Raw genomic sequence first — 144179 nt, 5'->3', positions numbered from 1 at the left:
TGCTCACATATAACTCCAGTTTCCCGCCTAAAACCAGACTCCTTCTGAAGACTACTGTGAGACCCTACCCATAGATATTAGCAAATAAAGGCATTTGTTCTCCCTCCAGTCGTGAGAGCTTTAATTCGTGCTATACCTGCTGAGTTTCCCCAGCATTGTGTTTTTACTTCAATCACAGTGTCTGCAGACTTTCGTGTTTACTCTTCAACTACCAATGGAAAAGTTTTGCTTCTTGACAGAATGTATACAGTACAATATGGTTCTATTTTTACTCTTCATCTCTCCTTAACTCTTTAATTGCATTTGCTTTCTAAGAGAATAGATTATTTATCTTTCAGCATGAATAATTAATTTAGGAGATTACATTTGTCTAAAATTCCACTCCTTCATACTGATTAGCCATTGATTCCTCTTGGGTTCATTCAATACATGAACCTATCCCTGAAAAATAAAACCTTACTGGACTCAGGCCTCCACAATTACATAAACATTGCTCTCTCTCTATTTCCACTTTACCACAATTGCCCCAAACCATTCTTAAATATTTTAAAAACATGGTTCAATTCCAGGTTGGGCCATGAATCTGTCTAAAGGTGCAAGTAAATCCAAGGTATTTTAAATCAATTAATATTGGTTGAAAAAAACTAAGATAAACTAATGGTCTGGTTTCAATGTATTACCATTTAACCATGCTTCATTTATCAAGGCAAGCAGTTAGAATTGTCTTGTTATAAGTCGGCGGAGTTTGACTGAGATTTGAGGTATGGAAATATTGGAAAGATGAAGCTTAAGAGTAACGTGGCATTGCATATTTGGATGGAATTATGGAAAGAATGCAAGATGAAATAATCATTCACTCTGGTTTTGTGGAAAGCTTCAGAGAAAAGGCTACTCTGGGTATAGAAACTGATTAGTTTTCATGAGGCTTTCATGATAGATTAATATGGTGCAAGTAATTTGTTACCTCACAATGTACTCTAGGAACATAAATTATAGTAACATTTCTTATTAGGTGCTGTATTTCAGTGTAAACTCCATAGTTTGAATTTTATTACAGCCTATTCACATGGCTTAAACAGTACAGGTATTCACTCAATGTTATTTTTGTCAGATGACAAAGGGCCTCATACTTATGCATATTGATTTGTAAATTATTCTAGTGTTTGCATCTCCACAATAATGGTCCAGGGCTCATACATATGGGTTTACTCCTCTGAAGGTAAAGTGGACTTGTGGGACAGTGCACCTCTTTGCAACTGGATCCTGCACTTGACTGAAAGACCATAGACGATCCAGGTTGGCAGCAAAACCTCAGGCCCCATCACGCTGAACACTGGTGCACCCCAGGCCATTGCTCTTCATGCTCTTAACTAATAACTGTACTGCCAGGTTCAGCTCCCACAGAATCATCAAGTTTGCAGATAACACAATGATAGTTGGCCTCATTGATAACAATGATGAGTCGGCTTAATGAGGACGTTGAAAGAATTGTACAGTGGCGCAGGAGCAACACCCTGAGTCTTAGTGTGGACACAACAAGGGCAATAATTCAAGAGGATGAAGGATCACTCCCCACTGTTAAATATCACTAGCTCCATTGTGGAGAGAATAGGGAGCACAAATTTCCTTGGCATCCAATTAAAGGACGACCTATCCTGGATTCACAATACCTCCTCTTTAGTCAAGAAAAGGAGTAGTGAAATGTGGTGATATAGAAATGTAGAGATATATAAAGACATTTATTTCAGCTATGTATACTTTGTTGCAAAAAGGGACTTTTGAACAGTGGGAGACAGACCTAAATACTAATAATAATGAATCAAATTGGTCAGATTTATGCCGGGATAGTATGACAAATACTATAAATGTTAGATATAGATTGGATCAATATAATTTTTAAAAAAACACCAATTATACCTTACACCATAAAAGGTAAATAAATTGAAGTTAGGAGGTGGGCACGTTTTTTACATTCGATTTGGTCTTGCCCCAAAGTGACACCTTTTTGGTCAAATTTGGGGAGACATTTAGAATGGGTTATAAGAATTAAATTTCTACAAAATCCATTGTTATTTTTATTAGGTAATATTGAAGGGATAGGACCCAAAATGAAAATATCTAAATATCAAAAAGAGTTTTCAGAGATTGCTTTAGCAGTAGCAAGGAAATGTGTAGCAGTAACATGGAAATCAGATAGGCACCTGGGTATGGAACAGTGGAATGCAACAGCTGGGTTCCTTTGGAGAAGATTACCTACAATTTGAGAAATAAATATGGTTTTTTTTTCTTGAACATTTGGCGCCTGTATTTACAAATTGAGAGAATTAATTTATAAATTTTTTCCTTAAGCTTTGACCCTCGTTAACCTCCTTTAGATTCATTAAAAGATATAAATGATTGATCCTGTGTGGTGAGGGGAGCCCTCCAGCACCCAGGTTTCTATTCTTCTCTCTTACTTCTTTCTCTTTTGTTCTTTTTCTTTGCTTTCTCATTATTTCTTCATTTTGCTGTTGGGGTTTATATCTTCATGTAATGGATTTGATATTGGTTGGTTATCATTATGTATTTTGTATCTGGCTATGATGACATGTGCCGTGGCCAAGCAAGCTGGGACGTGGCAGCGAGGTCCTTGGGTCGTAGGTTTTATATCAGAGTGGCCTTCTCCTATGCAGGTTTCTTACCCGGGCTGGAGGGAAAGTTTTTCAAGCTTTGTTGGGACCAAGGTAAACTGCCTCAGGATCTTCGTGATGCCACCATCATCACCCTGTACAAAAACAAAGGCGAGAAATCAGACTGCTCAAACTACAGGGGAATCACGTTGCTCTCCATTGCAGGCAAAATCTTCGCAGGATTCTACTAAATAGAATAATACCTAGTGTCGCTGAGAATATTCTCCCAGAATCACAGTGCGGCTTTCGCGCTAACAGAGGAACCACTGACATGGTCTTTGCCCTCAGACAGCTCCAAGAAAAGTGTAGAGAACAAAACAAAGGACTCTACATCACCTTTGTTGACCTCACCAAAGCCTTCGACACCGTGAGCAGGAAAGGGCTTTGGCAAATACTAGAGCGCATCGGATGTCCCCCAAAGTTCCTCAACATGATTATCCAACTGCACGAAAACCAACAAGGTCGGGTCAGATACAGCAATGAGCTCTCTGAACCCTTCTCCATTAACAATGGCGTGAAGCAAGGCTGTGTTCTCGCACCAACCCTCTTTTCAATCTTCTTCAGCATGATGCTGAACCAAGCCATGAAAGACCCCAACAATGAAGACGCTGTTTACATCCGGTACCGCACGGATGGCAGTCTCTTCAATCTGAGGCGCCTGCAAGCTCACACCAAGACACAAGAGAAACTTGTCCGTGAACTACTCTTTGCAGATGATGCCGCTTTAGTTGCCCATTCAGAGCCAGCTCTTCAGCGCTTGACGTCCTGCTTTGCGGAAACTGCCAAAATGTTTGGCCTGGAAGTCAGCCTGAAGAAAACTGAGGTCCTCCATCAGCCAGCTCCCCACCATGACTACCAGCCCCCCCACATCTCCATCGGGCACACAAAACTCAAAACGGTCAACCAGTTTACCTATCTCGGCTGCACCATTTCATCAGATGCAAGGATCGACAATGAGATAGACAACAGACTCGCCAAGGCAAATAGCGCCTTTGGAAGACTACACAAAAGAGTCTGGAAAAACAACCAACTGAAAAACCTCACAAAGATAAGCGTATACAGAGCCGTTGTCATACCCACACTCCTGTTCGGCTCCGAATCATGGGTCCTCTACCGGCACCACCTACGGCTCCTAGAACGCTTCCACCAGCGTTGTCTCCGCTCCATCCTCAACATCCATTGGAGCGCTCACACCCCTAACGTCGAGGTACTCGAGATGGCAGAGGTCGACAGCATCGAGTCCACGCTGCTGAAGATCCAGCTGCGCTGGATGGGTCACGTCTCCAGAATGGAGGACCATCGCCTTCCCAAGATCGTATTATATGGCGAGCTCTCCACTGGCCACCGTGACAGAGGTGCACCAAAGAAAAGGTACAAGGACTGCCTAAAGAAATCTCTTGGTGCCTGCCACATTGACCACCGCCAGTGGGCTGATAACGCCTCAAACCGTGCATCTTGGCGCCTCACAGTTTGGCGGGCAGCAGCCTCCTTTGAAGAAGACCGCAGAGCCCACCTCACTGACAAAAGGCAAAGGAGGAAAAACCCAACACCCAACCCCAACCAACCAATTTTCCCTTGCAACCGCTGCAATCGTGTCTGCCTGTCCCGCATCGGACTGGTCAGCCACAAACGAGCCTGCAGCTGACGTGGACTTTTTACCCCCTCCATAAATCTTCGTCCGCGAAGCCAAGCCAAAGAAAGAATGATGACATGAATGGAAAACTTTTAAATAATTTTTTTTAAAAAAAGTGCTGTAGTGCCTACACATCCTAAGGAGGTTGAGGAGGCCAAAGCTAGCAGCCACCGTCCTCACATTCTACAGGAGAACAATAGGGAGTGTCCTGGTGGGCAGCTTCATAGTGTGGTGTGTAGCTGCAAACCATCAATTGGAGGTCAGTGCAGAGGGTGATTAAAACTGTCGAGAAGATCACTGGGGTCTCCTTTCCCTCTATAGACAATACATACAGGGACTGGTGCTTAAAGAGGGTTCAGGGAATCATTGAGCCCTTACTATCCGGCCCACAGTATCTATGAGACACTAACTTCAAGGAAGAGGTGCAAGAGCATAAAAATCAGGACTGTCAGGCTGGGAAACAGTAGGCAGCAAGAGTGTTGAGCAATACTAGGAATGCATAAATTATTTTTATATATATTTATCTTGGATCACTATGTAAATGTACGGCTGAATGATGTACCAACAACAAACTTGCACTCAATGTCACCAAAACCAAGGAGCTGATGGTTGATTTCAGGAAGGGAAAACCAGAGATATATGATCCAGTGAGCAGTGGGGGATCAGAGGTGGAGAGGGTGAGTAAATTTAAGCTCCTGGGTTCCATTACCTCAGTGGATCTTTCCTGGACCCAACACACTAATGGTATTGCAAAGAAAGCACGACAGCATCTCTACTTCCTCAGGAGTTTGTGAAGGTTTGGTATGACATTGGAAATGCTGGCAAATTTCTACAGAGGCGTGATGGAAAGTGTGCTGACTGGCTGCATCACAGACTGGTATGGGGACACCAATACCCAGAGCATAAAGCCCTGAAAAAAAGGTAGTGGACACACCCCAGAAAATCACAGGTAAAGTCCTTGCCACCATCGAGAATATCTACATGGAATGCTGCAGTCGGAGAGCAGCAGCAATCATCAACGATCCACATCAGCCCGCACACACTCTGTTCTTGCTGCTACCATCAGAAAAGAGGTGTAGGTGCCACAAGACTCCTACCACCAGGTTCACAAACAGCTGCTACCCCTCCACCATCTGACTCCTCAACAACAAACTCAATTAGGGACTCATTTAAGGACTCTTACTTATGCACTTTATTGATTTTTTTCTCTCTGTATTGCAGTCAGCTTGTTTACATTTCTTTATTTGTTTATAGATATACACGTTGAGTACAGTTATTTTCCCAAGTGGTAATTCTGCCTTGCCTGCAGGACAAAAAATCTCAGGGTTGTATGTGATATCATGTACATACTCTGACAATCAAATGGAATCTATATGTTGCTTGTGTGTATGGTGTACTGTGTGTGTGCACTATGGGCTGGAGATAAGCTATTTTGACAGGTTGCCTAATATTTCCTAATAGAAAGACCATTGTCTGTCTGGGTCAGTAGCAGAATATCAAGCACCATCACGCAGAGCACTGGTGCACCTCAGGGTTCTGTGCTCAACCTGCTCCCACTCACGCTACTGACCCATGACTCCATCGCCAGCTCCCGCTCCAACAGTGTCATCATATGCACATATATATACATATATATATATATATATACACACACGCACACACACACACACACACACACACACACACACACACACACACACACACACACACACACACACACACACACACACACACACACACACACACACACACGCACACATATATATATATATATATATATATATATATCAGATGATAATGCCTGAACTTGAGTGGAAGCGAGTGAAAATAGTTAAGGGCCCATTTAATATCTTGGAGCCACTAAAATAAGAACTAGGAGAGACATCAGATGAGATGCTGATTTGTGAACAGCCACACTTAACTGGTTGTGAATAGTTACTTGAGCAAACAATAAGAAGCAGGTCAGGCAGCATCCACGGAACCATTTCTCTCCATAGACGCTGCCTGACCCACTGAGTACCTCCAGCTTCTCATTGTTTGCTCAAGGCTCTAGCATCTGTCATGTTTGTGTTTCTCTACTGATTGGTTCCAGTCCTGTTTAACTTGTGTCGTAAATAGTCACTTTTGGGTGCTTTGAGCAAGAAGTCCGGTTGGTCAGACATAATAGCATTATTTCCAAGGAACATGGGATTTTTCCAACAACGTAGGTAAAGAAAATAATTTATTTTATTACCAAGAAAAATAAGATTTTCACATTCCCTCCTCCAGTAACTTAGTGCATTGAAGTTAACATCATTGTCTAGGAATACAGATCAACTGTCCATTTTACTTATCGTCAGTTTATTTCTGACTGCCATTATGTAACACTGCTTTCATTCAGATGCTAATTTATACCTTGTGAGGGATATTACGTGTAGAACTAACATTAGCATTTATTCTTGGCCATTTCAACAGATAGGTTAAAAAAAATATTTTTGGGTAATGCAAGTTAATTTACCATATGGAAACAAATCCTGACAGAAATTTTATTCCATGTTTACACTGACTGTCATAATAAATCCATGGACCTTTTTAAAGCCTGCATAACTTATTAAATCAACAGCCTCCGTTCACATAAATCTAGTTTATTACGTGGGGACAGAGGAGGGGCACTAATCTATCTCGAGACATAACACTGTCATGGAAGATTAACATCTACTTTCCTGGGTGATGTCACAATTGAACAACTGCTTAGAAGGTTATGAAATTCAACCCAGGATTCTAACGCAATGCTTTCTGATAATTCTTTGGCTTGGCTTCGCGGACGAAGATTTATGGAGGGGGTAAAAAGTCCACGTCAGCTGCAGGCTCGTTTGTGGCTCACAAGTCCGATGCGGGACAGGCAGACACGATTGCAGCGGTTGCAAGGGAAAATTGGTTGGTTGGGGTTGGGTGTTGGGTTTTTCCTCCTTTGCCTTTTGTCAGTGAGGTGGGCTCTGCGGTCTTCTTCAAAGGAGGTTGCTGCTCGCCAAACTGTGAGGCGCCAAGATGCACGGTTTGAGGCATTATCAGCCCACTGGCGGTGGTCAATGTGGCAGGCACCAAGAGATTTCTTTAGGCAGTCCTTGTACCTTTTCTTTGGTGCACCTCTGTCACGGTGGCCAGTGGAGAGCTCGCCATATAACACGATCTTGGGAAGGCGATGGTCCTCCATTCTGGAGATGTGACCCATCCAGCGCAGCTGGATCTTCAGCAGCGTGGACTCGATGCTGTCGACCTCTGCCATCTCGAGTACTTCGACGTTAGGGGTGTAAGCGCTCCAATGGATGTTGAGGATGGAGCGGAGACAACGCTGGTGGAAGCGTTCTAGGAGCCGTAGGTGGTGCCGGTAGAGGACCCATGATTCGGAGCCGAACAGGAGTGTGGGTATGACAACGGCTCTGTATACGCTTATCTTTGTGAGGTTTTTCAGTTGGTTGTTTTTCCAGACTCTTTTGTGTAGTCTTCCAAAGGCGCTATTTGCCTTGGCGAGTCTGTTGTCTATCTCATTGTCGATCCTTGCATCTGATGAAATGGTGCAGCCGAGATAGGTAAACTGGTTGACCGTTTTGAGTTTTGTGTGCCCGATGGAGATGTGGGGGGGCTGGTAGTCATGGTGGGGAGCTGGCTGATGGAGGACCTCAGTTTTCTTCAGGCTGACTTCCAGGCCAAACATTTTGGCAGTTTCCGCAAAGCAGGACGTCAAGCGCTGAAGAGCTGGCTCTGAATGGGCAACTAAAGCGGCATCATCTGCAAAGAGTAGTTCACGGACAAGTTTCTCTTGTGTCTTGGTGTGAGCTTGCAGGCGCCTCAGATTGAAGAGACTGCCATCCGTGCGGTACCGGATGTAAACAGCGTCTTCATTGTTGGGGTCTTTCATGGCTTGGTTCAGCATCATGCTGAAGAAGATTGAAAAGAGGGTTGGTGCGAGAACACAGCCTTGCTTCACGCCATTGTTAATGGAGAAGGGTTCAGAGAGCTCATTGCTGTATCTGACCCGACCTTGTTGGTTTTCGTGCAGTTGGATAATCATGTTGAGGAACTTTGGGGGACATCCGATGCGCTCTAGTATTTGCCAAAGCCCTTTCCTGCTCACGGTGTCGAAGGCTTTGGTGAGGTCAACAAAGGTGATGTAGAGTCCTTTGTTTTGTTCTCTGCACTTTTCTTGGAGCTGTCTGAGGGCAAAGACCATGTCAGTGGTTCCTCTGTTTGCGCGAAAGCCGCACTGTGATTCTGGGAGAATATTCTCGGCGACACTAGGTATTATTCTATTTAGTAGAATCCTAGCGAAGATTTTGCCTGCAATGGAGAGCAACGTGATTCCCCTGTAGTTTGAGCAGTCTGATTTCTCGCCTTTGTTTTTGTACAGGGTGATGATGGTGGCATCACGAAGATCCTGAGGCAGTTTACCTTGGTCCCAACAAAGCTTGAAAAACTCATGCAGTTTGGCATGCAGAGTTTTGCCGCCAGCCTTCCAGACTTCTGGGGGGATTCCATCCATACCTGCTGCTTTGCCACTTTTCAGTTGTTCGATTGCCTTATATGTCTCAACCAGGGTGGTAACCTCATCCAGCTCTAGCCTTAGGGGCTGTTGAGGGAGCTGGAGCAGGGCGGAATCTTGGACTGAGCGGTTGGCACTGAAAAGAGATTGGAAGTGTTCTGACCATCGGTTGAGGATGGAGATCTTGTCGCTGAGGAGGACTTTGCCGTCTGAGCTGCGCAGCGGGCTTTGGACTTGGGGTGAGGGGCCGTACACAGCCTTTAGAGCCTCGTAGAAACCCCTGAAGTCGCCAATGTCCGCGCTGAGCTGTGTTCGTTTGGCGAGGCTAGTCCACCACTCATTTTGGATCTCCCGGAGTTTGCGCTGAAGATGGCTGCATGCGCGACGGAAGGCTTGTTTCTTCTCTGGACAGGACGGCTTTGTAAGGTGAGCCTGGTGGGCAGCTCGCTTCTTTGCCAGCAGCTCCTGGATTTCCTGGCTGTTTTCGTCAAACCAGTCCTTGTTTTTCCTGGAGGAGAAGCCCAGTACCTCTTCAGTGGATTGCAGTATGGTAGTCTTCAACTGATCCCAGAGGGTTTCAGGGGACGGGTCCGTGAGGCGGGTTGCAACGTTGAGCTTTGCTTTGAGGTTTGCCTGGAAGTTTCCTCTCGCTTCGTCTGACTGCAGGTTTCCAACATTGAACCTCTTTCTGGGGGCTTTATTGTTCCTGGGCTTTGGCTTGAAGTGAAGGTTGAGCTTGCAGCGAACCAGCCGGTGGTCAGTGTGGCATTCCGTGCTAGGCATGACCCTGGTGTGGAGCACATCTTGTTTGTCACTTTCTCGCACCAGGATGTAGTCCAGGAGGTGCCAGTGTTTGGATCAGGGATGCATCCAGGTGGTCTTAAGGCTGTCCCTCTGCTGAAAAAGGGTGTTTGTAATGACAAGTCGCTGTTCTGCGCAGAGCTCCAACAGGAGGCGCCCATTGTCGTTGCACTTGCCGATGCCATGCTTGCCCAGGATTCCTGGCCAGGTTTCTGAGTCTTTGCCGACACGAGCGTTGAAGTCGCCCAGGATGACAACCTTGTCGGCTGTAGGGGTACGTTGGATGAGGTTGCGCAGGTCGGTGTAGAACTTGTTCTTTTCTGCTGGTTCCGCCTGGAGGGTTGGAGCATAGACACTGATGAGGGTGATGTGACGCTTGTTTTGAAGTGGGAGTCGCATGGACATGATTCGGTCCGAGAGGCCTGTCGGAAGGTTTTCGAGTTTGGAGGCAATGAAGCTCTTGACCATGAAGCCTACACCAGATAGGCGTCGTTCATCCGAAGGCTTGCCAGACCAGTAGAGTGTGTAGCCCGCGCCGCGTTCTTGGAGGCTGCCTACATCTGCCAGGCGGACTTCACTGAGAGCGGCTATGTCGATGTCAAGTCTGAGGAGTTCATGTGCAATGAGGGCAGACCGATGTTCAGGTCGGTGGCTGTCAGCCTTGTCTAGCATGGTTCTGATGTTCCAGCATGCTAGCTTGAGTTTGTGAGCATCTTTTGAGGGGGAGGACGTGGAGGGGGAGGACGTGGAGGGGGAGGACGTGGAGGGGGAGGACGTGGAGGGGGAGGACGTGGAGGGGGAGGACGTGGAGGGGGAGGACGTGGAGGGGGAGGACGTGGAGGGGGAGGACGTGGACCTGTCCTCGGGCCTGCGCAAAGGAGCTTTTAGGTGGAGTGCAGTGCGCGCAGTACTGATAATATTACAAGAACATCAACATGCACCGGATAGCAAAACACATTTTTAAAGATACGAGGGTAAAAATTGCAAGAAGACTAAAACGAATAAACCCAGAGTTCCTGTTGCCTGTAAATTGTTGTTCTAGATTTCCAAGGTACCAACTTTGCTTTTGGCCTCAAATGTTGAATTTTTAATTTTTTTGAGCAGCCACATGCAAAAAAGAACCATATCACCCAATGCGCTGGAGATGGGACAGGATGATGCCTTACAGAAAAGAGGCTCAAGCAAACGACATCAACTTCTTCAAAATCCCAACAGATTAAAGAGCAGTTGAAAGAGAAGTTTTTCTCAATAAAATCAAGGTAATTTCTCCTCAAAAAATACTAGGCGTGGAGAATGGAACATCTAATTTATGAGAACAAGTCTTAGCCATTAGGAAGTGTGATAGCCAAGACTGATTTTTTTTAAGGAATTACTTAATTATTTCCATTCTCTTGGAAAAATTAACACAAGAAATAAGCCACATGGTTGTGGGACAGTGCAGTCTTGCATAATCTCCTCGCCAATTCTTTTGCAACAAGAGCAAACTTACCCTGCACTGAACAATGTTTTAAATTTGAACATATAGCATGGTAAGAAGCCTTTCTAGCCCACGAGTCCATGCTGCCTAATTAACCTACAGCCCTCTGTACGTTTTGAAGTGTGGGAGAAAACCAGAGCGCCCAGAGGAAATCCATGCAGAAACTCAAAGAACATACAATTCCTTACAGACAGCACAGGATTCAAACCTGGTTTGTTAGTCCTGTAATAGTGTTGTGCTAACCAGTATACTAAACAAGCTGCCTTAGTTGCACCTCCTATTAATTAGCAACATTTTGTAAACAACTTTTGCTTTAGAGAGAGGTTGTGAAATCCTTTCTGCTGCTTATCACTTCTGGTTTGGATCCAACTTTCCTGCCCTCTTTTTTTGTTCCACCTTGTATGACACTGATGTACCGCAGCTTACAAACAAACCAAGAATACCCTCACTCCTTTCTTTCAGCACACCGTGAAGTCGACTTTCTTTATTACTCACTAGACACAACATTGCATTCTTCAATTCCCCAAACACCACCCAGCCAAACTCCTCTGACCTTCTCATTGGCTCACTGCCACACGGGTGATCCTGACACTTGCACTCCTACTCCTGCCTCTGAGATCCACTACCATGTACTGACGCTTAACGCATCCACACATGCGTGCTACTACTCCTGCTTCGCATATGTCAAGAGCGGTGACTGGCACCAATCCCATAGAAGCTAAGTATGTGACCACACCAACTTCCTTACCTCCTGGCTTATTTTCTATCCCTCTCCCTGTGTTCCATTCATAATTTTTCCATTCCCTCCTCCACTCTCTCAATTTTTCTTTTCTCTGTCCAGTCCAGCTCCCACCTTGATATCCTATGTTGATTTGAACCAACAAAGAAAAGTATTTATCAAGTGGCCACAACAGAAGTTAAATGGTCCTGGAGAAGGTCAGAATACCTCACCGGTAATAGAGACTGCTATGCAGCAGCCTAATTGTTTTTCATCAAGCAAAAAATGTCCCAAAGGTTATTTTGGAAACATACTGAAACTCATAGTTGTGATGTCTGGAAGGCCAAACTGGAGACAAGCATTCCCAAAGAGCAATTTTTGTGGAACTGTTCTTGTGAGGAATAAAACTATTTGGGAAAAGTGATGCTCTTGAGCATCAATGGATAAATATTGCAATTGTCATATAAAGAAAAACAGCTGTGTTAATTAGCAATAATTCCACCTGGTCCCAGAAGCCCATCAGGGTATTGTCCAAGCCTCAAATGCCTTCCGTTAATAGGTCAGAAGTGGTAATGTTCACTGGCTCATTTCTCAGCCAATGAGGCATTAAAGATCAGCACGAACTAAAGTATGGGCAGGAGCAGAGAAGTGGCAGGTAACAATCGAAAGTATGAGGCAATCACCATTCACGAGGCTTTCTAACTTCCAATCCTTAACATACAGCAGCATCGCCATCTGACTCTCCCACTATCAACATTTCAGGGGGTTTTGTTCTCAGCTCTCAAGGGATAGACTTGTGAATCAGTTTTGTTGAAGGTGCCACAACATGGACAGCATCTCTTCAAAGTCTACAGCATAATTGAGAATTTTGCATAGCTTTTTGAACATAATAATTTGGTTATATATTTTCTATGGGTGTTTTGGAATAAGTCACACAAGTGCTAATTTACTAAGCTGCCAAGCTTTGCATTCTTTATCTTCATAACTCTTGCAATGTTCCATTCTTTTGAAGTAGACACCAGTGATCTGTACTCTTGATTGCTTGAGGAGATTAGTTTGAATCCTGGCATCAAATGGTTAGTTATCAACCATTTTTTTAAAAATGGAATGTTTAACAGATCAGACAACATTCATGGAGAGAACAAAACTTGAGTTAAATGTTTCAGTTAATGACATTTTATTAGATCTGTTGGTGAAACAAAGCATGACTGGAAGTTACCCTTAAGAGGAACATGTTTCCTGTTCCTCCCCCTTGTGAGCTGTTGTTGGTCTTGGACCTCATGATTCTCCTGTGCATAATAAATTTAGCTCCTGTTCCTGCATGTCCTATCCTTCCTCCTGTGAGCACTTCCTGTTCCTGCACTTCATGTTCTTCCATCAGTGAGCTGTTTCTGTTCCTGTGAGTGCTCATTCTCAGGTCACGTCTTCAACCTACTGAAGCTGTATTGTTTTCTTCCTTGATTTCAAGAATTCCTGGAACTAAATATCACTTTAAAAAAAAAACCCTTTACCTTTCCCGAACCATCAATTTCCTCTTTGTGCACGTATCAAATCAAATCTTGAACATTGATTTATTTGTCTATCAGTTTAATACGAGATGATTTAGGGACTCAACTATTTAATAAGTTCGTATTCCCATTCAGGGAGAACTATTTAATTATTTTAGCATGGTTTAGATTATGGGAATTCTGCAGATGTAAAAAATTGAATAAATAAATGTAAATTCATCTCAGTCAGCTATTTCCTTTTCACACTTAGATGTCAGAAAAGTTGTATTCTGTTACATTCTCCAACTAAGTCCACAACTTTTGACCTCTTTCAACATCTGCAGCCCTCTAAGAGAGTGTGGGATTGCAGCCATGGGAAAGGTGATCAAAGTCTCTCATTTGTGTCTGTGAAATTTAGCAAATATGGAATCCTGAAATGGGCATCAGCCTCAGGCACAGCTTGATTTAATGGAACATCTACTGTGCACTATCTCACATGTGCATCTTATGCAGATAAGGCTAAACATTCCACAGTTCTTTAAGTGTTATTTTAAGTAGAGAAACAGCAACATTTTATTACAGTAAAAGTCATCCTGCTGCATTTAACCTATTATGGCTTCAGTTCATTTATCACTTACCCACAGTTTGAAACACCTGTAGTTGAAAAACCACCAAGGCAATAGGCATAATCATCCATACAGGGTACCTCCACATTGAAGACCACTAAAGGTTTAGAAACCTGCACCATAAGATTGTACTACCAATCAACCACAATCAGACAGAGAGTCATGATTAATAGTATTTTTACCAATTTGACTAGTCCAATCTATATGCAAATTAAAGTCTCCCATGATGACAGCTGTTCCCTTATTGCACGCTTTTCTAATTTCTCTTTTAATGCCTTCCCTCACCTCTACACTACTATTTGGAGGCCTATATACCACCCCCACTAACGTTTTCCACCCCTTGCTATTCCTCAGTTCTACCCATATAGATTCCGTATCTTCTGAGTTAATATCCTTCCTGTCAATCGTGTCGGTCCCTTCTCTCACCATCAATACTACCCCACCCCCTTTTCTTTCTTGCCAATCCCTCCTAAATATCGTATACCCCGGGATGTTAAGTTCCCAGGCTTGCCCACCCTGCAGCCATGTTTCTGTAATCCTAATCAAATCATATTTGTTTATCTCAATTTCCACAGCTAATTCATCTACCTTGTTCCGAATGCTTCTTGCATTAAGATATAAAGCCTTCAGATTTGCTTTTTTCACCCTCCTTGCTCTTTCTGATTTTTTACTTTCGCTGCCTAACCTAACTTTTCCTGTTTTATCTTTTCTGTCCTTTGCCCTATCATAGGGTGGTATATAGGCCTCCAAATAGTAGTGTAGAGGTGAGGGAAGGCATTAAAAGAGAAATTAGAAAAGCGTGCAATAAGGGAACAGCTGTCATCATGGGAGACTTTAATTTGCATATAGATTGGACTAGTCAAATTGGTAAAAATACTGAGGAGGAGAAATTCCTTGAATGTTTACGGGACGGTTATCTAGACCAATATGTCGAGGAACCAACTCGGGAGCAGGCCATTTTACATTGGGTATTATGCAATGATAAGGGGCTAATCAGCAATCTTGTTGTGTGAGGCCCTTTGGGTAGGAGCGATCACAATATGATCGAATTCTCACTCGACATGGAGAGTGATGAAATTAAAACTGAGACTAAGGTCCTGAATTTAAATAAAGGGAATTATGATGGTATGAGACGGGAGTTGAGTAAGATTGATTGGGTGGTGTTTATGGGGGCGTTGACTGTGGATAGACAATGGAAAGCATTCACAGATCTAATGGAGAAATTGCAAAAATCGTTTATACCGGTTTGGCATAAAAATAAACCAAAAAAGGTGACTCAACCGTGGATAACAAGGGAAATTAGAGACAGCATTGGGTCCAAAGAGAGAGCATATCAATTGGCCAAAAAAAGTACCACAACCGAAAACTGGGAGCAGTTCAAGATACAGCAAAGGAGGACAAAGGGATTAATCAAGAGAGCAAAAATAAATTACGAAAGTAAGCTTGCGGCAAATATAAAAACCGACTGCAAAAGCTTTTATAAATATGTCAAGAGGAAAAGATTGGTGAAATCCAGAGTAGGTCCTTTGCAGTTGAAATCAGAGGAATATATAATGGGGAATAAGGAAATGGCAGACCAATTAAATTCTTACTTTAGTTCTGTTTTTACAAGAGAGGATACAAATAACCTCCCAAGGATGTTGGGGAACATAGAGACTAATGCAAGGGAGGAACTGAAAGAAATCAGTATCTCTAAGGACATGGTCTTGGGGAAATTGATGGGATTGAAGGCAGATAAATCCCAAGGGCCTGATAATCTACATCCTAGGGTACTCAAGGAAGTGGCCATTCAGATAGCAGATGCTTTAAGAATTATTTTCCAGAACTCGATAGACTCAGGATCAGTACCCATGGATTGGAGGGTAGCTTATGTTACCCCACTATTTAAAAAGGGGGGTAGAGAAAAAGCGGGGAATTATCAGCCGGTGAGCCTTACATCAGTAGTGGGCAAAATGATGGAATCCATTAAGAAGGATGTAATAGCGGAGCATATGACTAGCAGAGAAGGGATCGGAGGGAGTCAACATGGATTTACAAAAGGTAAATCGTGCTTGACAAATCTATTGGAATTCTTTGAGATGGTGACAGGTAAAATAGATGGGGGAGAGCCAATGGATATGGTGTACCTGGACTTCCAAAAGGCCTTCGATAAGATCCCGCATAAACGACTGGCTTCCAAAATCAAGGCTCATGGGATTGGGGGCAAAGTATTGATGTGGATTGAGAACTGGCTGGCAGGTAGAAGACAGAGAGTTGGGATAAATGGCTCATTTTCTGAGTGGCAGGCGGTGACCAGTGGGGTGCCACAGGGATCTGTACTGGGACCCAGCTGTTCACAATTTACATTAATGATCTGGATGAGGGGATTGGATGTAATATCTCCAAATTTGCAGATGACACTAAGCTAGGAGGGGTTGAGTGCACGGAAGAGGGGATCAGGAAGCTCTAGTGTGATTTGGATAAATTGAGGGACTGGGTAGATACATGGCAAATGCACTACAATGTGGATAAATGTGAGGTTATCCACTTTGGTAATACAAACCGGAGGGCAGATTACTATTTGAATGGCAATAGATTAAGAGATGGGGAAGTGCAGAGAGGCCTAGGGGTACTTGTACATGAGTCTCTGAAGGCAAGCATGCAGGTACAGCAGGCAGTTAAAAAGGCAAATGGTATGTTGGCCTTCATATCAAGAGGGTTTGAGTATAGGAACAAGGATACCTTACTGCAGCTGTACAGGGCCTTGGTGAGACCCCACCTGGAGTATTGTGTGCAGTTTTGGTCACCTTATCTAAGGAAGGATGTTCTTGCAATGGAGGGAGTGCAGAGGCGATTAACCAGGCTGATACCTGGAATGGCAGGAATGACTTATGAGAAAAGATTGCACAAATTGGGATTGTACTCGCTGGAGTTTAGAAGGTTGAGAGGGGATCTCATAGAGACATATAAAATTCTGGCAGGACTGGACAGAATGGATGCAGATGGGATGTTTCCAATGATGGGAAAATCCAGAACCCGGGGCCATGGTTTGAGGATAATAGGCAAACCATTTAGGACCGAGATGAGGAGGAATTTCTTTACCCAGAGGGTGGTGAATCTGTGGAATTCATTGCCACAGAGGGCAGTAGAGGCAGGTTCATTAAATATATTTAAGAGGGAATTAGATATATTTCTTCAGTATAAGGGTATTAAAGGTTACGGAGAGAAGGCAGGGACGGGGAACTGAACTTTAAGATCAGCCTTGATCTTGCTGAATGGCGGAGCAAGCTCGAAGGGTCGAATGACCTACTCCTGCTCCTATCTTCTATGTTTCTATTTTTTTTTAATAGGTTTTGATCACCTTAAAGTGTCAGCTCAGCTTATATGTTACTGGCCAGTTTCCAAGGCAGAAACTGAGGGAGAGGTTTGGGCGTAACAGCCTTTATGGAGATATCTGAGAGGGAGGAATCACAGGATCAGGGGCAGGCCAGCCCATAGAGCACATAGATACATCTATACACAGAGATGTCCAAAGGATACCTTCTTGAGAAAAAGTCCTAAAATGTAAAATAATGTGGGTTGAGATTGAAAGCCCAGCACATACAATGAAACTCAGCTGTTCAATTGGTTGCTTTTGATTAGGACAGGTTTGTTGCCTAAGTAGATGAACCTGCTGCAATTAAGATGTTTATACAACTATTCCAATCATAATAAAATTTAACTCTTTTAGTTACAACAACACTTGAGGGGATCAACATTCCACCTCTCTCAATTTGCATCAAGATAAGACAAGAGCTGTTCCATCAGTAAAGTATTGTTCAGGAGGGGATTAACAATTAGTATAGTGGGATTTTTCTTTTCAATGTAACATAGGTCTTTACTCTATTTTTAATATTATGTGATTTGTTGATAATTCATTATCATGTACCTATGTAACATTTATTTGAAATCAATAAAAATACTTGGGAGAAAAAAGGGCAGGAGAGCTGGAAGGAAGCATGAAAAGGTCATGACAAGTACAAATGGGGGAAAACCCTGAGGTGCTCTACTCATATGTGAAGTACAGAAGGATGGTTAGAGTGGAGGTCGGTCCATCCAGGGTTAAAGGGGGAAAACATTTGTCTGAAGGTGAAGGAGCTGGGGAAGTTCGGCAATGAAGACTTTGCTTCAGTATTCACCAGAATCTTTCCATCTCATTAATATGGCCCTTCTAGCAATAAGGGAGTCCAAGGCAATGACATGGGGCTGTGAAGCAGTCAATATCAAACCTGTTGGCCAACAGGTTGAGGTTCCAAATTTACTAGGTGTGATTGGCAGAATGAGGGACATCATTTCACCCTCCCTCACAACCCCTTCTACCTTGGAGAGCAGCAGACCAGACTCAATAAACTTTACAGTTAATTCCTGCTCTCATTTCTTGTACTCTTACAGCTGACCATGTACCCAAACTAGTTTACACACTTATGTAGTTCTGCAGTTTTCATGATAATTTAGAGCTCATTTTCCAGTGGCATCCCAGTTAATTGGCTGTCCACTGGGCCACCCCTTACTGGGACACTAATTCCTCTTCCACTGAACACAACTCATCCCCGGGGATCGGAGTGCTCTACCTTCCACCAGAAACGTAATTTGTGACATCACACACAATAGCAAGAAGTGACATCGTCATTCATCAGAACAATGGCCAACATCGATCAGGTCGCCCTGGACATCATGGAATTGTGTGGATCTGTGGCTAGACAGTCAGGTCTTATAAGTCTCCTTATATCCAAGTTGAAGCAATGGAGGAGGCTAATGGAGATCGTGTATCTGCTTCCAATAATATAATGCGGATAACCTGGGAGGGTTTTGAGGAGGAGAGTCAAGCTGTGTTGACCAGCTGCTGGTGCAAATGGCTGGTTGTAATGAAGTATTTTGAAAAGGTGCATAGGAGCAGAAAGATGTGGAAGAGGGAGAGACTTTGTGGGCCCATGTTCTGGAGTGAAGTTATGGATAAATACTATGATGAGCAGTGATGTAAGAATCATAGAATGTATTGTGGTACATTTGATTTCATTGAGGCATAAGATCACCAACTGCCGGAATCCTCTGGAGCTGTATATCAGACTTGCAATAGCTGTGAAGTGGTATGCCACCCCTTGTGAGTACTGTTCAATCAGTGATCTGTTCAGTGTGGGTATAGCCACTGTACTCAAGGTGGTGAGGCAAGAGACAATCCCAGTGAAGAAGCTCCTCATGAATCGTTTCATTGAGCTGCTGAGCGGAGAGCATCTTAAGGAGACAATTGCTGCTTTCGAAAGAAGGGGTGCATATCCAATGTGCACTGGCTCCATCGATGGCACACATATACCCATCATAGCCCCACAAGACGATCCATCTTCTACATTCACAAAGATTGGCACTCAATATTCTGCAAGCTGTTGTCGACCACAACTCTTGGTAAGGATGATAAATTCATATCGGTTATCTTCACTTAATGAATTAAGCCTTTTTGTCCCTTTCTGTTTCTAGCTTCACAGATGTGTATGTGGGTTGGCGAGGTCATATCCATGATGCTTGAGTTCTCCTATTTACAGAAAGGCTGAGGATGTAGGCGGTTACTTATTCCCCCATGATGTAAGTGAATATCACAACATCAGACCAAGCTTGGGACATGCGAATTTAATCAGCTAGAGTGCCAGGTAAAGGTCTCAGGTACTTCCTTATGTTCCCCCACACCTTGATGAAGGCCTCAAGTGCAAAACGTTGGTGATGTATCTTTACTTTTGCTACATAAAGGAACTATTTGACTTGCTGAGTTTCTCCAGCATTTGTGTTTTTTCACTTAACCACTGTGTCAACAGAATCCTGTGTTTTACCCCAGGTACTTTCTTAGGTGCCATGACCTATGAGTGTCCAATCTCTTCTCATTCCTCTGCTGACAGGTTTCCAAAGAAATCAATAGAGTGGAAGTTCCTGCACATCTGATCGGGGACCCGGCCTACCCACTAAGAAGATTGCTGATGAAGGGGTTCACTCAGCATCATGTCATAGATCAGTATAAGTGAAAATTAAACTTTGAACTGAGCTCCCTGTGGATGGCTGTGGAAAATGCATTTGGTCATCTCAAAGGGCGCTGGAGGTGCCTGTCTAAAAGAATGGACATTAATACCGCTTTCATGTCAGAGGTTGTTGTTGCCTGCTGTGTCTTGTACAACAGTTGTGAGATCAACAAAGAACACTTCTTGGAAGAGTAGAAGACAGTGGAAACAGATCTCCCTCCGCCAGAAAGTTTCCCTTCAGGGGTCCAACAGGCCGGGGTTACCAGGGTATACGGGAGGCTATTATGACTGACTTGTGCGGATGTGAGGAAGATAACTGAGGCATGGCTGCTAAATGTCAAAAGAGTTTATTGCTCATCTAAGAACTCAGTGCAACAACAACTTCTTTAATTGTAAGACTAAAGTTCTGAATGATCATAGTAAAGCCATGAATGACATTTGTAAACGTTCACTTAAAATATTCATTAAAGGCTGTGCCCGTCTGAAATTAAAGAACAACCTCAGACAGGTAAACATCCTGCAATTCCCTAAGGTCTGCAAGGGTCCTTAGTCACATTTGCAACTCAAAAATAAACTGATTGATGTTTTGCATTGTTTATTAATGATTACAACCAATAATGAATGTAAACTTTTTGAGTTTAGAAATAAACTTTTGATTTTCTTGCAATTGCTTTCTTTATATTCTCCTCTCTCATCCTCTTCCTCCAAAAACTGGATGTAAGAGGAGGGGAAAGGGGAACTGATGGAGTCATTCGCAGAACCTTTGTCACCACTTTGTGTCTGGTGTTCACTTACTGAGGGGGACATGGCAGTGAGCATGTAGGTGGGGTGCACAGGTGCAGAATGATGGCGGCAGGATGAGGAGAGGATTTGGAAGGGGACAGGCTGTGGAATTGTCTGGGGATGGCTGAGGTGTTGAGAGGATGGAGGGCTATGGAATGAGGCATGTGGCGCAAGGGAGGAAGCAACTTGTTGGAGGGAGGATGCAGGAGGTAGGCCGATGGGGGAAGGAGAGGACCAAGCCTCGATGCGGGCAATCAGATCGATTGATGATGCCAGGTTCCTCACCGTGCCTCTCTGGGTCTGTATCTCATTTGATCGGGCGTGATAGTTCTTCGTTGTTTGCCTGGCAGCTTCATGTTCCTGACTCTCTGCCTGCATCACCTCCACCTGCTTCTCCCTATGCTTCCATTCTCATTCCTGGTCCACCAGGTCCAGTTTGCGTAGGAGCCCTCGGAGCTCAGTTGTGGCCTCCTGCTTTTTTGTAAGTTTCCTGTGTTTCCTCCTTCCTTTGGTTCTTGAATAACAAGTGCAGCACATCTGAGGTTTACATGACACATCATGTCTATGGACCTGTAAACATATAGGCAATGATGAACAGATGAATAACGATTCTTACCAGCATCAGATTAGATGCCTCCTTTGTAGACGGTCACGGTCTGTTATGCAGCTGAGCTACTGACAGTGGATGAGGCAGAGAGAGAGGGTGCACTATGGGGGAGTGAAGATGCAACTGAGGCAGATAAGGTACTGAAGGCATCAGGTCCCTCCACCTCCACTCCTTCCTCTATCTCTGGTCGTGAACGGTTCTGGAGTTTGTGCAGCAAGCCACCTGTCTAGGCTGCATGTTGGCCACCAGGGAGAGGGGCTCAGTTTGCTTGCTGGCATGTCAGATATTACAAGTCTGGTTGAAATAGGCCTGTCCAATTGGTCCTTCCCACTCCTTTTCCATTATGGTTCATGACCTGATGGAACTTCCTCCTAAGTGTCTTGAGTTTATTGATTACCGGAGTCTTGTCCCTGTTTACCACACTTCCCTGAGCTTGGATGCTATCCTCTCATAAAACCTGCTATCTTTAATGGTGCCTGTCAAATCTTCCCTGCAGCCTCATCCAGCCTCAAAGCGAGTAGCTCTTGCACTTCTCTATCACCCCAGTTTGCAGACATAATTTACTTTTTCTCTGCGTTTGATCTTTTAAACAACCTCGCAGATTTCATTCAACTGACTTTGCACACTCGAGTCCTTAAATTCTGAATTGCACTTGAGGAGAGGAAGAGTCTGTTAGCCTTACTTCACGACTCCCCAAAAAAGCCTCAGTACATGATGAACCGTAATCATGTAAAAAAAAAGATGATTGAAGTTTTCCTTTTTCCATTGGATTCATCTGAGCACTGATGCCTGCAAACACCCAGGATATGAGTTAATCCCTGATGTGAAATGACGTTATTTGATGCTGGCATTCGGACATTGTTCTTGTCCACTGGACCCTGTCCCAGTAAGTTCCCAATTAATTCCTGGGACAGTGTGCCAGTGGAAAAGGGACTTTTTATTCAGCAAAACAAATGATTTCTGTTTACAGTTAATAATGATAGGTAATAGATGTGGAAACGATAGCAAAGGTGTATTGTTATAAGAATAGTAATTCAGACACCTGAATAAAGAATTCAATGATACAATAACAAATTCCACAACAGCAGTAAGAGTATTTAAAATCACTAAGCATAAAAATGTAGTGCTCACGCTGAACTCCTTGAATGCTTGTAAAGAATATTTTTTCAAAAATAAATCTTCTGTGCATATCCGACATGTGTGATCCTGGAGCCAGTCATATTGAATCTTGATTGCCATCTGATATTGCTGTGTGTACTCAGTTTTCTGAGCACCGCTTTAAATTTAAAAAAATAAGAATTCTAAGTGGAGGGAGCTGGTTATGACTGTCACGTCCAGACCTTGTTAAATAGGTTAAGACCACATGATATCAAGAAGTGTTAGTGTGCACTGGATACACAAAAGGCTGCAAGAGCAGCAACATCCCAGCAAGCAAAAAGCAGCTGGAACACCAGTGAGTCAAGCAGTATCCATGGGTAGACATGGTCTGTTAACATTTCATATCTGAACCCTCTAATCTGCCATTTTTGTATGTCTTTAGCACCCCAGCTGTATTGATAAAAGGTCATTGATCAAAACCATTCACTCCAATATTCTCTCCATAGCTGTATTGTGGTGTAATTCCACCTTGTTGCTGGAGATTTTTTACAAGGGTATTCGTAATGAACTCTCAAGGGGTTGTAAGTTCTGACATCTCTCCACCTATGTGAGAAATTCCTCAAGATTCAATCAACAAAAGGAAAAATGAATCCTATTTGCTTTGCAGCCACAATCATTGCCCAAGTAATGCAGATATCTTCAATAATGCTAGCAAGTGGCTGTTATCCATCTCTAGCCTGGTTACAATGCTTAGCTTAGTGTTCAAGAAGAAGGTCCCTTGGATCCAGATTTCACTTCAGATTTAAATGCTCCAAAAATGTCCAGAACATCCTTAACATTAAGCCAGCACTTTTCTTCAACAATCATGTCAAACACAAAAGTCTGCAGACGCTGTGATTGTAGTAAAACAAAAACTGAAATGCCTGACTGGTTGAGTTCTTCCAGCACGCAACAGGTCAGGTAGTGACTGTGGATAGAGAAACAAAGCCAATTATTGTAATTAGGACAAAGATCTAGGTTTGTGATTTGTAATGGTCTCTATTTTCTGTCCTCTCTAAGCAATGGTGCTTTTCTGAGAAGTTGTCCCGCAGACATTGGTTGTTTGCAGAATCTCATACAGTAACCATTTTAAAAATGTTTTGGAATGAAGGTTGATAATTGTTTGTCTATCCTACCAAAGCAGATATGTTATTTGAGCCTGTCATCAACTTATTCATATTTACATGATGATATGTCTCTTTGGCTTATTGCGCCAGTGATAATGTTTTTTTTTAAACTTTATTTAAGATTTTATAACATGAATAACATATAGGATTACATTAAAAATAATTAAGAATAAAATAATAAAATTACAATACAGTATCAGTAATCTAAATAAACTATATCCTCCCCAATAATTATTACACATTAATAACCAAACTCAAATTAGTCCAACCCCCCCCTTTCCCCCCAAAATAAAGAGTGAAGAATTAATAAAGTTAATAATATATGTGAGAAAAAAAACCCACTTACAAAAAAAAACAAAAACATAACCGATTAAAATACTAACAAAAAGAAAAGTAATTAATACTAAGATATCAGACTTAAAAAACATATTTAAATCAAACTTAAATGCATATATTTAACAAACGGAGTTAAGATGAAACATATATTTAACTCAAACCTAAGACTGCAGAGCCCACCTCACTGACAAAAGGCAAAGGAGGAAAAACCCAAAACCCAACCCCAACCAACCAATTTTCCCCTGCAACCACTGCAACCGTGTCTGCCTGTCCCGCATCGGACTTGTCAGCCACAAACGAGCCTGCAGCTGACATGGACATTTACCCCCTCCATAAATCTTCGTCTGCGAAGCCAAGCCAAAGAATATAAAAATTAGTAAAGTTAGTAACATTATCTATCAAAAATTCTTAAACAATAATCAATTCTTAAAAAAAATTGTAGCATGGAAAAAAAAAGATGAAAAAAAAACTTTCTCTATAGAGATAAACCTTCACCACATATCAACTAACTTCACATCTATCATCATATTAGTCACATAAACCACCATTTTTTTACATAAACCACCATACGCCAGCGATAATGTTTGATACCACTTTGATTATTTTGCAAGAACTGGAAGTCAAACTCTTATCTTCAGCTTCATGTGGCTTAATGTTATCCCATAGGAACCTATGAACATGAAGAAAAATAGAGGTGAGTGCAAACCTTTTCTGGCAGTACTTTGGGTTTGAGGACAATTTTCTTTCAGTTCTGAGTTGTGGAAGGTGCCTGTGCACGAATACATCAAACATAGCGTAATATCACCAACATTTTATTAATAAATCTTGGTCCATCAGTAAGAGGATTGCTTAGGCTCCACACACTTACACAGACAGGCCCACATGCTTACCCAGCGCACGCGCACACACACAAACAATGGACTCTGGTCCAGCACTCTTTCTCAGATCACCTTCCTCATCCCAATCCAGCCTATCCCGCCCCCTTCATTAACCTATACATATATAGATGTGTATAGATTAATGATGGGGAGAAACATATGGACATTTGGCTCAGTGTCCCATTTTATCTCGGTACCCCTTCCTGTTGCTTCACTTATATCCCCCTCAGAACTCTTCCCTTCACTCACTCTTTCTACTTCAAGACCTTTGTCCTTCCCCTCACCCCCTCCACCCCCCCCCCCCCCCCAAATTGCTGTTCCTACCCTGCAGCTGCTGGTTCTTTGCTCGTTCCTCATGTCAGGTTCCCTCCCATTTACTGACACCAATTCTCCTCTCCAGGTTTCTCCCCAATGCGCTCATTACCTGGCACCATGCTGCGTAGAGCCTATCCAGACAAACCACTCCAACTCACCTCTTCCAGATGACCCTGCGAAAGACTCCAGCCATAGATTCAAGGCTACCTAAAGACAGCTGGTTGCGTCAGCTCATGCTTGTGAATGGCTCCGCTGTTTTGGAGCTGAAAGAGACAAATTTATCCTTGGCTGCCTTGGGCAATTTTGTGGTTTTCTTGCTTAATCTCCTTGGTTAAGAATGGAAGGATCCCAATTGTTGATGGAAATTTCATTCATTGGAATTCTGATATATTTCCTTCTGTTTGCCATCTATTGTTTAACATATTAATCCTGAAACCTCAAATCAAAAAATGGTTTATTTAAATTCAAGAATCTTTTTTTAATTAAATTTCTTCCCTCTCAAACTGAATACAAATTTCCATAATATTCTGAGCACTATTTTATGGCATCATTTATTGTGAGATTTTAAATTAATACTATCTCAATGGATGATAAAATAACCCGTTTTCCAGTTGATTTTATTCAGAAAAAAATGGCTTACAATAAAAAAAATCCTCCTCCTACTCATATCAACATGATTTGCCCAGAAAAATAAATGATGATTAAAGTCGATCCTGACTGTGACATGTTTTGATTTTTTTTCCGTCCAACTTTAGGATAGATCAGACTCATCTTGCTTTTGATGTTTCTTGTTGTTGTCGACCATCTTCATCAATACTGATTCAACTCTTGTTCTTTTTCTTCTTGCCTAGTCCAAGATGATTCTTTGGTTCATTTGTCAATCTTTTTTTTAAATCAAGGCTACTCATTAACTCCCCCACCTCCAACCTTTTTGTTTCTCAGATTTGTTCCTTTTAGTCATCATGTACCTCAAAATCATTCTTGGTTGAGCTTGCATCCAGGTCTTTCTGAAAAAAGCTGCTTTTTCTCTTTGTGCCATTTTTTAATTAAAAAAATGCTGCACGCATTCATAGCACCTCAGATTTTGTTTTTTTAAAAAAATAAACATTTTTGCGTGTTTTAACTTTGCTCACAAATGCATTATTACCATTAAACTCATTCTGCCTCCCTGACAATTCCCAGATTGTAACATTGCTGTTGGATTTTGATCTTTCCCTTTAAATCGCTAATCTTTCACCTGTCCAATTCTGCTGATCCCTGTTTTTCTTTTGATGCCTTCTGGTACTTATTTCCATTTGAGAGCACCAGAGTAAACTTTGAACAAACAACACTGTTCAGTGATTACACACTACCTGTGACCAAACTATTTATGTTATATTTGCTCAATTTGATTCTGCATGGGTTCTGTTAGTAACATACATTTCTTGGTTTAAACATTTAAGATATTTTCTTTCTCTGTTCAGGAATGTTATAGTAAATCTGTACCCGCATATCAGAAGCACTGAGAAAGTGACCTTTTAGTTTGTTTAATATGTGTTCTCCTGAATAATGTTAATTACACAGTGGAGTTACATTTGGACTGCCAATGCCCAACAAAATCTGAATGGAATTGAACTAATTCTCTCTGAAAATGGGATTACCAGTTGTATACCATTTTGATTCAGATAAAAAAATCCCCTGGGCTCAAGCAACCCCTGTTAATAATTTCTGGTCTCATCAATCAATTGGCTTCAGTTATAACCAGTGCAGTCCAGTCACTGCAGTATTGACCTTTTTTTTCCCTTTTGCTGGAAGCCTGATTCTCTATTTGCGCTCAATATCCTATGAATACAAATAGGTTCATATTCCAGAGCAAACAATGAGAACGCAGAGGAACTTAGCAGGTCAGACGGTATTCATGAAGAGAAATAGTCAGTTAATATTTGGGGTCAGGACCTTTTATCGAGTCTAAAGTGGGAAGGGGAAGTTATTAGGCATAAAAGAGAGGGAGGGGGAGGAGCTTGGATTTCACTGATAAGATTAAATCAAAATTGGACTGTCATGGAGAGTGAAGAAGCTGATCTAAGATTACAACAGGATCTGGATCCACTGGGGAAGTGGGCCAAGAAATGGCAAATCTAATTTAACCCAGACAAGTGTGAAGTGATGCATTTTGGGAGACCAACCCAGGGCAGGATGGACATAGTAAATGGCAGGGTCCTGGACAATGTTGTGGAACCAAGAGACTGAGGGAAACAGGTACATAATTTCTTGAAAGTGGTGACACAAATTGGCAAGGTGGTGAAGAAGACATTTGTCATACTTGCCTTCATCGGTCAGGACATTAAGTACAAGGATTTGGACATCATATTACATCTGTACAAGATACTGGTGAGACTCTATGTGGAACATTGTTTGCATTTCTGGCACTCAGCCATAGGAAGGATTCCATTAAGCTGGAAAAGGGTGCCAAAAAGATTAACAAGAATGTTACCAGACTGAGAGACTTGAGTTATAAGGAGAGACTGGATTGGCTGAGATTCTTTTTCTTTGGAATGTAAGAAGCAAATTAAATCAAGAGGGCAATAGATAAGGCAAAAGGTTACACTCTTTTTCCCAGGGCAGAGAAGACTAAAACTAGAGACCATAGATTTAAGGTGAGAGGGGTGTAATGGAATAGATAATTTGGGAAAATTTGGTAAAATTAGAGGAGGTTACATACATACACAAATTTTAATACAGATCTTATTTGAAATACTGAAGAATTCATATTGAGGAATTTTACAGAAACAATGGAGAATGCTATGCACATTTCACAAGTAGGTGCTAATTGAAATGATGTCATGAAATGAATAGACCATTGTTTGGATTGGAGACAGGCTGGCTGGTTGAATAACTACAAGGCTTCTGACCTTTCTACAAAGTGCTCACAGAAAGGTTTGTTTATCTAAGACAACAGATGGGAGCATAAGGATAACTCCTGTTGTTTGTTGAAGAAGGTGGGGGTTTTTGCAAGTGAGAGAGTCACATGGGCTTTCTCACAGTCTCAATTGGAGAGAGAGAGAGAGACACGTGAGGCAAGCTCAACAAGCTCTGTCAGCCAGTGTGTGTGTGACACTGAAAGAGAATGAATGGTCATGGCTGAAACAAGCCAGGAGAAGCTTGTTGGAAAAAGAAAGCTCCAGAGTGGTGGATGGTTGGAAATGCTATCTGTCTGATGTTTCACTTGGAATAAGTGGAACAGAAAGGAACTCTGTAGTAGCCTGAAAGAAAGAGGTTATAATCTGGAGAACCCTGATGGGGCAAGTTTCAACAACGAGTCATTGAGGTAACTACTGGTGGTACCTCAGTTGTGGAAATTTTGGAACAACGAATCTCTCTCTGGAAACCCTACAAGAACCTTCCTGAGCGGTAAACATTTACCTTTCAAGCACCAAAGCCTGGTGAACTTTATACATGTTAAATTCTGTGCACAGTATAAGAATTGCCTACAACCAGAGAATTTGGAAGAAGGTGAAATGAGATTGAACTGTGAACCAAATAACTTTTCTTAAATTTACACACACATCATTCATGTGTGCTTAGAATTAGAAGGGGGTTAATTTGGGTTAGTTAAGGTAATATAAGTTAGTTTGATTCTGTTTTCATGTTTAAAGATAATTAAAAACAACTTTTGTTTAAGTAACTATTGCTACTGGGTTTTGGGGTCCTTTGGGCTCATAACAGGGGAAAGGTTTAAAGGGGACCTGAGGGCAACTTTTTCACTGATGGGTAATGGGTATATGGCATGAGATATCAGAGAAAGTGGCATGTCCCTGTGATCTCTTACCAATTTTTACAAATACACCATAGAAAGCATCCTGTCCAGATGCATTGCAGTTTGGTACAGGAACAACTCTGCCCAAGACTGCAAGGAGCTGCAGAGTTGTGAACACAGTTCAGCCCATCACACAAACTGACCTCCCCTTCATCGACTCATGTTGCCTTGGGAAAGCTGGCAGCATAGTAAAGGATGCATTCCACCCTGGTTACATTCTTTTTTTCCACTTTTCCAGTGGGCACCATATGAGCCTAAACATCCAGCTTCAAGAACAGTTTCTTTTTTTGTGTTATCAGACACTTAAATGGACCGCTCATTAATGAAAGATGATGCCCTTGAGCTTTTTTCTATACCTTTTACTTGGTCTTTATAGCACAAAACTCTCTGTTATGTACAACTCCATCATTTTTTGTATTGTCTGCGAACTTACCAACCAATCCACTTACATTATTAACCAAATCATTTATGTACGTGACCAACATCAATCATCCCAGCACCAATCCCTGCATTTACCACTGGTTATAGACTTTCAGTCAGAAAAACATTGCCAGACCACTAACCCTAACTTCTGCCTGATTATGTATTAGATCCCAGTCTATTGCATAGAACTTTGTCAGAAGTCTTGCTAAAGTCCATGTAAAGCATGCTGCCATCATCAGTTTTTTTTGTTACCTCCTGAGAGAACTCATTCAAATTTGTGAGACAGGATTTTTCTTTTTCAAAACTATGTTGAACCCTCCCTAGTGAATGCTGTCCTTTAGAACATTTCCCCATAATTTCCCTACCATTAATGCAAGGCGCAACAGCCTGTTGCTTACACCCCCTGCACTTTCTGAATAAGGAACAAGATTGCCTATCCTCCAGTCCCATACTCTATTCATGTCTGACAAAGATGCAAAATAAAACTTCATTAGAGCCACAGTTATCTCCTCCCTTGTTCTCATAGCAGCCCATTAAAACACTTCCTTGATCAACCATTTGGCTGCTTGGTATCTATGTGACGAGGTATCAAATTTATTTTCATGTTTTGTTCTTATGCAACAATTAGGCATGTTTTGCTGCCACATGAATAAATATTTTTATATTGGTTAAGTATGGTTAAATGGTTAAAACCACGCATTAATAGCAGTACATATGACTTTGAAATGGGAATTATGCATCTGTACATACTGTGGTATATCTCACAGGTACAATGTATTTTTACAGTTTGAGCATTGAAAACATTGTGATTATTTCATCAGAACAAATGTTGCAACAAAACGGTGATGTCATGATGACATACAGATTTATGCAGGTCTGTTGTCTGGGTGACTGGCCCATTTCTGCGCTGTAGAAATATAAGAAAATAAGTTTGTTTATTTTACAGAGAAGCTGAGGTAAAGGATAGATAGGATAAATTGAGCATCAATGATGGGTCAGGCCAGGGTTGCCCATGTGTAGATGTTGGTTAGTCAATGGAGGCACATTCTAACTGTAATGCCATACTACCATCCTGAAATCTTAACAATTTTTATTTCCACAGATGTCATCTAACACGCAGAGTGGTCCCAACATTTTGTCTTTTGATTTCAGGTTTCCAATATCTGGAGGCTTTTGTTTTTCGTTTCTAAGAAATTATGTATTTAAATTGAAGGAGTGCAATGAGAATTCACCAGGCTGATTCATTGGACAGTGTAATTGTGAGGATCGATTAACTTTTGTCAACTCAAAAAATAACTGAGGCATTACTGTGTCTCCACTAAACGGAGAGAAAAAACAGTTACAAGAAGATTCATCTCTGAGGTAGCAGGACAAGTATTTTGCCAACAAACAGAAACAGGACCAATGGCCTTTACAACATTCAAGCCATTTCTCAGACATTTTACTAGTTTTTCAGCAATTGCAAACAATACAGAAAGACCCCTGAAATCTTGCATCAATAAATGTAGATTCAATGATTGATAAAATTAATGCAAAGATGTGACAAGAATGTAAGAAAAAATACAGGGTTTAGAGGACAGAAAATGAATGTAGGAAAGTGAATGTAAATAAATGTAAGCGTTAACATAGTGGAAAATACAAAGAGATTTCATGTAAACAATTGGAATGTAAAGCAGAAAGGAAAAGTTTATATTTGGTAATGCAAGGATTAAGGGAGGTAAACATTGCAATGTGTGTGTGTGTAACAAGAAAATTTATATCATGAAAGCTGTGCCCAAATAAAACTGACTAAAACAAATCGATGAGCTGATTTATTGGTTATCTACTCCTCATAAAATTCTTTGCTCAAGTTCAGGAAATAAATATAACAGAAGACATTTAATAATTTAAATGAGAGGATAATCAAAGAAAATGTGCATTTCAGAAGTAGCAATTATTAAATCACTGGACAGTAGCTGCGGAAAAAGGCAACATATTCAAAAAGATGAAAACCCATCCATGCTCTAAATTGTTACAATGTATGATGATAATCTTGTCAAAAGTGCAGCGAGTTATGTTGCAATCTATTTTTTCTTCTCTCTTGTCAAGTGTAAGTAATCAAACGGGGGATAACACTATTCAACCTACGAGACCAATTGTTTCAGGAATTCAGGACATCTGCTTTCTCCTGCATGTTAATTTTTTTTGTTAATTTCTCTAGTATCTGTAATGAAATCAAAAGCATTAATTTGTTTAAGGGAAGGGAAGGATGAGGGCTATGATATTACATGTGGCATTTATATCTTTCTTTCAGAAATTAAATGGACATGTACTCAATTTCCTTTGATTTTTTTCTAACACTATGGACATTTGTTAATTTCCTCCATGTTATAAAATTTATTGTAAGAGCAGATAATTCATTTATGAGAGAAAATAATTCAAAGCTTACTTAATAAAAGTAAGTTTATCAACCATGGTCGAGACAGAATAACACTCATTCTTGCAACTTGGATCTAGTGCCTCACTTCTTGTTAAAACAAGTGACAGGGCAATGGTTTGCCACCTTGGCACAGGAGCGCAGCAGGGCTGCATGTGTTGGAATGACCACCAGTACAGGTAGGTTGTCGTGCTCCCACCCAGGGTCCAGCAGCACGCAGGTAGTGGGAAAGGCTTCCCCTAGGAGGTGGACACTTGACTTGGAAAATAAATAAAAGCAAATGACAGGTAAGGAAAGGCGGCCACAAGAGCCCTGTGAGTGTGGATTTGACGAGGAGTTGAGTGGATGCTGCCTTGACCCGCCCAAGAGCCGAAAGCCCAACAAGGAAGTTATTGAGAACCATAAAAGCCTGCTGATTCCAGAATCTTGGGCAGACAAAGAATTTGTGGAGGAAGTCCACTGGTCAGACAGCATCCATGGGGAGAAATGGTCAGTTGTTGAACTTGGGGCAGAACAACAAGTGGCGACAGGGAGGAGCCTTGATCTCGGACTGGTGCTTTTGCAAGCAGTAATACATCCTGGAGCTCCAGACACTAGAGCTGCAGATGGGTGGGGGCTCACAATAATTCATTTGAGTGGAGGTATGGGCCGTGAATGGCCCCATCCCCTCACCCCATGACGCTGACACTGCATATGCTAGGACTTTTAAACTGTAATTGATGATTGGGGTTCCACAACTTCCAAGTGCTCCCCAAAAGGGTTCCATGAGCTAAAAGATTTAGGAATCCCTGTTCTAGCTTAATATTTCAATTTGAGCTGGTCTGCGCTCAACATGAATTTATCAACATATAATCAAGCTTTAATTTTATTGCATCTTTTTTCGACATTATTTCCCAATGATTATCTATGTTTTTCATGCCAGCTCCATTTCCACCTATTAATATTCATACGACATTTTTGACCCTAATTCAGGCAATGATGATGTACGTTTCTCACACATCAATGATTTCTGATACAAAACTTGATAGACTTGAATGACAGAAGTCTGAAATGAAAACAGAAAATGCTCAAAATATTCTACACATTCACTTCTGCCTTTCCTTCTTTGTCAGAATTTTGTCTATTCTTGCCCATCCCTTCCCCATCTCTGAAACTGGCTAAAATTTGCAGCGTCTTGTATCCTGACCATCAATTTGACTTTGCTTCTCACTCCAAAGATGCTCCCTGTCTTGCTGAACATTTTTTCAAGAAATCCCTCCCTATTCCTCCAAACAAAACTTGTTGTCTTACCTCCCAATGCCAATTGGAAGCAGGCACTTTCGGAGCTGCACGATGTACTAGTAAACAAGATACGGCCCACCCTGACGCACTACACATCCTAGTCAGTGAATTCAACCAGGCATGCCTTAAGAAAACCCTGCCCAATTGTTACCAGCATGAAACCTGCTGTTTCAGAGGTCCCAGCACATTTCATTACTGCTACACAAAGATAAGGAAGCCCTACCATTCGTTCCCAAGACTGCATTTTGGCAAGTTGGGTCACCTGGTAGTGTTTCTTCTACCTGCATACTGTCAGAGCCTACAAAGAGAAGCTCCAACTATCAGGACAGCCAGAAGGTGGGCGTGGGAGATCAAAGAACAGTTACAGGACTGCCTCGCATCAGTGGATTGGGCAGCAATTAAGAATTCAGCTGAGGCTCTGAATGAATACACCAGAGTGGTTTTCAACTTTATCAAAACAACTCTAGACAAGTGGGTCCCCACCAAATCATTCAGGGCTTTCCCCAACCAGAAGCCCTGGATGATCAATGAAATCCAGAACCTGCTGAGAGCCAGATCCCAGGCATTTAAGTCTGGAGATCTAGATCAGTTCAGTAGGTGCAGGTACAACCGACATAAAGTCATCTCTTGGGAAAAGTGGGGATTCTGAATGAAGGATACGCAACAGCTGTGGCAGGGGCTAAGCTTCAGTAAAAACAAATGGGGTGCAGCAGGAGACAGGAAGGCTTCACTCCCAGAAGAACTCAATGCCTTCTACACACTATTTGACCACCAGAACAAAGAAGAACACTGCGTACCCTCATGTCCCTTGATGATTCTCTACTGTCACTATCCGAAGATGAAGTGCCTGCAGGAGAGTGAATCGAAGGGGAGCATTGGGTCTGGATGGAATTTCTGGCCGAGTATTGAAAACATGTGTAAACTGGCCAATGCATTCACAGATCTCTTCAACATCTCACTCAGATAGGGTGTGGTACCCACCTGTTTCAAACAGGTCTCAATCATACTGGTGCCCAAGAAGAGTGTGGTAAGCTGCCTAAGTGTCTACTGACCAGTGGCACTCACATGAACAGTGATGAAGTGTTTTGAGATGCTAGTGTTGAAACATATTAGCTCCTTTCTGAGTGATGACAGGGATCCATTCCAATTTGCCTTCCACAGCAACAGGTCTATGGCAGATGCCATCCCACTGGCTCTACACAAAACCTTGGAACACCTGGACAGCAAAGATATATACATCAGCATGCTCTTTATCGACTGCAGTTTGGCATTCAACACCATCATCCCACCAAAATTGATCGGCAAACTCCAAGACCTGAGCCTCAATTGTGCAATTAGATCCTGGATTTCCTCACCCCCCCAACCCAATGAGTGCAAATTGGCAAGAACCTCTCCTCCACAATCTCCAACAGCTCCAGAGCGTCTCAGGGCTGTGTACTTAGTTCCCTGCTCTACTCATTTTACATATATCTATGTGGTTTGGTACGATGATAACACCATCTACAAATCTGCTGATGATCCACATCTCTTCACTGCCTGGGAAAGGCAGCCAACACTTCCTCAGGAGTTTGCGGAGGAGCTAGTGGAGTTGTTCAAGTGAACCAGTACGGACTTGAAGGGCTGTAAACGGTTATATGGTTATGGTTATATCACAGTAGTGGGCTGTATAAAAAGGGGCGATGAGTCAGGAAGATTGAAAACGTGGCTGAATGGTGCACCAACAACAACCTCACACTCAATATCACTAAAACCAAGGAGCTGATTGTGGACATTATGAAGGGAAAAACAGGGATGTATGATCCAGTGATCATTGGGGGATCAGAATTGGAGACAGTAAGCAAATTGAAATTCTTGGGAGTCACCATTTTGGAGAACCTTTCCTGGATACAGCATTCTAATGTCAGCGTGAAGAAAACACGTCAGTGTCTCTACTTCCACAGGAGTTTACAGCGTTTTGGTATGGCATTGGAAACCTTGGAAAACTTCTACAGATGTGTAGAAAATCTACATGGAATGCTGCCGTCAGAGAGCAGCAGCAATAATCAAGGATCCGCATCATCCAGGACATGGTTTGTTCTCTCTGCTGCCATCAGGAAAGAAGTGTAGTATATGCACCATAAGACTTGCAACACAAAATTCAGGAATAGTTGCTACCTCTCCGTATCAGAGACTCTATCAGAGACTCATTTAAAGACTTACTTTGCATGTTATTTATTACTGAAAAATTAGTTTTTCTGTATTGCACAATTTGGTTACATTTCATTCTTTGATTACATTTTTCACTTTTGTTTATGTATCTGACCTGCTGGATGGCGGCTTGGTCTGGGGGCATCAATACCAATATGAGCAGAAAGCCCTGCCAAAGTAGTGGACACCGCCTAGTACATCACAGGCAAAATTGTCCCCACCCTTGGGAAAATCTACATGGAATGCTGCCGTCAGAGAGCAGCAGCAATAATCAAGGATCCGCATCATCCAGGACATGGTTTGTTCTCTCTGCTGCCATCAGGAAAGAAGTGTAGTATATGCACCATAAGACTTGCAACACAAAATTCAGGAATAGTTGCTACCTCTCCGTATCAGAGACTCTATCAGAGACTCATTTAAAGACTTACTTTGCATGTTATTTATTACTGAAAAATTAGTTTTTCTGTATTGCACAATTTGGTTACATTTCATTCTTTGATTACATTTTTCACTTTTGTTTATGTATCTTTTTCTTGAATATAGTTTATAGTTACTGATAAGCAGAAATTCTGGCTGGCCTGCTGTGAAAAGAATCTCAGGGTTGTATGTGATGTACTCTATCAATAAATCTGAGCTTTGAACTTTAAACTTTGAAACAATCTGTGGATGAAAAATTCTGATGCCACAATCACTTCAAACAGCGGAAACAAATGTCTGATTCCCCAGTGGTTTGTTGTGGAGAGCAGACTTGTTGCATTGTTGCTAGTTGCCAATCTGGACAGTTAGCAATGGTCTCCAGAAAATTGTCCGTCTTCTCAAACATTGCTGTTCATGCTGATTATCCAATCATTTACACGTGGCTGAGATCTGAGTCTGTGTACAAAGTTCAGACAAATTTCTGAAAGGAAATGAACTGTTTGTCTGAGCACTTGCACAGTGTACAGTTAAAAAAAACATTTCTTCCTATTTTGTCTGTAAACAAAATAGAAAGATACGAGACCAGACGATCTTTTTTCCCTCCTCGGCCACTTCTTTGAAGAAAGTGACTCATACTTACAGTGATGGTAACAACCAACACTATCTTTCATCTGTGTCCAGACAAGTGGTTGTCCCTAGTCAGTAAAGATCAAGAATTAAAAGAGGGATCCTGCTGGTGTTCTTGGCCCAGTGCCTATTCTGCAATGACTTCATCTACTATGTCTGGTACTGCAGGTAAAACTGCCATCTTCCAACACGTGACCCATGCTCAAACCTGACCTCCGATGCTATCTGTGTATATGTAAGAGTGGATTCCACCCCACCCCCTGAGTGCTCCAGTTTTCCCCAAAACATGCATTGTTTGTTTATTAAGAAGTAGTAAAATAATTAGGTTGTTTGGTCCCATTAATTTGGTTATATATTCCAGGTGAGTGGTAGAATCTGGGAAGAGTTGAAGGGAATGAGGGGAGGTTATAATGGGATTACTGTAGGATGAATTTAAGTGGGTTGACATGGATTGAGTGGGCCAAAGGGACAACTTCTGTTCTCTGTAATCCTATCACATTTTTCACTTCTGTTACAAATTGCCTTCCTGCTCCCCATCTTAGATGAGAGAGGAGCCTAACAATAGCATCAATGGGATATGCTAAAGGTGGTGATTTTTTTTCACATTAGCCTCTACCGAATGTTGTACTGCAGATACTGCAGCTCTCTCACATGTCCAGTGACCTTGATTCTATTTTAACCCTTATGCTGTCTGTGTGGAGTTCATAATTTCTTCTTTTCTTTTAAAAATATTTTTATTGATTTTAATCAAGAGCTTAAACAAAAAATACAATTCAATAATGTGATATGGATAGTTACATAAACTTAATAAAATATTTAATATATCAAAAACATACATAAATTGTAAATCATATCCATAATTTATATTCCAAATGGTATACTTTAAAAAAACAAAAAAAAGAAAGAATTTAAAAAAAGGAAATAAGAAAAAAAACTCAAAGCCCCTGCTTAGCTAGATGCTAAATATGATTAATATTAAAAGAAAAGTGAAGGTAAAAAATATATACATATATAATTTAAAAATATATATTTTTACATATATATTTTTTTTAAATATATATCTATATATATATATATATATATCTATATATATATATATAGATATATATATAGATATATATATATATATATATGAACATGGAAAAGATGTGTCAGACAATGTAATTACATTGAAGTGAAATTATAAAGAAAGTGAGTCATTAAAGAGCCTCATAACATCTGAAATCTTATATCTGAATAACAAATCTTTTCCATATTCAAACATGATATGGTGTCACACAACCACTGATCATGAGTTGGTGGGGCAGTATCCTTCCATTTAAGTAAAATCACTCTCCTCGTCAAAAGAGAGGCAAAAGATAGCAGAGATAGAGAACAATCATTCCCTCCCTTGTACCAAAGGGTTCAATATTAAAATTTTTGACAAAGTCTGGAAAACCTCTCTCCAGTAGAGGACGTCCACAATATGTGACGCTTTACAACAAGGATTCATATCAGAATAAAAATGATACAATTTAGCCCTAGACAAATGTTTTCTGCGTACCACTTTAAATTGTAATAAACCATGACGAGCTCAAAACAAAGGGCAGGTTAAATTTAGCAGGCAGCTGCTCAGATGATGCAAAATATCCATCAATTAACAGGTTCTTAAAACTTGGAATACCATATCTATACACTCTCTGAAAAGTAGCATTATGTAAAGAAGGTTGAAACAAGTGACTTGAAAGAGAGAAATTATGAAATGTGAAATGTTTTCTAAACAGCGCCCAAATTCTCATAGAATATTTAGCAATTGGATTATCTATTAACTTAGTTGAAAATGAAAGTGAAGAGCCAAAAAGCACTAATGAGAAAGGTTTTTAGGGGAATTCAGCTCCATTGATACCCAGAGTGGGCAGTCAGAAAGATTATGAAGACAGGACCAAAACATAAGACTTCATATATTTACTGCCCAATGGTAAAATCTAAAGTGAGGCAGAGCCATTCCACCATCTCTCTTAAGCCCTTTTTACACTTGCATCCCACTAAATCTGCCAACTAATGTCCTATTAAAGGAATAGTATTTTTGCTGTTCACACTTGACCACTCTTAACTGGGACACTGCATGCATTCACACTTGCAAGGAACCATCGCCAGGGTTAGCACTGTTCAACCTTCTACCGGTGACGTCGTGACGCATCAAGCGATGGTGAACCTGCCCTAAATCCTGATCAATGTATTATGATCTTATAATTGAACAAAATTAATCATGCCTAATTATAACATAATGAAGCTTTATGTACAGCAAAGTATGAGCCCCTCAGCCCCTGCTGTTGTTGTGCTGAACTACATAAACCTTTATAAGGGATCGTGGGAAAGTGCTAGCAATAAATAGCAATAGCAGACAATTTTTAAACAGCATGGGAAAGTTGGTAACACTATCGTACACAATTTAAATAGCGTGGAGAAGTTGGTAGGGCTATAGCACACAATTTATAAATACCATGGGAAAAATCGGTGGTGGACCTGCCCTCCCAGAGTTCTGTGCAGCAGAGAAAGGGGTGTATGACTGGCTGCATGCACAGATCATTCATGGAAGAGCTTCTTCTCTGCTGCACAGTAGTCTGGGAAGTCAGGTCCGCCATTGCTTTTTCCCACAGTCTTTATAAATTGTGTGCTATAGTGCTACCAACTTTCCCACGCTGTTTAAAAATTGTCCGCCATTGATATTTATTTCCTCTCTCTTTCCCTTGCTCTCCCACTGTGATGTTCCCACACCAAAGTTTATATTTTCATTTTAATCTTTTCTTCCTTCACGTTCCTGCACTCATGCAAAAACTTGGGTCATTTCTATCCCAGAATGCAATTGCCTGTTCTACACTTGCCTGATTAAATCACTGGCATCTGCAGACGCGGAGATTGTACTAGGGGTCAAAGCAGTCTATCCCCGGCATGAGATGACATCATCTGATTCCAGCGTTGAGAAGATTTTCCTTTCACACTAAATCCTTTTCAATCTGATTGGTCATTAATTCCTGAGTCCTCTTGCAAATGTGAAAGGGCATTTAGATCTCTGTAGATATTAAACATTATCCTGTGATGATTTCTTCTTTCTTCTTTAGTTTGGCTTCGCGGACGAAGATTTATGGAGGGGTATGTCCACGTCTGCTGCAGGCTCATTGGTGACTGACAAGTCCGATGCGGGACAGGCAGGCACGGTTGCAGCGGTTGCAAGGGAGAATTGGTTGGTTGGGTTAGGTGTTGGGTTTTTCTTCCTTTGTCTTTTGTCAGTGAGGTGGGCTCTGTGGTCTTCTTCAAAGGAGGTTGCTGTCCGCCGAACTGTGAGGCGCAAGGATGCACGGTTGAAGGCGATATCAGCCCATTGGCGGTGGTCAATGTGGCAGGCACCAAGAGATTTCTTTAAGCAGTCCTTGTACCTCTTCTTTGGTGCACCTCTGTCTTGGTGGGCAGTGGAGAGCTCGCCATATAACATGATCTTGGGAAGGCGATGGTCCTCCATTCCGGAGACGTGACCCACCCAGCGCATTTGGGTCTTCAGCAGCATGGATTCGATGCTTGCAGACTCTGCCTGCTCGAGTACTTCGATGTTGGTGATGAAGTCATTCCAATGAATGTTGAGGATGGAGTGGAGACAGCGCTGATGGAAGTGTCCTAGGAGCCATAGGTGATACCGGTAGAGGACCCATGATTTGGAGCCGAACAGGAGCGTGGGTGTGACAACGGCTCTGTACACACTGATCTTTGTGTGTTTCTTCAGTTGGTTGTTTTTCCAGACTCTTTTGTTTAGTCTTCCAAAGGTGCTATTTGTCTTGGCGAGTCTGTTGTCTATCTCTTTGTCGATCCTTGCATCCGATGAAATGGTGCAGCCAAGGTAGGTAAACTGGTTGACCGTTTTGAGTTCTGTGTGCCCGATGGAGATTTGGGGGTCTGGTAATCATGGTGGGGAGCTGGCTGATGGAGGACCTCAGTTTTCTTCAGGCTGACTTCCAGGCCAAACATATTGGCAGTTTCTGCAAAACAGGACGTCATGCACTGGAGAGCTGGCTCTAAATGGGCAACTAAAGCGACATCGTCTGCAAAGAGTAGTTCACGGACAAGTTGCTCTTGTGTCTTGGTGTGAGCTTGCAGGCGCCTCAGATTGAAGAGACTGCCATCCGTGCGGTACCGGATGTAAACACCGTCTTCATTGTTGAGGTCTTTCATGGCTTGTTTCAGCATCATGCTGAAGAAGATTGAAAAGAGGGTTGGTGCGAGAATGCAGCCTTGCTTCATGCCGTTGTCACTGGAGAAGGGTTCGGAGAGCTCATTGCTGTATCTGACCTGACCTTGTTGGTTTTCGTGCAGTTGGATAACCATGTTGAGGAACTTGGGGGTGGGGGGGAGCATCCGAGGCGCTCTAGTATTTGCCAAAGCCCTTTCCTGCTCATGGTGTTGAAGGCTTTGGTGAGGTCAACAAAAGTGATGTAGAGTCCTTTGTTTTGTTCTTTGCACTTTTCTTGGAGCTGTCTGAGGGCAACAACCATGTCAATAGTTCTTCTGTTTGCGCAAAAGCCACACTGTGATTCTGGGAGGACATTTTCGGCGACACTAGGTATTATTCTATTAAGGAGAATCCTAGCGAAGATTTTGCCTGCAATGGAGAGCAGCGTGATTCCCCTGTAGTTTGAGCAGTCTGATTTCTCGCCTTTGTTTTTGTACAGGGTGATGATGATGGCATCACGAAGGTCCTGAGGCAGCTTTCTTTGGTCCCAGCAGAACATGAAAAACTCATGCAGTTTGGTATGCAGAGCTTTGCCGCCAGCCTTCCAGAGCACTGGGGGGGGGTTTCCGTCCATACCTGCTGCTTTGCCATTTTTCAGTTGTTCAATTGCCTTCCTGGGTAAGGACCTCATCCAGCTCTAGACTCAAGGGTTGTTGAGGGAGCTGGAGCAGGGCGGATTCTTGGACTGAACAGTTGGCACTGAAAAGAGATTGGAAGTGTTCTGACAATCGATTGAAGATGGAGATCTTGTCGCTGAGGACTTCACCGTCTGAGCTGCGCAGCGGGCTTTGAACTTAGGGTGAGGGGCCGTACACAGCCTTTAGAGTCTCATAAAAACCCCTGAAGTCGCCAATGTTGGCGCTAAGCTGGGTTCGTTTGGTGAGGCTAGACAACCACTCATTTTGGATCTCCCGGAGTTTGCGCTGAAGATGGCTGCATGCGAGACGGAAGGCTCATTTTTTCTCTGGCCAGGAAGGCTTTGCAAGGTGAGCCTGGTGGGCAGATCGCTTCTTTGCCAGCAGCTCATGGATTTCCTGGTTGTTTTCGTAAAACCAGTCCTTGTTTTTCCTGGAGGAGAAGCCCAGTACCTCTTCAATGGATTGCAGTATGGCCATTTTCAGCTGATCCCAGAGGGTTTCAGGAGACGTGTCCGTGAGGCAGTTTGCATCCTCGAGCTTTGCTTGGAGGTTTGCCTGAAAGTTTCCTCTCACTATGTCTGACTGCAAGTTTCCAACATTGAACCTCTTTCTGGGGGCTCCACTGTTCTTGAACTTTGGCTTGAAGTGAAGGTTGAGCTTGCAGCGAACAAGCCGGTGGTCAGTGTGGCATTCCGCACTGGGCGGACCCTGGAGTGGAGCACATCTCGTTTGTCTCTTCCTCGCACCAGAACGTAGTCCAGAAGGTGCTAGTGTTTGGATCGGGGATGCATCCAGGTAGTGAGAACTGTTTAGTGTATTTCAGAGTTTAATACACACCTCAAAAACCAATAGTCTAAACACTAACAACTGTGAACTCCATTGCAGAGTTCTCTCCAGTGTGATGATTTAAAGCACAGGTACACAAAACTCAAAACGGTCAACCAGTTTACCCATCTCGGCTGCACCATTTAATCAGATGCAAGGATCGACAATGAGATAGACAACAGACTTGCCAAGGCAAATAGCGCCTTTGGAAGACTACACAAAAGAGTCTGGAAAAACAACCAACTGAGAAACCTCACAAAGATAAGCGTATACAGAGCCGTTGTCATACCCACACTCCTGTTCGGCTCCGAATCATGGGTCCTCTACCGGCATCACCTACGGCTCCTAGAACGCTTCCACCAGCGTTGTCTCCGCTCCATCCTCAACATTCACTGGAGCGCTTTCATCCCTAACTTCGTAGTACTCGAGATGGCAGAGGTCGACAGCATCGAGTCCACGCTGCTGAAGATCCAGCTGCGCTGGGTGGGTCACGTCTCCAGAATGGAGGACCATCGCCTTCCCAAGATCGTGTTATATGGCGAGCTCTCCACTGGCCACCGTGACAGAGGTGCACCAAAGAAAAGGTACAAGGACTGCCTAAAGAAATCTCTTGTTGCCTGCCACATTGACCACCGCCAGTGGGCTGATATCGCCTCAAACCATGCATCTTGGCGCCTCACAGTTCGGCGGGCAGCAACCTCCTTTGAAGAAGACCGCAGAGCCCACCTCACTGACAAAAGGCAAAGGAGGAAAAACCCAACACCCAACCCCAACCAACCAATTTTCCCCTGCAACCGCTGCAACCGTGTCTGCCTGTCCCGCATCGGATTGTCAGCCACAAACGAGCCTGCAGCTGACGTGGACATTTACCCCCTCCATAAATCTTCGTCCGCGAAGCCAAGCCGAAGAAGACACAGACAGCCCTGCTGGCCATGCTCTGACGGCCACACTGACTGCACAGTTATATTTCACAGTGTGGCTGGCTGGTCTCTGATATTACTGACACAAGCACACAGGCACTAACCGTACCCGGCAATTCAAGTAGATCATTCACACTGCCACAGAGTAACTAACAAGTTAACTCAGCCAAGTTCTGACACTTGCCCCCACCAAGAGTCAGAGCCTGATTGATTTTTACTTGCCCTGTCCAGTTGGAACCTTACACAATCTATATTACCCGCTCCGGACTTGCTAATATGGCCCTTTCAACCCTTATGTACTTGCTGGAGTGAAAGGAGTTAATGTTTCTCATGAAACCTACTTCTTAATTGACCAGACTAGACTGCTTTTCTGTAAGAGGAAGAAAATGGAAACTACAAGCGAGCACACAAGCAGATATATACTTCAAATTTACTACACAGAAACAGGCTATTTCTGGTGATCCATTGCCATTTCTGCAACCCAGTTTATTTCCCACATCACCCTCATCAAAGCCTTCAGGTCCTTTCTCTCATGAAGTTATTTGAGCCCACATTAAATTTTTCAGTATTTTTACGCCAACCCTTCCCCTTGGAGAGGAGTTTTACCGCTCTGAATTGTCTTCATGAGAAAAACAAAAGCAGCAGCTAAGCAACAATTCTGCATTTACTCCAGGTCACTGCACACCAGAAATATGAAAAGATTGAAATCATTCCAAACTTTGATTTATTTTTCCCTTGCCTGAAACATGTAAGCAGCTCATACTTCATTGTCCAGGCTTTTATGTTTTTCCACAAAGTACATATTTATCCTTTTATTGCATACTTTTTAAATTCATGTTTGCTTTACACATCTAAGATTTATTTTAAATTTGTGTTTTCATTTCAATGTGACCTATTAGTACTCCATTTATAAACGGCAATATTTTTTGGCACTGGATCCACAATATAAAAATGCAATGTTTCTGTTTCCTACATTCCAATGTTGGTTAGATTTTAAAAGTACTTAACTAGCTGCAACTCATTTAGGGATAACCCAGAATGGATGTGGAACATTGTATGATGATAAGTTCTTCTTTGCTTTATAAATCAAATGGCTTTAATCAGAATAATGTTACAGCTATGATGTTGGTGCATGGGAGCCTTCAAACTCACATCACCAGACAAAATGATGTTTCACCCTGCAACAATCTTTGCAAGCGATCTGATGGAATCCTGCACATCAACCCAGATGAATTATTGTCAGCTTTATACTGGGATTTTCATTTGTTTAAACCTTCATTTGTAAGAAGCTGAAATTAAATGTTGTGACACTAGAAAATAGGATGAATTGAAAACTATACTTGCACATTCTTCTCATTGGTTACTTTTTGGAGCATTATGGATTTGGTTGCAGAATTTAATGTAAGCAAAGAACAAATGACATCATCACTAACCAATCAGCAGTGGCTTTATGCAGCACTTCTCATTCCTGAACACAATTCGATCTACTGATGGATTACTAATTAGAAGGCATGACTTGCAAGAAAATTATTTGGCAAATGTATGCTTGTTTATATGTCCTCACATCATAAATTGTTTGGATTTGAAGAAGCTAGCTAGATACTGTGAATGAAATATACCTTTTCCTCAACATAGCAATCTCCTCAAGTTATTCAATGGAGGAATTTAAATAGTGTAATCTTCCTCTCAATGCAAACAATTGTGCTCAGTTCAAAGTCTTTGAAATTATGTTTCAAGGTGGAAAGTGGGCACTCTGCCTTATGTTAACCCAATGGCTTCAATCTCCTCTGTCAACTAAATTCCACAGGAATGATCAAAATCATTTCCCATCATCCATCTACATTAAATCTGCAGAGGAAGAAAATGTTCCATTTGACCTGTTTCATTTGTATTGCTTAAGCATACAAGACATTGAATTAATAGAACAATTGTATATCAATTGCTGGCCACAAAAAGACTACATATTTATTTATATACTTAGACATAAGGCCCTGTAACAGGCCAATTTGGCCCTATGAGTCTGCATCGCCCAATTTACACCCAACTAGCCTACACCCTGATACATTTTTGAAGGGTGGGAGGAAGCTGGAGCCCCCAGAGAAAACCCACGCAGACATACAAACTCCTTACAGACACCAAGGGATTCGAACCCATGTCCAGTCCCAATCGCTGGTGCTGTTAGGGCATTGTGCTAATCGCTACGCCAACCATTTCGCCCATGACCATTTAAGAATTGACAGGATATACAGTTCAAATTGGAATGAAATCATGGCAGTTTATTTCAGAGAGTTGCATGGCAGGAGCAAAACAAGTGAAAGGATGGCCCAGAGAGTCCAAGACAGTTGTTAATGATGCTGAAAACTTGATGGTTATTCAAGGAGCATTTTCCTGCTGTGAGGCCCAGTGCCACCATTTGCTATTATTTTATTGTCCACTCTTAAATGTTTTTGAAAGTATGCAACTTTGTCAATAATTTACTTATTTATCAAATATTACAATTTTAAAATCTGATGTCAAATATAATACAAGATATATTTGTTTCCTTAAATACATTCTGAGCTGACTATTGATAATCATGTAGTGAAACATGAAGGTCTACAGAAGCAGTGATTGTTGTAAAAACACACAGAAATGAGAGAGGAATTCAACCAGTCTTGCAGTGTTTATAGGAAGTAAAAATATATTACCGACGATAATTATGTTTCCAGGCGGGGTATTGTCATAGCCAAAACAATGTAATAAATGTCTGGAATTCCAGGATATGTCACGAACATTTAATGACCTTTTTCATTGAGCTACCCTGCTGGATAACAACATCAGTTCTACACTTAGAGCAATGTGTGTTATGGTTAATTAAATACAAATGGTTCCGATTTTGTGTAGCTAACCTCTGACCCTTCCCCCTTCTGGCTATTTTGTTCATACTTCTTTCAGCACCAAAAGAATTCCTGTCAGATAATTGCACCTTGAAAGAATGTGCAATGCTTTGTCTCACAGAAATTATCTTGATACAAAAGCCAAATACTTTGAATTCTTGACATCTGAAATAAATTCAGAAAATACTGGAATTTCTTAGCAGACGAGGTAACACCAGCAGAGAAGATAAATTTGTTGTTTGAGAACAACTTTTTTTTGTTATCAGAACAGGATAAGATTTAACATGCACAGGATTTCTAGCAATACCCATCAGGGGCTGGAAGAAAGGAAGGAAAGAGCAAAGTTGAGGGAGTGTGATAAGATGGACAATGGGAGAGAATAAATGAGGTTAAAAGGGTTGACGGCATGGACGGGAAAACACTTGCCTTTCCCTAACCTGCCACTGAAACATAAGATTCCTATGACTCTCTTCAGCTACCATCTCCAGCCATGGCATCTTATTCTCATTGCTCACAGGACAAACAGCAGCACTGCTTCAGGCGAAGCATCGCTAAAATGACAGCTGCCATGAAATATCACTGTTCTCCTTCAATTGCTCAAGTGCCAATGGGATGACTTGCCCTTGTCACAGAGGCATTGAAATATTCTCATCCAGGAATCAGAGTGAGATGGAAATGCAGCAATGGAAACAGGCACTTTAGCCCACTGAGACTGTGCTGTCATCAACCACCCATTTATATAAATTCTACATTAGGCCAGTTCTTTCTGATTTGTATCAACTCCTAGATTCTCCCGCTCACTTACACACCAAGAGCAATTGGTAGTGGACAATTATCCAAACAATGTCTTTGGGATGTAGAAGCAAGCCAGAAAACCTGTTTTTCTTTCAACATATGGGAGAACTTGGAAATAATACACTAATGCAAAGTGGACAAACTTCAGGAGCATGGGCCAATTATTTCACTATTTCAGTTGATAGCGTTTATCAATGTTCATGGACTTGCCACCTGACTAACTGGTGTAGAGACAGTGCAGATTCAGAAGTGCAAAGGGTTCTATTTTACAATGTTCAAATGTTGGTATAAAACGATATTGTCACTTGTTACCTGATATTTCTTTAAGTGACCTTTTAGCTGCCTTCGGTTGCTGCTTGCCTCTTTTGTTTGTTCAGTGAGCTAATTATCCCAGAGAATCATTTATATTTGCTTTCATATGACAGAATACCTTTACAAAATTATTTCTCCAAATTAAAATTCCTCCTATAAAAAAAAACATTGTTTCATTTTTTTTTTCAGAATTAAAATGTCTTTGCCCTTTTATTTGGCAGCTTCACTTATTGACTTCTGACCATCAGCAATTTATCATAGAGCAACATTTCTGCAGATTTTGGCATTTATTTTGTTGCAGAGAATGGGGTTGCTTTGAAATGACTTTGGGCAGAATTCTCAGAGGAAATGAGCAGGAGCTGATAGTTTTGTAACACCAGTGGTTGGAGGACACCGCAACTGCCAAACGGTTCACAGGATTGGCTTGACAAAAACAGTTATTCTCTCCTTACAGTTGAAGGAAATGGATGACAGCATCATACCACCCAGAACAGTCTTTTCTGCACAACCCATCCATGCTTTTCAACCTGGTTCTCTAGGTTAGTCCCATTTGCCAGAATTTGGTCCATATTCCTCTAAGCCCTTCCTATCCATGGAGCCATCCAAATGTTTTTGAATGTCAAAATTGTACCTACTTTTCTAGTTTCCTACTCCAGCTTATTACAGATATGGACTATCCCCTGGGTGAACAGGTTTCCCCTTTTTAAAATACAAAATAATAGTTTTTAAACTTTTTTTAAAACTTTCATCTCTGAATGCAAGCATCCAGTGCTGTTTCCTGTCCTTTCTTTCTCTTCCAGGAAAAACAGTTCACTACCACATGATCAGGTTTCTTACAATAGTTACAAAATGGACCAGAAGGTTGTTCCCATTTATTTTCTACCTTATTTTGGTACTTAATGTTACCCTTTTCCAAAAAGTACTTTGGGCACAAATTTCACATTATGATCCTCATCTACAAATACAGCAGAATTCTGTCCCTTTTGAAAAGTTTCTCATGCCTTCTTTTTTTTTGGAATATTTTATTTATAAATTTTAAACCACAATAATAATTACAGTACATTCAATTCCAGAGATTATTTCAAAAAGGTCTTTCTTAAATCTCTCCCCTCTCACATTAAACCAAAGCCCTCTATCCTGGGAAAAAGACTGTGAGCATTCACTTTACCATGTCCCTTGGGTTTCCACATTGCTCTGTAAGATCAGGATCCTATGCTTCAGGGTATAAAGACTTAGCCTCCCCAACTTCTTCCCATAACTCAAGCCCTCCAGGCCCAGCAACATTCTGGTGAATTTACTCTGCACCTTTTTCAATATATCACCATCCTTCCTTTAGCTGGGTGACCAGAACTACATATACGACTGGATTCCATGTGTGCTCTCATCAATGCCTGTACAGCTGAACCATGAGGTTTCAACTTTTGTAATCAATACGCACTCAAGGAAGGCAAGAATGCCAAATGTATTTTTTCACCACCTTGTCCAGCTGAGTTGCCAGTTTTAGGGAACTCTTCACCTATACTCCGAAGTCTCGCTCTTTCACAATTCATGGCTCAACCATTTACTGAGTAAATCCTGCCTTGGTTTCACTTACACAAAGTCAGCCCTGATACTTGCCAGATTGAAATTCCATTGGCCACTCTTTAGCCCTTCATCCCAATTGATATAGATTCTCTTGTAAAATTAGATATCCTTCCTCACTGTCCACTGTGCCCACAATTTTGGTGTCATCAATTTACTAAAAATGTTAAGAACATTACCATCCAAAAATTAAGAATTAAGAGTTAAGTGCCACTCACCCCTTGCAGCACATCCCTGTTCACAGACTTCTAGAAAAGCATCCCTCCATAACTACCCTCTAGCTCCTTTCTCCAAGCTAGTTTTAAATCCAGTTTGCTAGCTTAACTTGGATCCCATGTGGTCTAACCTTCCAGATTGGCCTGTGGGACTTCAGTAATGCTTCCTGGAAGAGTAGCCAACTGTATCTACCTTAATAGAACAAATGTACAGGAAGCCCAAATGAAACTAAGAGATGTGGTGGATAGTGTGTTGACCGGCTGCATTACCATCTGGTATGGGAACACCAATACCCATGAGCATAAAGCCCTGTAAAAGGTAGTGGACACAGCCCAGGACATCACAGGCAAAACCCTCCCCACGATTGAGCACATCTACAGGGAACGCTGCCATCGGTGTCATACTCCAGGTGCACCCTCCACAGTACCCTGTGCAGTTGTCATCAAAGACCCACACCACCCAGCACACGCTCTGTTCTTGCTGCTGCCATCAGGAAAGAGGTTTAGGTGCTATAAGATTCACACCACCAGGTTCAGGAACAGCTGCTACCCCTTCAGCATCAGACTCCTCAATGACAAACCCAATGAGAGACTCATTTAAGGACTCTTACTTGTGCACTTTGTTGATTTTCCTTTGTTCTCTCTGTTTTGCACAGTTTGTTTACATTCGTTATCTGGTTACAGTTCTTTTATTTGTTTACATGTTTACGCAGTGTACAGTTTATTTTTTGCATTACCAATTAGTGGTAATTCTGCTGTGCCCACAGGAAAAAAGAATCTCAGGTTTGTACGTGATATCATGTATGTACTCTGACAGTAAATCTGATATAACATTCACAATACAGTACTGCCATAAAATAGGCTCTTTCAGTTGCAGAAACTTTTAGCAATATTGACATGCAGGAATTAAGTGCTGATAAATTTTACTGATAGCTTCTTTCAACAGCAGACAGCAAGTGCTGGCAAACTTAAAACTTATTTCCCAGTTAAAATGTACTATTGTAAACATACAAGTCCCTAGAACTGCATTCAGAGCTGATATTTCAGTGGAACAATTTGAAATTATGATTTTGTCACATTAAAAATTGGTGTAAAGCAATGGAAAAGGGGATGGGAGGTGAAGTTCTGTCTGCACAGATGGAGAGGTGGTGTGAATATAAATACAAAGAGAAAAATTGAGTCCTATTGTTTTTGGCAGTATAGGGTTTATCTTAAGAGTGAAAACTTTTAGCCAAAAAGGCTGCAGTTGGGAAAAATTAGTTGATCTATCATCAGAAAGCATTACTCATCAGATCAGAGGCAGATTAACCACTGTGTTGTTTGTGTGGGTTTGTCTTGTAATAAAGAGCAGTGGGGGAAAAAGGGAAGGTTGTCCCAGTGACAGCTGTTATATTAACTTCACAGGAATCTCTCAAGTTCAAATAAAAACATTTCACTGCAGAATAAATAACCGACAGAATATTTTTTAAATGGAGAGTAAATTGAAAATAATCAGATGCAAAGGGACCTGGGAAGTCCTCGTGTAGGATAGCCTAAAGGCGAACTTGCAGGTTGAGTCAGTGGTGAAGAAGGCAAATGCAAAGCTGGAATTCATTTCAAGAGGAATAGAATATAAGAGCAGGGATGTGATGTTAAGGTTTAATAAGGCACGGGTAAGACCTCACTTGGAGTATTGTGAGCAGTTTTGGACTCCTCGTTTAAGAAAGGATGTGCTAACATTGGAGAGGATTCAGAGGACGATGATTGCAGGAATTAAAGCATTAATTAACGTTTGACAGCTCTTGGCCTGTACTCATTGGAATTTAGAAGAATCGGGGTGGGGGGGGGGGGGGGGTGGTGGGATCTTGAATGTTGTTTGAAAGGTTTTTTGCCATAGGCGAGAATCCAGGACAAGAGTCCACAACTTCAGGATTGAGGGGTTCCACTTAAAACAGAGAAGAGGAGGAATTTCTTCAGCCAGAGGATGGTAAATATGTGGAATGGGTTGCCACAGGTGGTTGAGGACGCCAGCTCATTAGGTGCATGTAAGGCAGAGGTTCTTGATGAGCCAGAGCATCAAAAGTTATGGGGAGAAGGCCGGGCAGTGGGGCTGAGTGGGAAAATGGATCAGCTCATGATTAAATGGCAGGGCAGACTTGATGGGCTCAATAACCTATTTCTGCTCCTATATTTTATGGTCTTTTTTGTCAATTACTGAAAAGCTCAGCCAAGTCCTCTGCTTAGCTGGCATTAATTCATTTATTGGCCCACTATAAATGCAGACAGGTTGAGGGAGATAACAGTCCTGCAAAGCAAAGTTATAGCCACCATTGTGGCTTTGGCATGCAACATGGCTGAAAAAAGGGGGTGGAGGGCAATAACCGAAAGAAACACTAAATGTGTTACACAAAAGTAACATTTCCAATGTGAAATAGTTCCAAGATTGATGAGGTCAAAAGTGAGCATTGCTGTAATTGAAGACAATCTTCCCCTCTCCTGGTTCACAAGGTGCTCTTTAATTGAATCAGTAACTTTCAAAACAGAGCCATGAATTCAGAATGGAGGGCAGCAAGGTCATTGCCTCCCATAAATCATTGTTCATGAAGATTCAAATGCTCATTATGTGCATCTCCTTAACAAGGTTCTGCAAAAACAGTTAATTCAAGTGATTACTTAGGCACGAGGTTCAAACTTCGGTCAATTCCAATGATCATTCGCTGTCCACTACTGAACCCACATTATCAACATTCCACCTCTTCATGTTCACATCATCAAAAAAATGGTGTGGGAATGCAGGCCAGAAACAAGCAGGCATACTCAAATACTGACAGATTTAATAATCACCTGAAATCCTGTTTCAAATAGGCCCTGATTATTAGGGCAGGTTCCCCTTCTCTAGCTGGATGGTGACTTTTTACTTTGCCATCTCTCCTATTTCAGAATCAGAATCAGGATTTATTGTCATGAACATTTGTGTTTTGCGGCAGTATTGTAATGCAATCATTCATATTATAACCATCTTTGAACAAAAATAAATATAATGGTGCAAGAAAAGTAAGGTTCATTGATTATTCAAGGATCTGATGGCAGCAGGGAAGAAGCTGTCCTTGTGCCTTTGAGTGCTTGTCTTTAGGCTCCTGTACCTTTTTTTCATGGTAGCAGAGTGAAGTGAACTGGGATTCACTGGTAGGGTGTTATGTTGATGGCTGGCCCCGCCCCCATCTGCTCACATGTAACCCTGGTTTCCCACCTAAACTCAGAACCCTTCCAAAGACCACTGTGAAACCCTACCCATAGTTACAAGCAAATAAAAGTGTTTGTTCTCCCTCCGATTGTGAGAGCTTTTATTCACACTACAATTTTATTAGCTTACTCCTTAATGATGGAAGCGCTGGTATACCACCCTCTATCCCCCGACACGGCTGAGGAGTTCACGTACTGGCTAGGCTGCTTCCAGGCCTACCTGAATGCGAGCAGAGACATCTTCCACACTGATGAACTCAGGAGGTCCGCACTCATTTCGAGGGTAGGAACAAAAAGGTATGCAGACCTAGCGAGGCACTGACTCACTCTATGTCGCCAACAGCCAGGAGAGACCATTGATGAGACCACCTGCTGGATCTGTGGACGCTTGCCAAGAAGTGAAGATACAAAGCGGCGACAGGCCAGAATAGATCCAGGACACTCTAGTCGCAGGGGTCCACTCAAGGTACATGAGGCAGCGACTACATGAGTTGGGTAAGAAGGTCCTGGCTAACCACGTTGAACTGGCAAAATTGTTGGAACAGGTCAAGCTCGAGAATGATGACATCAAAGCCAGTGAGCTCACCCACCCAGGCAACCCCTTCCAAGGGCCGACTGCTCCTGCTACCACAGCCCTAACAGCTGCCACTTACCTTGCTTTTTCTGCAGCAAGAGCCAGCATCCCCGATTTCTTTGCCCGCCTAAAGACTCATGCATGTACGACAAGAAAGGACATTGGGCGAGTGTTTGTCACATGAGGGGAAGCCCCGGGAAGTCCACAGCCTGTGCTACACACGGATCTGATTCCAGCCCCAAGCCGTCTGCACCGAATTCACCCAAACCCACTTACTGCAATACACACCGATGAAGGGTGGCAATGGCAGTGAAGAAATGGCGTGAAAAGGTTTGGCAGCCATCTTACCACAACCCAAATTCAAACTTGACACCATCATTATTGGAGGAGGAAGGAGGGCGGCCATCTTGCCGCACCACAAGGTCGACATAATCTTACCCATGCAGGGCAACCCAGGACCGTTGGGGCCACTTGAGTGAGGAGTATGGAGTCTCCAGGGACCTAGCCTCGATGGTCCTAGATCAGGACAGACCTCACCAGCTCAGGAACTCCATAGTGACTGTGAAGGTAAATGGACATTCCACTAAATGCCTAATAGGCACGGGCTCTGTTGAAAGCTTCATAGACTCACAGACTGCGCAAAAATACAACCTGAAGATGTATCCTTCCAATTATCACACATTCCTTGCGTCCCATTCACATCCTACACGTATTCAACAACTTTGTATAGTACATCTATAGCTTGAAGGGGGGACTTCTGTAAATTTTGCCTGTATATACTTGATGAATTGTGTACTCCGGTGTTGTTGGGTCTGGACTTCCTGTGTCACCTTTAAAATGTGACCTTGGAGTATTCTGGTCCCCTCTCCCCATAACGGTTTGGAACGGAGGGCCCCTAAAATCAGAACGCACATGCAGCCTCTCCACACTGAATATCGACCCCCACCTCTACCTGAATCTGTCCTTGGACTGCAAACCAATTGCTACCAAGAGCAGGAGGTACAGCACAGCAGACCGAGATTTCTTAAAGTCTGAGGCACAACAGCTGCTCGACGAAGGTATCATGGAACCTAGCACCAGTCCATGGAGAGTACAATTGGTAGTGGTTAAAGGCGAAAATAAGTCCAGGCTAGTAATTGACTATAGCCAAACTATTAATCAGTACACACTCCTGGATGCATACCCCTTCCTCGAATTTCAGACATGGTGAATAATATTGCACAGTATCAGGTCTATTCAACCATCGACCTGAAAGCTGCCTATCACCTGCTGCCAATCCATTCCAAGGACTGTCCATATACGGCATTTGAGGCTAACGGTCATCTCTATCAATCCTGGAGGGTCCTTTTCGGTATTACTAATGGGGTTTCTATCTTCCAGAGGCAGATGGACAGAATGGTGGATGAGTATGGGTTGAAGGCTACCTTTCCCTACCTCGATAATGTCACCATCTGTGGCCACACCTTGGAATAAAATGACGCCAACCTCCAGAGTTTTCTCCACGCAGCAAAAGCCCTGAACCTCACTTATAACTCTGACAAGTGCATGTTCAGGACTAAACGTCTGGCTATCCTTGGCTACGTGGTGGAGAATGGCATCATTGGCCCTGATCCCGATAGGATGCGCCCGTTAGAGCTCCCCATTCCCAGGACAAAAAAGGCTTTGAGGAGATGCCTGGAGTTTTTCTCATATTACGCCCAATGGATCCCTCAATACACTGATAAGGTTCGCCCTCTCTTAAAAGCCATTAACTTCACCCTCTCAGCTGAAGCCCAAACGGCTTTTAACTACCTCCAAAATTGCATTGTGAAAGCCGCCATGTATATGATGGACGAGAATGTACCTTTCCAAGTGGAAAGCGACGCTTTGGAAGTAGCTCTGGTCACTACCCTCAATCAGGCGGGCAGGCCGCTTGCATGCTTTTCCCTCGGACATTACAAGGCCACAAGCTCCAGAACCCATCTGTGGAAAAGGAGGCTCAAGCCATTGTGGAACCTATGAGGCACTGGAAACATGTGCTGGAACACTGGTAGGAAATTTACGCTCCTTACTGACCAGCATTCATTCACATTCTTGTTTAATAATGTCAAGAGGGGCAAAATCAAGAATAACATAATTGCTAAGTGGAAGATCAAGCTCTCCATCTACAATTATGACATTGCCTATCAACCAGGAGCTCTTAATGATCTCCAGATGCCTTATCCAGAGGAAGCTGTGCCTCTGCAAACACCGGCCAATTGTGGTCTATGCATAATGAGCTCTGCCATCCATGGGTTACCCGCATAGCTCATTTTGTCAAGGCGCACAATCTGCCCTACTCCATGGAGGATGTCAGGGAAATGACCAGGTATTGCCAGATCTGTGAGGAGTGCAAGTCACACTTCTACCGTCCCGCAAAGGCGCACCTGATCAAGTTATCCAGGCTCTTCAAACAGCTCAGTGTCAATTTTAAGGGACCTCTCCCCTCCACAAACAGGAACCCCTTCTTCCTCTTTTTCATTGATGAGTACTCCTGCTTCATGTTCACATTCCACGTCCAGACACGTCCACTTCATCAGTCATAAAGGCCCTAGATTCCATTTTCACCCTGTTCGGGTATCCCAGCTATATTCATAGTGAACAGGGCTCATTCTTTATGAGCTACATCAGCACATGTTGGCAAGAGGCATCGCATCCAGCAGGACTATTAGCTACAACCCCCTGGAGAACTGGCAGGTTGAAAAGGAGAACGTCAGAGTCTGGAAGGCTGTCAAACTGGCCCTGAAGTCAAGAGGACTTCCAGACATATGCTGGAAGGAAGTCTTCCCTATGAGGCTCCATTCCATCTGGTCACTATTATGTACCACGACCAATGCTACTCCTTATGAACTCTATTCAATTTCAAAAGAAGGTCAGCATCGGGAACTACACTCCCAATCTGGCTCACCACTCCTGGTCCAGTCCTTCTCATCGAGCATGTGAGGAGAAGCAAGACTAACCCCCTGGTGGAAAGGGTGAAACTGCTTCATGCCAATCCCATGTACGCTTCTTATGTGGAGAATCCAGATGGCAGGGAGGACACCATCTCCATCAGGGTCCTGGCACCCAGTGGAACAGAGGGTCCGTTGCCTCAAGTGCCCTGCGAACCATGGAGCTCATTCTCGACACCCCCAGTCAGAGCCTCAGGGGATCTGGTTCAAGAGGAAAGTGCATTCCCCTCCACCATTGAGCTGGAGACCCAGCCCACCTCTCCTTTCTCACAAGGGGACCAGGAAACCCAAGGAGTCCAATGCCCCCCAGTGCTAAGGCACTGCCCCGGGATCTCCAGACCCCCGACCCACTTAAATCTGTAAATTTGTAAATAACTGTATATTTTTCAACTTTGTTTCTGAACCCATGTTCTCTGTCTTCATTAACAGACCCAAAATTCTATAGGAATTTGGATTCACTGGTTGTTTCTTGTGCTGATAGTTGGCCCTGCCTCCTCGCTCCACCCCCATCTGTTCACATATAACCCTGGTTTCCCGCCTAAACCCAGAACCCTTCTGAAGACTGATGTGAGACCTTACCCATAGTTATAAGCAAATAAAAGCATTTGTTCTCCCTCCAGTTGTGAGAGCTTTTGTTGGCACTACACAGAGTGAAGAGTGCATGGTCTGGGGTAGGGTTCTTTGGGGATAGAGGCTGTTTTTTTAAGACACTGCCTCATGTAGATGTCCTCAGAGGAGTGAAGTCTGGTGCCTGCGATGTCGCAGACTGAGTTAACAACCCTCTGGAGTTTATTCTTGTCCTAAGAGTTGGCGCCTCCTTACCAGGCAGTGATGCAGTCAGCTCACCACGGTACACTTGTAAAAGTTTTCAAGAGTGTTTGGTGACATATGGAATCTCTTCAAAACCTCACAAAGTATAGCCACTGGTGAACCTTCTTTGTGGTTGCATCAGGACAGATCCTTGGAGATGTTGACACCCAGGAATTTGAAATTCTTGACCCTCTCCATTACTGAACCCTCAATGAGGACTAGTTTGTGTTCCCCCTGACTTTCTTTTGGTTTTGCTGACGTTGAGCACAAGGTTGTTATAGTTACACCATTCAATAAGTGGATCTATCTCCCTCCTGCACTCTTCCTCATTGCCATTTGTGAATCTGCCAACAACTGTGGTTTCATTTTATCAAGTTGTTGCTTTGGTGGTCTTGTTTCTTTTAGATTAGAGTAGAAATGCTCCTGTTCAAAGAAAAAAAATGCATCAAGCAGAATCGTAAGCAAAATTTAAATTGTGAAAAGATAGCTCAAGTTAGTAAGTTCATTTTGTAAATGGGATTTTTACCACACCTTTATGTCTCTAATTATAGTCTAGACCACACATGTCAAACTCAGGCCCGTGGGCCAAATTTGGCCCGTGATATAATTATATTTGGCCCGCAAGATCATTACAAATATGTATTAGAGCTGGCCCGCTGGCCGCCGCACCAGTATAGCGCATGCACAGCTAATACTACAAATCCCAGAATGCTTTGCAAATGAGTTGGCGCCAGCCTGTCAGCCCGCTAATCGCCCCCACCTCCTCTCTTTACTTTCATTAGCATCTGCGACCTGTCGCCTAACTCACATGTAATAAACCCCTTACGAAAAATGGCCAAACGAAAGACAAAAAACAGGACCTTTCAACACAGGTGGGAGGCAAACTCTGACCCCAGAGTTTGATGAACTTGCATCTAAGAAGAGATGCCAAGTATCTGGTTTAAACCCAGGTGCATCAGAGTAAATCACAGTGTAGCAAGCTAAGCTTGGATTCATATTTTCTTTGGTTAACTTTGGACTGTTCATAGTTGAAAGATTGGATTTTTATTGAAGCAAGTTGTTATTTTTTTGACTTGTTGGCTTGTGAAAAAAAATACATTTAAAAGGAGCTTAAAGGCTATAGAGAAATATTATTTATTGAATATTTTATTTCTCATTTGTTAATGCTTCTTATGGAAAGAGTTTAACCAAAATTATTATTAAACATTTATTTTAATAAGTTTAACATTACATATATTGAAAGAAGAAAAAACATGCAGATGTTGTTGAAAATTTTCAATAAATATTTAGTTTGGCCCATGACTTAGTCCAAGTTTTTAATTTTGGCCCTCTGTGAATTTGAGTTTGACACTCCTGGTGTAGAGGTTAGCACAACACTATTACATCACCAGTGTCCTGGATTTGAATTCAGCATTGTCTGTAAAGAGTTTGTACGTCCTTCCTGTGTCTGCGTGGATTTTCCCACGGATGCTTCGGTTTTCTCCCATCCTCCAAAACATATGGGGCTGAAATCAACTTCTACCCTGCTTCAAACACAATTAAATTAAAAATTAAAATTAAATACAGGGAACAATGTTTTCTTTTACTATGGTGTCAAGGCAAACAAATTGGAAGAGTCTGATACAATATCTAGGAAATGAAGACACACACAGCACAACCCCGAACAGTCTTAGCTCACTTTATTGTCTTAAAATTAACACAAGAGACCGCCATCAGAGCTTTGTGCATGGGAAATCATGTGTCACAAATCTGAATATTTTGAAAGGGTGGCGAAGAAAATTGCTAAAAAAAGGAGAGTAAACATCGTCTACATGGACTATAGCTACACATGGTCACGCATGGTAAACTGGTCTGCAGGATGAGACCACATAGGAAGCAGGGTGAGCTAGCCAATGAATACAGAATTGGCTTGGTGGAAGGAGTCGGAGGGCGGAAGTGGAGGGTTTTAACTAGTGATATGCTGCTAAATTGGTGCTGAGCCCACTTGTGTTTCTCATGATTTGGATGAGAATGTAAGTGGCATGATTACTACATTTGTAGATGACTCCAACATTAGTGGTATGGTGGATAGTGAATGCAGTCTAAAGTTACCACAGGATATAAACCAACAAGGGAATAGCAAATGGAATTTAATTCGGATAATTGTGAAGTGATGTCTTTAAAGCAGGACAGGACATTTCTAGTGAATGACAGGGCCGTGGGAAGTCATGTAAAATAGAGAAACTATGAAGTAAGTGTACATAGTTCAGGTAGACAGGATGGTGAGGAAGGTGCAAGGCCTGGCTAAAGCATTGAGTTCAAGGAATGTGACATCATGTTGTACAAAACTTGGTTTAGACCTCCTTGGAGAATAATGTGCAAATTTTGTCACCACACCATGGAAAGGGTGTGATTAAGTTGGAGAGGGTGACTAAAAGATGTTGCCTGGATAGGAGGGTTTGTATTGTTGGGAGAAATTGGATAGGCTCATTCTGTTTTCTTTGGAGCAAAAGAGATAGAGATTTGACATATAAAATTATAAGAGGTATAGAAACAATCAATATCCAGTGTGTGTTTTCAAATGATTCTGTCTAGAACCAGGTGGAACAGGTTTAAAATAAGAGTGAAAAGGTTAAAAGAGGATTTGAGGGTTACATTTTTAACATCTGGAGTGAACTGGCAGAGGTGGTAGAGAAAGGAACAGTAACAACATTTAAGAGACATCTGGATAGGTACTTGAAAGAGCAAATCATGGATGGATATGGAATTTAAACATACTGGTGGGATTAGTACAGATAGGCATGATGATTGCATTAACACTGTGGGCAGAAGGGTCTCTTTCTATACTGTACCATTAACATATATTAATATAGTGGTTAGGGTACTGAATCATTAATGTGATATTCAGTTCTCTTGTGGAAATTAATTCAGCGCGTGGTTACTGTTCGTTCATTTCCTGCCATTGACTTGTGAAGAAAATCTTAATTTTGCTGATTTGATACAAAGGGTAAATACAAGCTCAGAGGAGAATTTATACGAGGAAGTTTCTTGAGATCAGTGAGCCCAAATGGAATCAATAACCAATTCTGTTATGTGTGGGTTACAGCCAATAATTTTCAGATGTCCTGTATTAAGCATTATTAGCCAAACCAGATGCTGAATTGATGCCCTTTATAGATTCACAGCAAATAGAGTAGAAAAGAAAATTCTTCAGTGACTTTTTTTATGTTCAGCATCTGTTTATAACAGGCTAGCCAATAGGATATCCTTTCAGACATCCTTCAAGTGGGAAATTTTTGTGACGAGCAATTTAACTTTGGAAAAATAACATTATCTCCTCCTTAAACCTGAAGAATGCACAAGTTGTTTACCTCACATTTGGGTGGATGAGGGGCCAAAGCCAGAGTGAACCTCTGCAAGAGGTCCAGACCACTCTGATGGTGTGGCTTCACCTGCAAATACTGGAAAGTTCTGGCCACTCAACTCACATTCTCAGACACATTTGAACGATTTGTCGTAGTGGGAGGAGCTAGATCAACAACAGGTGAGTTCTCAGTGTGAGCTTTTACACTCTGCTACATCAGTGTTGCACTTGCTTTTCCAAATAGCTACCTTGGAATTTTTTTTAAGGATAGCGATCAGCAGAAAATAAGGTGTTGCATGAAATTGTCAATTAAACTTTTAACATTAGAGTCACTGATTGATTTCATCCTCTCGTCTTTTACCCAGTTTGTTCTACACAACTGTTTCCCCCTTTTTTTAAATGATGGGGGAACTCAAAAACTGCAAAAAATGGACCCCATTAAATCAATGGCTGTATTTGCAGAACAAAGAGGTAACTTCCTGCCCTCCTTACTTCATACTACATAATTCATTCTCATGTTGCATGTGAACGAGAGCCAATAACAAGAGTTTGTCCTGTCTCAGTTTTCTGTTAATGAGCAGATATAATGCACAGCAGAGAAGAAACAAGTTCGTAGCTCCTAGGGGTTCCAGCCACAGGACCACGGGAAATTCTTCGTTGCTGTGAAAGGATAAGATATAAAGAACACCAAAATTCTGAAAGTGCACATAAAATTCTATAAAATTGCTGGATTAAGTTGAGTGGTTTCATGAACAAATGTCTCGAATCTTATAGAATTTGCCACAGCTGAAGGAGAGGATGAACTAGTTGTGTTTTTTTTTTTGCAACCTCCCAACTTTTACTTACAGTATTATCCAGATGGCAGCAAATCAATTAAATTCAATTGCCTAATTTATGACAGAATGATTGAAGAATTGACAACCATTGGATTACCACTATAGAACATCTTTGGATCCTTTTCAATTCCTGTTTCAAATCTACGATACAAAGAATGAGTGTTAGGCTGGGGCATTGGTCCATAAGCCCATAAGACATAGGAGCAGAAATAGGCTATTAAGCCCATCTAATCTATCCCGCCATTTAATCATGAGCTCATCCATTGTCCCACTCAATGGCCTTCGCCCCATAACCTTTGATACTCGCTAATCAAGAGCCCATCAATCTCTGCCTTAATTACATTCAATGACCTGGCCTCCACAGCTGCTTGTGGCCACACATTCCACAGATTTACTATCCTCTGGCTGTAGAAATTCCTCCACATCTCTGTTCTAAGCGGACTGACTCCCTTCAATCCTGAAATTGTGCCCTTGTCCTAGACTCTCCCACCATAGGAAACAACATTTCTACATCTACTCTGACATCACCTTTCAATATACACAATATTTCAATAAGATCCTGCCTCGTTCTCCTAAATTCCAACGAATACAGGCCAAGTGGTGTCAAAAGCTCCTTAAATGATAACACTTTCATTCCTGGAATCACTGTTGTGAACTTCCTCTGAACCATCTACAACATCAGCACATCCTTTCTCAATTGTGGAGCCCAAAACTACTCACAATACTCTAAGTGAAACGTCATTGGTGCCTTATAAACTCCCAACATAAAATCTCTGCTTTTATATTCTTTTCCTCCTGAAATGAATGCCAGTGTTGCATTTGCATTATTTCACCATCAAGTCAACTTGCAAGTTTACCATCAAGCTATCCTGCATGAGGACTCCCAGGTCCCTTTCTTTCTGGATATTTTCAATTTTATCTCCATTTAAAAAGTCTATCTATTTATTTTTTTCTACAAAAGTGCATGCCTGTACCCTTTCTGACATTGTATTTCATTTGCCTCTTCTCTACCCATTCTACTAATCTGTTAAATTCCTTCTGCAGCCTCCCTGTATCCTCAACACTACCTGCTCCACCTACCTTCATATCACCTGCAAACTTGGTCACAAATCCATTCATTCCATAATCATTAATATACTGCCTAAAAAGAGGCAGCCCCAACACCAACATCACTAGCAACCGACAGCCAACCAGAACATAACCATATAACCATTTACGGAGCAGAAACAGGCCATGTTGGCCTTTCGAGTCCGCACCAGTTCACTGATTTTGTCAATTGGAGAAAGAATATTCTTGAACCTCGATGATCCCTGTATTCAGACTCTCTGCTTCCTGCCAATCAGCCAATGCTCTACCCCTGCTCATATGATTCCTGTTCTACCATGGGTTCCTTTCTTGCTACATTGCCTCATGGGCTGCACTTTATCAAAGGCCTTCTAAAAATTCAAATATGCAACATCCTCTGCATCTACTTTATCTCATCTCTTTGTCACTTCTTCAAAGAATTAAAATAGGTTTGTCAATCAAGACTTATTCTAAGGAAACCATATTGGCTTTGGCCTATCTTCACATGTGCCTCCTTAACCTCATCCTTAACTATCGAATCCAACATCTTCCCAACCACTGATGTCAGGCTAAGTAGTCTTTTTTTTTCTTAGATATACAGTACAGTAATAGGCCCTTCTGGCCAATTCCATCCAATTAACCTATAACCCCCATATGTTTTAAAGGGTGGGAGGAAACCAGTGTACCAGGAGGAAGTTCATAGGGAGAATGTACAAACAGACAGTGTTGAATTTGAACCTGGGTTGCTGGCATTGTTAGTGTTGCACTAACCACGATGCTGACTGTGCTGCCCTATCACTTCCTTTCTGCTGCATCCCTTCCTTCTTGAATAGTAGAGTGACATTTCTGAATTTCCAGTCTGCCAGGACCATACCAGAATCTATAGATTCCAATACATCCACAATCTCTACTACTATTTCTTTTTTTTTAAACTTTATTTAAGATTTTATAACATGAATAACATATAGGATTACATTAAAAAAAAATTAAGAATAAAATAATAAAATTACAATACAGTATCAGTAATCTAAATAAACGATACCCTCCCCAATAATTATTACACATTACTAACCCAACTCAAATTAGTCCAACCCCCCCTTCCCCCCAATAAAGAGTGAAGAATTAATAAAGTTAATAATATATGTGAGAAAAAAAACCCACTTACAAAAAAAAACAAAAACATAACCGATTAAAATACTAACAAAAAGAAAAGTAATTAATACTAAGATATCAGACTTAAAAAAACATATTTAAATCAAACTTAAATGCATATATTTTACAAACGGAGTTAAGATGAAACATATATTTAACTCAAACTTAATATAAAATATTAGTAGTTAGTAACATTATCTATCAAAAATTCTTAAACAATAATCAATTCTTAAAAAAAATTGTAGCATAAAAAAAGATGAAAAAAAAACTTTCTCTATAAAGATAAACCTTCACCAAATATCAACTAACTTCACATCTATCATCATATTAGTCACATAAACCACCATCTTAAAACAAAATTCAAACCTCATTAAGCATTGTACAATTCAATTTTAGTACTCTTCCACCATTTTTCCCTTTTACTCTTCAATAGTTATCCAATAAAAGCTCCAATACCACATTTAAATATCCCCAATCATTACGTTAAAATTCAGATATCCAAATAATAAAAACACATCTACAACGAAATCTATATCTTCAACAAATGGAGCATAAACCACAAACAAAATTCAAGCCTCATTAAGAATTGTACAATTCAATTTATAACTTTCACCATTATTCCCTTCGTTCTATAACTAAAATAGCAAAATAATATACACCAGAATTACCACTCCTTCACCTTAAAGTTAAAGAAAAAATATTAAAAAAAACTTATCCATCCCATTCACATTTAAATTTCAGATATTCCTTATCTACTGAATAAACTTTACAAAAAAAACCACATCAATTTTTAGTTTTTTAAACAATCAAATAGTTTCTTATGCTTTTTTTTATATTTAAACAAAAAAAAAAACCCCTTCACTCTTTAATCTAATAATGCAAAAAAAAAGGAAAAAAAACGGGTAGGAGGTTAAAAATACCCCCTCCCGTCTAAACCGCGCAATGCAGTAACTCCCAAAAAAAAAGGGTGTGAGATAACTCACACGTAGCAGATGACTTTCAGGAAATAGTGCCTATCCAGTTCTCTCCCCCAACTCTCACTTCATCTTAAACTAACATCATCATTATTTAATATCCCTTTTTTAAAAAAAAAATTAGAAAAAAAAAAGGACAACTCTTCTTTTAATCAGCTCCAACTGCCGAGTCACCATTACAACCATTCCTTCTTGGAGCACGGCTCTTCTTCCATCTCTTGTCTCCTTAGAGATCGCGGCGGACTATGTCTCTGTTGAAACTGAGTAATTGGCAGCTCTTGAGCAAATGCTATAGCTTCCTTTGGAGAATCAAAGAATTTTGGTTGGCAACCATCTTGGAAAACCTTCAAAACAGCTAGATATCTAAAGGTTGCCTTGTAACCTTTCTTCCACAACAACTCTTTAGCAGGATTGAATTCCCGTCGTTGGAACATAACTTCTTGACTCATCCGCATAGAAGAAAACTCGATTATTTTGAATCATCAAGGGTGATTTTCTCTGTTATGCATTTCTAATAGCCACTCGTAAAATTATTTCTCTGTCGTAATAATTCAAGCAATGAACCAAAACAGGTCTTGGACTTTGACCTGAAATAGGTCTTCTACGCAAGGCTCTGTGAGCACGTTCCAGTATTATACCTTCCGGGAAATGTTCTTGACCCAGCACCTGCGGAATCCATTCAGTAAAAAATTTTCTTGGGTCTGGTCCCTCCATACCTTCCAGCAAACCAATAATCTTTATATTGTTCCGTCTGGATTGGTTTTCCAAATAATCAATCTTTTTCACCAAATTTTTATTTTGAGTTTGTAAGTCTTCGACCATTTTGGTCACATCAAAAACTTGATCCCGTATTTCATCTATATCTTCTTCACACGAATTAAATTTATCTCTCACTTCAAGCTTAAAAGCTCCAAACTCAGCCATCTGTTGAGAATGTATTTTCACCAGAGTATTAAACCTAGTACCAAGTTCAGTCATAATCTTGATTAATCCCTGCATTGTATAAGATAATTTAGATTCAAGATTCACAAAAATCTTTTCAATTGGAAGAGATTTTGGCTCAACAGATTCCTGCTTCTTCTGCATAACCAAAGGATCTTCTGTTCCTTTCTTCATTCTGGTTGCCTTCCTTGTAGTATGACTGCGTGTGGAAACCCCAGCACAGCCTCTCCAGCAATGACTGGAGGACGCTGGCCAGGGTTTTCCCCAGTCCATAATGTATTAAGTTCTCCCAGTACATCAAGTTGTATAGGTTTTTCTATCTCAAGAGATGCAGTTTGCAGCGCCACCTCTACAGATGACAAATGCCTTTGAGTGACTCTTTGTTCTAAAGGCTGTTTGGTGCCCTCTTTCGGGGGCTCTACCGATGTAACATAGAGCTCTGCATCCGAACACTGTACTTCTCTCCTGGGATCCATTTCACGCTGAGTCCCGGTGTCTTTCCTGTAGGTAGGCTCCAAAAGGTGAACTTTTGGAAAATGTAGTTTTTTGATGATCTGTTGTTTTTTTTTGCTCTTTTCCACCAATTGTACCATCATAAGTTAAATTAACAGCACTGAAATTATCTAAACTTTTAAAGAATTTTAACAGGCATTTCTAGACAAAACAATAAGATAGAGTCAGGAGAGGACTGGAAGGCACGTCTGATCCTTACGGCATCTTGTCACGCCCCCTCCTCTACTATTTCTTTCAGAACTCGAGGGTGTAATCCATCTGGTCCAGGAGACTTATCCACCCTTTGACCATTCAGTTTCATGGGCATCTTCTCCCTTGAAATTGTAACTGCACTCCCTTCCCTCCCTTGATACCCTTTGATATCTGGCACACAGCTAATGTCTTCTACATTTAGTTCCTCTGCCATCTCCTCACCTCCCATATCATTTTCTAATAGTCCTTTATCTACACTCACCTCTCATTTACTTTTTCTAAATTAAGGTTTTTGATTCCTCTTTAATATTATTTGCTAGCCTACTTTCATACTTTATCTTTTCCCTCCTTGTGATATTTTTAGTTACCATCTGTAAGCTAAAAATTCCCAATCCTCTATCTTCCTGCCAATTTTTGCTTTTTGTATACCCTTTCTTTTGCTTATACATTGGTTTTAACTTCCCATATCAGCCATAGTTGGGCCCTATTTTCATTTGAATATTTCCTCTTTTTTGGTATGTATCTATCCTGTACCTTCCACATTTCTTGCAGATACTGCATCCATTACTGCTCTGCTCTCTTTCCTACTAGTGCCCCCCACCAATCTACTTTTGCCAGTTCCTCTCTCATGCCACTGTAATTCCCTTTACCCAAATGGAATATCAACACTTCTATCTTTAGTTTCACCTTGTTAAATGTCAAATTGAGCTCATACCCTAATAGTTTCTTTACTCTAAGGTGTCTAATAATCTCTGGTCCATTATACAACATCCAATCCCATGCAGCCAATCCCTTAGTGGGCTCATCCACAAGCTGCTTGAAAAAGCCATATCTACAAATTCCCTCTCTTGAGATCTAGTCCCAGCTAGGTTTTCCCAATCTATTTGCATGTTAAAATCCCCCATGACCACCATAACATTGTCCTTCTGACACACCTTTTCTATTTGTTGTTGTAATTTGTTCTCCACATTCCAGCTACTGTTCAGAGGTCTGCCAACAGTGTCATTTGACCCTTGCCATTTCTTAACTCAATCCACCATGATTTGATATCTTCTGATCCTATGTCACCTCTTTCTAATTATTTCATATTGTTCCTTACCAAGAGAGCAATGCCACCCCCTCTACTTACTTGCTTATCCTTTTAGTACACCGTATAACCTTGGAAATTAAGCTTCCAATGACATCCATCCTTTAGTCATGACTCCATGATAGTCACAACATCATACCTGCCAATGAGCAGATCAAATTTATTTCTTATGCTCCATGCATTTAAATGAAAAACCTTTATCCCTTTATTAGTTACTTTTAACTCTGTGTCCATATTGAATTGCAACACATCCCAATGTCTGCAATTTTCCCCTTCTCCTGTCCTTCCACACAATCTCCCTACCATCTGTCAATTCTTGTGCACCAACCGCCTCTTCCTCTGCCTTTTCACTTTGGATCCCACCCTGTGGCAAATCTAGTTTTAAATGACTACCTCCCCCCCCCCCCACCCCCACCATCAGCATTAGAAATTCTCTCTGCCAGGATATTGATTTCCCTCAGGTTTGGGAGCAATGGACCCCACTTGTACAGGTTACCCCACCCCTGAAAAGATTCTAATGATTCAAGAACTTGAAACCATGCCCGTGTACCATCTCTTCAGCCATACGTTTACCACATTAGTGGAAATCACACCAAAATTCTCCAGCAGAAAGATGGACTGCTGCAGTGAGACATTGATGATATCCTAAGAGGGAATTCTCCATATGCATTGATGAACTAAGTACATTATTTCTCATATTTAAACATATTGCTCACAGTATTGTTACGAGGTTTATTATATTTTATATTATACATACATATGTTTTTTATAAGAGATAGATTGTCGGGGGTTTAGTGTAGGTCACCACAAATAGAGAAACACTTCATAAAAGAGATCTCATTTAAAATGTAAGAGCTATGCATAAGGAGAGACATCATGTTCACAGTGGCTTTACAGAAACTTTGAAGAATGCCTCTGGAGACTTCACAAGTAGGTGTAAATTTGACTGATGCTGTGGAGTAAATCGACGATTGTTTTGAAAGCAACAGATTCCAGTGCCAGCAATCTGTCTGGTTGCAGTTTGCTTTTCTAAGAAGGTCATGTGGTTTTGCAAGCAGAGAGAGAGAGAGAGAGAGAGAGAGAGAAAAGATCAAACAGGCTTTCTCTAAGAAAGAGATAATTCAGTTGGTGTTCTGCAGTGGCTTTTGGAAGCTGCAGCATGACAAGCTAGTAGCTTGTTGAAGATGGGTTGTGAGTTCTGAGTTCAGCATGGTGAAAACCCTTGTGGTCCTTACAAGAGGAAATGGCTGGCTAGAGTATTTTTCCTATAATAAGGGAAACGAGGAACTCTGTGGTGGCATGGAAGAAGAGGTTATCATTTGGAAAACCCATGATGGGGCAGGTTTCATTGGCAAGACACTGAAGTCACTGATCATGGGAAATCAGTTTGTGTGTGTCCATAAACAATAAATCTCTCTCTGAAACCAACAAGAACCTTCCTGAGTGGTAACCATTTAGCTTTTCATTAGAGCTTGGTGAAAATTCATAAATGTTAAATTCTGTGCACAGTATAAGAATTGCCTGATACCGGTGAGCTTGGATGAGTGAGAAGTGAGATTGGACTGTGAATCAAATAATTTTTTTGAACATGTACACATTACATACACATACACTTAGAATTAGGAGGGTTAAGTTAATAGTAATAAATTAAAGTTTGATCCTGTTTTTATGTTTAAAGAAAATTAAAATAACTTTTGTTTAAGTAACCATTTCTCTTGGTGAATTTCTATTGCTACTGGGTTTTGGGGTCCTCTGGGCCCATAACAGTATAATGCCATCATATAACAGACTACTGCATTAGTTTGGAATTTATATTCAATCAAATGAATCAGACCCAATGATCAATTCACTTAACACTCAGGAAAAAGATTAACATGGATGGTGTGGTTGATAGAGTAGAGCAAGATTAATTTAAAGTTAAAATAACAATGACTCAAAGTAATAATGATTCTTGGAACCAGCACAAAACTATTTACAGACACTGAAACACTTCCCTAATGGCAACTTAACATCTTGTTCATTGGCTTTTGATAAGAGAATAATTTAAATTCAATTTTATTCCATTTGATCTGGGATTTTGCATGAAAGAAGCCCACATTGGCAACCCATCGATTACTGTCATCTTTCATTCCTTCCTTTACTGGCACATCATGGGGTCAATCTCCAAGAACTAACATACTGTGACAATTCGGCAGGTTATCATTTGCTGAACGCATAAAGCTTAAAGAAAATTGAAAAAGCTCAGCAGGTCAGGCAGCATCTGTGGATAGAGAAGCAAAATCTATTTCTTCTTTTCTGTTTTTGTTTCAGATGACTGGCATTTTTTAATATTGAACCTTGATGGTTCAAGACAATTCAGCTGCAGTGAGGAACAACCATCAGCCACAAGCCCCACTTCAAGACGTATAGCAGAAATAAAAATGAAATTACTATTCCTTGAACTATTTCCATCAGAGTGACCATGCTGTTTAAGCCAGCAACTCATCACCACTTTCTCAATGGACAGATGGCCTTTTAATGCTCACATCTATATGTGAAAATTTAAAACAAACGATTTGTGCATGGCAACCATCATTTATGAAATACCTTCACCATTTCATTTGACATCCACTATTAGACAAGACTCAATCTTTTGAATTTAAATTTAACTTGTTTTCTCTCTTTGGATTCTGAGGAAAGATCTTCAAACAAAATTAGTAACTTTCTTCAGATGCTGCCTGGCTTGCTGGGAGTTTGTTTTAATTTCAGATTTCCAGAGTCTGCAGCTTGTTTTTAAGTTCATGGGTAGATGGTACCTTTGTTCACTGGCTGATGTGAGATCTTAAAAGTAATCTTGTTTAAAGATTGATAGTTTATTGCAGGGAGTGAACAAAACAAATTCTTCTTTGATTGATTATCTCGGTTTATTATCACTATTTTGCTTTACTCTTTACTTCACCTGCATGGTCATTAGAATAAAATCCAGTGATGGCAATCAGGTAACATACTGGAAGTATCCACTCCCCATAGAGGCAATGGTCAGAGATGTGCGGTTTCTGATTTTCTGTGACAAACACACCAGATCATATTTTCCTGGTTGTTTTCTCCACCTACATTATAAATGGTCAAAGTACCTCCAAAATGTCAAATTAACTCTGATCAATTATATGATGATATTTTTGTATACCATTTAGGTTTCAGCTGTTGAAAAAGCTTGAATTCTACACACTAACACTAAAACAGCCCTGGTGGGCCAGAGGTAAAAAATATCTTACACATGTTGTGTTTGGGACTGGGCAGCATGGGGCACAGGGGTTGGGGGGGGGGGGGGGGAAGGAAAACTTTAACTGTGCACAATTAAAGCATCAAGCTCCATTATGGCCACAATATCATTCCTCCAATAAAAAAAACCAAGATAATCTCCCGAATGTCAAGTTCTAGATCCCAGGAAATAAATTCCCAGTGGGTGCCATGGCTGAAGTGGAATCTAACCCTCTTCACAAAGTCAGCCAACCAGTAGCCAAGAGACTAAAACCAGCAGATTTCTGGTGCTGGGACAGATTTCATTGGACATTTTTTGCCCAGTGTTTTTTTTATTCTCATTCTAATTTAATTTAGCTTTCTTTTCTCAAAATGTCCTCCAATTATTTCCTTTGTTCTGCTGATCATTAAAAAAAATATTTGAGCTAAACTATGACAACAGAGGCATTGAAACCTGGTGATGGTAATTAATCAAAAACCACTAGTAGCAGGAACGGAGCCATCAGTTTATTCAGCCAGCTTCTTAAAGATACCACATTCAAAGTCTCCAAAATCAATGTTACTTTCCTGCCATCATTGCCAAAGCTGTCGAGGCTGTGCCATCACAGGAATCAAAACTTAAAGGCCTCTTCTGCCAAATATCAGCTAGTCACTCCAGAGATTCCCTTTCCACAATGACACCAATGTGAAAGATACCCCAACGGACACAGCATAGAACTGCCACATCCCAATAGGCACTTCTCATTCTCCCAGATTCCATCACCAGTGGCCAGTGCAGCAAATTTTAAGGTCATCTCCCACCTACTTCTTGCATCTCACATCCCATCTCTATTGTACTGCAGCATCAATTGAAATTGTAAGGAATAAAAATTAGCCACCATCAAAACTCGGACAAAAGGGGAGTTCTGCATATAGGGCCACTGTTGTTAAAATACAACAAAATAAGTTTTAAAAGGTGTTTGGTAAATACACAGAAATCAACCAAATTTCACTCCATAAAGATGTGAATCTAATAAAAAATACTATTTATCTCTCAAAAATGTACATGTGCATGGCAAAGAATTCAGGCAAAGCAACTGTGGTGATATGGCTGTATGTACTGGCTGCCCTATCCTCTGGGGGTCTCCCTACCTTAGCTCCTCCCTTGATCCTTCCCATGTGACCCCTGGACATAAAGGTCAAGTCCCCTCTCCTTCCCACTCATTTTCCTAGCCTAGACCTGGGCCAGCAGTCTCTTGCTTAATAAAGCCTATCGTTCCCCTCAGTCTTCTGTCTGCATCATTATTGGGGCTACCAATAACACCCAACAGCAACAAAATGGTTTCTATTTAGACTCCTCTGTGATGAGGAAAAATCCAGACGGCCAAGTGTTTTCCAGCAAAATGTGAGGCCGAGAGGAACACTGCCCAAGTTTTTAAGTACTGGGAAGCTGAAGAGAATTAGATCTAAACAGGACCTTGACTGTGAAGTTAAACAATAAAATGGGCAGCACGGTTAGCGTAGCCCAGGAGTGGCCAAACTGCAGATTGCGAGCCACATGCTGCTCTCTGACATATAACGTGCGGTTCATGGAAATGTGTTGGCTGAGGTAGGAAATGCAATAACAGGTGCTCACAGTGGTAGCTTTATTGCACGTGGCTTGTGATTGTAGCATGTGTGGCTGTGCTGTGGGCAGTGAAATTAGTGGAGTGTGTGATCCAGGCCGCCTGCCCTCCAGAGCTCCCAACCCCCTAACCGTGGCGTCTTGCCTCGGCCCCGGCCTCACGCCTATCTGAACACCCAACGTCCTGGCCGCCCACCCAACCGAACTCCCAACACCCCGAGTTCCTCATGCCTCGGCCACCCTCCCATCCAAGCTCCTTAGACCCCAAAAGTGCACTGTTGCCTGGGCCCCGGCCACCCACCCACCGGAGTTCCCGATGCCCTGACCACAGACTCTCACCCAGGCAACTCTCAAACATCTGAAGTTTATAATATGTGACTCATATGCTAAGCAAGTTTGGCCACCTCTGGCATAGCAATTAGCACAATGCTGTTACAGCACCAGCGACTGGCGTTTGAATCCTGCACTGTTTGTAAGTACTAACATTCTCCCTGTGTGTGTATGAGTTTCCTCCAGGTGCTCCTGTTCCTCCTACCCTTCAAAGCCTATCGGTTGTAGGTCAATTGGGTGGCACAGGCTCGAGGGTCGAAAGGGCCTGTTTCCATGCTTTATGTCTACATTTAAATTTAGGATTTAAAATCTGCAGACAATGTGATTGTAGTTTAAACAAAAATACTGGAAAACTCAGCAAACCACACAGAATTCTTTATGTAACAAAGATAAAGATATACAACTAATGTTTCAGGCCTGAGCCCTTTTAAAAACCTTATTCCAAGCTGCAGATTAAAAAAAACTTTTCTCAGGACTAGGGAGTGAAATGCTTTCAGCCAATTGATTAGTCATTTAGAATTCCTGCTCTGAGTAATTATTTGATGTCCAATCTTTGAAAGTATTGGCTGATTAAATCTTTGGATTGAGTCAATTGGCTCATTCAAACAAATCATCTCCCAAAATGCTGTCCAGGCTCCCTCTGAATACTGATCACAGAGATTCAGAGTGCAATCCTCCACTACTAACATTGGAATGTTGATTGGACTGCAGCCTCATTATCCTCCTCTAGGTCATCTATTTCAATGAAAGCAAGAGATTAAGTCCAGGAGCTTCATCTCTATAGTTAAATGGATAATCATTCTAAGTCATTGGGAGAGCCCCAGTAATTCATTGTCTGTCATCTGAAAACAAAGAGAATATTGTGGCAACTGGTCCCCACAGTTTATAAAAAAACTCACTCAATATTGAAATTATACCACACCAAAGGATACACCAAAACCATAATAGAACCTGACTCAAAGCATCTGTCAAGAAGGTAACATGATGGCCTATCTTATCTGCTAGGCCATCATGTTACCTTGATCCAATAACAGATTAGATTCTGAGGATATATTTACTTGTGTTTATGCTGAGTTGTAGAGTTGTAAAGCATGAAAACAGGTGATTTGGCCAAATTTGTTCATGGCACCAGCCAAGTTGCCAACATAAGCCAGTCCTATTTGACCAATATTCCTCCATACCTTTCCCATTCAATATCTTTTAAAGGTTGCAATTGTACCACTTCTATCATCTCCTCTGGAAGCTGGTTGGTGATCTCTCCTCTCACCTTAAATCTAAACTCTCTACTTTTAGACTCACCTATTCTGGTAAAAAAAACTGTGACCATTCATCTTATCTATGCCCCTCATGATGTTGTATACTTCTCTAAGATCACCCCTTAGCAGGGGGGGAAAAGCCCCAGCATGTCCAATCTTTCCTTATATCTCAAACCGTCTAGTCCCAGTAACGTATGTCATTCTGGAACATTTCCAGTTTAATTACCTCGTTCTAAAACTAGGCAACCAGAACTACACATAATACTCTATGTGTGGTTTTACCAACTTCTGGTAAATGATTGAATGAAACAGTGATAAACTTGGGTGAAGTGATTAACATAGCAGTTAGCATCTGTGACCCAGGTTTAAATCCGCCGTTTATGAACGTTAGTTATGTATTTCAAACTTTGCTATATAAAGGACACTGTTTGACCAGCTGGGTTTCTCCAGCTTTGTGTTTTTACTTCAACCACAGTGTCTACAGATTTTTGTGTCTATAAAGAGTTTGTGTGTTCTTCCAGTGACTGCGTGGGTTTCCTTTGAATGCTCCCATTTCCTCCCACATTGTAAAAATGTATGAGGTTTAGTAGGCTAATGGGTGTATTTGGGAGGCCTGGGCTCCTGGGCCAGTAGGGCCTGTTACCATGATGGATCTCAAAAAAAATTTTAAATGGTCATTATTGCTATTTTGCGTCTGATGTCGTGCATTGCCTTATGCTAAGGAGTTAAAATATTCTGTTTTGTCAATGTTTTATCATTAAATTATAGTTTTTTCAACGACCTCTGAGTGTGTCAAAGACAAGTGAATTTAGTTATTATGAACCTTTGGTGGGCCTTTCATAGTCTACAGTGCTACATTATGTAAGTATCACTATGGACAACCCTCACCCCCAACCTATTCACTCTCCAGTTTCCACTCAACTGATGTATCTCAGCAGTTGGGGAAACACAGCTGAACGCAGCGAGAGGAGCTATAGATGTGATCAAGAACAGACTCAGCAATGATGACTTCCCTGAGTTAACAGTCTGGTGATCGTCACTGCATTGGCTGAAAGACTGAAATACAACAAGTTGACTGGTGCCAGTCTCTACCCATTGGGGTAAAATAAATGATATGTGAAGCATTATAGAGCTGTCACTGAAATTAAAATAGCAGACAGGAACTTGCTAAAATGTGTCTGTAACTTCTGGACACACATAAGAAAACTTAACTCTCACCATGTGGAGATCTCAAGATAACAAAACATGCCAATTAGCATAACTTTAAATTCAGAAATATTAGTTACAGAGGGTTTTAGCCAGTGTTTTCTTTTTCGACCAACATCTGAAAGGTTATTTTATGTAAACTCACACTTGTAAAACAATCTTATTAATTATTTAATTAATTTAAAATTGATAATAATAAATTGATCAATTTTATTATAATTAATTTATCATTCATTTATTTCTCTTCTGTGAGTTTCACTCTAATTACTACTTCATCCCAGATCTCTCTTGGTTTAGTTGTGTCATCTCTAAGCTATTTGGCTACCGGAACTGGAATCTGCTTCACAAATTGAGTGATTCAGCACAAGGATGTCAAACCACTTGTTTTCAATTTTCCACATGTGGAAGTATTTGAGAGAAAAGCAGATGGTCTGAGCTTATGTGAAATTAGTCAGCACCCACTCTCAAAAATAATTGGCCTCATTAGCGAATTTTATAACGGTAGAGATAACATTTTCCGACATATGGGTAAATAATACATGTTGGTACCGTACAAATTAAACACAGCCCAGATTTTGGTTCAAATTTATTTTGGTGCCTTTTCAAGGCTAGTTAAATCTTAGGCCACTGACTTACTCTTCCTGGAATGCCTCCTGTTTCTCCAACTGTTCCACACCCACCCCATTACTAAGTCTCCCGGTGTTCTACATGGGTTTCCCCACTCGTTCCCTGCCCACTATCCTGCCTCCTCTTCCAACCGCCCCCAATTTCATTTCCATGATCCACCTCCACACCTCTCCAAACCCCTTCTTCTCTATCCTTTCCTTAAAGCCCCCTTTTGCCAATCACTAAACATCTCCACCATTTCCAGAGACATTCATGCATCTTACTTCTTCTGACTTCACACCTGGCCCTAGCTCTGATTCCAATAGTGTGTGTTCACCACCCCTTTGGACCTCTCCCTCTCCAATGCTGAACATTCTGTCTTTGGAAAAGATCTCACCTTTGTATCTCTATGTCCTCCCTTCAACAAATTATAAGCCCGCCATGATGCTGAACTTCTTCCATTGCTTCCTCCTTCGAACATATTTCTCTGACAAGGAACACCGACCCCCCCCACTAATGACCTGCTTGCCCATCTTCGCAATACTCCTCCTCTTGGACATTCCCACCTTCAGCAAACATCCTGTTCTTGAACTTTTAATCTCTAATTGATGACAGAGTGTCCTGTCTGGCTGCTTCATTGTGTGGTATGGCAGCTGCAAAGCATCGGACTGGAAGTCCACACAGAGGATCCTTAAAATGGCCAAGAAAATCATGGGGCTTCCCTATCCTCTACTGACCACATTTTACTGGGAGTGCTACTTAAATAGGGCTCAAAAAATTATTGAGGATCCCTACCATCCATCACATAGAACCATCAAGCAGGAGATACAGGAGCATTAAAATCAGGACTGCCAGTTCAGGCTGGGAAATTGTTTCTACCTGCAGGCTGTGAGATTGATGAAAAATATCCTGTAACCTTGGATTTACTATACATGAAATCAAGTATATTATTTCAGAATATTTATGCATATTTATTTTACTTTATATTTTTATATATGTATGTGATTATTATGTGTTGTGTTAGAAATATATTATGTTTATATGTTTATGCACCATGGGCTAGAGAAACACTGGTTATATATGCACAGTCAGGTGATAATAAATGAACAAATTTGGTATGAGCTTCTCCACCCTTCACCCAGTTAAATGTCAGCCTCCTCCCCAACCCTTAATGCACTAATCTTCTCTTACTTTGCATCAACCCAACTTTACTATCAAATGCTCAGATAGTGGTTGGGTATACTGATTTCTACATTGCTGAGGCAGAGGTCAGCTCTTGAACACCTCCTTTTAGTTACCCTGAGACTTTCTTCAGGACATTATCTTCTATACCACTACAAACCTCATCACTTCAGGTGATCACTCCACTATTGCCTCATTCTGATAGTTCAGTGGTTCTAAACCTTTTTTCTTTCCATTCAGATACCACTTTAAGTAATCCCTATGCCATCAGTGCTCTGTGATTAGTAAGGGATTGCTTAAGGTGGTATGTGAGGGGGAAGGGAAGGTAGAGAAGCACTGCTCTAGACCCAATTGTTACTGAAATATTTTGCTTGAGAAAAATTGTTATTGGCCCATTTCCTTTGGTTATTAAACTGTGCACATAATGAGTCCGTTGGATGCGATTAAAACAGTGGTTTTCAAACTTTTTCTTTTCACTCACATTCCACTTTAAGCAATCTCTTACCAATCACAGAGCATTTAAGCATAGGGATTGCTTAAGATGGAATGTGAGTTTAAGGGGGCAGTTTGAAAACCACTGATCTAGATGTTCACACAAGTATTTCAAACGTAAAAACTCCTATTTCTAAATGTAGCACTATAACAAATCTGAGCAACAGGAAATTGAACTACAGTTTGACAGAATTCAAGAACAGTTCACAGGCAGAAAAATGTAGAGCCAACTGCCTGGCTCAGCTTTAATACCATTCAGTGAATATCCATCTTTTTTAAAAAAGATCTAGTCCTCAGAAATTTCTGAATACAATAATTGATTCAGGATTCTTGGAAAAAATATTTCAGATGAAGAAAGGCTGTCTAACAGTCTGGTATCCCAGATTATCGGAATTCCTCAAGGGGTTTTGCACAAGAATTTCAGTCGTTGTTCCTGTTTTCAAGGTGCAGTGCTTTCAGAGTCGATTAATTTTATCAGTATTTAACCTAACCATTTCTCATCCCTCCAGACACAAGGCTGACAAGAGAATTTTAGGCATAGAAGGAAGTGAAATGGTCTGTAACAAAGTGGAATTGTTCTGTTTTCTGAACACATTATAAATGTTACAGTTTGTCCTGTAACAAAATGATTATTTTGTTCTTGATGTCTTATTCTTTGTTCAAATGTTGTGATAGGAAAAATATAGATGAAATTACAAATTTAAATGGGGTAAGAAACTGATGGAGGGGCACAGTTCAGAAGGAGTGGGAGCCGGAGACAGGGAGAGGGATAAACCATTATGAAGGCAAAGTTGGGGGGGGGGGGTCGGGGAAAGAGAGAGAGAGAGAGAGAGAGTATAAGTACAGGAAAAAGCAAAACAGAAATGGAAACAGTGGAATCAGATGGGGCCATTAGATGTAAGGCTGTCAAGGAGGAGTATGATGTGTTGTTTCTCAAGTTTACATGAAGCCTCACCCTGACAATGGATAAGACCAAGGACAGGCACATCACTGTTGGAACCCACATCTCCTACATCTCCTCCCTCACCTGCATCCATGGACACAAACAGACCTTACAGGTGAGCCCGAACTTTATAGTGAACATTGTCCAATCTAACCTACTGCATTTTGTATAATCAATGTGGTTATCTTTACATTGATGAGACCAAATGAAGATTGGGTGATGACTTCACTAGAACCTACATTTGTGAGTATAAATTTGAGCTTCCAGTAATCAACCACTTTAAATCCCCAACCATCATATAGTGTGTAGCATTGATAAAAGGGATAACTAACACTTTTATAAGCTTACAACACAGGTAGGGTTCATGAACAGGTTTCAGGGGGGATCTAGGTTTAGGCGGGAAACCAGGGTTATATACAAGCCCTCAGGGGAGGGGCCGGGAGTTGGGACCAGTTGTCAGCATAGGACACTTCTAGTGAATCCCAGTTCACAACATTCACCCCTTCCTTCAGAATCAATGGTCTATGGATGAAGAGAACAAGGACCAAAAGCTGGTAAAGGCTCAGAAGAGATACATTTACAATACTATTTACAGATTCAGTCAGTCGGAGATGGAGATCTTGGTGGAGTGCCTTAGCACCAGGGGGCCTTGGGCTCCTTGAGTCTTCTGGTCCACCTGTGATGGAAGGGTAGTAGGCTGGGGCTCTGGCTCGATGATAGAGGGGGGTTCACCCTCCACCTGAACTTGGTCCCGAGGCCCAGAGTGGGAGTGGGGAGAAAATGCTCGGTAGCTCATGGGGCACCTGAGGCAACGAATCCACTGTTCTGGCAGGTGCCAGATCCCTGATGGAGACAGTGTCCTCACTGCCATCTGGGTACTCCACGAAGGCGTGCGTGGAGTTGGCATGGAGCAATTTCACCCTTTCCACCAGGTCAGTCTTGGCTTCTCCTCACATGCTTCTTGAGAAGGATCGGACCAGGACTAGTGAGCCAGGCTGGGAATGACCTGATATTGACCTGTCGAATGTAAACATGAGCTCATGAGGAGTAGCACTGGTCACAGTGCTGAGTAGCAACCGAATTGAGTGGAGCACGATGGGGAGGACATCCTGCCAGCACAGGTCTGGAAGGCCTTTTTGTTTCAGGGCAAGTTTGACAACCTTCCAAATCGTGGCATTCTCTCTTTTTCAACCTGCCCATTCCCCGGGGGTTGTAACTGGTAGTCCTGCTGAATGCAATGCCCCTCACCAGCAGGTGCTGACGCAGCTCATTGCTCATGAAGGCTGAGCCCTTGTCACTATGAATATAGCCAAGATACTCAAACAGGGTAAAAATTGAGTCTAGGACCTTCATAATGGATAACGCAGATGTGTCTTGGCACGGGATGGCTATGGGAAGTGGGAGTACTCATCGATGACCGAGAGAAAGTAGATGCTCCCATTCGTGGTGGAGGGGAGAGGTCCCCTAAATCAACGCTGAGCCATTCGAAGGGCCTGGATGATTTAATCAGGTGCACTTTCATGGGGCAACAGAAGTGCGGCTTGCACTCAGCCTTTTCCTGATGTTTTCTATTGAGTAGGGAAAATTGCGGGACGATAAACTGAGCCATGCGGGTGACCCCTGGATGGCAGAGCTCATTGTGTATGGTCCACAGTTGACCAGTGTGTGTGGAAGCACAGCATCCCCTGGATAAGGCATCTGGAGAGTCGTTAAGGACTCCTGGCTGGTAGGTGATGCCAAAACTGTAGATAGAGAGTTTAATCCTCCACCTAGAAATTTTGTCATTCTTGGTTTTGCCCCTCTTAGCGTTACTGAACATGAATGCGACGTAGTGCCGGTCCGTGAGGAGCATAAATCTTCTAACATCCAGGTAGTGCCTCCAGTGCCTTACGGCTTCTACAATGGCCTGAGCCTCCTTTTCCACAGACGGGTTTTGGAGCTCATGGCCTTGAAGCCTCCATGAGAAAAAGGCAACTGGCCTTCCTGCCTGAATGAGAGTAGTGGCCAGAGCTACATCCGAAGCGTCACTTTCCACTTGGGAAGGTACATTTTTGTCTACTGTGTTCATGGCAGCTTTCACAATGTAACTTTGGAGGTAATTAAAAGCTGTCTGGGCTTCAGCTGAAAGGGGGAAAGAGGTGGCCTATATGAGGGGACGAACTTTGTCGGCGTATTGAGGGACCCACTGGACATAATATGAGAAAATCCCCAGGCCTTTCCTCAAAGCCTTTGTGGTTCTGGGGAGGGGAAGCTCTAATAGGGGGTGCATTCTATCAGGGCCGGGGCCAATGACGCCATTCTCCACCATGTAGCCAAGGATAGCCAGTCGTGTAGTCCTGAATACACACTTGTCAGAATCGTAGGTGAGATTCAGGGCTCTCACCATGAGGAGAAAGCTCTGGAGATTGGTATCATGGTCTTCCACAGTGTGGCCACAGATGGTGACATTGTCGAGGTAGGGGAAGGTAGCCTTCAATCCATACTTGTCCACCATCCTGTGCATCTGCCGTTGGAAAATAGACACCCTATTGAATTTTATTAGCTTGCAGCACAGGTAGGGTTCATGAATAGGCTTCAGAGGGGTTCTGGGTTTAGGTGGGAAACCAGGGTGAAATACGGGCCCCCAGGGGAGGGGCCGGGAGGCAGGACCTTCATCAGTACAGAACACTTCCAGTGAATCCCAGTTCACTACACAGTGACATGTCAGATTTAACTGTTTCTATCTCTTCTTTCCCCATTCCTTTACTTATTTTTCTTGCTCGCTTTCACTAACTTTGCTTTCTCCAACATTCTTCCTAATAGTTTCTCCCTCTACCTGTCTCTTCATCTCACAAGCCTTTTGTCCTCGACTCAATTACCTCAGCGACCCTCCCCTACCATCTTTCCTTCTTTGTTTATGTGTTTTACCTATTCTATCTTGGTCTTGATAAAGGGTTCAGACACAAAATGTTAACTAACCATTTCTACAAATGGATGCTGTCTGACCTGATGAGTTCCTCCAGCAATCCTTTGGCTGCTCAAGATTCCAGCATGTGCAGTTTTTTGTGTTTTCTCAGTCAGTTTGAAGTTTGCTTGTTGTTGGTCGAATTCCATCTGTTAATGGATCTCACTGGGAGAAGCAAACACGTGTTTTAAAGTTTTCTAATGCACAACCTAATACAGTGTTTTGACTAATGAATACTTGTATTACAATGAAACTTCTCAGAAATTATGTGAACTTGACTTCTGAATAAATTCTTTTTCCATATCGTCTTGATGTGTGTTGTCTTTTGCATTATAGCATCCTGTTTACAATTTAACTGTTTACATTTGGCTCGACTCTCTGTCTGGGAAGACCCAAGCATTAACTTAAAATATTACAGATTTCCGTTGCGAGCCATAAAAGGTCTGTCATTCTGTATTGGCTATTTTTACATTCCTTTGCAGGCATGAGAAACAAAATGAATTGAATTGGACTAATACTTATATAAAAATATAAATAGGACAAAATTAGAATGATATGTTTCTATTTCAAATGTTGAATGATTGTAGTACCGCTGGGAATTAGGAAAACAAACCGAACTTTTGTTTATAACTAGGGAATTTAATTCAAAATTAGGAAGACACAAGTCTTGATGATACGAGGGAGATTGGATGCAGACTGTGAGATTGCTTCGTTGATGAACTGCAGTCTCCCAGCTTCTTGATGAAGTGCTCTGACCCAGAACCTTGACCATTCTGTTTCTCCCATTGATGCTGCTCAACCCAGAGAGTTCCTCCAGCAGATTGTTTCTACACTCAAAAATAGAGAGATTATCTTTCATTTAGACAGGACATTGGTGAGACCACATTCAGCTTACTGTGTATTGTATGATTTCCTTATTTAAGAAAGGATGTAAATGCATTGGAATCAGTTTAGAGAAAGCTGGCAAGAATGAAATGAAATTGGTTTATGGAGAAAAGTTTGGTAGACTAGGCTATTTCTATTGGCCTTAAAAAGAATGAAAGAAGTTCTGACTGATACAGGTAAAATCAGAAGGGTCTTGTAAGAATGGGTGCAAAGAAACTACTTTCTCTTGTGGGAGAATATAGAAATAGGTGTCACTGTATAAAGCTAAGTGGCTAGGTGTCACCAATTTAAGGTCTATCTCTCTCAGAGGTTCACGGGTCTTTGGAATTGTTTCCTTGAAATGCAGTGGGAGCAGAGTCCTTGAGAAAAAAAAAAATGGTGCAGGAGAAGTCCGAAATAAAAACAGCAATTGCTGGAAATACCTGATAGATCAAGAAACATCTGTGGTGAAAAGGAGTTAACATTTCAGGTTGATGATCTTTATCAGAAACATTTCGATGAACAACCTGCTGTCATCCTTTCTACAGGTGCTATCTAACTTATTGAATATTTCCAGCATTCTCTAGAAAAGTTCACACAAGGAGCATGTAAAAACCCATAGGCTTCAGATGTAAACCTTTTGTCAACAGTTCTGGTAGCAAATGAACTCGACATCTATTTTTCTCTCTTTGTTCAGAAGTATAGCCTTACTACCATTACCTGTTTTTATTTCAGATCTTGCACCTTATTATGCCATATTTCTAAATAATTCCAAGAAATCTTTATATTTTGAAGCTTTCTTAAGTCACATCATGATCTTCTTTCTGCAAATTTCTATCAATGATCAGAGAGCTTCAATATTTGAAGCTCTGTGGAAGCCTTCCTTTCTTGAACAGAAACAATACATCTTTGGTGCTTGTGAGTGAGATCCTACTTATGGCAGCTGTATTGGAAGATGCCTTTATCTCACAAAATATTTCCAATTCAAATTTCTTTTCATTTAGGCATACAGGTAAAAACACAATGCTTGAGAAACTTAACAGGTCGAACAGCTTCCTTTATATAACAAAGATAAAAATACATAAACGGCATTTCGGGGTTGAGCCCTTCATCAAGGTATGGACAAACGTCGGCAGGTTTCTGAATGAAAAGGTAAGGTGAGAGGCGTGATCACAAAGGCAGGAGGTAATAGGTGGAGAAGTGAGGAAGAGCACAGCAGAAAGAAAGGGGAGGAGGGATGGCTGGGTGAATAGAGAGGGAAGGGGAAGGGATGGAGAGCTGAGAGAAAGAAGATGGGGAAAGGGAGGGAGGGGGAAAGGAGAACAGGTTAGCAGATACTGGAGAAGCCAATGTTAATGTGACAGGAAGTAATAGGTGGAGAAGGGAGGGAGGGCACAGCAGCAAGTAAGGGGAGGAAGGATGGCCCGTTAACTTTTTATCCGGATGCTTGCCAACATTTTTCCATACCTTGGTGAAGGGCTCAAGCCTGAAATGTCAGTTATGTATTTTTATCTTTGCTACATAAAGGACACTGCTTGACCTACTGAGTTTCTCCAGCACTGTGTTTGTATTTAAACCACAGTGTCTACAGGCTTTTGTGTTTTACTACCAGCAAGGTTACAAGCTCTATTTTTTTAACTTTCTTTCAAGTTTATTATCATCCGATTGTTCATTTATTTTTTTATTTTTCACATTGTGAACCATATCAACCAAAATATATGCAAACATTTATCATTAAATATACACAGTGGTATTTTATCCCTTTTTTCCCCCTTCCCACCCCCCCCCACCGACCAATAAATATTCAACATATATAATACAATAAAACCATAAAACAATGTCTTCACACAATGAAAAATAAACAAGAAAAATGCATCATCTGCTTTTACACACTGAATCAAATCGTTTTGTCTCATCATCATTTTAGGGGGTGGAGGTCCGAGGCAAGCTGTCCCTGTTCTGTTCCATGTATGGTTCCCAAATTTGTTCAAATAATGTGACTTTATTTTTTAAATTATATATTATTTTTTCCAATGGAATACATTTATTCATTTCCATGTACCATGGCTGTGTTCTCAAGCTCTCTTCCATTTTCCAAGTTAACATTATACACTTTTTTGCTACTGCTAAAGGCTATCATAATGAATCTTTTTTGCGCTTTATCCAATTTGAGGCCTAATTCATTACTTCTTATGTTACTTAAAAGAAAGATCTCTGGATTTTTTGGTATGTTATTTGTTGTGATTTTATTTAATATCTGATTTAGATCTTCCCAAAACATATTCACTTTTGTACATTGTTGTTCCCTTTTCCTTCTTACAGCGAAAACATCTATCTGATAATGTTGGATCCCATTCTTTTAACTTTTGAGGCATGATATATAACCTGTGTAACCAATTATACTGTATCTTGCGTAACCTTGTGTTTATTGTATTCTTCATAGTTCCAGAACACAACTTTTCCCATGCTTCATTTTTTTTCTTTATGTTTAAATCCTTTTCCCATTTTTGTTTAGGTTTATAGCTTATTTCTTCATCTTCCTTATCTTGCAGCTTAATGTACATGTTCATTATAAATCTTTTAATTATCATTGTGTCTGTAATCACATTTTCAAAGCTGCTTCCTTCTGGTAATCTCAATCTGTTTCCCAATTTATCCTTTGAATAAGCTTTCAGTTGATGATATGCAAACATTGTACCATGAGTTATTTCATATTTGTACTTCAACTCTTCCAATGTTAATAAATTATTTCCCAAAAAACAATTTTCTATTCTTTTTATTCCTTTTCTCTCCCATTCTCTAAAGGAAAGGTTATCTATTGTAAAAGGGATTAATGGGTTTTGTGTCAATAACAATTTTGGTATTTGGTAATTCATTTTTTTTCCTTTTCTAAGTGGATTTTCTTCCATATATTAAGTAAATGATGCACTACTGGCGAGCTTTTATATTGCACCAGTTTTTCATCCCACTTATAAAGTATATGTTCCGGTACTTTCTCCCCTATTTTATCTAGTTCTATCTTAGTCCAGTCTGGTTTTTCCCTTGTCTGGTAAAAGTCTGATAAATACCTTAATTGTGTGGCTCTATCATAATTTTAAAAATTTGGTAACTGCAAACTACCTTCGTTATTCCTCTCTGTTAATTTATCTAACGCTACCCTTGGTTTCCTCCCTTTCCACAAGAATTTCCTTATTATTCTCTTTAGTTCATTAAAGAATTTTTCTGTTAAGGGAATTGGTAACAATTGAAATAAGTATTATATCCTTAGGAACACATTCATTTTAATGCAATTTACCCTCCCTATCAACATTAGCAGTAATTCTTTCCAATGTTTTAAGTCTTCTTGCAATTTATTTATTAGTGGCTGATAATTTAGTTTGTACAAGTGGTTTAAGTTATTATCTAACTTGATCCCTAGGTATCAGATTGCTTGTGGTTGCCATTTAAATAGTGATTTTTCTAAAAATTCTGTATAATCTGCATTACTTATTGGCATCACTTCATTTTTATTTGCATTGATATTATACCCCGATATTTCTCCATATTCCTTCAATTTCTTATGTAATTCTTTTACTGATACCTCTGGTTCTGTTAGGTATATTATGATGTCATCTGCAAAAGCTGATTTTATACTCCTTCTTCTTTATTTTTATCCCTTTTATTTTATTTTCTGTTCTTATCAGTTCTGCCAATGGTTCTATTGCTAAGGCGAACAATAAGGAGGATAATGGACATCCCTGTCTAATTGACCTACTTAATTTAAGTTGGCTCGATATATATGCATTTACTGTTACCTTCACCAACGGTCCATTATACAATGCTTTAATCCAATTAATATATTTTTCTAGTAGATTGAACCTCTGTAATACTTTAAATAAATAGTTCCACTTTACTCTGTCAAAGGCTTTTTCTGCATCTAAAGCAACAGCCACTGTTGGTTTCTTATTTCCTTGATCTGCATGAATTAGATTAATAAGTTTATAGACATTATCCGCTGTTCATCTTTTCTTAATAAATCCAGTTTGATCTCGTTTTACTATTTTTGGTACACAATCGGCCAATCTGTTTGCTAATAATTTCACTATTATCTTATAATCAGAGTTAAGTAGAGATATTGGTCAATATGATGCTGGTGTTAATGGATCCTTCCCCGTCTGGTATTACTGTAATTATTGCTGTCTTACATGAATCTGGCAAGTTTTGTTTTTCTTCTATCTAGTTCATTAGTTCCAGGAGAGGATGAATTAATAACTCTTTAAATGTTTTATAGAATTCTATTGGAAATCCATCCTATCCTGATGTTTTATTGTTCAGCAGCTTTTTTAATATATCCTCTATTTCAAATGGTTTTATCAATTTGTTTTGTTCCTCTTCTTGCAATTTTGGCAGTTCAATTTTAGCTAAAAACTCTTCTATTTTATCATCTTTCCCCTCGTTCTCAGTTTGGTATAATTGTTCATAAAATTCCTTAAATTTTTCATTAATCTCTATTGGGTTATATGTAATTTGTTTTTCCTTTTTCCTTGATGCCAATACAGTTCTTTTAGCTTGTACTGTTTTAAGTTGTCAGGCTAATATTTTATGTGTTTTTTCTCCCAGTTCATAATACTTTTGCTTTATTTTCATTATGTTCTTCTCCACCTTGTATGTTTGTAATGTTTCGTATTTTATTTTTTTGTCCGCCAATTCTCTCTTTTTTGTTATATCATCCCTTTTTACTAGTTCCTTTTCTGTACTTACTATCTCCCTTTCCAACTGCTTTATTTCCTGATTGTAGTCCTTTTTCATCTTAGTTACATAACTTATTATCTGCCCTCTAATGAAGGCTTTCATTGCATCCCATAATATAAATTTGTCTTTCACTGATTCCGTGTTTATTTCAAAATATGTTTTAATTTGGCATTCAATAAACTCTCTAAATTCCTGCCTTTTAAGTAGCATGGAGTTTAACCTCCATCTATTTGTTCTTGGTGGGATGTCTTCCAGTTCTATTACTAATAACAGGGGTGAATGATCAGATAGTAGTCTAGCTTTATATTCAGTTTTCCTAACTCTGCCTTGAATATGGGCCGACAACAAAAACATATCAATCCTTGAGTATGTTTTATGCCTACTTGAATAATATGAATATTCCTTCTCTCTTGGGTGTTGCCTCTTCCATATATGCATAAGTTTCATTTCCTGCATTGATGTAACCATAAATTTAGCAACTTTATTATTTTTGCTTGTCTTTTGTCAAGTTTTATCCAACATTGGATCCAAATTAAGGTTAAAATCCCTTCCTTGTGTATTAGAAATCTTCAAATAAATATCCTGCATTAACTTTTGATCCTCCTGATTAGGTGTATATATATATATATATATATATATATATATTGAGCAAATTCCAAAATTCTGAATATATCTGACACTTTATCATTACATACCTCCCTGTTGGATCTATTATTTCCTCATCTATTTTTATTGGTACATTTTTGTTAACTAATATGGCTGCACCTCTAGCTTTTGAATCATATGATGCTTCCACGACGTGTCCTACCCAGTCTCTCTTTAATTTATTATGTTCCACTTCAGTTAGATGTGTTTCCTGCACAAATGCTATATCTATTTTTTTATTTTTCAGTAAATTTAATAGCCTCTTCCTTTTAATTTGGTTATGTATTCCATTAATGTTTATAGTCATATAGTTCAACCTGACCATCTTATATCTTGTTTACACCTCTTTTCGGCTTCCTCACTACCTCCATCCCCCTTTTTCCCATTTTAATTTCTAATTTTTCCCTTTTTAAACTCAATGTATGACAACACATTTAAAACACAAAATACTGCAACTATTCCCATATCCAATATTACCTTAACTCAAAATGCCCCCCCCCTTCTCTGAGTTGCCCCTTATCCTTTGCCGGGCAACCACAACTCCCCTTTCCATTTGGATTGCGATTTTGCTCGCAAGCGTCAACTGATTTCTCAGTGATGGTTATTCTCTCCCTCCCCAACCCCCCCCAGAAAACACTTTTTAAAAAACAAATATAACAAAGCTCTCCCTTTCTTTTTCCCCCTTACTTCCTTCCTTCCCCTCTCTTTTCCCTCTTTAGTTCTTTACATATACATTGTTTTTACATCTTTATAAATACTTTATCACTGTTCTTCATTCTTATTACATCTCTTTATTTCTCCTTCTATCCTGCAAACGCTCTGTGAATTCTTGTGCTTCCTCTGGATCCGAGAACAGTCTGTTTTCCTCCCCGAGTATAAATATTTTAAGCATGGCTGGATGTCTTAACATGAATTTATAACCTTTTTTTCCATAGAATCAATTTTGCTGTATTAAACTCTTTCCTCTTCTTTAAGAGTTCAAAACTTATGTCTGGATAAAAAAATATTTTTTGACCCTTGTATTCCAATGGTTTATTATCTTCTCTAACTTTATTCCTTGCCTGCTGCAGTATATTTTCTCTTGCCGTATATCTCAAAAGTTTTACTAAGATGGATCTTGGTTTCTGTTGTGTCTGCGGTTTCGGAGCTAATGCTCTGTGTGCCCTTTCTATTTCCATTTCTTCCTGCATTTCTGTCATTCTCAGGACCTTCGGGATCCATCCTTTTATAAATTCCTTCATGTCTGTGCCTTCTTCACCCTCCTTCAGGCCCAATATTTTTATGTTGTTTCGCCTACTATAATTTTCCAACATATCAATTTTATGAGATAAAAACTCTTGTGTCTCTTTAATTTTTTGTCACTTTCTTCCAATTTTCCTCTTAAGTCATTTACTTCCATTTCTTCAGCCATTTCTCATTCTTCCATATTTTCTACTCTTTTCCCTATTTCTGTCATGACCCGTTCTAATCTTTGCATTTTATTTTCTGTTCTTTTCATTTTTCTTTTAATTGCACTAAATTCTAATGACAACCATTCTTTTAATGCTCTCATTTGTTCTTTGAAAAAGGCTTTATCTATATTCTGTCCATTTGTTTTACCTTCTATTTCTCAGTGAAGATCTTGGTCTTTTTCTTCCTCTTCTTCTGTGTCTGCACCTGTGTTTGTGTCTTCTTCTTCTTTTTGTATATTTGTCTCTTCTGATTCTCCTGATGAGTTGTTTGTATCACTTTGTTGGGCCTCTTCTTGCTGGGCCTCTTGTTGTTGATCCTCCCCTCCTGGGCTGTTCGTCTGTCGGGCCTCCTGCTGCTGCTCCTCTTGCCGTTCACCCCGTCGACTTTCTTCCTCGCCTGGTTCCTCACTCCCTCTCCTGTCGCCTTCCTCATCTTCCAGCTAAGATCCCTGGTGTTGGGCGTCCCTCAGCTGGTCGCGCCGTGGTTGCCCGCTCCTCGGCTGAGACCCCTCCCGTTGGTGTTTCCTTTTACCTTTGATTGTGCATTGCGCATGTGCGACTCCTCAGAGAGCCATTTTTGCAGACCACTGGTCGGGGTGTCACGACTCCGCGGGGCCAGCGCCAACCTCGGAGATCGGGCGCTCTTCGCCACCACGGCTCCCTGTTCCTTCGTGCAGGTAAGGCCTTCTTTCTTTTCTGGTGACTTTTCTTCTTTTTTCCCTGTTATTTTTACTTTTTCCTTCTTGGGTGCCAGCTTCTTTCTCTTTTCTGCAACTTTATCTTCTATTTCTTATACTTCATATTTGTTAAGCTTTGTCTTGACTTTTTTTTCTTTTTTTCTGGAAAGGGCTGGTTTTACCCTACTGGCTACTACTCCATTATGTGACTCCTCCGGTAAAAAGCTCTTCTGGCCCATGAGGTTATGTTGCCCAAATACCCCAATTAATCCCAAGCCCCAGTATTTTTCGGAGGGTGGGAAAGAAACTGGAGCACCCAGAGAAAACCCATGCAGGGATGGGGTGAACATATAAACTCCTTACAGACAAATGCCAGATTCAAACCCAGGTTTCTGGCACTGTAATCTTTGGCTTGGCTTCGCAGATGAAGAGTTATGGAGGGGTATGTCCACGTCTGCTGCAGGCTCGTTGGTGAGTGACAAGTCCAATGCGGGACAGGCAGGCACAGTTGCAGCGGTTTCAAGGGAAAATTGGTTGGTTGGGGTTGGGTGTTGGGTTTTTCCTCCTTTGTCTTTTGTCAGTGAGGTGGGCTCTGCGGTCTTCTTCAAAGGAGGTTGCTGCCCGCCGAACTGTGAGGCACCAAGATGCACGGTTGGAGGCGATATCAGCCCACTGGTGGTGGTCAATGTAGTAGGCACCAAGAGATTTCTTTAAGCAGTCCTTGTACCTCTTCTTTAGTGCACCTCTGTCTCGGTGGCCAGTGGAGAGCTCGCCATATAACACGATCTTGGGAAGGCGATGGTCCTCCATTCTGGAGACGTGACCCACCCAGCGCAGTTGGGTCTTCAGTAGCATGGATTTGCTGCTTGCGGACTCTGCCAGCTCGAGTACTTCAATGTTGGTTTAGCTTAGCGCCGACATTGGCGACTTTAGGGGTTTTTATGAGACATTAAAGGCGGTGTACGGCCCCTCACCCCAAGTCCAAAGCCCTCTGCACAGCTCAGATGGCGAAGTCCTCCTCAGCGACAAGATCTCCATCCTCAATCGATGGTCAGAACACTTCCAATCCCTTTTCAGTGCCAACTGCTCAGTCCAAGAATCTGCCCTGCTCCAGCTCCCTCAACAACCCTTGAGGCTAGAGCTGGATGAGGTCCTTACCCGGGAAGAGACATATAAGGCAATTGAACAACTGAAAAGTGGCAAAGCAGCAGGTATGGATGGAATCCCACCAGAGGTCTAGAAGGCTGGCGGCAAACCTCTGCATACCAAACTGCATGAGTTTTTCATGCTCTGCTGGGACCAAGGAAAGTTGCTTCAGGACCTTCATGATGCCATCATCATCACCCTGTATAAAAACAATGGCGCTGTAATAGTGTTGTGCTAACTGCTACACTACATGCCGCCCAAGTTTTGAAGTTTCACAATTCTGAAACTTTCAGTTCGTGGACCTTCAGCAGCTTTCTTTGGGGAGAGATTCTAGGTTTCCACTGTTGTGTGAAGTGTTTCCTGACAATACTCTAAATGACCCAACTCCAAGTTTAGAATGTTGTTGTACCTTTGTTCAGGAATCCCCTGCAGAATAGCTGATTTGCATTTCACTCCGCCAAATTGTTTAATCATCTTCAATTAGATTACATAGAACAATTACCGAATAGTACAGTCCCTTTGGTCACAATGTTGTGAAGACCCATAAAAAACCCTCCCTACCTCTATTTTTCATCCATGCCTAAGATTCTCTTAAATGCCTCCATTGTTCCAGCCTCAAATACTTCCTCTAGCAATGTATTCCAGGCAACCACAATTCTCTGTATAAAAAAACTTACCCCTGTTGTCTCCCCTAAACATTCCTCCCTTCAATTTGTACAGATGTCCTCTGTTGTTTGCTACTCCCACTCTGGGTAAAAGGTGCTGACTATCTCTATCTTATCTATGCCTCTCAGAATCTTGTAGACCTCTATCAAGTCACCTCTCTTCCTTCTTCACCCCAAAGAGAAAAGCCCTGCTCTGCCAACAGTGTGTCGTAAGATGTATTTTGCAATCCAGGCAACATCCTGGAAAATCTCCTCTACGCTCTCTCTATAGCTTCAACATCATTTTTGTAATTGCAGGTCTGGTCTTCCTTAGTTAATACCTTAATTTAAATATAATTTTGATGAATCTGCAACAAAGAGAAAACACATTTCTGCCTGGAGAGCAGAACTTCACAGAATTGGATACAAGTTAAGCATGTCAACAGATGGATTAAAAAGAACCCTGTCCCACCCCTCTGTTGTACTGCAATGTACTGACAAACATTTCTCATTCCACTCTGTTCTTATCATCAGTCTCAGTCTTGACCCCAATCATTGACGAATACTTTCTGCCTTTACAGATGCTGCTTGACTGGCTTCATTCTTCCAGGGTTCTGTTTCCAGTTCCACATTCTCCTTTGTTTTCAACACAAACCCTTGTTTATATTTAATCAACTATCCATCTGAATTTTGTCTGAACTTTTCAGAAAATTATAAAGGTGTTTGCTGTTGCTCCACTTTCTATACTTCACTGTTGATTATGGGTCATGATTATATGGTCACTTAGGTGAATGCATGAATTTTGTTTTCTTAATGCAGATTTGCACAAATAATCCCAAACTCCTGTTTCACTAGATGCGGAATCCAACAATCAAAACACTCCAGTTATATGAAAGCCAGCCTATTACAATGTACTACATCTGTTACTTACTCTTCGTTAAAAACAACAAAAACATCAATGATAATTTATCTTTCATACTACTCAGTCCTATTAACATTTTCTTTTACCACTTCCTACTCATAGGTTCTAGCATAATCCTTTCTCCTGATAAATTGCCAAATAATTCTGTATTTTTATTATAGATACAAGGAAGACATCCAGACCTAAGGTAATTTTGGAGTTAGGGAAAATATGCTCCAGAATTTTGTTTCAGAGTGTGAGACTAATCTATTAAATATAAAGTTGTGATACACTGTTTTTCTGCTACTGCTCAACTGAAGCCATAACTCTCTGCCACTGCAACTGAACTTTGTCCTTATTAAATATAGATGTGTTGTTAACTGTCTTAAATGCACCAAAACAATTATTGTTTACCAATTGGAATGCATTCCAGTTCCAGGTATTCAAGCAGCATTCATAAAGTAAAGCTGAAAGAATGAGAATATTAATCCTTGGCATCCACTGTAGCAGCACCATTTGCAATCTTTGCTATTCCATCATTATTCGTGAAGCATTATAGAATGGCCACCTGGAGGATGAGAACAGCAAGTAACCTTTCCTCGATGGCATTCTCCATCCATGTCACATTTGCTAATGCCTCAATCTCAATGGTGATGATTACTGAAAACTAATGAAGCTGAAATAGAGTTGTAATCACAGAATTCTGCTCCTTAGTTATTTAATATACTCTACTGCAAAATCCCATTATCTGTAATTCAAGCAACTAGAAGCCTCAAGCATCCAGCAAAAAAAATCATGGAAAATAAATAGGTAAAAATTATTAAAGTTTTAAATTAGCTCCCCTAGCAGTTAGTTTGCCAATCACACAACACACAATCTCAAGCAACTAGAAAATTCACTTCTCCAGCTGGATACTGGGGGTTTTACTGTACAAGTATAGTGAATGAGAAGGCCACTCCGATATAAAACCTACAACCCAAGGACCTCCCTGCCATGTCCCAGCTCGCTAGGCCACGGCACACGAACCATGGGTGTAAAGGGTGGGGCCAGTACTGCGCACACTGCACTCCACCTAAAAGCTCCTTTGCACAGGCCCGAGGACAGGTCCACGTCCTCCCCCTCCACGTCCTCCCCCTCCACGTCCTCCCCCTCCACGTCCTCCCCCTCCACGTCCTCCCCCTCCACGTCCTCCCCCTCCACGTCCTCCCCCTCCACGTCCTCCCCCTCCACGTCCTCCCCCTCCACGTCCTCCCCCTCCACGTCCTCCCCCTCCACGTCCTCCCCCTCCACGTCCTCCCCCTCCACGTCCTCCCCCTCCACGTCCTCCCCCTCCACGTCCTCCCCCTCCACGTCCTCCCCCTCCACGTCCTCCCCCTCCACGTCCTCCCCCTCCACGTCCTCCCCCTCCACGTCCTCCCCCTCCACGTCCTCCCCCTCCACGTCCTCCCCCTCCACGTCCTCCCCCTCCACGTCCTCCCCCTCCACGTCCTCCCCCTCCACGTCCTCCCCCTCCACGTCCTCCCCCTCCACGTCCTCCCCCTCCACGTCCTCCCCCTCCACGTCCTCCCCCTCCACGTCCTCCCCCTCCACGTCCTCCCCCTCCACGTCCTCCCCCTCCACGTCCTCCCCCTCCACGTCCTCCCCCTCCACGTCCTCCCCCTCCACGTCCTCCCCCTCCACGTCCTCCCCCTCCACGTCCTCCCCCTCCACGTCCTCCCCCTCCACGTCCTCCCCCTCCACGTCCTCCCCCTCCACGTCCTCCCCCTCCACGTCCTCCCCCTCAAAAGATGCTCACAAACTCAAGCTAGCATGCTGGAACATCAAAACCATGCTAGACAAGGCTGACAGCCACCGACCTGAATGTCGGTCTGCCCTCATTGCACATGAACTCCTCAGACTTGACATCGACATAGCCGCTCTCAGTGAAGTCCGCCTGGCAGATGTAGGCAGCCTCCAAGAACGCGGCGCGGGCTACACACTCTACTGGTCTGCCAAGCCTTCGGATGAATGACACCTATCTGGTGTAGGCTTCATGGTCAAGAACTTCATTGCCTCCAAACTCGAAAACCTTCCGACAGGCCACTCGGACCGAATCATGTCCATGCGACTCCCCCTTCAAAACAAGCGTTGCATCACCCTCATCAGTGTCTATGCTCCAACCCTCCAGGCGGAACCAGCAGAAAAGGACAAGTTCTACACTGACCTGCGCAACCTCATCCAACGCACCCCTACAGCCGACAAGGTTGTCATCCTTGGCGACTTCAATGCTCGCGTCGGCAAAGACTCAGAAACCTGGCCAGGAATCCTGGGCAAGCATGGTGTCGGCAAGTGCAACGACAATGGGCGCCTCCTGTTGGAGCTCTGCGCAGAACAGCGGCTTGTCAAAAGAGGTTCAATGTTGGAAACCTGCAGTCAGACGAAGCGAGAGGAAACTTCCAGGCAAACCTCAAAGCAAAGCTCGATGATGCAATCCGCCTCACGGACCCGTCCCCTGAAACCCTCTGGGATCAGTTGAAGACTACCATACTGCAATCCACTGAAGAGGTACTGGGCTTCTCCTCCAGTAAAAACAAGGACTGGTTTGACGAAAACAGCCAGGAAATCCAGGAGCTGCTGGCAAAGAAGCGAGCTGCCCACCAGGCTCACCTTACAAAGCCGTCCTGTCCAGAGAAGAAACAAGCCTTCCGTCGCGCATGCAGCCATCTTCAGCGCAAACTCCGGGAGATCCAAAATGAGTGGTGGACTAGCGTCGCCAAGCGAACCCAGTTCAGCGCAGACATTGGCAACTTCAGGGGTTTCTACGAGGCTCTAAAGGCTGTGTATGGCCCCTCACCCCAAGACCAAAGCCCGCTGCGCAGCTCAGACGGCAAAGTCCTCCTCAGCGACAAGATCTCCATCCTCAACCGATGGTCAGAACACTTCCAATCTCTTTTCAGTGCCAACCGCTCAGTCCAAGATTCCGCCCTGCCCCAGCTCCCTCAACAGCCCCTAAGGCTAGAGCTGGATGAGGTCCTCACCCAGGGTGAGACATATAAGGCAATCGAACAACTGTAAAGTGGCAAAGCAGCAGGTATGGATGGAATCCCCCCAGAGGTCTGGAAGGCTGGCGGAAAAACTCTGCATGTCAAACTGCATGAGTTTTTCAAGCTTTGTTGGGACCAAGGAAAACTGCCTCAGGACCTTCGTGATGCCACCATCATCACCCTGTACAAAAACAAAGGCGAGAAATCAGACTGCTCAAACTACAGAGGAATCACGCTGCTCTCCATTGCAGGCAAAATCTTCGCTAGGATTCTCCTAAATAGAATAATACCTAGTGTCGCCGAGAATATTCTCCCAGAATCACAGTGCGGCCCACACTCCTGTTCGGCTCCGAATCATGGGTCCTCTACCGGCATCACCTACGGCTCCTAGAACGCTTCCACCAGCGTTGTCTCCGCTCCATCCTCAACATTCATTGGAGCACTTTCATCCCTAACGTCGAAGTACTCGAGATGGCAGAGGTCAACGGCATCGAGTCCACGCTGCTGAAGATCCAGCTGCGCTGGGTGGGTCACGTCTCCAGAATGGAGGACCATCGCCTTCCCAAGATCATGTTATATGGCGAGCTCTCCACTGGCCACCGTGACAGAGGTGCACCAAAGAAAAGGTACAAGGACTGCCTAAAGAAATCTCTTGGTGCCTGCCACATTGACCACCGCCAGTGGGCTGATATCGCCTCAAACCGTGCATCTTGGCGCCTCACAATTTGGCGGGCAGCAACCTCCTTTGAAGAAGACCGCAGAGCCCACCTCACTGACAAAAGGCAAAAGAGGAAAAACCCAACACCCAACCCCAACCAACCAATTTTCCCCTGCAACCGCTGCAACCGTGTCTGCCTGTCCCGCATCGGACTTGTCAGCCACAAACGAGCCTGCAGCTGACGTGGACATTTACCCCCTCCATAAATCTTCGTCCGCGAAGCCAAGCCAAAAAAAGAAGAAGAAAAAGAAAAGATAGTGAATGTGAGGATAATGCCAAGGTTCTGCAGCCCAATATCCTTTTGATTTGATTAAAGACATATTTTGTCTGGAGGATTCAGCTCCTGCATTTTTAAGGCTGAGTTCAGATGGCAAGAGTTGTAAGATTTCATTTTCTTTGAACTTCTATATCCAATCTACCTCAGTAATACAAATGAGCAACGGTTAGCACAATGCCTTTACAGCGCCAGCGATTGGGATCAGACCTGGGTTCAAATCCCATGCTTTCTGTAAGGAGTTTGTCCGTACTCCCAGTGTCTGCATGGGTTTTTTCCGGGGAATCCAGTTTTCTCCCAACTTTCAAAAACATACAGGATGAAAGTAATTGGGTGTAAATTGGGTGTCATAGACTCGTAGGGCCAAATTGGCCAGTTACAGTGCTGTATGTCTACATTTTCTTCAAAAAATTAAACTTCAACCCTTGTGACGCAAGTCCTATTTTGAAGCTGTTTTAAACACCAAGGCTCTTTTTGGTGAATGAGTTAGCTGTTTTCCCTCTTTTAAACCTTTGGTTCTCATACAATACAACGTTTCCAGAGAGGAAGGTAAACAAGAGGAGAAATTCACATCAAAATTAATGAGGTCTATTTATTCAACATCTCGAGATGCTTTCAGAAATCCTGATGTCAAATGTAGCAGAGTGTAGTGAATGTAATCCTGGTGTTCCCTTGGCAACATGACTCTGCTCCAAATTTAAATGAACCTCTGTTTCTGCTCATGTTCACATTTCCTTTCTTAGCCTTTTTTTTTCCACATGGATTTGCAGTTGCCAAGATTGAGAAGAAATATTTGGCTTTCAGCTCGTTCATTGGCTCAAAGCTGAGCAAAGGTCTTTTTGCATGATTCTTGAGAACTCTAAAGAAAGCATAAAAATTACAATTACATCTAGATATAAATCTTAGTGTTCAATCATGAAGCACAATGTTGTGCACTCTGATCTCTGGATTTCAAGGAAAAATAGTGAAACAGAATCACAGAATAAAATGCTGGCCAAAATCCTGGAATTTGTATAATATAATTACACTAATTTTGATAATGAGTTTATGGACATATATTTACATTGTACAATGTACATATGCACCAAAATTCTTTCTAGCTGCAGGCAAACAGATATTATTTAATAAACAATTATATCATTGGGATATCTTCCAGGTGATGCCTTTGATCTAAATTTGAAGGAAGCAAGGCAAAATAACAATTTCCTAAAATTAGTTAAGTCATAGCAAAAATAAAAATACATGGGTGTGGTGGCGCACATACTCGTAGCGAACCGGTCCCGCTTGTACCGCCACGCCAGCGGGGCAGCTGCGAATACATGGCTCAATCGGGGGACCTCCTTGCCTCATGGTTTGAACTGAGTGTGTGCCTCAAGCAGCATGATGATGTCACCGCCCTTAAAGGGCGTGTGCAGGATTTGAATTAAACTGTCGTTGAAACCCTCAATGTGGTGGTTGAGAGTATCTTTCCTCATAGCTGCCACTACATTGGTGACCCCGACTAGTCGAGAGGTTTTTCTGGCCTCTCACAATGGATCCCTCAGAGATCAACGCAGTCACGGTGAAACTGCCCCCTTCTGAACACATCGCCCGCGTACGTGGTTCGGGCAGGCAGAAGCACAGTTTTGCCTCAGAAACATTTCATCAGACGCCACGATGTTTTACTCAATGAAGAGACCGCGACCAGGTTGGACGACCTCATCCACAACCTGCCAGAGGTTGGTAAATATCCCACCCTCAAGAACCTCCTCCTCAGGACCTTCGGCCTCTCCTAGCAACAGCGCGTCTCCAGGCTCCTACGCCTGGATGGGTTGGGAGACAGAACCCCGTCTGCCCCAATGGATGAGATGCTAGCATTAGCAGAGGACCACAAACTGTGTTTTCTGTTCCGGCAAATCTTCCTTCCCTTGAGCAGATGCCCGAGGACATACAGCTCCTGCTGGCGGACGAAGACTTCTCCGACCCACAGCGCCCGCGTGGACATCTTCTGGTGGACCAAGCGGGAGAATGAGGCTGCCCTCATCCAAGTCACCTGCCCAAGGCCCAGTCGGCCGCAAGCACCTCCCAAACAGAAGCCAGAGGAGTACCACCCCATCTGGTGTTTCTATCATCAGCGCTGGGGGCCTCAAGCCTGCAAGTGCTGATTCGGCCAGCCGCCTTTAATGGCTGTGGGAGCTGGCCACGCGAACAGCCTCCTGCACATGACCGACAAGTCCACTGGCCGATAGCTCCTAGTAGATACCAGAGTGGAGCTGAGTGTGCTCCCCCCGACAGCCCTCGAGGCCTGCACCCAAGCACAGGGCCCTACCCTGCCAACAGCCAACGGATCCGCCATCAGGATCTTCAGAACTCGCAAAGCGCAGATCCAGATCAGAAAGGACCGGTTCTGCTGGAAGTTCATGCTGGCCTCAGTAGGCACGGCGCTGTTGAGGGCCGACTTCCTCCAGGCGCACAGCCTGTTAGTGGATGTCAAGGGCAAGCAGTTAGTTAACGCCCACACCTTTCAATCCGTCCGCCTGGATGCCACAGATGTGAGCAACCTGGGGATAGCCGCCATCAGTGCCCCTAAGGACGAATATACAAGTATCCTCGATAAGTTCCCCTCAAACCTGCAGTCACAGTTCACCGCCGCCATTCCTCAACATGGAGTCTACCATCTCATCGCAACCCAGGGTCCCCCACTTCATGCAAAAGCCAGGCGATTACCCCCAGAAAAGCTGCAACTGGCCAAAGAAGAATTCTCCCGACTGCAGGAACTGGAAATCGTCCGTAGATCTGACAGTCCCTGGACCTCCACCCTCCACATGGTCCCCAAGACTTCAGGAGGTTGGTGCCCTTGTGGGTACTACCATCGCCTTAATGACGCGACCACGCTGGACCGATAGCACATCCTGGATATTCAGGACTTCTCAGTGAACTTGCACAGTGCTCAAGTGTTCTCAAAGGTTGACCTGATACAGGGCTACCATCAAATCCTGGTCTACCCTGATGACATCGGCAAGACTACAATCATCACCCTGTTCAGCCTTTTTGAATTCTTGCGGATGCCCTTCAGGTTAAAGAATGTGGCCCAAACTTTCCAGTGCCCAATGGATGCAGTGGGCAGAGACTTGGACTTTGTGTTCATCTATCTCGATGACATCCTCATCGCCAGTTGAGATCGCGACGAGCACAGGTCCATCTCCACGCACTGTTCCCCCATCTGGCAGAGTTCAGCCTCACGGTCAACGTAGCTAAGTGCCAGTTCGACAGGCAGTCCCTGCAGTTCCTGGGCCATATCATCTTGGCGGCCGGAGCTGCCCCAGCACCGGAAAAAGTTGCAGCCGTGCGTCAGTTCCCGAAACCCACCACCCGCAAGGGCTCGCAGGAGTTTGATGCCATGGTGAACTTTTACCACCTGTTCATCCCCAAGGTGGCCTACATCATGTGGCCATTATTCGCACTGATCGCCGCGAAGGACAAGGTCCTGGTATGGTCAGAAGAGGCGGAGGGTGCTTTCACTGCAATGAAAGACGCTCTGGTGAGCGCCATTCTATTAGCCCACCCGTGGATGGATGCTCACACCACGCTCTCAATGGACACGTCAGCCATGGCCGTTGTGGGCATTCTGGAGCAATGGGTCACCGGCCAATGGCACCCGCAAGCCTTTTTCAGCAGGCACCTCCATCCTCCAGAATAAAGTACAGCACCTTCGACGGGGACCTCCTGGACATCAGGCATTTCCAATATTTCCTGGAAGGCAGACCATTCACCGTGTTCACCAACCACAAGCCGCTCACACAAGCCCTTACATTGTCAAAAGACCCTGGTCAGCTTGCCAGCAGCGGCACCTATCCTATGTGTCGGAATTCACCACCAACATCTGGCACCAGGCAGGTAAAGACAATGTTGTGGCTGATGCACTTTTGCGGCCCATCATCCTCAGCATGGCCTGAACTATGGCCAGTTAGCACAAGCCCAGAGGGAGGACATGGAAACACAGCCCCTCCGCACCACTATTACATGACTCCAACTTTGGGACCTCCGGTTGCTGGGCAGCCCAGACACTCTGCTCTGCGATGTTTCCACTGACTCGTCACACCCTGTAGTCCCACCGCAGTGGAGGTCGCGGGCTTTCAGCATGGTCCACAACTTGGCCCACCCCTTGGTCAAGACATCGGTTCAGATGGTGGCAAAGTGTTTTGTGTGGCATAGGCTCAAAAAACAAGTAGCCCAGATGGCGAGGAGCTGCACGCAGGGACAGGCCTCCAAAGTCCACCATCACACAAAAGCCCCGATACAACAGTTCGACTCTGCAGCCAAGAGATTCCAATATATACACATGGACATCGTGGGCCCCCTGCCAGTGTCCAGGGATACCCACTACTTGTTGATGGTGGTGAACTGAGCGATTCCGATGAAAGACTTCCACCGAGACGTGCTCCAGGAACTTATTCGCTCACTGGTTCAGAGTCCCGGCGCACATTATTAGTGACGGAAGTGCCCAATTCATGTCTGCCCTCTGGGCGCATGGCGAGCCTTTTGGGGGTCAAGCTCCACCACATCACAGCAGATCACCCTCAAGTTAACAGCTTAGTGGAGCGATTCCACCGACACCTTAAGTCAGCCCTCATGACTCGCCTCACCGGCCCTGGTTGGGCAGATGAGTTGCCCTGGATTTTGCTCGGCATCAGGACGGCCCCAAAGGAGGATCTGGAGGTATCATCCGTGGAGATGGTTTATGGCTCGCCATTGTCGCTACCCAGAGAGTTTTTGGCCCAGACACGAACTCGGCTGCCAACAATCCGACCTTATTGGAAGACCTTCAGAGTAAGCTCACCTCGGTAGCCCTCCCACCTCTGTCTCACCACGGTGGCCGACCGTCCCACCTACCCAAGGAACTGGATGCAGCCGAGTACATTTTTGTCCGGCGAGGTTTGCACACCCTACCCCTGCAGCACCCTTATGAAGGCCCCTACAGAGTCCTGCAGCAATCGGGCAAGACTTCACTTTAGACATTGGAGGCAAAGGAGAACTATTCACAATCGACTGCCTCAAGGCAGCCAGTTCAAATGGCCCAACTAAATCGCTGAGGCCGCCTGCCCAAGCAGTGAAACACGTGAGCTGGTTCTGGGGGGTGGTTGTGTTGCGGCGCACATACTTGTGGTGAACCAGCCCCGCTTGTATCGCCGCACCGGCGGGGCAGCTACAAGTACATGACACCATCGGGGGACCTCCTTGCCTCATGGTTTGAACTAAGCGCGTGCCTCAGGCAGCGTGATGACATCACCGCCCACGTGGGGGTGGAGCTCATGCTGCCCTTTAAGAAGCACACATGAGTTTTGAATTAAGCTGTCATTGAAACCCCCAAAGTGGTGGTTAAGAGTCTCTTTCCTCATAGCTGCCGCTACATGGGCATCTTTTTTAATGACCAACATTTTTTTAAAAATTCAATTCAAATTCAATTATTTGTGGATGAGTGAACATTTCATGACCCTTCCTTTCACCCTAACATGGAATCACCCCACCATTGTTACCAGCGCACAAAGCCCAATTTTGGAAGCTGTGGATGTGGCAGTCTTTGTAGGACTTCTATATTTACCTTAAGAAAACCATGACCCACATCACAGAGACAGACGAATGAATCTTCCTGCCTGACTTCACTGCCAGGTGCAATCTTCTGGAAATACATTGGAGAGAAACGGGAGAGAAAATTGAAAATACCCAGATGTAAAGGGATCTAGAAATCCTCGTGCAGGATAGCCTGAAGGTGAATTTGCAGGTTGAGTCAGTGGTGAAGAAGGCAAATGCAAAGCTGGCATTCATTTCAAGAGCAATAAAATATAAGAGCAGGGATATGACATTGAGACTCTATAAGGCACTGGTGAGACCTCACTTGGAGTATAGTAAGCAGTTTTAGGTTCCACATTTAAGAAAAGAGGTGCTGACTGGTGAACTGTTGTACACTCAATTATCTGGTACCACCACATTCTGTGACTGTACCTGTGACTCCTCCCTCTTGACCCTGAATAAAGGCCCCAACACCATAACGATTCCCCAGAAAGCCTGGGTCACAGCACAGGATGACCTTCAAGTTTATTGTAAATAAAAGCCTATAGTTCTGTAACTCTAGTCTTTTGAGTTATTGATAGAGCATCAATTTTATTTACAATATTTTTTTCCCAACGATGGAGTAACTCTTGAAGCCTGATAAGCTGGAGATTGACCCACAATTGCCAGAAGCCTCAGACTGCTTTGAATTCTGGCTACACTACCTTGACATATTTAAGGACCAGTAAAGGGAGAAAGTCAACAAAGTATAGGCCAGTCGCATGCTGGCCACCCACAGAAAGCGGCCAGGAGAATCAAGCAACGAGTTCCTCCAGGCCCTGTGGGGACTCGCATAATTATACAATTTCCTGTCGATGTCGGCCGCCCAAAAAAAAACTGAGGACATGATCCAGGACACCTATGTTGCAGACGTCAGGTAGGATTACGTGTGCCAGAGGCTACTTGAGCAGAGTACGTTGGATTTTAAAAGGGGCAATCAACCTCGGGAAATTGCTGGAGATCACCCTCTGTAACATGAAAGCTTACTCAGAAAATGGCGCGGGGTTCAAATAGGGGCCACCATCTTGGTTTACAGGCCAGTAGTCTGCTACCGTGTTTGATGAACGAACCCACCACTTCCGCAGTCTCCCAGGAGCACCGGAGGTGCTGCTTTTATGGCCAACCAAAGCACCCCTGAAAACATTGCCTGGCGAAAGATGTGATGTGCTAGAAGTCCAGAAAGGGTGAAGGAATATTAGTGACAGTCGCCTTCCAGTCCCAAAGCTACTGGGTGCGGAGCATGGAGGCCACCATCTTGGCCACTGTCATATTCTGGAGACGACTACACCATGACATGGGGGCTCCATCTTTGACACCGTCAACTTCCAAAGATAACCATGCCACTGCATGGGCGCCGCCATTATGCTCCCAGACTACAAGTCAGCACAGACCAGAGCATAAACTGACACTGGCCTCTGTAGTACTGGCTCAAAGTAGCCCACATCAACTCACCCGGTCGGTCTATGATGGACATCTCAAGCAATAATCAGGTGACAAGATGCTTTTTTGATAGCAGGAGCACTGAGAGTTTTATCCACCCGAGTACGGTGCAGCGTTACTCCCTTAAAGCAAGGCCAGTAAGCTATAAAGTCACCTTGGCCTCGAAGTCCCACTCAGCTGAGATCCGCAACTACACCAATGTGACCCTGACCGTGCAGGGCACGACTTACAAGAACTTTAAATTCTTCATCATGCCACAGCTCTGTGCATCAGTGCTGCTGGGGTTAGACTTTCAGTGCCACCTCAAGAGTGTTACGATGTAATATGATGGTTCTCTCCCCCACCATGGTCGGCAAGCTGCCCTGCTCCCCCCCACCGGCCCAATCGACATGTGGTCTTTCTACTCTCTGTATCAATCTCCCACCACTGTTCGTGAACCTCACGCCCATCTGTCATCAGGGCTCTATGCAACTTATTCACCCAGTTCGAGAACCTGTCATACGTCCACAGCAACCAGGGGTCCTCATTCATGAACAAAGAGCTGCACCAGTACCTTTTGGACAGAGGTATTGCCATCAGCAGGAACAATAGTTATAACCCCCAAGGGAACAGCCAGATGGAGAAGGCGAACACCACCATGTGGAAGGCCATCCTCCTTGCCTTCAAGTCCAGAGGGTTGCCAATCTCTCACTGGCAGTAGCTCCTTCCTGAGGTGCTCCACGCAATCAGGTCACGGTTATGTACTGCCACTAATGCTACCCCACATGGACAAACTTTCTCCTTCCCCAGGAAGTCCGCATCAGGGACCACCCTGCCATCCTGGTTGACGTACCCTGGGCCGGTCCTGCTACAGAAACGTGACGGGCCATGAAACCAACCCACTGGTCAAAAGAGTCCAGCTCCTCCATGCAAACCCCCAATATGTGTATGTGGCCTACCTGGATGGGCGCAAGGAAAGTATCTCCATCCAGGACCGCGAGCGAGGACACCCAAGGAGTAAACCCACCAAACAGCCCACCTTTCCATGGACCCACACTACATGCCATCATTCCATAATCCCATCCCCGCTCCAGTCACTCTGTTCAAGTGGCCATGCCCCCCAGCAGGTGGACACAGAGCTGGAAGTCCAGAACTCAACAACAGTCCCAGCTATAGCAAAGCAACCAGCTCTCTGCCAGCCACAATGGAAGACCAGGCTGCTGGACAGACAAAATCTATAAGACTTTGTGCTCCACATCACTCTGCTGGACAAAATTTAAAAAAAGGATGACCTTCAAGTTTATCGTAAATAAAAGTCTATTGTTCTGTAACTCCAGTCTTTGAGTTATTAATAGCGCATTCCTGATGTTGGAGAGTGTTCAAAGGAGGTTCACTAGAATAATTCTGGGAATGAAAGGACTATCATATGACACCTTTTGGCCCATATTAGTTGGAATTTCAGAGAATGAGGGGATCTCATTGAAACATTTTGAATATTAAAAGGCATGGACAGAGTAGATGTAGACAGGTTGTTTCCCATGATTGAAGAGTCCAGGACAAGAGGGCACAACTTTAGGATTGAAGGGCATCCACTTAGAGCAGAAATGCCATGGAATTTTTTCATGGGTGGTAAATCTGTGGAATTTGTTGCCATAGGAAGTTGCGGAGGCCAGGTGTATTTAAGGCAGAAATAGATAGTTTCTTGATTAGCCAGGGCATCAAAGGTTATGGAGAGAAGGCTGGACAGTGGGGATGAGTGGGAAAATGGATCAGCTCATGATTATTTGGCAAAGCTGACTCGATGGGCTAAATAGGCTATTTCTGCTCCTATGTCTTCTGCTCTTATGGATATAAATGAGATAATTGCACCCACTTCAGGCAACACCCTGAACTTGGCGCTCACACCTTTTAGATTCTGTTATATGCTGAGCAAGAAAATTACCGTCTTCCATGGCAGTAATTAATGTCTGTTGAATACATGATCGCCGAATGTGCTCTGTTACTTTCATCAGTCTGGATCGAAATCCGCAGCAGCCACAGGGACACCACCCCAAGACAATCAATGTTGAAGGAACCCAGAGTTAGTTCCCATCAGACAGTACCCCACAGAGAATACAGCAGAGCAAAAATAATGGGAACTACAGAGTAGCCAGAGTGTTTAGTCTGCGTTTGAATCCACTATCACTGGCACCAGTAAAAGAAGTTTAGGGTCTTTACCTGTAAATGCCAAGACTGGTTTAATGACAATAACTAGGAGCTAATTAACCACAAATAAACAAGAGATTTTTGGATTAGAAACTCCACCACATTGCAAGGGAAAGGAAAGGTCTCCAAACACATTTGAAGGTCAAGGTCCAACAGAAAGGCTGAGATTAATAGAATAAATGATAGGTGCAGCAAATCATTGATAATAATGACATGTGTGGATGAAGCATGGACAAAACACCCAATGGCTCATCCAACAATGAAGGAGAGGTGTTCAAGAAACCAAAGTGATACACGATATTACAGTATAGTCACAGTCCTGTGCTTATCCAGGCTAGATGCATTTTCAACAAGCAGCTGCTGAATTAGCTACAAAGTAAATATTAACACCAGCACATTCAATCGTTGCCCTCCTCAGGTTTAACTTTCCTCAGGTTGGGCTGGCCAAAGTTGGCAATGTCATTGTCCCCTATTGAGAGGGAGGGTGGGGGCTTAATTAATGATGTTGCACAACACTATTCATTTTCTGTTCGGTACGATGCACTTATTACCAAACAGTCAATTCATTCTGACGTTGACCGCTTTTATTTTTAATTCTTTATCATTTATTTTAGAAAGCTAATAGGACTGGACATTCTGCTGTCAATCTTTCGTGAGATATTATATTACAGCAATTTGTCAGTTATTTCCCACAGGACTTAGCACTTATCCAACCATGCCGATGATGATGTTGAGTTTATTCTCATGCACATTGGGCAATGTACATGTGCACCAAAATTTTTTACTTGCTGCAGCTGAACAGATACTTGTGAAGAAAAACTATGATAGCAAACTCCTTGAATTAAAAGAGACAATCAATTAATAAGATCGATAATACATATTCACGGTAATCCTGATGCAAAACAATGTGATTAATAATGGAGAGAGTCCTTTTGTGCAGTCTGTAGTAAGTGTTCCGAGGGGAGGTTTGAGAGTCTGACAACATTGGGGAAAAAAAATGTTCTTGAGCCTGGAGGTGCTGGTTTTCAGGCTTCTGTATCTTCTGGCTGAAGGTTGCAGTGAGAAGAGATTTTTGACCAAGATGATGTTGGCTGCTTTCTTGAGGCACCTTCTCACACAGATGTCAACAATAGATTGGAGATGAGAGCCTGTGATGAACTTGGCAATGTTTACTACCTTCTGTGTCCCTGGGCACTTGAATTGCCAAACCAGGCTGTTATGCCACCAGCCAGTATACTTTCCACTGTGCATCTGTAGAAGTTTGATAGAGTAACTAATGACAAAGCAAATCTTCTCATACTCCTTAGAAAGTAGAGGCATTGATGTACCTTCTTCATGGTTGCCTCAGTGTGCGAGCTCCATCAAAGGTCTTCTGAAATAGTGAGTCACCAAAACTTGAGGGTTCTGACTCCCTTCACCTCCTTCCTGTGAATGCAAACATGTTTATGGTCTTTCGCCCTCTTCTTCCTCAAATCAACAGCAGCTTCTTGGTATTGGTGATGTTGAGAGGAAGATTGTTCCAGCACCCTCCAACCAGATCCTATATTTTGATTCATCAGTCATTCAACCAACAATGGTGGTGCTGTCAGGGAATTTGTAGATAGAGTTGGAGCTCAACTGGACTACACAGTCATGGGTGCGCAAAGAATAGAGATGGGGAATAGTATTTAGCCTCAGGAGCAGCTGCGTTGATGGTTTAGGATATAAATTTCAAAACTGTTGCAATTCTGTCGAATTAAACTCTGCTTTTAAAATATAGAAAAAAAATGCAACAAAATATGGATAAGCGATCTATTTTTCCAATTCCCAAAGTGTTTTTTCATCTGTACCTTTAGACTGTTTATATAATTTTGGTTTCATATTCAAGCTCAAATAATATAATTTGTTCAATTTTTCTCCATTCTCAAATATTCTAAAATAATTGCTAAATAAATTTGAAGGACCCTAAATAAATTAAGTGCTGAGAAAATGAATGAAAAAGACATTCTAATTATTACTTATATATATTGTATGACCTGAAAATAAATCAATGACTAGAGCAAACAGGCATACCTTGGCCTAATAGCAGCTTATCGCCATGATGTTCACCTATTTCAATGTAAAAATGTGGTGAGATACCATGAAGTTACATCATTGTAAAAAGGATAAAAGAAAATTACCTTTCCAAAAAAATCAACCTTTCCATCAAAGATTTTAAATTCTCCCTTTCATTCATGAAAAGCAATAACAATCACAGGAGCTACTAGCATTCCATCAATGGCATCATCTTTGTTCAAAGAAAAATACATAATTGAACCTTATTCATTTCCCAGATCCATTTCAACCTAAGCAGAGAGGCATAAGTATTTTTTAAATGCATCTATTGTGCTTGTTTCAACTGAATAATAAAAATTTAACAGCAAATATTTTCTTTTCATTCCTGCTGTTACATTCCTTTCAATCAGCACTTTGTCTTAATGTATGTGTGCATAGCTTCAGTAACAAAAGAAAATAATTACAGTAGAATTTCCTTGAATCTTTGACATGTCTATAATGTAGAAAATTGACCAAACTGTTCAAAGGCAAGTTAATATCACTTTAATTTTGGAATTGTAGGATTCATTTAGTTGCATGGGATATATTATTTTTCCAGCTAAAATTTCATGCCCGTCAGGGATTTCTTTTAAATCAGTCTATGATGGGAATGCTTAGGCAATGACACAAGTAACAGAATCAATATAACAGAAGAAGAAACCTTGAGAATTGAAGACTGAGCTGCAACGTGGACATTATTAGAGCTGCACCCTATGGAACATGAGCATATCAGTGCTGGCAGCAAAGATGGGCCGTCTCGCCAGCCATTTGAGAAGGCTAATGGAAAGTGGGATCTAATCCAGACTCTATCGGATGAGGTGGAGGAGGGGAAAGATTTCCAGTGCAGCTGCTGGTCTTCCTACATTCAGAGTAGGATAATGCTTGAAGCTACAGGGATGGTAAAGTTGAGCTGGAAAAAACTGGCCCTTTTTGAGAGGGGAGTTGAGCAGTATAAGTTCAGGAGGTACAGCAGTGAAGGTTACATTTTTCAGTGCAAGAGGGATAGCTTCCAGTGAAAGTAGATATGATTAGAAATCAGTAGCAGGTCATCCCAGATAAAAAAACACCAAAATAAATTGTAAGATCCTCTCCTAATATTAGACTTAACTGCTTCTTTTTTTTGACACTGTGTCTGTGAAATCAAGTTGTAAATAAGGAAAATTCATTCGCATATTTCAAAATCTACGGCTATTTCCCATTAATACAGAGACATCAAATACAGAACAGAAAGATAGGAAAGGCTAGTTCCCCAGAATCTATCCACATATCACTTTTATCATTTTGTCAAACCCTGCAAGGTATCTGGAGCACCTGATTTTCACCAAGGGGCAAAATGAGCTGGCAAGGTGATAACTGGAAGTTGAATGAACTGCTGCCCCGGGATTCTGTGAATTGACTTGTTCATTGTCATGTGGACAAAGTTACAGTGAAAAACTTTATTTTGTGTGCTATCTGGGCAGGTCAAATCATACTTAATGATAGTATATCTTTTCTTTGGCTTGGCTTCGCGGACGAAGATTTATGGAGGGGGTAAAAAGTCCACGTCAGCTGCAGGCTCGTTTGTGGCTGACAAGTCCGATGCGGGACAGGCAGACACGATTGCAGCGGTTGCAAGGGAAAATTGGTTGGTTGGGGTTGGGTGTTGGGTTTTTCCTCCTTTGCCTTTTGTCAGTGAGGTGGGCTCTGCGGTCTTCTTCAAAGGAGGTTGCTGCCCGCCAAACTGTGAGGCGCCAAGATGCACGGTTTGAGGCGTTATCAGCCCACTGGCGGTGGTCAATGTGGCAGGCACCAAGAGATTTCTTTAGGCAGTCCTTGTACCTTTTCTTTGGTGCACCTCTGTCACGGTGGCCAGTGGAGAGCTGCGCTGGATGGGTCACATCTCCAGAATGGAGGACCATCGCCTTCCCAAGATCGTATTATATGGCGAGCTCTCCACTGGCCACCGTGACATGATAGTATATAATGCAAAATAAAACACAAGTGCTGAGTGTCATCTTACCGAGAAGACCCTCGGTAAAACCAATGCAAAGGGGACATCATTACTTGAATTAGAGTTCTGTTCAATAGTTTGGTTACAGCAGGGAAGAAACTGTCCTTGAATCTGACTGTGTGTGCTATCAAACCCATGCATTTTCTGATGAACAGGAGGTGGGAGACGAGTGTGGGACTGGGGTGGGTGCATCTTTTAAGATATTGGCTGCTTTCCCAAGGCAGCTAGAAGTATAGGCAGAATGGATGGAGAGGAGGTTGGATTGTGCCTGGCCTAGACTGCTGAGAACTCTGCAATTTCTAGCTGTTTTGGGCAGAGCAATTCCCTGTTCCAAGTTTATGATGCCCCTGGACATGGTATGTTCCATGGTGTATCTGTAAATATTGATGAGACGTTGGGTTCACGCCAGATTTGGTGTCCTAGGAATTTGGGATTCTCTTCACATGCAGTCATTCAACTGGTTGCTCTGCCACTCAAAACATTTGTATGCCTTATCTGCCCAGTCTGATAAGCAGGCCCTCAGACCCTGGATAGCGCACCCTGATGAGATGGGTTTGTAGCTGTGCTGCAGATGTGCACACGCTGCTCTGGGGTTTGGCTCTTCTCATCTACTAGGACTCAGAGTTTGTGTTTTACAGGAGTCTTTACTTGAATAGTCTTTACTTTCTGAAATGCAATCGATGAAAGGGCTGCTCTGATTCGTCAAGGCACATCCATACTTGAAGTAGGTGGTCTAGTTTGAGCACAGCCACATTAGAGCTGGATCAGTGGAAATAACAGAGGAGGGAATTCACAGGGAAACAGAGCCTCAGCTGGATTAGTATTTTCCCACGGGGGCTGATTCTTCTTGAAGCTTCCTGCTGTACACTCCAGCTTCTGAATGTTGTGAATTAAAAATTAAATTCAGCATTGTTCAAATATCTGACAAACACTAACATATGGACATCCAGGAGACAGGAATCTAGAGCTAAATGCAAACTGCTGGAGGAACGTAATGTGCCAGGCAACATTTGTGGAGGGAACGTTACGGCCATTACAGAGATTTGGCTGACACAGGGACATGATTGGCTGAGGCAAGCATTTGGGTTTAGGCATTTAAAACAAAAGGAATAAGATGAGAAGTAAAAGGAGGGGGGTGTAGCATTACAATCAGGGAAAGTGACACAGCTGCAGAAAGGGAGGATGTTGGGAGGGATTGTCTACTGAGTCAGTGTGGATGGAAGTCAGAAACAGGATGGGAGCAATCACTGTATTGGAAGTAGTCATTTTGCCACCAATTCGCCCTCAGGAGCAGATAAGTAGACAGATTTTGGAATGGTGCAGTAATTACAGGGTTGTTGTTTTGGAAAACTTCAACTTCCCAAATCCTGACTGACACCTCCTTACTGAAAGAGGGTTAAATGGGTCAACATTTGTCCAAGAAGGATTTCTGACATAGTATATTAACAAGCTGGCTGGTGGAGAGGTCACACTGGATCTAGTACAGAGTAAAGAACCTGCTTAGGTGACAGACTTCTTAGTAGGTGGGCATTTCAGTGGAAGTGAACATAACCCCCTGTCCTTTAGCATAGCTATAGACAAGGATAAGAGTAGACAAAATGGAAAAGTGATAAATTGGGAAAGGGCTAATTACGATGGGATTAGGCCGAAACTGGGGAGAGTAAATTAGAGACAGATGCTCTCGGAGTAAAGCACAAAAGTAATGTGGAGGATGTATAGGAATCACTTGCGTGGGATTCTGGAAAGGTTTGTGCCACTGAAGATTCACACCACCAGGTTCAGAAACACCTGCTACCCCTCCACCATCAGACTCCTCAACAACAAAGTCAATCAGAGACTCATTTAAGGACTCTTACTTGTGCAATTTATTGATTTTCTTTGTGTTCTCTCTGTATTGCACAGTTTGTTTGCAGTTGTTTGTTTACATGCTTACACTGTGTACAGTTTATATTTTTGCATTACCAATAAATGGTAATTCTGCTGAGCCCACAGGAAAAAAAGAATCTGAAGATTGTATGTGATGTCATGTATGTACTCTGACAATAAATCTGAAATAAGGAAACCATGATTGACAAAAGAGATGAGACAGCTAAGTTAAGAGGAAGAAGTTTAAGTTTAAAGTTTAGGAAACAAAAGACAGGAAAGGCTCATGATAATTGTATGGTAGCCAAGAAGGAACTTAAGAAAGGACTTGGGCAAACTCGAAGAGAGCGTGAGAGGGCCTTCACAAGTAGGATTAAGGAAAACTCTAAGGTGATCAATACATTCATAAAGAACAGCAGGATGTCAAGAGTGAAGTAGGGCCACTAAGGATAAAGAAGGCAGAAGAGGTAGGAGAGATCCTAAATGAATACTTTGCTTTGGGGCTCACCAGAGAGGAGTGCCTTGGTCAATGTGAAGTTAGTATAGTCTCCAGACTCAGTTGAGATATACTCTAGTTACTATTGAAAGTGAGGGAAGAAATAGATGGGGTTTTGGAAATCTTCCCAGATCCAAGGGAGGTACTGGGGGATTGAAGAATGGAAAATGTGGTCCCTTTGTTTCAAAAAGGTAAGAGGGAGTATCCTGAGAATGATAGACCAGTGAGTTTTACATTAATGATGGGAAAACTATTGGAGAGGAGTCTTAGGGACAGGATTTCTGAGCATATAGTTTTCTCAGGAATAGTCAGCATGGCTTGTGAAGTCATGCCTCTCGAGCCTAATTGAGATTTTAAGGAAGTAACAAAAGAAATTGATGAAGGTAGAGCAGTAGATGTTGGGAATATGGATTTTAACAAGGCATTTGACAAGATCCCCCACTGTAGACTCATTCAGAGAGTATGAAGCATTGGATCTATGGAATCTTGTCTACGTGGATTTAGAATTTGCTTGCCTATAGAAAGCAGAGGGTAGCAGTATATAGAATATATTCTGCTTAGAGGTCAATGGCTAATAGAGTTCCACAGGGATTTGTGATGGAATCTATGTTCTTCGCGATTTTTATAAGTAGAGGGACAAGTCAGTAAGTCTGCAGATGACACAAAGGTTGGGGGTGTTATAGATAGTGTAGAATGTTGTCATAGGTTACATCAGGATATAGTCAGGAAAAGTGACAGATGGAGTTCAATCTGGATGTGTGAATTGATGCACTTTGGAATGTCAAACATGAATGGAGAGTACATGCTTAATGGCAGGATTCTTTCTTTTTCTTTCTAAAATATTTTTATTGTTTAACATATTAATCCTAGATACAAAGTCTACTAATATAGCAAAAAGCATGTAATATCATATGCATATTACAAATTAATATAAATTTAATTCAAATCCATACATAATTGTTGATTAAACATTATTTCTTTAAAAAAATTCTGGATAGAAACCAACTGGGTTACAATATAGCAAACCTTGGTCCTAACACAAATTAATATCTGTTTCATGTGATAATATGATCTAGGTCAACCATAATTAACCTGTATATAATCGATTTATCTAAAATAAAACAAAGAAAAACTAAAACTAATTCTATTCTAACCCTTCCCTCTGATCAAGGATACCTTGTAGAGGTTAAAAAAGTAAAGATATGGATCAAATAGCGACCTTCAGAAACCAGACAGAGAATTGCTGGAGCATCCAAATTACTTAATTCTGACAATTATGATAGTATTCTATGAATGAGTCCCATATCGTTTCAAATTGAAATTTTCTATCTTTAATGTTGTACCTACTTTGCTCCAAGCTTAAATATGACTGCATCATGTGACCACTGTGTATGAGTAGAAGATTCATCCTTCCATTTCATTAAAATTGAAGATTCTGAACAGCATGGAAGAAGAGGGACCTTGGGTCCAAATCCACTGATCTTGGAAGGCTGCCACACAGGTTGATAGCATAGTTAAGAAGGATTATTTTATGCTGTGCTTCATTAATTGGGTGATTGAGTTAAAGAGTTATGAGGTAATATTGCAGCTGTATAAAACCCTGGTTAGACCACTTGAAATGTTGTGTTCAATTCTGGTCAACTTATTACAGGAAGGATTTGGAAGCTATGGAAAGGGTGCGGAGGAGATTTACCAAAATGTTTCCTGGATTGGAGAATGTGTCTAATGACATACGGTTAACAGTGTGAGAGCTTTTCTCTTCAGAGCAAAGAGGATGAGAGTGACTTAACAGAGGTCTACAAGATTATCAAAGGCAGAGATAAGGTAGACAGCCAACACCTTTTTCCAAAGGTGAGAGTTGCAAACACCAGAGGACATCATACAAGGTGAGGGGAGAAAAGTTTAGTGGAGATGGGTAAGTTTTATTACACAGAGATTAGTGGGTGCCTGGAATGCATTGCCAAAGGTGGTGGTGGAGGCTGGTACAATCCAAACTTTTAAAAGGTTCTTAGACAGACTCATGGATGCAAGAAAAATAAGGGTTAATGAGTGTGAGGTAGAGAAAGTTTAGATTGTTGAGTAGATATATATTTCTGCCCAACAACGTGGTCCAAAGGATTGGTTCTGTGGTCTAAAGTTCTATGCTCGATGAAAGAGACTCAACATTGAGTTGAAACCCTGCATTAGGACTGAGAACATAAAGAGGTGAGGGGGAGGGAGGAGGTAAGCGATATGTGGATTGAGATGAGGAGGATCTCGTGGGCAGATGGAGCCAGGTGTAGGGAAGGAAGTGCAAAGATAGTTAAAGGCTGGAGGTGATGTGAAAGCAGATTGTGGAATTTGATTAGAAAGGAAGATGATGAGCAGAACCAGATTAGGGAGGGATAGTGGGAAGGTGTGAACAGTGGGGAAGAGTATAAGGGAATCAGTGGGAGAAATGGATGGGTGATGGGAAGTTGCAACCAAATGGGAAGGGAAGAAAGAAAATCCTGATCAGAAGGTCGGGGAGGTAGTGGGTTGGGGGGGGGGGGGTGTGGGGGAAAGAAGTTTGTGTTTAATAGGTCCTGGGCCAATTAGGAGAGCGGAAAGAATCAAGGGGCTGAAAGTTATCTGATAATGGAGAATTCAATGCTCAGAGCATTGAGTTGTAGTCTATATAGGCTAAAACTAAGGTGCCATTCCCCTGGACTACAATGGACTTTACCCTGGCAATAATGGCAGACATTTTCATGTGGGAACTGGAAGGGGAGTTAAAATAACACACCTGGGAGCTGCAGATGGTCTTTGCAGTCAAAACCATCACCTAGTCTGTGCTTGATCTCATCAAAACCATCACCTAGTCTGTGCTTGATCTCATCAAAACCATCACCTAGTCTGTGCTTGATCTCATCAAAACCATCACCTAGTCTGTGCTTGATCTCACCAACATAGAGGAAGCCACACCCATAGATGAAATTGGACAAGATCCATGTGAAGCTCTCTCATGTGGAAGGGCTGCATACAAAGATAGGACATGGATATGGTACAGCACAGTAATGTGCCTTTAATCCTCATGTCTGTGCCAAACATGGTGGTAATGGAGGAAGTATAGGGGCAGGTCATGGTGGGGAGCTGGCTGATGGAGGACCTCAGTTTTCTTCAGGCTGACTTCCAGGCCAAACATTTTGGCAGTTTCCGCAAAGCAGGACGTCAAGCGCTGAAGAGCTGGCTCTGAATGGGCAACTAAAGCGGCATCATCTGCAAAGAGTAGTTCACGGACAAGTTTCTCTTGTGTCTTGGTGTGAGCTTGCAGGCGCCTCAGATTGAAGAGACTGCCATCCGTGCGGTACCGGATGTAAACAGCGTCTTCATTGTTGGGGTCTTTCATGGCTTGGTTCAGCATCATGCTGAAGAAGATTGAAAAGAGGGTTGGTGCGAGAACACAGCCTTGCTTCACGCCATTGTTAATGGAGAAGGGTTCAGAGAGCTCATTGCTGTATCTGACCCGACCTTGTTGGTTTTCGTGCAGTTGGATAATCATGTTGAGGAACTTTGGGGGACATCCGATGCGCTCTAGTATTTGCCAAAGCCCTTTCCTGCTCACGGTGTCGAAGGCTTTGGTGAGGTCAACAAAGGTGATGTAGAGTCCTTTGTTTTGTTCTCTGCACTTTTCTTGGAGCTGTCTGAGGGCAAAGACCATGTCAGTGGTTCCTCTGTTTGCGCGAAAGCCGCACTGTGATTCTGGGAGAATATTCTCAGCGACACTAGGTATTATTCTATTTAGTAGAATCCTAGCGAAGATTTTGCCTGCAATGGAGAGCAACGTGATTCCCCTGTAGTTTGAGCAGTCTGATTTCTCGCCTTTGATTTTGTACAGGGTGATGATGGTGGCATCACGAAGATCCTGAGGCAGTTTACCTTGGTCCCAACAAAGCTTGAAAAACTCATGCAGTTTGGCATGCAGAGTTTTGCCGCCAGCCTTCCAGACTTCAGCCCCCCCACATCTCCATCGGGCACACAAAACTCAAAACGGTCAACCAGTTTACCTATCTCGGCTGCACCATTTCATCAGATGCAAGGATCGACAATGAGATAGACAACAGACTCGCCAAGGCAAATAGCGCCTTTGGAAGACTACACAAAAGAGTCTGGAAAAACAACCAACTGAAAAACCTCACAAAGATAAGCGTATACAGAGCCGTTGTCATACCCACACTCCTGTTCGGCTCCGAATCATGGGTCCTCTACCGGCACCACCTACGGCTCCTAGAACGCTTCCACCAGCGTTGTCTCCGCTCCATCCTCAACATCCATTGGAGCGCTCACACCCCTAACGTCGAGGTACTCGAGATGGCAGAGGTCGACAGCATCGAGTCCACGCTGCTGAAGATCCAGCTGCGCTGGATGGGTCACGTCTCCAGAATGGAGGACCATCGCCTTCCCAAGATCGTATTATATGGCGAGCTCTCCACTGGCCACCGTGACAGAGGTGCACCAAAGAAAAGGTACAAGGACTGCCTAAAGAAATCTCTTGGTGCCTGCCACATTGACCACCGCCAGTGGGCTGATAACGCCTCAAACCGTGCATCTTGGCGCCTCACAGTTTGGCGGGCAGCAGCCTCCTTTGAAGAAGACCGCAGAGCCCACCTCACTGACAAAAGGCAAAGGAGGAAAAACCCAACACCCAACCCCAACCAACCAATTTTCCCTTGCAACCGCTGCAATCGTGTCTGCCTGTCCCGCATCGGACTGGTCAGCCACAAACGAGCCTGCAGCTGACGTGGACTTTTTACCCCCTCCATAAATCTTCGTCCGCGAAGCCAAGCCAAAGAAAAAAAGAAAGAAAATAGGGGCAGGTGTTGTACCTCCTGTGTTGGTAAGTGAAAGTGCTTGGGGTCAGGGAGGGATGAGTGGGAGGTATGAGCAAACTTGGGGCTCATGGTAGAATAGTCCCTGTGAAGATCAGAAAGGGTTGGGAGGGGCCGGTGTGACTGGTGGTGAGATCACATTGTTACTGGTGGAAATGTCCAGACTGATCTGCTGATAAGGTGAAAGATAAGGACCAAGGAAACCCTACCTCTATTCAGTCTGAAGGAGGGGGAATGTAAGAAATAGAAGAGATGTGAGTGAGGGTGTCATCAACCATAGTGAAGGAGAAATCAGATTTCCTGAAAAAAAATTTTCAGATATCCTGGAATTAAAACCCTTACTTTGTACAGTAGAGACCGAGAGAAGAGGATGGTGTCCTTACAATGGATAGGGTGGGGAAAAAGTGTTGTATCAGGAAGATCCAGAAAGGGGAGAGTAGTGTCAGTAATAATCTAAATTAATCTGCTGGAAGTAGATTTACATTAGATGTAAAGTGTAAAGTTCCACTAGAGCACAGGAGGCAGTAAGAATGCAGCCATCGATGTAACAGAGAAAGAGTTTGGGAGTGGTGCTAGAGCAGGTCTGGAACAAGGACTGCTCAACTTAACCAACAAGCAGGCACCACTTTAATTTTAGGAAGATCAAATTAGAAGTTGTTCAGGATAGGTACATGTTCTGCCAGGTGGAGAAGAATGTTAAAAAAGAGGAACTGATTGGATCTATTTTCTAGGACATCTTGATGGGGAATGGTCTCCATGGTAAAGAGGAGGTGGAGGGTAACAGGGAAGTGAAAGTTGTTAAAATGATAGAGAGCTAATGTAGTGCCCTGGATGTAGGTGGGAAGGAGCTGGTTAAAGGGAGACAAGATTATAGTGAAGGTACAAGTTCAGTAGGGCAAAACTGAACTTATCTCCTCAAATCTTCATCATGTCTTGTCTCCCCTACTATGCAAAAATCTATTAAACTGTGTCTTAAATATGTAATGAGGCAGCCTTTACTGCAACCTGGGCAGAGAATTCCACAAATTTACAACTGTATAAATGGGTGTAATTGTTGATACCGTGTAAAAGTCAACCCCTCTTTTTGTCCCCAAAATCTGGCATTTTCAATATATCACATATAAAGGTTGATGACACCCCCCCCACACCCCCCGCCGCCCCCATTTTTGGCCATGGCTGCCTGCCCACCAGAGCTCCTGACGTCCCAAACACAAACTTATCACCCGGTCCTGGCCAGCTGTTCACCCATCCATATTACTGACACCCTAAACGACGAATTACAGCCTTGTTCTGGTCAGCCGCCGGCCTATCCATATTACTGATTCCCTAAACATGGACTTACCACCCAGTCCTGGCCAGCTGTCTGCCCATCCATGTTACCGACACCCTAAACGCAGACTTATCACCCAGTCTTGGTCAGCTGCCTGCCCATTGGAATTCCCGACACCTCAAATGATGCAGGTATTTACTGCGGTCAAAAGTAGCATGCGTGTAATTGTCGACCCCCAAAAATTGGTCCAGAAAATTCAACTATTACACGTGTATATGCAGTATTCTCTGGGTAGAGCTGTTTCTCCTCATCTTCCTTAAATCTGCTCCCCTGAATTTTGAGGCTATAGTTCTCATCTCACCTACCAGTGGAAATAGCTTTCTATCTTTATCTTGTCTATCCCTTTCATAAATGTAAGTAACTATTAATTTAAAATAGCACTCAATAACTCCAATTTATTCAGTTTTCTACATGGAGCAAAGACCTAGGAAAATCAAAACACAGAAAATTCAACGAGAACATTAATGATCTGCAGCCTGGTTCCATCTAACAACTCTTCTATAAATGTTCATTTACCAAGAAAAAACCTAGCAATTTCAGATTTGAAATAACTATTAACAAAGGAGGAATTGCTGTTTCCAGAACAGAGTTCCAAACATCCCCCAGGAAAAGTGTTCCCTCACTTTACTTCTGAAAGTAATTTTCAAGCGATGAACTGCTGCTCTCATACATTTCAAGATATTAGGGAAAGAGAAAAGTTCAATTAGCTCACCCTTGAACCATGTTAATTTCCTGATAATGAAATGGCAGCTTGTGTCATGTTTTTGCATGAATTTATGAGTATAATTTTGAACTCTTCATTGTTATATCTTAATATATTCATGATTTGAGATACCAAATATGAGATTTTATGTTATAAGGCTATCTTTAAAACAACAAAGAATGAAAAGTTGGAGGAACTAAGTGGGTTAGATTGGAGAGAAATAGACAGTCAATATTTATTTATTTAGACCTACAGCACAGTAGCAGGCTATTTTAGCCCATGAATCCATGCCACCCAATCTACACCCAATTAACCTACACCCCCAGTACATTTTTTGAAAGGTGGGGGGGGGGGGGGAAATCGGAGCCACCAGAGAAAACCCACGCAGATACAGGGAGAAGGTACAAACTCCTTACAGACAGTGCAGGATTCAAACCCTGGTCCAATCCCAATTGCTGGCGCTGTAAAGGCATTACACTAACCACTACGCCAACCGAGCCAGGATATTTTTGATTGGACTTTGTCTAGTCTCAATAAAGGGTCCTGACCCGAAACAATACAAACTATTTTTCTCCATGGACGCTTCTTGACCTGCTGAGACCCCCAGAATTTGCTCCAAGATTCCAGCGTCTATTGTCTCATATTTCTCCTCTATCTTTAAAAGACAATGACATTCTGATCATCAGGCAACTTTGGAACTTGGGTTACCTCTTAATACCCAAATACACTTCTGTTTCTCTTTGTTTAAATATTACATAGCAGTATAATAATTTTCAGTGAATCTGGTGAGTTTGAAGGGAGCAAGAAATCTACAAGCACCCTGGATTCTGGAACCAGCCACAAAAGTACCCACATTCCTGACCCATCATGTTCCAGACCCCACTCCAGGCTCTGGATACACACTACTGGATGCCAGCCATGGCCATAATCTGATTCCCCTTCTCCAGCTACATACCCTGCTTGCCGTCATGTCTCTTGACTGGCTTTCTAGACTGATAAGTGAGCCAAAACCCGACTATCAGGATATCCAAACTGGAATTTTGTCTGCATTTATACATTGAATCGTTAATCTGTTGGTGCAAACTGAATGTTCCAGACTGTCTGTGACAATGTTACTTTACTTCAAAGCAGTTGCCTCATATCTCTCCTGACCAATCAGATTACAGTATGAACATATTATGCTCCATGCTTTAAAGTACATTCCAGTATGCAGTCTCTTCTCCTGCCAAGTATAGCTACTGCAAGTTGTGACCTCAGGTATCAAGGAGGACCATCTTTCACCCTCTCCTTTGAAAACATTTTGGGAGGAGAGAAGCTTGGCTACCTCACTCTTCCATGAGCTGATAAATGAAATGTTCTTGTTATGCAAAAGCTTTGACTAATTTCTCACTTTAAGGTTTTGCTGCGACATGGGGTGTTTAGTTTTGAATAACCCAGCCCATAACAAGTACTGAACATAAAGTTTGGTTGATAACAGGCGTTTACCAGCTGCACTAAATTTTGGCTGACTCTCTATGTTCTTTATCATCAGTGTTTATGGGACCTGGCAGCTGTGAAACCTGCTGTGCAAAGACTGGAAAATCTTCAATCAGAAGTCTCAGCCATTGCAGCTCTTGCTCTGCCAGCTTCTGCAGCTGCTGTTGCATTTCTGTGCAAGCATTCCCCGAAACAGATCAGTACATCGGCTTTGGTCTTTCATCTCTGCTTTTCCTGTGGACATCTAATCTTAACTCATTAGTCTTTCCTGTGGATTAGGTCTTTAACCATACTGTATATGTGTCCCACATCTGCTGAGAACAATGCTGTTCTACTGTTTATTTTCTTCTTAATTTATATCCCTTTTGGCTTCAGAAATCTTCAACCTGTGAGCCCAGGCTATGAATGTCATCAGATTGCCTCAAGGCAGAGAATATTGCAGCCAAGTAATTTTCACAACCCTCTAATATGGCTGGGAGGTCATGTTGAACAGGAAGGTGCCAGCTCATTCCATCAGTTTTGGAAATCAGCGATTTTTTCCACCACCACCCCCCCCCCCCCACCCACTCCCGCTCTAAGACATCATAAATCATTTATTTAAAAAATGGTATGGCACAGGAGGTGGCAATTTGGTCCAGTCCATCTGCATTACATGACCCACCCTCATCCCACCCTCCACAACTAGGTCAACAGTCCAACAATTCATAGCTCTACATCAGGATCTCATTTAAATGTGAAAATGAGGATTTCTGCCTCAATTACATTTTCATGCAGCGGGCTTCAGATCCCTATCACCTGGAGTTGAAACATTTCTCCTCAAATCTTTCTTCATTTACATTACATCCATGCTCCTCAGTTTTTGATTTGGCTCCAATTTTATTTTTGTTTTGACCTACAAAACAGTAGCAGGCCCTTTCGGCCCATGAGCCTGTGCTGCCCAGTTAACCTCCAACCCCCAGTATATTTTGAATGGTGTGAGGAAATTGAAGCCCCCAAGAAAAATGCACACAAACACAGAGAGAATGGACCAACTCCTTACAGACAGCAAGTCTCAACTACTGGCGCTGCAACAGCATTGCACTAACTGGTACGCCAAACGTGCCGCCCATGAGTGTCTCCACCAAGACTCTTCTCCATTCCAAAAGAAACAAGCACGTCCCATCCGGTCTTTCTTGGAGGCTATAACTACATTCCTGGCAACATCCTCAATGATCTCAACACACACAGGAGACAGCAGGTGCTGGAATTGGAAGCAATCTGTTGGAGGACCTCAGCGGGTCGAGCTGCATCAGTGGGAGAAAAAGAATGGTTGATGAAGAGTTTTGGCTCGAAACGTTGACCATTCCTTCTCTCCCACAGATGCTGCTTGATACACTGAGTTCTTCCAGCAGATTGTGTTTGCCAAAAATAATCTCCTCTCGATTGTCTCTACTGCAATGACACTTTTATCCACACTTGCTGGCAACACAGCCTTTTGCAAAGCACTACTGAGGAAGAACTCGAGGACAGACTAGCAGAAGAACAAGGTGATGGAGAATGGAAGAACCACAATTGCAGAAAGCTTGGTCAACAGGTCAAAAAACTGATGATTCACAGGAATCAAAACGATATCACTAGGAATAGCTAAATACGCAGTGTATTTAAGTGCTTAAAAATGGCAAATATCCAAACAAATAACAAAGGTTTCAATTGAAGGTCATAAAGAAAACAGTTTTAATAACTATCTCATAGCAACTGAAATGGGAAAATTACATTAACTGACGGCTGCAGGCAATGAAAACATCGATTTAAAAATTTGGACTAGAAACATGGGACCAGCTGAGTAGACTGTTTTGCAACTTCTCTGAGACCAAATGTTACCCCAAGATCTGAATATAACACTGGGTATTGCATTTCTGAAGTCGGTTAAGAGTGCCTCAGATCCAAGATGTTTTTGGCCAATTACCTTGCTTTTCCATCTCTAAATTTTATGAAAGCATCAATAAACTCTCTTGAAGTGAAATAGGAAAGTCCTCCTTGATCACCATCATTCATGGCCCCAAACAGTCCTTCTATGTGAAGCAACACTTCACTTGTGAATCTGCAGGAGTCATTTCCTGTATCTGGTGCTCCTGTGTGGCCTTCTCTACATGGGAGAGACTGGACGCAGACTGGGAAATTACTTCATTGACCACATTCACACTGTCTACTGTAATAGCCCGGAAACGCATTTCAATTTCCCATCCTATTACCATGCCGACCTGTTTGTCCATGAACTCCTGCACTGCTCAGATGAGACCACCCGCAAATTGGAAGAACAACACCTCATGTTCTGTCTGGGCACCCTCCAACCACTGGCATTAGCATCGACTTCTCCGGCTTCCATTACCCAACCCCCTCCTCCTTCTCTCATTTCCTATCCCGATGTCTCCTTTCCTCCAGTTCCCCTCCTCTTTTCTCTCTCTTTCACTCTCCTTTCCTCCAGCTCTGCATTCACAGAGCTAACCCCGTCCCACAATCAATTCTTAGCTCTTTTCTCCTGTCCTCCTATCCCTGTCCACCTCTTGGCCGTTTTCTCCTTCCCTGCCCCTTCTTCCCTTCTCCGCCTACCTTTTTATTCAGGGGCCTGCCTTTTATTCGCTCATACCTTGATGAAGGGCTCAGGCCTTCTATGGATGCTACAGGACCTGCTGTGTTTCTCCAGCAATTGTGTGTCAAATTTAACTCTTGCATACTTTACCAAAGTAACTGAAAGCTGAGCTAGTTGGATTTCATCCAGGTACTGCATTTGGCCCAATACATCAAAAAGATGGCTTTGAGGTTGGCTTGACAACCATGGTGCAAATCGGGACTTTGTCAGATCAAGCGTGAATTAGCTGCATGAGCCAAGTTGACAGATGGCTAACCATTTAAATAAAATCTTAAACAAATACTAAATGCAAGATACCCATACATTATGAGGGAATGTGTGATAGTACAGATCTATCACCAATGTATATAGTGTATATAGTTACAGTATCTAGACTGTGCTTACAGCGATTGGCTGAGAGCTAAGCCACGCCTACTGTCTGGGCCTTAAAGGGTTGTGTCCCTAGCCAGGTCGGATGATTCCGGACTGGTTGGCCACCTGTGAAGAGTTCCTGTCTTTTGCTAATAAAAGCCTTGGTTTGGATCAACAAGTCTTTGGTTCTTTCGACGAGCTCAACAGAAGGCAATAACATTTACACAAGTCAGCAGCTGGATATCACATTATAAAATTATGGGATCATAGAGTTGTACATCACCAAAATGATCACATCTATACCAATTTTAAACCCATTCCATTCGCCTGCAATAGGTTTGTAATCCTTGCCTGTTTAAGAGTCTGTCTCAGTGACACTGAACTATAGAGATTGCATCAGATTAAGATGGTACATGCTCTAGTTAAAAGAGCAAAGTGGGACAGCTGTTCCTCCCAGACTGTACTGGAGAGTCCAGTAATGAAGGCTAAATCCCACAAGAACAGCTGAGGCAACCAAGTAGAAAAATGAACAGGAATTAGACTTAGCATTTCACTGTTAGCAATGGACTTGCTTTACTCAGCCTCTTTCTCCCTGCATTGCGACCCTGTGCATTCCATGAGGGCCTGCTCTCTTTAATTTTGAAGGCTGTGTATGTTGACATCTAGAGTCCTTGAGATGTTTGTGTGATTATTAACCCATCAAAGCACTGCTGTCAGTGTCTGGATTGTGCACATTCACTCAGTATATTTTGGTGGGGGGAAAAAAAACCCTGTGGTACTCTAATTTCTACCATGACCGTAAGGGATTTCAGTTTCTGCCCTACATGCAAGCTCATTGGTTAGGAAGTTGTGTCAATATTAACTCTGGAGTTTGAGCGAACCCATCATTGTCTTTATCAATGACCATGATTGCCATTGGGACCAAAGATTACAGAATACTGCAACATGATAGTGTAGAGCCCAGTAGACAGGGCAAAGGAACTAGTGTGGGATTTAATATTACTGGTCAACTCTGAGGGGAGAAAATAGAGGATATGTGAACGATCCAATGATTGGAACTGATTGGTTTTAGGAAAGTTCAACTATGTAATCAAATAATATTGATTTATAACACCACAAATACTCTGAATCCAACCTTAGAAATTTCCCAGAGTTAATAGACAAAACGTAGTGGACCCATAAGATTATTAGCAGTTTCACATTAATTGTAGTCAGAACATAATTCAGTTTTGAATTGGGTCCAAAGCCACAATAATAATAATCAAACATTAAATGTTGCTGCACAATTTGAGTGCAAAACTCAAGGCAGACCTCGGAGTCGGCATAGTTGATACAAACACACATCCTTTCGAGCATTACCACAATAGCAGATATTCAGCCACTGCTGCAGAGATGACATGAGTAATGTTACTTTCACATCTCTCAGCTGCAGCTGTTCTGCCTGATTCCTTTGTTATAACATGTCCAACATTAGGACAAAGGATCAGCTTATGCTGCAGCACAGACAACAATGGATTCAGTTTTATATATTTTCTGCAATGGCACGTAATTGGCAATTGAACATGAGTCATAGAACAGAGTTAAGGAACATTGAATAAAATGCTGCAATGAGATTCAAGGACATAAACATGATAAATAGAGCGAATTGCTTATGAGAGGGTCTCTGTCGAGATTGGGAAATAAAAATGACTTGATGATGAAAGCGAGTATATCATTGCAGAGATATGAACATTTTCAATATACTTTTACTAATACTAAATATACCAACATTATATAATTTAAAATGTTTCTTTTTTTTATATATTTAACTGTGAAATTCCCAAGATAAGTGGGATTAGAGAATCAGAAAATTGTGAAATTGTTGGTATGTTGCACTTTATCATCAATATTTTAAGTTCAATATTATAAGATAATCTTGAATTTTCAAACACAATGCAAACTTACATTGTGAACCTATTCTCTAGTTTTACTGTTTTGAAACTGAATAGTTCTTTGCACGTGAGACAATGCTCATGTGAAGTACAAACTTTCTCACTAAATTTGGTCAACCTCATCAAGAGAAATTCTCCCAGATCAGGTGGTGGACACATGTTCTTACAGAAAGCAGGACATATGATAAACATGATTGGGGAGGGGGGGGGAGGGGCAGGAGGAGGAAGAACTCTGCAGTCTGTTAGCATAATAAATTCAAGAAATTGTCATCAGCTTACATTTAATGTAATGTAATAGTTACAGGCAGTGAAAAAAATCTTGGTTTCCTTCCAGCCCACTGACCCATACTGCCTCATCCCTTTCCAATAGGCCTGATTCCACATTGATACCATCTTTCAATCCATTTTTATTATTGCTTCACCATTTCTTTAATTTACTCCAGCTACCTATTACTGCATTTTTTTTTCATTGAGAAGCATGCACAAAATAGTTAATTATAATTGCCTAAAGTTTCTTAGGTGAAACCATGCTTTGGAGAAACCCCAAAATGAGTTTGAGTTCCTTTGGTGTTTAATTCTGTTTGGCCTGATGACAAAGTTAAATTCTGATTTGCATTCCCAGCATATGCTGAACATAACTTTTAATGTGTACTGAGAATGAGGAGATGGAATTTTCATCTGTCAAAATTGAATATGTTTAATTGATTTAGAAAGCAAAAAATAATAATGGCAGCCCTCTTTTTGCCACATATTATTCCTTGGTTTCTGGAGTCTTCAGCCACTAGAGTTCAATAAACATTGCATTTCAATCCCTTTCATGTTCCCTTTGGCAATGAACATCAGCCAGATGAACAACAAAATTCTGCTACGTAACATTCACTTATTTGTCACCATAAAGTTTGGAACCTTAGTTTACTGGGCCACATTTCCATCTATCAAAATCTTGACAACAACTGAAGAAAATATTTCCCATAATATTTTAAAAGCAGCCTGCCTGACAATCAATGTAAAATTAGGATAACTTTGTTTCAATTTGTACTCAAGTTGATACATTTCCACCATCATCATTCTTATTGCTAACAGCCTCAGCTGTTTCTATTCCTTCATATCTGCAAAAAAAGCAACATTTTTGTTTCCTTTCCGTATTTATTGGAAATTGATGATGCTGAAAAGTTAAAAAAAAAGAGACTACATTTTGGAAAACTGATACTACTACTTCTTAAGAATTCCCTCAGGATCAAGGGTGGCTTTTGCTTCCCACATTTCTCTGTGGGATCGGAGTGGCTGATGTCACTTCCCCATACTCTAATACAAATAGTCAAGTGACCGATGGATAGTTTTGGAGTGGTGCATTCCTTCCATCATTTACACTGAGCTTCAGTGGACTTAGAAGTTTTAGACAGGTGTATATCACGAAACTCTGCAAAAACAGCGATTGAAGTAAAGACACCATGCTGGGGAAAAATATCAGCGGGTCAATCAGTGTTCTTTATGTCACAAAGGTAAAGGCGCATAACCAATGTTTCTGGCTAGAAACCTTCATCATTATGAGCAAAATGTAAGCAGGTGGTTGAATCAAATGGTGGAGGGGAAAGGACAGAGGGAGGAGCACAGGCAAGAGGTAATAGGTGAATTAGTGAGAGGGCACAACAGACACCTGGGGGTGGGGGTAGCTCTGTGAATGAAGAGGGAAAGGGGTGAAGAGCTGGAGGAAAGGACACAAAGGGTTAGGGAAGGGAGGGAGAACAGGGAATGGTCAAGCAAAAACCAGAGAATTCGATGTTAATCCCATCCAGTTAGAAAGTGTGCAGATGGAATATTAGGTATAAAACATGAAAGTCTGCAGACACTGTGATTAAAGTAAAATCGCAATGCTGGAGAAACTCAACAGGTCAACCAATTTCCTCCAGTTTCCAGATGGCCTTGGTTTGGCAGGGCACAGTGCCTTAGACAGACACGTCAGCGTGGGAGTCATGCGCAGAATTGAAATGGTTGGCCACTCTGTCATTGATGCGGACAATGCGAAGATGCTCAGCGATGCGGTGTCCTATTCTCTCTCTGATATAGAGAAGGACACAACAGGAGCACCGGATGCAGTAGAAGGCTCCCACAGATTCACAAGTGAATTGAAAGGACTGTTTGGGGCCCCAAATGGTGGCGAGGAAAGAAGTGCAAGTGTGGTACTTCCTGTGACTACAGGGGAAGGTGCCAAGTGGGAAGGGATAAGTGGATGAGGGAATCACAGAAGGAGAGCAGTCCCTACAGAAGGTGAAGAGGGGAAGATGTGTTTGGTGGTGGGATCATGTTGTAGTTGACTGAAATTGCAGAGGATAATATTTTGGATGTGGAGTCTGATAGGGTGGTAGGTGAGTACAATGAGAATCCTGTTTTTGATGTGTCTCAGGGCAGAGGGAGAGAGGACAGATGTGTGGTAAGGGCTGTTGATGGTGGTTGAGGAGAAGCCATGTTTTTTGAAGAAGGGGAACATCTCGGATGATCTAGACTGGAAGTTATTCTTGGGAACAGTTGAATTTTAGTTTTAGACTAAAATTTGCTGAAGACATTCAAACAGGACTAAGTTTTGGTTGACAACTTAATCAGCATGGACAAGTTAGGCTGTGCTAAATATTTTGTGTTGCAAAACTGACTTGAATCAAAATTGTGCAAGACCTGAAAGCAGAATCTACATCAAATGTTTACATCAATCCAAGGAACTGAAACAATAATATATTTTGGTTCAAAACACGTGCAATTTAGATGACTCCAAATTCCTCTTTCTCAAAGTTATACACACAGTGACCATATGGCCTCAGCAAAGAGAGATCACTGCTCAGCTGGATGAGTTGGGCTTGACTGATATCCTCTGGGCTTTGCTTCATCTGATCTCTAGGAGACTTAGAACTCTGTGGGATTGTTGCTGTTTGTGTGCACAAGTGTGTATGTGCCTGCGTAACAATCTCAAGGTTCTGCGCCTTCATCTAGCTGAGCTTAGATTGTCTTGTACTCTCTCACCCAGGTTCATGTAGAGTCTTCAGAGACTCCAGACATTATGCCTTGGGAAGTCCTGGTAAAATTTCCAACTTCCCACAATTCCACACATGAGTGCACAATATAATTCTCTGAAGGAGTGAATTGTAACATGACAGGAGGGTCACTTTTAATTCTATGCCTCCCTCTAGAACTGTGTACTTTGAGGTACAAAAGAGAGCAAAAAGATGATGCTGAGTGGTGGAATAGAGAATATCTGTTGATGACAGCAATGAGGGAGGAGCAGGACATCGCATGAAGGTGAGATTGAATCTCTGCCATTGTAGGAGCCAAAGGCTCATTGTTTACCATTGTCGGTTCGGCCGTGGGCTTCAGCAATTCCCGGGTCCTGGTGGTTGCACGTGTTTGGTATCTTCCAGTGCACTTGTGCTATGGACCGGGGGTTGGTGCATGTATGAGGGATGCATGTGGTTGGAGCAGTTAGTTAGCCCACATTGAACATTATGGCAGTAAAGTGACAATGAGGGTGAGTAGGGCTCACATATTTTCAGTTGACTGTTATCACAGATAAAACATTTATTATTATAGATAATTTGTCACAGACATTGTTGCAATAGATAGTTTTCACATGGATATTACAACTTAGGAACATTTGGACTATGTTATAATAAATCATTGCAAGTTTATGTATTCATCAATAAACCTAAAATAAAACTCATCTGGACTTAGAAGTGGACTATATCAAAACGCATCACAGTAAAGAGCCCCATCTAGCCTCCATCAGTCTGAGTATCAGCCACAGAGGGGTCCACTGCTGCTAACCCTAAAGCAGGATGTCCTATAGACATGTTGGTAGAGCCAGGTAGAAACCCGCTTGTTGACAGCAGCACATCATGGCCTTAAGAAGAGGCAGGATTATGTTTGTGGATACCTTCTATGTATTTATTTAGTTTGAACACAGTTTGGAAGTCCTGCCACTTGGTGCTCAAGGTCCATGGACAGTTGGATGGAGATGTACAAAATGGCCACCACCCCCGCTGCTGTTGGCGTCATCGCCGAGGCACGATTAAAACCACTGAAGAAGGTATTGACTGAATTTAAAGTCGGCAACTTGGAAATGGCTGAAGGTTTGTCACAAAATGGTGGTGAAGAGGATAAAAATGCAAAGGATGTACAATTCAAACTGGAGAAAGAGTCAAAGATTAAGGCCACATCTGACATCAGGATGAAATACAACCAGGCGACAGTGTGTAAAACGTTGGAAGCAGGAGAAGCAAGCAAAATTCTTCTGGATCAAGCTCCAGTATTACGTCTGCATGTTTAAAGGCTGAGGCTGAAGTGGCTGCTCTTGTTGCAAAACAAAAAATGCTTGAGGGTAAATATGCCTTAGAAGAACAAGAGGAAGAGCAGGAGGAACACTTGAAGAACCAATGTCATTTGAATCTTACCTTCCTTATGACCAATCTCAGAAAAGAAAGAAAAAGATGAGCAAATCTATTTCTGGGAAGGTTAAAGAGACTTGTCTGTTAAAATCAAGAGGATCAGATAAAATTTGGTTCTATGAGCTCAAACTTTCCCTATGAGAAGCAGAATTCTGTAGAACAGAAGGAAGCCAAATGACATGCCTTGTGTTAAATCCAAAAAGAGGATGATTGATGTGGTACCAGACTAACCAGTTATTCAGCCCGACTACAGATCTCTCCCTTCCGTGGATTTTACTTCATTATCACCACCCAAAGGGAAAGCTGTGTCTATTCTGTCTGAGGAAGATCTGAGGTTTACCGGTCACCTGTTTTAATTCAAAGATGCAAGTGTGCTTTGGTTCTAAGATTGTTTATCTTCCAAAGATGATGTCTTTATTTGAACAGTGCATTGGAGTTCTTCAAAATAATGTGGACTCTATTCATGAATCAAAGGAGTGCTATTTGAAATCTTGGAACCTGTATTGAAGCCATTTACCTCTATCATATTGAGCACTTCAAACCAGTGTTTGTTAAATAAGCTGATTTGTGGTTAAGATACTGTCAGAAAGACTTTAAAATCTCGGACAGAAATGGTCCAACAGACTCAACAAAGTCTGCCTTCTACAGGAGATGGAGGAACTTTGACAAGTCTACACTGACTTTATTTTGTTTTTTGGACCTTTCCCCTTGCCCACTACACAGACCACAGACTTTACTGATCCAGAGTGGTGGTAAAGATCACTCTTTTTCAAGGCTATGTACTGGTAACCTCTGGCCTTATGAAGAAGAAAGAAGATCTACATAATAGTGGAATTTACTGGATTTGAGTGTTATTTATAATTGTGCAATTATTATTTGAGACATAATAATTAGGCGGTGGTGCAAGAGCCAAAGGCTCGTTGTATACCATTGTCAGTTTGGCTGTGGACGTCGGCAGGTTCCCGAGACGCGAAGGTTGCACATGCACGGTATCTTCCAATGCACATGCGCTATGGACTTGGGGTTGATGCATGCACAAGGGTTACGCAAGGATGGAACAGTTCTTCAGACCGCATTGAACAATATAGCGGTATAGAAATGAAGAGAGTGAGTGAGGCTCGCATATTTTCTGTTGACCATCATAACAGATTAAATGATCATTATTATAGTCTTTCACGACAGACATCGTAATAGATCGTTTCCACATAGACTTGAAACATTCGGACTGCGTTATAATAATTCGTTACAAGTCTTTGTGTTCATCAATAAACCGTTAAAAACTCATCTGGACTTCGAAGTGGATTATATTGAAATCCATCACAGAAAGGAGCCCCGCCTAGCCTCCAAGCGGCTTTAGTTGCTACTGCTTTGTTTGCTCAGATGGATCTTGTACAAGGCATAAATAGCTGGACTTACTGGGGCTCGGTCTTAGAAAGGTCGGACTCGGGGTCGGAGGAGGCAGTGAGTCAGCGTCTGGTGTCGTGCGAGAGGAGGAGGAGCCAAGAGACAGCATCAGAGAGGTGAGGAGCATAAATAGCTGGACTTACTGGAGCTTGGTCTTAGAAAGGTCGGACTCAGGGTCAGAGGAGGCAGTGAGTCAGCGTCTGGTGTCGTGTGAGAGGAGGAGGAGCCAAGAGACAGCATCAGAGAGGTGAGGAGCATAAATAGCTGGACTTACCGGAGCTTGGTCTTAGAAAGGTCGGACTCGGGGTTGGAGGAGGCAGTGAGTCAGCGTCTGGTGTCGTGTGAGAGGAGTTAATTGGGGTTAATTGGTAAGGGCTAATAAAAGGAGTAGAAAGGGAGGGAGCAGCGCAGTGAGTGAGTGGCCCAGTGAAGGAGTGGGGACCTGGGACTTTGGCTCGAGGGACTTTGGTGAGCAGGGGCTAAGAAGGAGCTCCTTGTGTGAAAAGGTATCTTTGAAATAACATATTTATAGTAAGAAAGGAGGAAATGGAGTCAGTTGGGGTAGTTAAGTGCTCCAATTGTGGGATGTGGGAAAGAGACAGCACAGCTGTTCCTGATGACTACACCTGCAAAATGTGCATCCAATTGCAACTCATGAGTGACCGTGTTAGGGAGCTTGAGCTGCAATTGGATGAACTGAGGATCATAAGGGAAGCAGCGGCAGTGATAGAGAAGAGTTACAGGGAGACAGTCACCCCTAGAAGGCAGGAGTCAGGGAATTGGGTGACTGTAAGGAAAGGAGGGAGAGTGCCTGTGCAGAGTACCCCTGTGGAAGTGCCACTCAGCAACATGTATTCGGCATTGGATACTGCTGGGGGGAACAGCCTACCAGGGACGAGTCGTGGGGGTCAGGTCTCTGGCACAGGGGCTGCCCCTGAGGTTCAGAAGGGAAGGAGAGATAAAAACAGGATACTTGTAGTTGGGGACTCATTAGTCAGAGGGACAGATAGAAGGTTTGTGGGATGAGATTGGGGATCCAGGTTGGTCTGTTGCCTCCCTGGTGCCAGGGTCAGGGATATCTCTGATCGAGTTCATAGCATACTGCAAGGTGAAGGAGAACAGCCAGAAGTCGTGGTCCGTGTGGGGACCAATGACTTAAAAGTGGGGATGAGGTCCTGAAACAGGATTATGTGGAATTATGTAGGAAGTTAAAAAACAGGACCTCCAAGGTAGTAATCTCTGGATTGCTGCCGGTGCCACGCGCTAGTGAGGGTAGAAATAGGAGGATGTGGAGGATGAATGTGTGGCTAAAGAGATGGTGCAGGGGGCAAGGGACAAAATTTCTGGATCATTGGGATCTCTTCTGGGGAAGGTCAGACCTGTACAAAAGGGACTGACTCCACTTGAACTGGAGGGGGCCCAATGTGCTGGGAAGCAGATTTGCTAGAGCTGTGGGGGAAGGTTTAAACTAGTTTGGCAGGGGTGTGGGGAACAGAGTGTGAGAGCAGTGTCAAGGGAGCATGGCCACCTAGATAGGAATAATAACGATAACAAAGATAGGATGAAGATTAGGGTAAAAGGTAGAAAAGAGAATATAGGTGAGGGTCATTCTCTGAAATGCATATATTTTAATGCAAGAAGCATAGTGAACAAGGTAGATGAGCTTAGAGCATGGACAGATACTTGGGGTCATGATATTGTGGCAATTAGTGAGACCTGGCTACAGGAGGGGCAGGACTGGCAATTTAATATTCCAGGATACATTTGTTTTAGATGTGATAGAGCAGGGGGTAAAAAAGGGGGAGGAGTTGCTCTGCTTGTTAAGGAGGGCATTACTGCCGTGAGGTGGCAGGATGGTCTGGAGGGATTGTCCAGTGAAGCTGTTTGGGTGGAATTGAGGGGTGAAGGAGGCATGAGGGTGCTAATAGGGGTGTATTACAGACCACCATATAGGCCAAGAAAATTAGAGGAACAAATTTGTAGGGAGATAACATATATGTGTGAGAATCATAAGGTAGTGATCATGGGAGATTTTAACTTCCCTCACATTGATTGGGATACCCATACAGTTAGAGGGCTGGATGGGCTAGAGTTCGTTAAATGTGTTCAAGATTGTTTTCTAAATCAATTAGTAGAAGAACCGACTCAGGATGGTGTAATATTAGATCTCCTGTTAGGGAATGAGCTAGGTCAGGTATCGGACATTAATGTTGGAGAACAAATTGGGTCTAGTGATCATAACTCTGTTAGTTTTAGGGTAGTTTTAGGGAAGAACAAGGAGGGGCCTAAAGTTGGGGTTCTGGATTGGAGAAGAGCAAATTTCGAAGGAATAAGAAGGGATTTGGGGAGTATTGAGTGGGACAGGATATTTTCAGGTAAGGATGTAAATGAAAAATGGAGGATATTCAAAAAAGAAATTTTGCAGGTACAGAGTAGATATGTCCCAGTGAGGATCAAAGGAAAGGCTGGAAGTCATAGGGAGGCTTGGTTTTCGAGGAATATTGGAAATTTGGTTAGGAGAAAAAGGGAGGTGTACAAGAGGTATAAAGAGCAGGGAGCTGAAAGTTTGAAGGAGGACTACAAGGAGTGTAGAAGGAATCTTAAGAAAGAAATTAGAAAGGCAAAAAAAAGGCACGAAGAGGCTTTGGCAGACAGAGTAAAAATAAATCCAAAGGGTTTCTATAGGTACATTAAAAGTAAAAGATTAGTGAGGGATAAAATTGGACCCCTTGTAGATAGCGAGGGTAGGCTGAGTGAGAAGTCAGAGGAAATGGGGGAAATTTTGAATGATTTCTTTGCCTCGGTATTCACTAGGGAAAAAAATATTGAACCAGTTGAAGTAAAGAAAAATAGTGAGGAGGTCATGAAGCATATAAGGATAACCGAGGAGGTAATGATGGCTGTGTTGAAAAAGATAAAGGTGGATAAATCTCCGGGACCGGACAAAATATTCCCAAGGACACTCAGGGAGGCTTCTGGACAGATAGTGCGGCCATTAACAGAGATATTTAGGATGTCACTGGCCACGGGGGTAGTGCCAAAGGATTGGAGGGTGGCGCATGTGCTTCTGCTGTTTAAGAAAGGGTCCAAATGTAAACCTGGGAATTATAGGCCTGTGAGTCTGACGTCTGTGGTGGGTAAGTTGATGGAAAGTGTTATGAGGGATGGTATTTACAAATATTTGGAGGTATAGGGAGTAATCAGCATGGTTTTGTCAGGGGTAGATCATGCTTGACAAACCTGATTGAGTTTTTCGAGGGGGTTACAAAAAAGGATGATGAAGGGAAAGCTGTGGATGTTGTCTATTTAGACTTTAGTAAAGCTTTTGACAAAGTTCCCCACAGGAGGTTAGGAAAAAAGGTGGAGGCATTAGGCATAAATAAGGAGGTAGTGAAATGGATTCAGCAATGGTTGGATGGGAGGTGTCAGAGAGTAGTGGTAGAAAATTGTTTGTCCAATTGGAGGCCGGTGACTAGTGGAGTTCCTCAGGGATCAGTCCTGGGTCCACGACTGTTTGTTATATATATTAACGATCTGGAAGTAGGGGTGGAGAATTGGATAAGCAAGTTTGCGGATGATACAAAGATTGGTGGTGTTGTGGACAGTGAGAAAGATAACTGTAGATTAAAAGGTGATTTAGGAAGGCTGGAGGTGTGGGCTGAGAAATGACTGATGGAATTTAATACAGATAAGTGTGAGGTGTTACATTTTGGAAAGGCAAATCTAAATAGGTCATATGCATTAAATGGTAGGCTATTGAGATGTGCAGAGCAACAAAGGGATTTAGGAGTGATGGTAAATAGTACCCTCAAGGCTGATACTCAGGTAGATGGTGTGGTGAAGAAGGCATTTGGAATGTTGGCCTTCATAAATCAGTATATTGAATTCAAGAGTAGGGAGGTTATGATGAAATTGTACAAGGCCAAATTTGGAGTACTGTGTACAGTTTTGGTCACCAAATTATAGGAAAGATATAAACAAAATAGAGAGAGTACAGAGAAGGTTCACAAGAATGTTGACAGGATTTCAAAGTTTGAGTTACAAGGAAAGGTTGTGCAGACTAGGGGTTTTTTCTCTGGAGCGTAGAAGATTGAGGGGGGACTTGATAGAGGTGTTTAAGATTTTAAAAGGGACAGACAGAGTAAATGTGGATAGGCTTTTTCAATTAAGAGTGGGGGAGATTCAAACTAGAGGGTATGGTTTAAGATTGAAGGGGGAAAATTATAAGGGGAACATGAGGGGAAATTTCTTTACGCAAACGATGGTAGGGATGTGGAATGAGCTTCCGGCAGACGTAGTTGAGGTGGGATCATTGGTTACATTTAAGGAAAGACTGGATCGTTACATGGATAGGAGGGGACTAGAGGGGTATGGACCGGGTGCTGGTCAGTGGAACTAGAAGGGTGGGAATTTGTAACAGCATGGACTAGTAGGGCCGAACTGGCCTGTTCTGTGCTGTAAGTGGTTATGCTAAGCAGTTTTTAACACTGATTGGCTGCATAAAGTTAAGAGGCCAGAACAAATAACTTGAGTAGTGAACTCAAAAGATGCTGGAATAAGGAGTAAAAAGCAATTTGCTGGAGGAACACAGCAGGTCAAGTTGCAACAATGGGAGAAAAAAAATGATTTTCTTCTTGATGAAGGGCTCCTATCCGAAACATCAATCATTCTTTCTCTCACTGACGCAGCAGAACCTGCTGAATTCCCCAAGCAGGTTTTTTTTTTGTTGCAACATATCATGGATGATTCATTGTTCTGACCTTTCTTGATCTGATGAGGGTTTAAGCCAGTTGTTGGATTGAAACCCATGGCTGGAAATGTAATACTTCCCACTTCTGTTGCAACTTCCAGCCATGACTTCTTGAGATCTCTGGTAACTTTTTCCATCCTATCAACATGGAACACAATATACCTTAGAACATTTACGCATCTCAACATTTCATTGAGAAGTTCATTGCAGAAACCTGGAGCAGCATTCCTGATCTCCTTTGCGTCAAGGAGTGAATATCGTATCAAGTATCTGTCCTTCAAGATTCAGCCCAAATTGGTCAAGAAATCTGGAAGTAATGTGCTGCTGTCACATTAGGGTAAACTGACAAGAACTTCCTATCTGCCAACCACAGGTTGGCTGTGTCTGCATTTATAGCCCCTCTCCCTAAAATGCTTTGTTGCATTTGACACACCTTAGAGACAAGGATAAATTGGTGAAAGTGCTTTAATGGCAAAAAGGATATTTGCAGCGACCTAACTTGGGATCACATCTTTGCTAATATATTTCTTTGGCTTGGCTTCGCGGACGAAGATTTATGGAGGGGGTAAAAAGTCCACGTCAGCTGCAGGCTCGTTTGTGGCTGACCAGTCCGATGCGGGACAGGCAGACACGATTGCAGCGGTTGCAAGGGAAAATTGGTTGGTTGGGGTTGGGTGTTGGGTTTTTCCTCCTTTGCCTTTTGTCAGTGAGGTGGGCTCTGCGGTCTTCTTCAAAGGAGGCTGCTGCCCGCCAAACTGTGAGGCGCCAAGATGCACGGTTTGAGGCGTTATCAGCCCACTGGCGGTGGTCAATGTGGCAGGCACCAAGAGATTTCTTTAGGCAGTCCTTGTACCTTTTCTTTGGTGCACCTCTGTCACGGTGGCCAGTGGAGAGCTCGCCATATAATACGATCTTGGGAAGGCGATGGTCCTCCATTCTGGAGACGTGACCCATCCAGCGCAGCTGGATCTTCAGCAGCGTGGACTCGATGCTGTCGACCTCTGCCATCTCGAGTACCTCGACGTTAGGGGTGTGAGCGCTCCAATGGATGTTGAGGATGGAGCGGAGACAACGCTGGTGGAAGCGTTCTAGGAGCCGTAGGTGGTGCCGGTAGAGGACCCATGATTCGGAGCCGAACAGGAGTGTGGGTATGACAACGGCTCTGTATACGCTTATCTTTGTGAGGTTTTTCAGTTGGTTGTTTTTCCAGACTCTTTTGTGTAGTCTTCCAAAGGCGCTATTTGCCTTGGCGAGTCTGTTGTCTATCTCATTGTCGATCCTTGCATCTGATGAAATGGTGCAGCCGAGATAGGTAAACTGGTTGACCGTTTTGAGTTTTGTGTGCCCGATGGAGATGTGGGGGGGCTGGTAGTCATGGTGGGGAGCTGGCTGATGGAGGACCTCAGTTTTCTTCAGGCTGACTTCCAGGCCAAACATTTTGGCAGTTTCCGCAAAGCAGGACGTCAAGCGCTGAAGAGCTGGCTCTGAATGGGCAACTAAAGCGGCATCATCTGCAAAGAGTAGTTCACGGACAAGTTTCTCTTGTGTCTTGGTGTGAGCTTGCAGGCGCCTCAGATTGAAGAGACTGCCATCCGTGCGGTACCGGATGTAAACAGCGTCTTCATTGTTGGGGTCTTTCATGGCTTGGTTCAGCATCATGCTGAAGAAGATTGAAAAGAGGGTTGGTGCGAGAACACAGCCTTGCTTCACGCCATTGTTAATGGAGAAGGGTTCAGAGAGCTCATTGCTGTATCTGACCCGACCTTGTTGGTTTTCGTGCAGTTGGATAATCATGTTGAGGAACTTTGGGGGACATCCGATGCGCTCTAGTATTTGCCAAAGCCCTTTCCTGCTCACGGTGTCGAAGGCTTTGGTGAGGTCAACAAAGGTGATGTAGAGTCCTTTGTTTTGTTCTCTACACTTTTCTTGGAGCTGTCTGAGGGCAAAGACCATGTCAGTGGTTCCTCTGTTAGCGCGAAAGCCGCACTGTGATTCTGGGAGAATATTCTCAGCGACACTAGGTATTATTCTATTTAGTAGAATCCTAGCGAAGATTTTGCCTGCAATGGAGAGCAACGTGATTCCCCTGTAGTTTGAGCAGTCTGATTTCTCGCCTTTGTTTTTGTACAGGGTGATGATGGTGGCATCACGAAGATCCTGAGGCAGTTTACCTTGGTCCCAACAAAGCTTGAAAAACTCATGCAGTTTGGCATGCAGAGTTTTGCCGCCAGCCTTCCAGACTTCTGGGGGGATTCCATCCATACCTGCTGCTTTGCCACTTTTCAGTTGTTCGATTGCCTTATATGTCTCATCCAGGGTGGGAACCTCATCCAGCTCTAGCCTTAGGGGCTGTTGAGGGAGCTGGAGCAGGGCGGAATCTTGGACTGAGCGGTTGGTACTGAAAAGAGATTGGAAGTGTTCTGACCATCGGTTGAGGATGGAGATCTTGTCGCTGAGGAGGACTTTGCCGTCTGAGCTGCGCAGCGGGCTTTGGACTTGGGGTGAGGGGCCGTACACAGCCTTTAGAGCCTCGTAGAAACCCCTGAAGTCGCCAATGTCCGCGCTGAGCTGTGTTCGTTTGGCGAGGCTAGTCCACCACTCATTTTGGATCTCCCGGAGTTTGCGCTGAAGATGGCTGCATGCGCGACGGAAGGCTTGTTTCTTCTCTGGACAGGACGGCTTTGTAAGGTGAGCCTGGTGGGCAGCTCGCTTCTTTGCCAGCAGCTCCTGGATTTCCTGGCTGTTTTCGTCAAACCAGTCCTTGTTTTTCCTGGAGGAGAAGCCCAGTACCTCTTCAGTGGATTGCAGTATGGTAGTCTTCAACTGATCCCAGAGGGTTTCAGGGGACGGGTCCGTGAGGCGGGTTGCAACGTCGAGCTTTGCTTTGAGGTTTGCCTGGAAGTTTCCTCTCGCTTCGTCTGACTGCAGTTTTCCAACATTGAACCTCTTTCTGGGGGCTTTATTGTTCCTGGGCTTTGGCTTGAAGTGAAGGTTGAGCTTGCAGCGAACCAGCCGGTGGTCAGTGTGGCATTCCGCGCTAGGCATGACCCTGGTGTGGAGCACATCTTGTTTGTCACTTTCTCGCACCAGGATGTAGTCCAGGAGGTGCCAGTGTTTGGATCGGGGATGCATCCAGGTGGTCTTAAGGCTGTCCCTCTGCTGAAAAAGGGTGTTTGTAATGACAAGCCGCTGTTCTGCGCAGAGCTCCAACAGGAGGCGCCCATTGTCGTTGCACTTGCCGACGCCATGCTTGCCCAGGATTCCTGGCCAGGTTTCTGAGTCTTTGCCGACACGAGCGTTGAAGTCGCCCAGGATGACAACCTTGTCGGCTGTAGGGGTACGTTGGATGAGGTTGCGCAGGTCGGTGTAGAACTTGTTCTTTTCTGCTGGTTCCGCCTGGAGGGTTGGAGCATAGACACTGATGAGGGTGATGTGACGCTTGTTTTGAAGTGGGAGTCGCATGGACATGATTCGGTCCGAGAGGCCTGTCGGAAGGTTTTCGAGTTTGGAGGCAATGAAGCTCTTGACCATGAAGCCTACACCAGATAGGCGTCGTTCATCCGAAGGCTTGCCAGACCAGTAGAGTGTGTAGCCCGCGCCGCGTTCTTGGAAGCTGCCTACATCTGCCAGGCGGACTTCACTGAGAGCGGCTATGTCGATGTCAAGTCTGAGGAGTTCATGTGCAATGAGGGCAGACCGACGTTCAGGTCGATGGCTGTCAGTCTTATCTAGCATGGTTCTGATGTTCCAGCATGCTAGCTTGAGTTTGTGAGCATCTTTTGAGGGGGAGGACGTGGAGGGGGAGGACGTGGAGGGGGAGGACGTGGAGGGGGAGGACGTGGAGGGGGAGGACGTGGAGGGGGAGGACGTGGAGGGGGAGGACGTGGAGGGGGAGGACGTGGAGGGGGAGGACGTGGAGGGGGAGGACGTGGAGGGGGAGGACGTGGAGGGGGAGGACGTGGAGGGGGAGGACGTGGAGGGGGAGGACGTGGAGGGGGAGGACGTGGAGGGGGAGGACGTGGAGGGGGAGGACGTGGAGGGGGAGGACGTGGAGGGGGAGGACGTGGAGGGGGAGGACGTGGAGGGGGAGGACGTGGACCTGTCCTCGGGCCTGCGCAAAGGAGCTTTTAGGTGGAGTGCAGTGCGCGCAGTACTGGCCCCACCTTTATTATACAGGTCGAATACCCTGTATCTGAAGTTCCAAAAACTGAAAAGATTCAAAAAACAAACTATTTTAGCACTGACATGACGTCACAAGTGGGGAAAAATAATTCAGCACCGACTAGCCAGTGTGGGGCTCTGACATTCTGTTGGCACCAGTTTGATTACAAAAATAGTTTTAAAAAAACAAAACCTTTGCTTCTGGCTGGGAAGATGCCAAATGGAGCTGGATCCAAGCCTGCAGTGGTAGCGATTCCATTCTGAACATGGGGTGCCGTGCCGTCCGCATCAAAGTCACCTCGGGCTCCCAGGCAGGAACGGGGACTGGCGGCGGCAGTTGAGAGGTGTCGGGGACCAGCAGCAGAGATTTTTTTGGGGTATATATTAAACTTTATTTCATGTAAATTTTCATGTCGCTTGTTGTTTAACCACTGATACAAGTGTTCTGCGATGATACTGTGCTGTTTTGGGTTTTTTTTCTCAGTTTTGTTCCAATAACCAAAAAAAAAACAAACAACATCTGGTCCCAACCATTTCGGATACATATACGCTGCATAAATCTCTGATTTACATACCACTTTATAAATATCCCTTGTTGGAATTTTAGGCAGGTTAAAGAATACATTTTCTCCTGGATTTACTAGATCGGCCGTAAGGTCTGTTTCTGTGCTTTAATGTTCTATGATTCTAACGTCTGAGTTAAATCTTGATTGTAAAATTAGTTGGAAAAAAATTCCTGATTATTTTGTTGTTCAGTATTTGTGCTAATCTGAGAAAGTTTGCAGCTTATATTACCTTGTGTTAGTTTTTTCCCCCTGAAACCTCAGTACTTGAAGAATTCCTCACATAGCAAAATATACCAAAGATATCTCTAAATGTTATAAGAGAAAGCAGAGTTTAAAAATAACAAATGACAAAGCTACCAGAATTATTTTGAGATGAATCATTTTTACATTCTATTTCATAAGTCAACAGTGGAGGCCATCTCACTCTGTGTTAGATCATTTGAACTACAAGAGCAATTATTAAAGGGTGTTCATTGACTATAACCTGGCATTTAGCTCATCATACCAGTAAATCTATTAATCAAACTCTGGAATAAGGGCTCTGTTCGTCCCTTTGCAATGGTATTCTCAAATTCCACATCAGCAGATCCCATTCAGTACAAATTGGTAACGTCACCTCCTCCACCTCCTCCTCCTCTTCCTATCAACCGGTTGTATCTCAAGACCTCTTGCTTACCCTTAATCTATTCCCTCCACATCCATGAATTCATGGACAAGTACAGCTCCAATGCAATCTATGAATTTACAAACCACACTACATTGGCCAAATAGTGGGTAATGAAGAGTCAGAATCTGGGATGGAAATCAAGAATCTGGTTGCATGGAGCCAGAAATATCTTGTTCTCAATGTCAACAAGACCAAAGATTTTATTGTAGATTTTAGGAAGGAGAGGCCGAAGGATCACAAACCTGTCTCTTTCAAAGGGACAGAGTAAAGAGAGTTTGTACCTTCAGGTTCCTATGAGTCCACATATTGGATGATCTCTTCTGGAGCCAACACATGGAGAAACCATGAGAGGGTACACCAATGCTTCAACTTTCTAAATCTAAGGTGATTTAACAGGTTGCTGAATACCCTGTCAATCTTTTACAGGTGTAAAATCAAATTGTCCAGGGAGAGATATTGCACCCCACTTGGTCTGCATTTTCGAGACTGATGTGTCCAAAACTCATATTTGCTCAAATCTCCACTCTCTTTCAATAGTGATGTCAAAGAGCACAACATTGGGCGAAGCCTTATCAGTGTCACGTCTGGAAGTGTATTGGTTAAATCTTCCTAGGACTGTCATTTCCAGGCTGGAAATAATGAGGGAGTAGAACCTAGTTAACATCTTCTCTTCCTCTGATCAATTAGAGATTTAATACCCAGGCTATAACCTGTTTGTGATGCCATCAGACATTAACTTTCTATGTGGTGGTTGACAGGAAATGTGGTCAACATGATAAAGCACATGATTGGATATTTAGAGTTATTTAACCCAGTTTATGGTCTTTGACAATCACATTCTGTATTAATGAAATAAATGATAGCACAGAATTATTTTTACATCAATGTGACTTGCCTAGCAATAACAAATATCACATCATACTTGGGAAAAATTTCTTCTGTTATGAGCCCAGATGACCCCAAAACCCAGCAGCAATAGATATTCACCCAAGACAAATGGTTACTTAAACAAATGGTTGCTTTTAATTATATTTAAACATGAAAACAGAATCACACTTTAACTTATCACTATTGACTTAACTAACCTAATTTAACCCCCTTCTAATTCTAAGCGCATGTGTACATAATATGTGTATAAGTTCGGAAAAGTTCTTTGATTCACAGTCCAATCTCACTTCTCATTCTTCCAAGTTCATTGGCTGCAAGCAATTCTTATACTGTGCACAGAATTTAACATTTATAAAGTTCACCAGACTTTGGTGCTTGAAAGGAAAATGGTTCAGCTCAGGTAGGTTCTTGTTGGTTTAGAGAGAGCTTGGTTGTTCCAGGACATCCACAATTGATTCCTTTTTAATCAGCCACTCCAGTGACTTGCTGACAAAACTTCCCCCCTTCAGGATTCTCCAGGTGAATACCTCTTTCTTTCAGGTCACCACAGAGTCTTTTTTGTTTCTCTTATTCCAAGTGAAACATTAGACAGTCAGTCCTCTCCTCTTGCATGAACCACAAGGGCTTTGACCAGGCTGAACAAAGCACTTTCAAATCCATCTTCCAAATGGGGCTTTTCACAAGCTTGTTGGCTTGTCCTGTTCCAATCCCAGCTGCTGATACTGGCTGTAACACTGTAAAAGTAATCTATGTGTGTGTGTTTTTCTCTCCCTCTCTCTGACTCAGAGAAAAAGCTGTTTGACTCTCTCCTTGCAAAACCACATGACCCTCTTAGAACAACTCCAGACAATCTGCGGCTCCAACAAGATCTTTCATCTTTTGTAGACAACAATCCATTAGTGAAGTCTCTTGGGCACTCTCCAAAGCTCTTGCAAAAGCTGTGGAGCTGATAGGTCTAGCATTAGCAGAGCTCCAGTATTTCAAATAAGATCTGTTTTAAAATGTTTGTGTGTGACCTACTATAACAAACCTTTCCCAATTTATCTCCCAAAAACATATCTATATACTCTGTCACCCATCATGACAACTTACAACTTCTGTCATCAGGTTAAAATGTTGTCATAAACAATCATTGACCCAAAATTTTGATTGTGTTTCTCTCCCCACTGATGCTTCGTATTACCAACACGATTTGCAGCAGTTTTTCAGCAGTATTTAAACGATGCTTGAGGATAAAACTCAACATAGTGCTTTCATCAAGAAAAGCCTTTTTCCAAGGCACCATTGATAATGATACAAATCACACAAGGAAGTTAACAACATTGCAATGAAGTAATCCCTCAGTAGGGGCTGAAATGTTGAAGTTAATGAAGGGATATTATTTTGTACCTGCTGACTGCACAACAAGGCAATTTCAAGGAACGTTTTCTTCAAGCAGTTGTTTCACAAGCTCCAGCAATCCCACCCTGACCTGATCAGAGCTGCAACTGGACTGATCAGTACAAGTCGAGTGCCCTTTATCCAAAAATCTGAAATGCTCCAAAATCTGAAACTTTCTGAGCACCCACACGGCGCCACAAGTGGAAAATTCCACATCTGACCTCATTTGCCCGTGTGGGGCTTTGACGCTCTGTTGGCGCCAGTTTGTTACCAACCAATGCCACTGCCAGACCTACGTGCATTACTCACTGTGATGACTCTGAAGGAAGCATTTAAAAAAAAGCCATCCAGCAGAATTTCTCGTATTTAATGCTGCATTTATCTTCTTTTGAAAGTAGACATCAAGTTCTTTTTTGGCAAATACAAAACATTATTTTCAAGTGAAATCTGAAATGCCACATTTGAGTGTAACATGACCAAGCAACATTATTGCATTAAAAAATAGAATATAGCGTATTGTAACCTTTTGATCAAAGCACAGCATCAAAGGTGGAGACTGAAAGCCTGCCATTGTTTGTTGTTGTTGTTTAACAGCTGATGGAGGTATTCTGGTGATGCTACTGCCCTGCTTAATTACCCTAAACACAATATTCCAAAACCTGAAACACTTCTGGTCCCATGCATTTTGGATAAAGGGTACTCAACCTGTGATACAAAAAAATGGTGAGGGGTCTTGAGACAGGCACCAGGGCTCTAATCAGTTTAATCCAAGATGACAGTCCGAAAGACATGAAGCCAATACGACATACCTTGAGCATTGCAACATCTGTGTTGATTAATAGATCAATAACATGCCTGTCATCAGCAAATTTTTACCATTTGTCTGTTTATTTCATTCTTAAATCTATCAGACATGATGTCATAGTTTTCTTTAATTCTCAAAATACTCAGAGGATTTCCTTATTTGTGCATCTTCCTGCAGCACGGCTACTCTGCTTATAATCAAGTTTTGCAATAACATCTCTAATGAAGTTTATAAAACTTGGATGGCTTTCAAAAGGCACTGAAGATAATCTGTTCATTAAAGACACAATATCAGACCAAGATGGTAATGCTACTTGAATCCATTATAAAGTCAAGAATGTGACCTGCAAATGTTCCTGCAGAATGCATGTCACTGCAAAATCTGATAAAAGTACAAGTCCATGGTCTGATCACTGAAACTGAATACTTTCTAACCATATGCATTCAATCACTCATCACCTCTTCACCTCCTGACAAAATGAGGCAGACTATGAAGAATCCAAGTAATTTGGATAATTTACAAGTAATTCACTAAACTCAGCTCTTGGTGTAAATACCCCAACGTCAATCAATTAACTGTCTCAGATTGAAGATCTGGCTAATACAAGGTCAGTAAAAGCTACTTTCCCCTTGTCAGTTGTCCGTTTATACATTTTACGCAAAATTGCTGGGAAAAAAAAACTCAGCAAGTCATGTAACATGATGCAGCAAAGATAAAGATACATAATCAACATTTTGGGACCAAGGCCTTCTGTTTTTACATTGTGTTCAAAATATAAGGAACAATTAACCTAAGAAATGGTAATCAGAACACATTTTGATTGAAGAATAAGATTGCATTCAAGTACAATCAAATGTATTACAATCAGCTCAATCTTAATGATGAGATAGTTGATATTCCCAGACATATCATTGCTAACAATCAATATACTTTATATTTTTTAGGACTGGGAAAGTTACTATAGGAAG

At 42.4% G+C, this 144179-nt stretch overlaps 1 long non-coding RNA gene across 4 annotated transcripts; it reads right to left on the bottom strand.

Moving 5' to 3' along the window:
• Window positions 1-23956: 23956 nt before the first annotated feature.
• On the bottom strand, window positions 23957-142586 carry LOC138736634 (uncharacterized). 4 transcript variants are annotated; one of them, XR_011340460.1, is made up of 3 exons: window positions 142416-142586; window positions 80199-80349; window positions 23957-24610 (listed from the first exon to the last, which is right to left on the bottom strand). It is a non-coding gene; the product is annotated as an uncharacterized lncRNA (long non-coding RNA). The 4 variants fall into 4 exon arrangements; XR_011340462.1 differs by lacking the exon at window positions 23957-24610 and adding an exon at window positions 51524-51613 and having other exon boundaries at window positions 80226-80349; XR_011340461.1 differs by lacking the exon at window positions 23957-24610 and adding an exon at window positions 57450-57804 and having other exon boundaries at window positions 80226-80349.
• Between the last annotated feature and the right edge of the window lie 1593 nt (window positions 142587-144179).

The sequence above is a fragment of the Narcine bancroftii genome, chromosome 6, assembly GCF_036971445.1.
Source record: "Narcine bancroftii isolate sNarBan1 chromosome 6, sNarBan1.hap1, whole genome shotgun sequence".
In the NCBI taxonomy this organism is placed as follows: domain Eukaryota; kingdom Metazoa; phylum Chordata; class Chondrichthyes; order Torpediniformes; family Narcinidae; genus Narcine; species Narcine bancroftii.
Note: the sequence above shows the minus strand (reverse complement) of the source record. Positions and strands in the feature narration are given on the sequence as shown.